The 121,896-nt window shown below is 45.0% G+C and overlaps 11 protein-coding genes across 13 annotated transcripts; all 11 read left to right on the top strand.

Moving 5' to 3' along the window:
• The first annotated feature begins 21,384 nt into the window (after window positions 1–21,384).
• Window positions 21,385–22,125, top strand: LOC130886037 (chromatin target of PRMT1 protein-like). Of its 2 annotated transcripts, XM_057787929.1 has the most exons (2): window positions 21,385–21,808; window positions 21,932–22,125. In XM_057787929.1, exons 1-2 carry the CDS (start codon window positions 21,385–21,387, stop codon window positions 22,123–22,125), a joined length of 618 nt encoding a protein of 205 aa, XP_057643912.1. The 2 variants fall into 2 exon arrangements, with proteins under 2 accessions (XP_057643912.1, XP_057643910.1); XM_057787927.1 differs by having other exon boundaries at window positions 21,385–22,125.
• A 2,009-nt stretch (window positions 22,126–24,134) lies between these two features.
• LOC130885565 (chromatin target of PRMT1 protein-like) lies at window positions 24,135–24,905 on the top strand. Its single transcript, XM_057787097.1, has one exon. The coding sequence runs from the start codon at window positions 24,135–24,137 to the stop codon at window positions 24,903–24,905; it is 771 nt and encodes a 256-aa protein (XP_057643080.1).
• Window positions 24,906–28,148: 3,243 nt separating this feature from the next.
• Window positions 28,149–28,919, top strand: LOC130885564 (chromatin target of PRMT1 protein-like). The gene has a single exon (XM_057787096.1). It carries the CDS (start codon window positions 28,149–28,151, stop codon window positions 28,917–28,919), a length of 771 nt encoding a protein of 256 aa, XP_057643079.1.
• A 3,435-nt stretch (window positions 28,920–32,354) lies between these two features.
• On the top strand, window positions 32,355–33,125 carry LOC130885563 (chromatin target of PRMT1 protein-like). Its single transcript, XM_057787095.1, has one exon. The coding sequence runs from the start codon at window positions 32,355–32,357 to the stop codon at window positions 33,123–33,125; it is 771 nt and encodes a 256-aa protein (XP_057643078.1).
• Window positions 33,126–36,364: 3,239 nt separating this feature from the next.
• On the top strand, window positions 36,365–37,135 carry LOC130885562 (chromatin target of PRMT1 protein-like). The gene has a single exon (XM_057787094.1). It carries the CDS (start codon window positions 36,365–36,367, stop codon window positions 37,133–37,135), a length of 771 nt encoding a protein of 256 aa, XP_057643077.1.
• Window positions 37,136–40,570: 3,435 nt separating this feature from the next.
• LOC130885561 (chromatin target of PRMT1 protein-like) lies at window positions 40,571–41,341 on the top strand. The gene has a single exon (XM_057787092.1). It carries the CDS (start codon window positions 40,571–40,573, stop codon window positions 41,339–41,341), a length of 771 nt encoding a protein of 256 aa, XP_057643075.1.
• A 3,253-nt stretch (window positions 41,342–44,594) lies between these two features.
• LOC130885560 (chromatin target of PRMT1 protein-like) lies at window positions 44,595–45,365 on the top strand. Its single transcript, XM_057787091.1, has one exon. The coding sequence runs from the start codon at window positions 44,595–44,597 to the stop codon at window positions 45,363–45,365; it is 771 nt and encodes a 256-aa protein (XP_057643074.1).
• Window positions 45,366–48,800: 3,435 nt separating this feature from the next.
• On the top strand, window positions 48,801–49,571 carry LOC130885559 (chromatin target of PRMT1 protein-like). Its single transcript, XM_057787090.1, has one exon. It carries the CDS (start codon window positions 48,801–48,803, stop codon window positions 49,569–49,571), a length of 771 nt encoding a protein of 256 aa, XP_057643073.1.
• Window positions 49,572–52,816: 3,245 nt separating this feature from the next.
• Window positions 52,817–53,557, top strand: LOC130886034 (chromatin target of PRMT1 protein-like). Of its 2 annotated transcripts, XM_057787923.1 has the most exons (2): window positions 52,817–53,219; window positions 53,295–53,557. In XM_057787923.1, exons 1-2 carry the CDS (start codon window positions 52,817–52,819, stop codon window positions 53,555–53,557), a joined length of 666 nt encoding a protein of 221 aa, XP_057643906.1. The 2 variants fall into 2 exon arrangements, with proteins under 2 accessions (XP_057643906.1, XP_057643905.1); XM_057787922.1 differs by having other exon boundaries at window positions 52,817–53,557.
• Window positions 53,558–55,544: 1,987 nt separating this feature from the next.
• On the top strand, window positions 55,545–56,315 carry LOC130885558 (chromatin target of PRMT1 protein-like). The gene has a single exon (XM_057787089.1). It carries the CDS (start codon window positions 55,545–55,547, stop codon window positions 56,313–56,315), a length of 771 nt encoding a protein of 256 aa, XP_057643072.1.
• Window positions 56,316–59,548: 3,233 nt separating this feature from the next.
• Window positions 59,549–60,319, top strand: LOC130885557 (chromatin target of PRMT1 protein-like). Its single transcript, XM_057787088.1, has one exon. The coding sequence runs from the start codon at window positions 59,549–59,551 to the stop codon at window positions 60,317–60,319; it is 771 nt and encodes a 256-aa protein (XP_057643071.1).
• The last annotated feature ends 61,577 nt before the right edge of the window (window positions 60,320–121,896 follow it).

Below are 121,896 nucleotides of genomic sequence, written 5' to 3'. Positions count from 1 at the left end.
CTGTAACCCTAGCACTTGGGAGAAGGAAGCAAAAGGATCAGGAGTTCAAGGCCAACCTCAGCTACACAGGGAGTTCAAAGCCAGCCTGGGATACATGAGACCCTGTCTCAAAAAATTATATAATTTCTCATGTTCCAGGAGGCACTTAGATGAATGATATAGAAGACTTAGTTCTGGCAGTGGTGGTGGCGCACACCTTTAATCCCAGCACTTGGGAGGCAGAGGCAGGCAGATCTCTGTGAGTTCCAGGCCAGCCTGGTCTACAAGAGCTAGTTCCAGGCACCAAAAGCTACACAGAGAAACCCTGTCTCGATAAACAACAACAACAAAAAGTAAAACAATAGAAGACCAAGACTTTGCCTTGAAAGTCCTCAATGTCAAATGGAGAGTAAGACAAACACATCCATAACGGCATCTCGAGTTGTTCAAGATGTGATGAGAGCAAAACCAGCTAAACGCAGACCACGGTTAAAGAAGTCAAAACAAAACAGGAGACACGGCCTGGTCCTTTCTCCATATACCAGTATTCTAGAACCTTCCTGGCATGTCTGCTTTCCTATGCACAGTATGTACTGACTGACTTTGTAAGAAAACTAACTGACAAACCTAACAGCCTGCCAATGACTCATTCTTTGATATATTTGCTTTTAATTTGCACAATTAGACCAAATATCTGATTCTATGCCACACAATCATATGTAAAATACTGTGCCTTTAGTTTCAAATGCGAGCTAGCTAGGGCTTCTCGGGCAGATGATAAGCAATTTTGGTGTGCTCTGTTAAACTGAGAAAGAAACGTAAGAACTAGGGAGTTCTTGCCTGCAGCATGCAAGAGGCTCTGGGTTCAACCCCACTGGGACAGAATCTTAAAGAGAAGAATTTGTATACATGGGGATATTAATAAATACATAAATACAAAGTGTAAAAGACAAAGGTGAATAGATAAGTAGGACTTGATTTATCTCTGACACCCGTGTCCACTTTCATCAGAGAAGTGGGACAAACTCCCATAGGCTGGCTACTAGAAGCCTGAAGGACTGTGCGGCAACCAGCCAGGCTGCTCTGAGCATCCAACTCACATCACATATATTTGGCCCAGATTTCACAAGAATCCAAAATGGATAGCTCCTGAGCATTGAAATCCTTTCATTTCGCACACTGGAGGGCAATTCACACTTGGGCTGCATGCACTTGGCAAGACAGAGGTAGAAAGTCCATATTACAAAAGACAGCAAAATAAAAAAAAAAGATGAGCTGCCTTGAGATTTTTTGGCAATAGAAAAATAGTTTTAAAAAGAAGCAACTTCCAGGCAGTGTTCTCAAAAGTTACGAGGTTCTAAATGTATTATAACAACACTTTCGGAAAGGACAAAACCCAAGACCGATTAGTTCATTTCTGTTCTACTGAAGAATGCAATAAATATGGTTCTCATCTGAAGATGCAAAGTCCGTCTTGCTAATTACATAAGCAAACACGAGAACAGGTCTAGTGAAACTGTCATGGCGAAGAATAATGGTCGGAGTAAATCAGGCCCTTTGGCAGGACGCTGTGATACAATGTTGCAATATAGGATTTTATGATCTGCTTAGGCTTTTATAATAAGACCGCAGTTCCTTTCTGCTATGCTGGATAAAGCATCAGCATCTAATGTATTACCCCCAACAAACACTGGAAGTCTAAGTAACTCACAGGCAAACTACGTCTGACATACTTTCACAGTTTATCATGTGAAACAAACCATTCTTTCAGCCTCTGGCCAACGGTCCACATCTAAGAAAACTACCCAATTTCTCTGGATTTTGATTTCCATATTTCTTTGTATTGTCCCCAAAGTGGGCACCAAAATAAAGATCTGTGGGCGTGAAGTTTATTTAGGGAGTTTGGGGAATGGTTTATTCCAGGCTGCTTGCACTGGCTGGAAGGGTAAACTATAGGGTCTCTTCCCACTTTCACATACAGGGATTGCCCCATTGAGAGCTTGAAGCAGACCATGAAGAGAGTACTTACATCGTGGGAACCAGCATCTGTTCATCTGGTTTGCTTTTGCTTTGTTGTTTTTCTTTGTTTGTCTGTTCCTTCGCACATCATCTGTATGGAAAATACATCAGAGGTGAAAGTAAAAAATCATGCACTGGTTGGAATGGTAAATGTCCCCCATGGGCTCCTATATTTGGACACTTGGTCCCCAGTTGGTGATGCTTTTTGGGAAGGTCATAGAACCTTTGGAGGAAGTACATCATTGGAGGTGGACTTTAAGCGTATATAGCTAAGGTAGTTTGAATGAGAATGTCTCCCATAGGCTCATATGTTTGAATACTTGGTTCCAGTCGGTGGAACTGTTTGGTAGGGGTTAGGAGGTGTAGCTTTGTTGGAGGAGGCCATTCCAGTTAGTTCTCTCATTGCTTCATACACGTGGATCAGAGTAAGTTCTCACATGCTACGCCTACATGCCTGCCTGCAGCCATGTTGCTGCCTGCCGTGGTGCTCATGGACCAGCCTGAAACTGTAAGCAAGCCCTCAAATTAAATACTTTTTTGTTTTATAAGTTGCATTGGTCATGGTGTCTCTTCACAACAACATAAAAGTCATTAAGACAATAGTCTTGCCCCACTTCTTGTCCATTTTCTGTTTCAGTATTTGAAGCTGAAGATGCAATCTCTCAGCTTTCTGTTCCAGCTGCCTGCGTTCACACTTCCCCCAACACCACCTAAATGGACTCCACCGTAATGGACTCTTCCACCTGACCCAGCATCCTCTAAGACAACCGACTTCAATTGTTGAGTTCTACTCTCAAGCACCGCGAACTTTGCAGTGTGCCCTCCGACAGCCTCTGAATTTCTTCACAGCAGAAATCTCCAGTTTAATTTTAGGGGCTCCAAGCTGAATAACACCCCTTAACCAACTGCCTACCATTCCTTTTCTGTCTGTATTAGCTACTTCTCTGTTACTGCAATAAAGTACCATAGCCAAAAACAACCTATGGAAGAAAGAGTTCATTTTGGCTTACTCTTCTGGAGGGGAGTGAGTGTTTATCTTAGCTCAGCATTCCTGGTTACAGTCCATCAGGTGCCTACAGCTGATCACATCACATCCACAGTCAAGGGCGGAGAGAAATGAATGTGTGCAGGCCCAATTGCCTGCCTGATTGTACCAAGCTTAATATCTCCACTCTCACACAGTCCAGGAACATCTGCCCAGGGAATAGTGCCACCCGGAGCGGTCTGGACTTCCCACTGAATTGACTTATTGAGATAATGCCCCCACAGACATTCCCACAGGCTAACCCAGTTTTGTTGATGCTTTCTTCCCAGATGATTCTAGATTAAGTCAACTGGGCAATTAGAGCTAATCACCACAAACTACAATGAATACTGGAGACATTTGTCTTATACAGTGTGTTTCTGCTCATAAGCAATTGATTGGCCCTGTTGCTTTAGGCCTGTGGCATGGTGGAAGCCTTTGTGGAACAAAATACCCACCTCACATGCAAAAAGTAGAAAGATGAAGCACTCAGGGTCTCACTAACCCCATCTAGGGCACGCCTCCAATAACCTGAAGATTTTGCTCTAATAATTGTCCATCTAATAATTGTTCTAGACTCTCAGTCTGGCAAGCAAAGATTTACTATGTGTACTTGGAGGAATAGATTCCAATGCAAACTATAACAACAGGGTGGCACCATTGCGTACCTGCAGCCTATGAAGCTGGAGGTGATAGTGATGCAGTATGCGTTTGGAGGAAGGGCAAACCCCCTTACTTAAAACTGCCTTTCCTTTGCAACACCCCGATCCCCATTGTTTCTCTCCACTGAGTCCTTACTGTGTGTGGAGCGTGAAAACCGTGGAGATGATTCGCTGTGTCGCTCTGAAATGCTGTCATCACACGAGTTTCACAGGACCGTGAGGATGTCTGGTTACATCACATCCACTTTTAGGAGGCAGAGCACGGTCTACTTAGTAGAATGATGTTCATTTTCTGTAGGAGCGCTGGAACAATGCAACACTTTTCCCTTTAGAGGCTGATTATCTCGGGCATTTGTTTTAGAAGACAGAGAGAGAGACCTGCAGCTTGGAGGGAGGTGGTCTGGGTTGAGGATGTTGATGTGTGTGACTGACAGTGGGGGGAAGTATTTCTGTGCAGTCTGCTGTGCTGCTGTGTCCACTCTGACAGGCAGTACCTGCCCCTTCATCATGACAAACCGCTGTCAGATCCTCTTCCATAGCTGAACACACACAGCTTGGAACAGGGTTTACACCTCACAGGCACCTGCATGCACAAGCACAAACACAAATGTACGTACAGTTAAAAAATAAAAGTGAAATTGGGGCTGGAGAGAAGGCTGAGCAGTTCCGAGCACTGGCTGCTTTCCCAGAAGACCCTGTTCTGATTGTCAGCACCCGCATAGTGGCTCATAATCATCTGTAATTCTAATTCTCAGGGATCTGCCATCCTCTTCTGGCCTCTGCAGGCACCAGGCACACAAATGAGACACAGATATACACACAGGCAAAATACTCATGAATATAAAATAGATTTAAGAAATTTTAATCTTAAAAGAAAAATTTTCATGCATTCAGCAACTATTTTAAACTCAGGTTGACAAATGTGTCTTTAATTATTGAGATTGTTAAGAATTCCCAATACAAAAAAAGCAGACCAACTAAGGTTGTATGATTACCGTTCTTTAATTTTATGTGGCCAACACATTCTCTTGTTGTTCACTTAGGGCTGATCGCTCTCATCCATTGGTTGGAGCTAGCGAGAGAGGTCAGGGGCTGGCAGGAGCCAGAGTAGTTGCCATTAGGAAGCTATGCTGAAGACTTGGGTTCTTGTTTTCTTTTAATTTTAGGTGCAATGAAAAGTGAATAGAAGGCAGGAACCAGGGGAGTAATACAATCTGATTTTTTTAGTAAAACCATCCTGTCAGGTGTGGAAACAGGAAGCACAGAGTTAATGCAGGAGTCCAGGTGAGCTATGGTGGAGGTGGTGGTCCACGGCAGAAGAACAGAGGACAACAGGAGCAGAGTCGGGATGATTTATCTTCTAAAGGTTAACCTGGTAGCAGGAGGCACAGACCTGGAGTTCAATGTAGAGATGCTCACTTTGGAGTCATCGGCACAGAAGTTGGCGTAAATGGGTAAAGAGTCCGGGCTTTAGAAGTTCACATTATATTATTCCACAATAATTACAAACCCAGCCCAGTGGGGAGCAGGAAAGAGAAGAGAGGGGACAGTAACCAGTGGGGTGTGGATAAGACAAGCCCATATCTGAGAACCATGGATGAGTACCAGGTTAGGGTGCAGACTGCATTCTGGTAGTCATCAAGTTGTTGAGACCATGGAGCTGTCTGTGGTATGGTAGAAGAGTGACCCGCTGGGAAGGGGTGAATGCGAGTGTGGCTGTCTGTGGTACGGTAGAACAGGGGCCCGTTGGAGTGTGGTTATCTGTGTGAATGCAGGGTGTGACTGTCTGTGGTACGGTAGAACAGACAGTAGAACAGAAACCCGCTGGGATGGGGTAAACACAGGGTGTGACAATACAAAGTTCCTCTTAGAGGCTAGAGAGGGGGCTTAACGGTTAGAGCATTTGTTTAGTTCCCAGCAACCACATCAGGTGACTCACAACCACCTGTAACTCCAGCTTCAGGGGATCTGACACCTTCTGCTGGCCTCACACATGTACATACATACACGCATACACATAATTAATAAAATAAATCCTTTGAAATAAAGCACAGGTGAGTGCTTTCTGACCTGGCTTTTTATGAGTTCTGGGCATCCAAATTTAGGACACTCGCATGGCATCTCCTTCGCCCAGGACTACACGCTTCAGAGATATTCCTATCAAAGAATAGATAAATAATCCTCAGTTGGGGTCATAGCCGATTGCTGGCAACATGACCTCAGGATTCAACTCCCAGCATCCCTCAAAAATGTGAGATCCAAAATGTGATTACTTATGGATTTTGTAAGTGCCATTCCAGTAATAAAAGCTTGCACACAGGGCTGTAGACTTGGCTCGGTGGTTAAAACACTGGCTGCTCTTAGTGATCCAGGTTCAGTTTCCAGCACCCACCTGGAACTGTTCCAAGTTATTCAGTGCCCTCTGCTGGTCCTTGCAGGCACTGCACACACATGGCACACAGGCATATATGCAAGCAAAATACTCATACACATAAAATAAATATTTTTTAAAAAAACTTTTCACAGAATGAGTAACTTTAGAATCATAAAATAGTGTTTTATTTTAAACAAAACACAGCACTTAGTCCTTCCTGCTTTATGCAAGTGTCAGCCTCATAGAAACTAAGAGAATTCAGGAAAAGGCCAAGGAAAACAGATAATAGACCTAAAGGAATATCGCGATCTACATTCTGTGCAGCCCAGGCCTTCAAGGGGTGGTTTGCAAGAACATTCTAATTTGGAGCTCCTGGGTGAGGTGCCTGACGGCTCACCTCATCACCTCTGCATATCATAGAACGGAGTCAAGGGGAATTCGGTTGCTGGTATTAATTCAAGAGACACATTGACACATGGGCTGCCCTGTGTCTCCAAGACCGAGAACAGTGTTCAGAACACAAAAACACACACTAGGTGTCCATCACATAAGTAGTTGGATTCACGAAAACTTGAACATTCAATATAAACTGTATCCAAATTATTTCTCTTATTTGTACCAGAAAGGAGGGCATTGCAGAGGTGGTAAGGTGAAGCGTGCCACGGCGCTCTGCGCGCCACGGCGCTGTCATCTATCATGTTCTCAGGGTCTGGCACTAAGCCTGTTGCCGCCATTTGCTAGTTGTCCCTAGTGGTAAACAACTTCTGTGCACGCTTGCTACCGGCCCAAGAGTGGTTTGAATTCCACCTATCAATTGCTCACACGTCTTGCTCACGCGATCGCATCAGTGTGTGCCGAGCCAATCAAGCAATGATACATCATAGGCGGACCAGGCACTGTATATATTCCCCCGCGCGGTTGGGCTCGGGGTCTTTTCGCCTCCATCTTATCTTCAGTCTTCTGCGCTCCAATAAAGTACGTTCCAAGAAGAATCCTGTTGTGGTCGTCTTCTCTGCTGGTAGAGTTGCGCGCCGCAGTAAGGAATATCATAACAGCTAACACACAACACAAGTTCCTCGGATGATTAAGACACACCCAGCTTTCCCAGTCTTCTTATGTAGAACATTCAAGCTGGAGGTTGAGGAAAGAAGGACCATGGACAAGCTTGAGCATCCTACAACCATTCGTCCCCAATGGGAGCTGAAAGTTCACCTGTGCTCAGCTATAGTTTCTGAACAACTACCTCATGGATAACAATACATAAACTCCCACATCCTTTGCAAGTCTTGAGTGACTCCTGGATTATATTCACAGTGGCACTCACAGGGGCTTTGATCACAGACTAAATGACATCCCAGTTCGTTTGCTGCCAGGCTTCACAGCACTTGACCTAAGACAGCATGTCAACATGGTACCTTTCTGTCATTGTCGTAAAAGACATGAGATAATCGAGTTTAAAATGAGAAAGGGCTTATATCTGTGGCTAATGGTTTCAGAGATTTCAGTTCATGGTCTCTTGGCCCTGACACTTTGGTCCTGTGACAGCGCAGTCCATCATGGTGCCAGTGTCTTCACCATGCAACGGCCTGGAAGCAAAAAGAAAGACAGGAAGGTGCCAGGGCCCCTGTGTCCCTTAAAGGACATGCCCCGCAATGACCTCACTTTCTTACACTAGACTCCACCACTTCACAGGTTCCAAACCTCCAAAAGGAAGCACAGTGGTGACCAAGCCCTTAAGACATGGAACTTTGGGGGACACTTCCAAACCACCCTGAGCCAGCTTTACTGGTTCCCCCCATTTGTGCCTGACTGGGCTTCCCTTGATGAGCATCTTTAATCAATCAGTCCCTCACACATTCCTCATCTCTAAGTGCTGTTCTCAGGGAACCCAATTTTGTACAAATTCTGACTGATACAATTTGCATGACACCCAGTAGTAAATCTCAAAGACCTTTTAAAGACATTATTTATTCTTTGAGAATTCCATGCATGCTTACAATACATTTTGATCACATCTGCCTCTCTTTTCCCCTCTAATTCTCCCTAGACCTCCTCATTCATATCTCCCACCTAATTTTGTCTTATTATTATTCTTATTTCTCCTCTCCTCCCCTTCTTTAATAAAGGACTGAGTCCAGTTGGTGCTGCCTGCATGTGCATGGGTGTGGGCTTGGCTATCCTCAGAAGCATGGACAACTTACCAGGGTCCACGCCCCTCTCAAGGAGCTTTTAACCAAGTTGATTTTGACTTGAATGACACTCCCATCCCTCATTGGAAGGTCGTCCCTTTTGAGTCTAGAAACTGCAATATTTCGCAGGTGTTCCTGGGCTCTAGAGGGAAATGCTGCTGTTTTTGTAAGAAGCCGCCCAGCTCTGGCATGGCAGTGAGCTTGACTGGTTGATCTCACATTACCCACTAAATGAAGCCAAAACAAGCATTATCAAATGTTTAGATTTACTGGAGCCTCTGGCTTCAAGTAGCCTGATGATTCATTCCTAAACAGCTCACAAAGCAAGCCTCTGGCTGCATTATGGCCGGCTGTGAGCTTTGTGGCAGTGGGAAGGGTTTCCCTGTTTTATTTTTAATCCAACAACACAAGCAACACTAGCCACAACCAATTAAAAGGAGTAAAGAGTTAACATTCAAAATGGCTATAGTCCAGATGGCAGAATGGAAGTCATCAAGAGCCATTTCATCTTCCAGAAGATTTATCACTGGAGTCTTTCATGTGGGTTTATGCCACAATCCTTAGTGCACACTCACAGAAGGAATCTGGAGTTTGTGGGAATGACATAGCACCATCAACATGGATTTGTGCAATACAAAGGGTGCTTGAGGCCGAAGGGCTAGGTAGGAGCGTCCTGCTTCGCCATAGCGATCTGAGAAGACAGCTGTAGCTGGTGACAGGAACACTCTGCATGATCACTTCTGCTTTGTACTCAGTATTTTTCTTCTTGGCTCTGTCTTAGGGTTTTTATTGCTAGTGCAAACTCCCAAAGTCCAAATTCCTCCAAACAAAAACATGGTCAGTTCTATCATAACAATACCCCAGTCCCTGGTACCAACTTCTGTATTAGAGGTTCTATTGATATGAAGAAACACCAAGACCATGGCAACTCTTATAAAGGAAAGACATTTAGTTGGGGTGGCTTACAGTTTCAGAGTTTTAGTCCATCATCATGGTGGGACAAGGTGGCATGCAGGCAGATATGGTGCTAGAGAATGAACTAATAGTCTTACATCCTGACCCGCAGGCAACAAGAAATGGTCCATTACACTGGGCATAGCTTGAGCACAGATGATCTTAAGATCTGCCCCCATAGTGACACATTTCCTCCAACAAGGGCACACTGACTAGTGCCATTCTTATGATCTTATGGGGGCCAATTGCATTTAAATTACTATAGCTCTTACCTCTTTCTTAACCATTGCACCTTTTCCCTTTCTTCTGCTTTTATGTCAGATGTTTCCCCAAGCTCTGTCTAGATTCCTCCAGAATCATTTTCCCCTTGAAAGCTCAAGCTATCTTGGCGTCTCACCTTATGCTGAAAGCCTGAGGCACAGTCCTGCATAGGTAGCCTAGCCTGGCCAGAGAGCAGTGGCTTCACTATTTCACGCTTGAATCTCTGTGCTCATGAACCCTGAGTGGTGTGTGTGTGTGTGTGTGTGTGTAGGGGGCCAGAGGTCACCTAGCAGGTGTCTTCCTCTATCACTCTGAGACAGTCTCTTACTGGACCTAGCTTTCACTATTTTAGGTAGACTAGCCAGTCAAAGAGACCCTGGGATCTGCCTGTCTTGTCATCCACCTTCCCCGTTCCCGCGGTGCTGGAATCACAGGTGTGCACCCCCCATCAGGATTTTTATGCTCATGAACTTTTAAAATACACTACAGAGACATGAATCTAGTTGATTTGAGCATTTAATTTTCAGTGCAATATATTTTTAATTAAAGGAGGCTTCAGGAAAAAGATACATCTTTATTTAGGTTTACAGGGAGTCATGCTTATCGAAAGCAATTGCATACTACACAATCCCCTAAAGAAACATTCACGAGCAATCTGGACATTGTTTGGGTTCCTGAACAAATATCAATTTGACCAATGTTTCTTCTATAATAAATACACTCCAAACATATTACTTTTGAAAAAAATTGAAACTATCTAATACTTTGTCTTAAAATTACTCCCACCAGCTATAGATTGAGAAATGTCATTAGCCATGCAATTTCAAATGTCTTTACAGTCTACAGAGCAGGGAATTATTGTGTCAACAGCCCTTAATGATCTACATGAGCCAGAAAGACTTGTTTGGGTTTACAACTTTATATAGGACTATGCATTAGTTGTTTGACCCAAGAAGTCTATTGAATTGGTAGGACTTAAGAAACTACATGACATTTCCTAAAATGTGACCAGAGTTGATAACAAGTGAGGGATTAATCTGTCATTCTTGCAGTTAATCCATTCCATGGCTTACCTTGCTTGGTCCTATTGGATATTCAGGCTCAGATCTGTTTATACCACCCAGGCAAATTGCTGGTCTTACTGTCTGCTGCTGCCTAACCATGCCAAATGAAGTGGAATAAAATTATGTTTTTGGATTCAGCGGGTTGAGGATTTGGTTGATCTCTGCCCCATGGCATCTGGGGCTTTGTTTGGTAAGACTGAATAACTAGGGCTGGGAAGAGTACATTCAAGATGGCTTCTTCACACACATGGCTGGTACTTGGGCTGGGCTGCTCAATCAGATCTGGGACTTACAAGTTATGTGACCTTTCCATGTGGATCAGGCTTCTCAAGACTGACAGGTTCCTAGAGGAAGTATCTTCAGAGGAAACATTCTAACAGTGAGCCCCCCAAGAGGAAGTATCTTCAGAGGAAACATTCTAACAGTGAGCCCCCCCCCAAGAGGAAGTATCTTCAGAGGAAACATGCTAACAATGAGCCCCCCCCCCCAAGAGGAAGTATCTACAGAGGAACTTGATTTTTAAACCCGATTCCTCCATTTCTAAGTGGCTGACCTTAGGCAAGTTAATGACCTTTTCTGTTGCTGCACAATTGCAAGGGATCATGTTTGCCACAAATGGTACAAAGCCATGTTCAAGCTCATGGGGTCCATAAGCAGTTGGTTGATTCTAATCTACTTCTTCTTTTTCTTTTAAAAAATATGGTTTCAGCAAAACATAACTGGCATAATAAGAGACATATGTACATGGCTAGAGAGATGGTTCAGCAGTTAAGAACACTATTATACTTATAGAGGACCCAAGTTCAGTTCCCAGCACCCATATCAGGTGGCTCAAAGCTGCCTATAGCTCCAGCTCCAAGGGGTCTGAGGCCCTCTTCTGGTCTCCTTGGGCTCCTCATGCATATAGTATGCACACACATGCACACACACACAGAGGTATGCATACACATCCACACAGATATGTAATACACATAACTAACTAAAAATAAAACAAATCTAAAAGAAAATATATTTGTGTGTGTGTGTGTGTGTGTGTGTGTGTGTGTAGACAGAAGTTTCTGTCCTGCCTAGTACTGCACCCATCCAGTACCAAAGACTTATATTAATTATAAACTATTTGGCCTATTAGCTCAGGCTTATTATTAACTAGCTCTTACAGCTTAAATTAACCCATAATTCTTATCTATGTTTAGCCACATGACTTAATACCTTTTCTTAGTAAGGCATTCTCATCTTGCTTCTTCTATATCTGGCTGATGACTGCATTTTGGCCTTTTTTCTTCCCAGAATTCTCCTAGTCTGGTCACTCTGCCTATCTTTCCTGCCTGACTACTGGCCAATCAGTGTTTTATTAAACCAATGCAAGTAACAAATCTTTTCAGTATACAAGAGCTTTATTCCACAGCATTTCTCCTTTATTTTCAAAACAAGAACCCTGAATCTAATATCCTTTGTTTAGCTTTTTTCCTGATTATTATTCCTTTTCTTCTTCCTTTTGTATCCTTATCACCTTTACCTCCTTCTTAAGGCAGTGACCTCAAGTTCAATCGTATAACTCCAAGGAGCTTTGTGCTCAAAGCTGTTGCTCAAAGGTACAATCATGTGCACCCCTGCCATGGCTGAGATCAAAACAGTGGAGTGTCCACTAAAGTCCCTGCCTCATTGAGGCCACCTAATGTATCAGACTCCTGAGCTGGCCCTCCGTCTTGGCTCAGCTAGAATTCTGAAGTCCCCAAGAGGGAAGCCTCTTGGGACACCTATAGACAGTATGGACAGGAGTCCTTTGCTCTTTAAAAAGAACGTAATAAATTCTATGTCATGGAACTCCCACATATCAGGAATTTTGTTCTTTCTACTGATTGTTTCCATGTCGTATCAAATTAGTTGAGGTCAGGATAGTGAGAAGGGAAAGGACACTTTCAGCCTGGCTATCTTACCATCTGTCTCAGCACATGATCCATATCCACACCAGCACAGCAGCAGTTCAATTATCATCAAACCAAAGAACACAGAAGACTCCCAGTGCAGGAGGTGGTGACGACCTAGTTGAACCTGCATATGACCAAAGCGTGTTATGTAGAACTCTTTCTTGTGATTGTTGTGATTCATCATCTACCTAGATTGGATCCTCCCTGACCTTCTTACTGCCCCAGACAAGAGTCAGAGAACCTTCTAGATGCATACTGCGCTCTACTGTTTCTCTCCTCAGAGTCTGCCAATGGCCTCTGCTGCACACAGAGCGAAATTTAAGGTTGCCTTAATCAGCCTTAGCACTTCTTAGATCTCTTCAGTTTCTCTGCTGCTCCTTGGAGCTGACCAACCCTGTGTTGTGTTTGCAATAGCCCAGACTCCTAAGCTTGACAGGGTCCTACGGTGCTTCTGCACCCTGCTGTTATTCCAAATGTTTGATAATTCAGAGAGACAAGGGGCCTCTCTTTTTCCTCTTGCTTTCAGCTTTTCAGATGACGCGATGAGTTCTAGCTTGAGCCATTCCACCTGCACCTCTTCAAATGGCTGGGGATGCAGCCATTTCTGCCTTAGGACCCAAATGGTCACTGTTTCTTACCCCAGACAAAACAAAACAAGCAACAAACAAACAAAAAACACAAATATCTCTTAGGTGACTGTGTGACTGTTTCTCTCCTTTCCTGGGGTCAAGGTCAAATATCTCCCTTGTGAGCTCTTCCTTGACCACCTGGGAGGTAGACTCAAAGGCCTGCACTCCCCACAATCATCTTCTTGCAAACCCTTGAATCATTCCTGTGTCAAAACACCTGTTTCTTCCTGGCTTTATGCTCCGCATATGCTCCTTAACCTCAGATGAGGCTATGTCCCAAAACACCCATTGTAAGTTGAGAATATCGTGCCAAAACTGCATGTTTTATGCATATCACATACAGCCTTCACAGCCTCACTTTCCCAAATGTGCTCAGTACATGTCCAGTCCCCTACAGTTGGGCAAACTCATCTCACATAACCCAGAAACTAGAATGCCATCAGCACTGTGCCTCCATCCCCTCATCTTCACACCCCACATCATGGGCTCCCAAACTCCAAGGCTGAGGGAGCCACATTTTTGATATCTGTGATTTATTCTCTATGATTTAAAACAAATACATATTTATACATACACTCACACATATTTTAATGTTATATATAACATTGTGGTTTAATACTTCAAAAGATATATTTAATATTTTATAATATATGCTTATTTTTTTAAATATACATAATTTGTTTTAATTCAATGTTTTTTCTTAAATGAATGGCCTTTCTTTTTGTGTTTTCAAGGTTGAGGTTACTTTCAGCCAGTGCAAAGGTTCATGATGCTATAGTGCTTTTTCTGTATTTGTTTAGAAGTGGGAACTGAGTTTATACCAGGACCAAAACCTTCTGTGTCTGTTCGTGCAGAGGTTTACTGAATCTGTGGCCCTGCCGTGACCCAGCAACACAGAAAGGGCCACCTTCCACTCCTCCCTCGCACAGGGAGCACAGAGCACACAGCCCTTCCTGGACTGCCTTCTCCTCACACACCCCACCTGGGCTCCCAGCAGAGTTTCAAGCCACCCACCTCGCAAGGCTGCTTGCTCCCCCACCTGTACAAACACAGGGCTTCCTGTCACCACGTGGCCAACAGTGCAAGGCTGTGGATGGCAAGCTTCGGGTTTTTAATTTCCTAATGAGGATTGTAGACCTGGAAAACAGCTGTTATCCCAGGGGCCACAACACAACGTAATTCAATTGTGCTTTTATGATTTCTGTCTTGTCCTCTGCAATTTCCCACAAACCTGAAACATGTTGTGATTCTCTGCCCGTCTGTACCTCCACAAGCCTGAATGAACAGGGACTCAGCACAGGAGACTTTTGCTTCAAATCCCAATGGAAGATAACAGATTACAGAGTTACTTACACAACGGTGGTTATGACCAGGATCTTGGGATGCAAGGATAACCCAGCCTAGGTAGAGCCTCTTCTACATTCTCTGCTTCTGCAGTTATTAGCCATTTAAAAAAATACCAGTGTGACACAGTGTATTTTGAACATGAATCTTAAAGTGGGGGTAAAAGTGAGTTTAAATCCCACCTGTCATTCACACATTGTATGATACCGGATCTCTCTGTAAGACAGTCAGGCAGCTACTTCATAAAAAATGGTAAGAATTAACTGAGGTAAGATGGAATGGCGGAGTTCATGCCACTCCAGGAGTACAGCTGTGCTAACAGATAGCCTTGGGCTGGGTGCTCATGTCTTCACCCTGGCCTACTGCAGCCCACAGATCCCCAACTACCTCTCTCTCTCTTTCTCCCCACTCGGATCATCACCCACCAAGGCTGAGTCATCTCACGGCCGTATCTGCACGCAGCATTACCTCTTCTTCCCTCCCTGGCTGCACCCACATCCCTAAACACAACAGAAACCATCTGCGGATTCCCAATGCCTTCAAGATGTCCATATTCTTGAAGCTAGCATTGAAGTTTGGCTACAGTTTAGAACGACGTTATCCCCTCTCAGTGCCCTTTTCTCATCCGACACCCAGACTCTGTACCGCAGGCCACCTCATTACCTGAACACTCCCACTTTGTGCTAGGTCCTCTGCTCTGTACCACGCTCACCTTGTTCTCCTCGTGGATCCTGCCGATCCCTCCCCTGCACTGGTATGCATCCCATCTTTTATTTGAGAGGTTCCTATTGTCCCACTCACTACTGCTGCCTTTCTCCTCTGTGGGCCGTTGCAGGTATCCCATCTGGTTCTGTCACTGTCTGTTGTATATGTGGCAGGGAGTAGCTAGCAGAGATCCTAGAGAGTACGTTCAGAAATGTGTAGCGATATATGTACAAATATAAAAGCACACATTTCAGAAATATTATCCTCTAGAAGAGCTTCCAATTTCAATTCAACATAATCACAGATCAATTCCTTCCACATAATTTTGAAATGTCAACACGTGTGTGTGTGTGCGCATGTGTGCGTGCATGTATGTGTATGTGTGTGTGTGTGTGTGTGCAAAATGCTAGCATGTGTGTGTATGTCTGTGTTTTAGGACACTGCATTCACTAGTTTGATTTTCAAGACCCTCCAGTTAAGTCTGTTGTTTTTGCTCCTTGCTCCTTGGGTCGCTCAGCTGAGAAGTCCTCATCAACCACTTTGTTCAAGCTTCCAAAACAATAACAGAATTTAGGGAATGTGAGTAACCATTTTTCTCCCTCTAAGTTCTCCCCCCGACTCTCCCTACACAGTTTAATCTTGTAACAAGATATGCCAAGGGAAGTTGTCTTCCCAGAATTCCCTGTCAGTGGGGGGAGGGCACTCTGGCTATCTTGGCAATGAAGGCTGTTGGGGTAGGAGCCCTGTTTAAGCTGTAAGTACGCCTGTTTAGATTCCAGGAATTCCCGTAAAGAGTTATACCTACCTCTGTACTTGGACAAACACCAAAAGATTATGCATTAGAACCACACACAAAATATTTAGGGATTCTGTCAGGATGAAACCTGGCCAATGGCCATGTGGTATGGTAGCACCTGAATAGTATTGAATTTGAAGCCATTACAGAGTAACACCCTGAGTTTATGCACCTGAGGATGGCGTTAGTTAGTATTCACTGTTCTGCCTAGTAGGAAGAGCTTTTTAAGTCTGAACCCCGAGAAGCTAAAAACACTCACCTTGGGAGTTTCGGTCTCTTGGTTACTAATATTCTCAGAAGAAAGAACATCTCAACCAACTCAAACACTTACACATGGAGCCTCTCAGATGAGACTTACAGGAGCATGCAATGCCATCTAGCCGGAAGAGCCCCTGTAACCATGGGAGCAAACAAACCTTGTGGTTAAGCACTTGAAAGATATGAAACTGGCATAATGTCCAGTTAATGATGGATTAGCAAACATCCTGACTTGCTAGATGCTGTCAGAAGGATCATGGAAGGGTTTTTTGCAAAGATAGTGCCGATCGCCTCCCAAGTGTGTATGAAAATGAGGAGAGGAGCTCACAAAGTGAGGACTGTAAGTGGAGCTTTTCTGTCCCAACCACCCAGTCCCAAAAACTGACGCAGGGGCTGTTTTTCAGTTCAGGCACAATTCAATTCATGCAAGTTCTCTACTTTGGTTAAAGCTTTCCAATATTCAAGTGAGTTTGTGAGGGCCAGCCATGATAAATCTAAGTCTGGGCAAAATGGAAGTTCTTTACTTCCTCCAACCATTATCACCTGGGACTCTGGCCATCGATAAATTTAAATGGAGTCTAGAGTCTCAATAGTTTACTCTGAGACAATGCCTGGCAGGCATTGAGATTACCTGACCCCCACCCAAGAACAGACCATTCAAAGGAAATTCTTAGCATTCCAAGCACTGTAAATAGAAACACCTGCCAGCACCTCACCAGACAACCCTTAGACATATGTCAGCCAATCAGGGGTCCTGAACCTCAGAAACCCCTTACCCCCACCTTTACTACTATAAAAACCCAATTCTAATTGAGCTTGGGGCTCTCCAGATATTCCAATACGTTGAACATGCAGAGAGACCGAGTTTGCAAACTTGATTAAAATAAAGACTTTTTGCTTTTACATATGGGACTTGGTCTCCTTTGTTGGCTTTTATGGGGACCCACGGATTTGGGCATAACAAGTTCAAAGGGAAATCAAAAGACGCAATGAGGTTAAAGCCTAAAGCAGCACTTCAAGCACCTCTGAGCTAGAATTAACACTGAGCTAGATTAAGAGTGAGCAGAAACTCAGGGAGATTCACAAGATTAGGAGAGGCAGGACATTCATGCACTGGGGTGAGTGGAATTATGTCACTGGGTAGCCTTCAGTTGATGCTCCCAAGAGTCCACTCAAGATTAAATTCAGGGTCTCGGACTTTCAGACATGGGTATATTTAACTGACATGTGTTGACTGCAAAAGTGAGATCCTACAAAATATTGTTAGCATCCCCCCCTGAAGCTGCATCCTATGGCAACACTTAGCATGCCCTCCTGAGACAACTTTTAGTAAACAGGATGCTCATAAGTGTTTCAGAACTCGGAAAGCCCATAGACCCAGAGCCCCTGTCCTTGTGGAAGCCTACTGTCCCTGTCCAAAACCACCTTCATGGCCTCTTTTTCTCCTGCCACCAGACACAAACCTCCTTGGAAATCACACATGAAGCCTGGAACACTTCTTTCTTACTGAACAGTTTATCAGTTTATCTTTGAAATTCAAGAAAAACAGGGTAGTGTATTTTTAATCAGAGAAAAGTCCAGAGCTGAGTGGAAACTGCTTTCCAGGCCCAAGCCCGTTGGATGCAAAGGAGACCCACTTTTGAGGCAATCATCAATTTCACAAAAGTGAATACACACCGGGGTCAACATCAGCCCGACTGGATAATCAATCAGTCAAGGGGGCCATGAGATTGTGTGGAATTTACATGATCTGCAGAACTGGTCACGGGAGAACAGAAGGTCACTGTATATTAACTGGATATATAGGACTCTGTTCAAGTAACTTTGACCACAAAGATGGCCATCTCGGCGGGGGGTGGGGAAGGAAAGGAATGAATGACTTTGACAAGTGTACTATGAGAAGGAACATGTGGCAAACCAAGCTGTCTTTAAGTCTTTAAAGATTTAAAATTTTATTTATTTATCATTTAGGGTGTGTGGGTGTACATGTGTATAGGTATATGTGGAGGTCAGAGGACCACCTTGGGTGTTGTTCCTAAAGAGCTCTCTAACCTTGTTTTCTGAGACAGGGTCTCTTACTGGCACCTGGCACAAGCCCATTAGACTAAATTGGGTGACTGCAAAACCCAGAGATATGCCCTGCCCCCACCTGGGATTCCAAGCACATGCCACTGTTAGGGATTAGGGATTGAACTCAAAACTTGATTGCCTGTCAAATACTTACCAACTAAGCTATCTCCTTCCGATCCCTGCATATATACATTTTTAACTTTTTTTTTTTCCCCTCTAGTATGTTTTTTAAAGCCATGTTTCAGGCCAGGGGGTGGCTCAGGCGCCACTGTAGCCGCCTCGACGGGTTACTCTGTCTAGGGTTTGTAACCCGCCTGGCTGGCCAGTTATTCCAGGGTCACGGAGAGGCACCACCTGAAAGGCATAGGCTGATAAGGGGAAGGAGGCTAAGCTTATTTGTCAAAGCCTCCCTTTATTAGAGTCATGGTTACAGCTTATATAGCCCCTGAATGGGGAGCTTGGGGGGCTGGGGCACTGGGTCTTGCCACGTGGTCCACGCCCATCACGTAGGCTAGGTCACGATTCCTTGGTCAGGAAGTCACAAGGTGACCCACCTAGTTCTCTAGATAGTCTGGAATGTGAGGCAGGTTCCCTTAACAGAGGCTCTCTATTAACAGTTAATTTGGGTGTGAGATAGGCTTGGTCAATAAGACTATTCTCAATACAATTGAGAAGTGAAGCCCTCTGCAAAAACTCCTCACGGCGGTGCTTCCTGTAAATTTTGGGGGGACACGGCTCCTGACATATCCCCCTTTTTTTTTATAAAAGCAGGCATCTATCAAGTGGAGGGCACCAGGTCAGAGTCTAACCCCGGTGTCAGATCTAAATGAGAAGGGACTGGGACAAGGAAGGACCCTTTTCTCGAATGATGGAGCAAATTTTCTCTCCTGGGAACAGAGGGGTGCCTTATGAGTAGCATTAGTTCCTTGGAGGTCCTTAAATAAAAGGTATCTAGCAAGACCTAAAGTAAGCAGGTCTTTGACCACAGGGCACCCTGTCTTAGGCCATGTGGAGGGCAATCCTCGTGCCTGGCACCATGCCATGTTGAGCCGGTTTTTACAACCTCTGTATGGTGTGTTGTTTAGGCGAGGGTCCACACTAACTCCCGTCATTGGGCCCCTGTGTGAATCATTAATGAAAAGACTGTGAGGAGCTCCTCAAATAAAGATATAATGATATAATTTTGGCACCAATAGCTCCATCTTCCAGACAAGAAGAAAGGGCGTTTTCCAAACCCAGTATTCACCGTTTAGTCTGGCCTAAGGTATATCCTCCTTCCTAAATGCCTACTCCACAATAAGATTAGGAGTGGTGCCTGCCAAACATTAGGGCAGTGTAAAAGGGATCAAAATCTAACATTTTTAACATATGTATTAAACCCAAACATTTCACAGCATGTGTCAAACCTTTTCCAACATCTATAAGCAGTTACAAATATCATTAGGTCAATTTTAGTAAGAATACATACATACAATGACAGACATTGTTGTTATCAAATACCATCGTCATCCGGAAAGTTAACCGTGCTCCGAGTCACTGGTTCAGGCGCCACTGTAGCCGCCTCGACGGGTTACTCTGTCTAGGGTTTGTAACCCGCCTGGCTGGCCAGTTATTCCAGGGTCACGGAGAGGCACCACCTAAAAGGCATAGGCTGATAAGGGGAAGGAGGCTAAGCTTATTTGTCAAAGCCTCCCTTTATTAGAGTCATGGTTACGGCTTATATAGCCCCTGAATGGGGAGCTTGGGGGGCTGGGGCACTGGGTCTTGCCACGTGGTCCACGCCCATCACGTAGGCTAGGTCACGATTCCTTGGTCAGAAAGTCACAAGGTGACCCACCTAGTTCTCTAGATAGTCTGGAATGTGAGGCAGGTCCCCTTAACAGAGGCTCTCTATTAACAGTTAATTTGGGTGTGAGATAGGCTTGGTCAATAAGACTATTCTCAATACAATTGAGAAGTGAAGCCCTCTGCAAAAACTCCTCACGGCGGTGCTTCCTGTAAATTTTGGGGGGGACACGGCTCCTGACAGGGTAAAGTGTTTGCTGCATAGCCACAGGTGCCTGCTTTTGGGCCTCCAGCATCAAATAGAAGCTGGGTTTCTGCAGTGCATGGTCATCAAACTAGCACTTGTAAGAAGAGATAGGGAGATATCAGGGGCCAGTCTAGCCCATCAGTGAGCTCTGGATGCTGTTTCAATAAATAAGGTGGAAAGTAATTGAGGAAGACACTTAACATCACACTCTGGCTTCCATGTGCAGATTGTTGCCACTAAAGACTGATGGCCCGATGCTGCCCAAGAACTCGGTTTGGGTGACTGTCAGGGCAGCCAGCTATATCCTGTCATCCCATGGTTTGGAGGTTGCCTGCTCGCACTCGCTGTTTACTGAGTTCCTATTATTTCCTTCTTGGGTCTCTGAGGGAGTTAAGGATTTGATAGCTATAGTTCTAGTTTACTAGACACAGAAAGCAAATTATGATAGAAAGTCAACTAGGGAGAAGACTTTGAATCAAAATAGACAGGATAGATGTGAAATCTTTTCTCTGAATATTTCAAATGCAAAAGGACTGGGCGTTGTGATGTTTATGTACTTATTGTACATGCACATATTAGTTATAGGCTTCTCTTTTCTTTTAGAGAAAAAGGGGGAAACATAGTGACTATTCAATTGTATTTAAATAAATAAGATTACCTGAAGATCTAAGAGTAAAAGAGTCTCACGGATCAGCCTTAATGAGCAGATTTGAAAACACACACCTTTAATCCCAGTAGCCACACCCTAACACACACCCAAATTCCATTGGTGCACGCCTTTAGTCCCACCCCTAGAGGAGACTATAAAAGGAAGTGGAGACATCTCTCAGACACACAGTCTCATTGTGAGATTCCTGGAGGTAGCACGCTGGACTTGGCAGCGCAGGCTGGCACAAAGGAAAGGAAAGAAAGGGCTCTCCTGAAAGCAAAATATCGGCGGACTAGATAGCCAAGCCACCCTTTAGGCAAGCACCTAACCCAAGCACCCAGCAAATAAACCCGAGTGGTCCTTGTCAGGTCAGATTCAGCAAACCCGCCCACAGCGGCCACGAGACGAACCCTAGAGTCCATCTCCTTCGATTCTCAGGATCAGAAGATGGCTGCACAGTCAGGGCGGAAAGTGGTGCTAATAAGAACCACCAAGCTGTCTCTAAATGAGCGCTTTACTAGTCTGCTGGAGAACAAACAGCCCACGCCAGTGACTTTTCGGGCTTCGCTGCAGCAGCAGCAGCTAGCCAGCGCCAGAAACAGAAGACTGGCCCAGCAGATGGAGAATAGACCCTCTGTCCAGGCAGCATTAAAACTTAAGCAGCGCCTGGGTAACAAGAGGAACATCCAGGCTCCCTTAGGCCTACCCAGAGGTGACCTGTGCAGGGGAGCGATTGGAGGACGAGGCCTACCCAAAATCCAGGGAGGCTTTTGCCGAGGACGAGGAAGAGGAGGACTACGTGGGGGACTTGCCACCAGAAGCCTGCCAAGGGGCGGGTTGTCATTCCAAGGTCGAAGCCTGCTCCTCCGAGGTGAACAAGACTTTGCTGCCCCACGAATGGACTCAAGAAGTGGTGCTGTTCCAGGTCGTGGAGGTCCTGGGAGAGGGGGCCGAGGGCGTGCAGCTATGGGTCGTGGTGGATTCCGTGGTAGAGGTCTGGCTGGGATAGGTCGAGGAAGAGGGAACTTTGGATGCCGTGGTCGAGGCAGAGGTGCCCGCACTCGCCCTGCATTGACCAAGGAGCAGCTGGACAAAGAACTGGATGCGTACATGTCCAACACTAAACGACGCCTGGATGCTGAGTTGGATGCCTACATGGCACAGACAGATTCTGAAACCGATGACTGAAGCCTGCCCACCCACCCGCCTACCTCTTCTTAGACTCTCGGGAAAGTCACCAACCACATCTGTGCCTATGAAGAAATAGACTTGAGCACACATGAGAAGGACTCTGACTGAAGCGGGAAGCACTCACACCATGGGTTGTGGACTCCCTTGCCACCAGTGGGTGCCTTTGGTCTATTCCGTTTACCTTTCGATGTTGTGTGAAATAAACCCCATTTTCCCTTGATTCGGCTGAGTTTGTTTTGTTGTTTATTCAGTCACCCAGACTTGGGTTTAAGCAGAAATGCCTTGGCCCTGTGACAAGAACTTTTTTCCAATCTCTGCCTCACCTGCTGTATATGCTGATAGTTTAATATTCCTTCTAACCACCTTTATAATCCGAGAAAGGGTTCCCAGAAGGAGCCAGAGTTCTCACTGATGTGTGCTCTCTGGGGGTAGAGTTGTACATGTTCCTTAAAAACTGTCTGGTCACAGCTAAACTGAAGGTGTGTGTGCTATGTTGATGGTGAAGGTGGTAATTTGGAAATGTTGATACTGCTCCTGAGTCAGGAACGGCTTACACTTGTAGCCACTTTGATTTAGTCATTGACATTGCATAGGACATGCTGAGCTGGATGTGTAGAAATTCTACCCTAAAATAACATTTTTTAACTTATTGGCCTTTGTGTCATTTCCAAGAGATTTTTCACATTTAATGTAAGAGAAGCCATTTGTGGTAGCCAAAGAGACTGGGCTAGGAGAAGCTTTACAACCTAACTCCTGGGAAAGAGTCCTAAGCTGCTCCTGCTGACATGCAGTTACCTATGTTCAGAACCAGTCTTGGTTCAATCTACATAAATCGCTTTATTTTTTTGAACCTCTTGAAGGTTTAATTTTAACAGTAATTTGTCAGCTGTTCAGTTTCAGTGGAATCCTTTTTATCTGTCTCGTTATAGCAAACTGTTGTCTCATTCAAAAAAATTATCAGCACCCAATCATTAGGAAGTAGCCTAGAAAACTATGCACACTTCTCCCCTCCACCCAAAAATGGATTATGGATGTTTGTTTTTGTGTAATGTGTTAGTTACAATTTATCATGGATAATGCTTAGGAAAAATCTAAACAAAGCATATTTGGTTTGATCCAAAATTTTGTTTTGAAAAACAAAGCCTGGGCATTGGTGGCAATCAATTTAATCCCTACACTTGGGAGGCAGAAGCAGGCTGGTCTTAATGAGTTCAAGGTCAGCCTGGTCTACAGAGCAAGTTCCCGGACAGGCTCTACTGCTACTGAGAAACCCTGGATCAAAACCACACTGGGGAAATAGAAGGAGACAGAAAGAGAGAGAGAGAGAGAGAGAGAGAGAGAGAGAGAGAGAGAGACAGAGAGAGAGACAGAGAGAGAGACAGAGAGAGAGACAGAGACAGAGAGACAGAGAGAGAAGAGAAATAAAATGAAATGGACTGGGTGTTGTTGATGTATTTATTGCCTGTACATATTGTATATAAGCATATTACTTGTAGCCTTCTTTTTTCTTTTAGACAGAAAAGGGGAAACGTAGTGACTTTCAATTGTATCTTAATAAAAAAGATTACCTGAAGATCTGAGAGTAAAAGAGTCCCACGGATCAGCCTTAATGAGCAGATTTGGAAACACAAACATTTAATCCCAGTAGCCACACCCTAACACACACCCTCATTCCATTGGTGCACGCCTTTAGTCCCACCCCTAGAGGAGACTATAAAAGGAAGTGGAGACCTCTCTCAGACATACAGTCTCATTGTGAGATTCCTGGAGGTAGCACGCTGGACTTGGCAGCCCAGGCTGGCACAAAGGAAAGGAAAGAAAGGGCTCTCCTGAAAGCAAAATATCGGCGGACTAGATAGCCAAGCCACCCTTTAGGCAAGCGCCTAACCCAAGCACCCAGCAAATAAACCCGAGTGGTCCTTGTCAGGTCAGATTCAGCAAACCCGCCCACAGCGGCCACGAGACGAACCCTAGAGTCCATCTCCTTCGATTCTCAGGATCAGAAGATGGCTGCACAGTCAGGGCGGAAAGTGGTGCTAATAAGAACCACCAAGTTGTCTCTAAATGAGCGCTTTACTAGTCTGCTGGAGAACAAACAGCCCAGGCCAGTGACTTTTCGGGCTTCGCTGCAGCAGAAGCAGCTAGCCAGCGCCAGAAACAGAAGACTGGCCCAGCAGATGGAGAATAGACCCTCTGTCCAGGCAGCATTAAAACTTAAGCAGCGCCTGGGTAACAAGAGGAACATCCAGGCTCCCTTAGGCCTACCCAGAGGTGACCTGTGCAGGGGAGCGATTGGAGGACGAGGCCTACCCAAAATCCAGGGAGGCTTTTGCCGAGGACGAGGAAGAGGAGGACTACGTGGGGGACTTGCCACCAGAAGCCTGCCAAGGGGCGGGTTGTCATTCCAAGGTCGAAGCCCGCTCCTCCGAGGTGAACAAGACTTTGCTGCCCCACGAATGGACTCAAGAAGTGGTGCTGTTCCAGGTCGTGGAGGTCCTGGGAGAGGGGGCCGAGGGCGTGCAGCTATGGGTCGTGGTGGATTCCGTGGTAGAGGTCTGGCTGGGATAGGTCGAGGAAGAGGGAACTTTGGATGCCGTGGTCGAGGCAGAGGTGCCCGCACTCGCCCTGCATTGACCAAGGAGCAGCTGGACAAAGAACTGGATGCGTACATGTCCAACACTAAACGACGCCTGGATGCTGAGTTGGATGCCTACATGGCACAGACAGATTCTGAAACCGATGACGGAAGCCTGCCCACCTGCCCGCCTACCTCTTAGACTCTCGGGAAAGTCACCAACCACATCTGTGCCTATGAAGAAATAGACTTGAGCACACATGAGAAGGACTCTGACTGAGGCGGGAAGGACTCACACCACGGGTTGTGGACTCCCTTGCCACCAGTGGGTGCCTTTGGTCTGTTCTGTTTACCTTTCGATGTTGTGTGAAATAAACCCCATTTTCCCTTGATTCGGCTGAGTTTGTTTTGTTGTTTATCCAGTCACCTAGACTTGGGTTTAAGCAGGAATGCCTTGGCCCTCTGAGGAGAACTTTTTTCCAGTCTCTGCCTCACCTGCTGTATATGCTGATAGTTTAATATTCCTTCTAATCACTTTTATTATCTGAGAAAGAGTTCCCAGAAGGAGCCAGAGTTCTCACTGATGTGTGCTCTCTGGGGGTAGAGATCTACATCTTCCTGAAAAAGCTGTCTGGTCACAGCCAAACTGAAGGTGTGTGTGCTATATTGATGGTGAAGGTGCTAATTTGGAAATGTGGATACTGCTCCTGGGTCACAAATGGCTTATGCATGGTGGCCACTTTGATTTAGTCATTGACTTTGCATATAACATGCTGTGTTGGATGAGTAGAATTTCCACCCTAAAATGAGATTTTTAATTTATTTTGGCTTTCTGTTTTGTGTAAGAGGCGTGTACCCATTTAGTGTAGGAGAAACCCTTCTGTGTGAATGAAGAGACAGGGTGGGAAATGCTTTACAACCTAACTCTGGGAACGCGTCATTTGCTGCTCCTACTGAAAAGCAGTTGCTTAGGCCCAGAACCAATCACGACCTATTCCAGTTAATTGACTTTTAAATTTTTTTGACCCTCTTGAAGGTTTAATTTCAACAATAGTAGGTCAGCCATTCAGTTTCAGTGGAATCCTGTGTTTCTGGTTCACTATAACAAATTATCATCTTGTTCGAAAAAATAAATCATTTATCAGTACCCCAACCATCAAGAAGTAGCCGAGAAAATATGTCCACATACCTAAAACAATGGATTTTAGACTTTTTTTTTGATTAATGTGTTGGTTCCAAGTTATTACGGAGAATGGTCAGGAAGCAAGTTAAATAAAGAAAATTTGATGAGATCCAAGGTTCTGGTTTTGAACAAAAATAAAAGTTGGACGGTGGCACACCTTTCGAATCCCAGACCTTGGAGGGCAAAATCAGGCTGATCTTTTTTAATCTGGGGTCAGCCTGGTCTTCAGAGCCAGTTCTAGGACAAGTCCCACAGCTACTGATAAATCCTGTCTCAAAAAAGCAAAATAGAGAATAAGGGAGAGAGAGAGAAAGATAGACACAAAGAGAGACAGAGAGAGAGAGAGAGAGAGAGAGAGAGAGACAGAGACAGAGAGAGAGAGAGAGAGAGAGAGAGAGAGAGAAGTGTAGGCCCATATGTCTACATTGCATGGCAGGCAAGCCATCAAGCCATAGGCCACATCTGAGACGGGTCACATATCCTCCCAGGCAGGCTGTCACATCCCTAACAAAGGTCAGGATGTTGTTGCTCCTTTCTTTGTAATTTGGAAGATGCCTGATAGAGATCCTAATTCAAACCTATGTGACAGTTAGCATACATAGCACACAGGTAGTTGTGGACTTGCCAGAAAGCCATTAACCTGGTTACCTAGCAGACACAATGTTGATATATTTCCCCTAAGTAAAGTTTTGGTATAAAGGCTGTTTGGAGAATAAAAGGAAGAAATTCTTGAGGATGTCAACTCAGGATATCATGAGGGATCTATGAGAATCTCCCTACGGATGAAACCATGTGAGTTGTGTCTTTAACCCGACTCCTCCATGCCAGGACAGAGAGAAAGATGGTTTATGTTGGGGTCTGGTAGAGAAATAATTTATGGTCCGGGCTAGTACTGGACCCTGACATAATGGTGCCTGCAATGTGGGGATGACTGCTGAACCCCAGAAATGCCAGAGAAGGGACCAGAAGTACAGAGGAGAATGTGAGGCTTTTCTGTGAACCCCAGAAAACAAGAAAGAAGTGACCAGATGTGAGGAACCCATGAGAAAAAAATTTCACCACATCTGCATACATTAGTATTGAACGCTCAGAAATATAGATCAGAATTTTAAAAAGTATAGAGAAGCATGATAAAATTTAAATTGAGAGTAAAAATGTGTGGGAAAAAAGCATTCAGTTACAGAAGTTGTAGCTAAACAGAGTGAGAGTAGAGCAGGAAAATGGCAGAGATATTTAGAATCTTTAAGTGTAATTAATAGTCACAAAATTGCAACTTTATCGCTTGGTAAATGGGTAGAAAAAGTGAAGGAAAAAGGACTTTTGGCTGAAGAATCACCAGGTTATCACTGAGATTTATGCAACATGTGCACACAGAGGGAAGGTAATCTACCACACTTGTGGGGAAAAGGAAAGCAGGAGCAAGATTGTTGCCCCTGAAGACGGATGCCCCAACGCTGCCCAGTAACTCGCTTTGGGTGTTTTCTGTCATTCCATGGTTTGGAGGTCGCCTGCTCGCACTCCCTGCTTACTCAGTTCCTGTTATTTCCTTCTTGGGTCTCTGAGGGTGTTGAGGATTTGATAGCTATAGTTCTAGTTTTCCAGACACAGAAAGTCAATTAGGGAGAAGACTTTGAACCCAAATAGATAGGCTAGATGTGAAATCTTTCTCTGAATTTTCAAATGAAAATGGACTGGGCATTGTTGATGTATTTATTGCCTGTAATAACTGTATATGCTCATATTAGTTATATCCTTCTCTTTATCTTAGATAGAAATTGGGAAACGTAGTGACATTTCAATTGTATTTTAATAAATAAAGATTACCTGCAGATCTGAGAGTAAAAGAGTCCCACGGATCAGCCTTAATGAGCAGATTTGGAAACACAAACATTTAATCCCAGTAGCCACACCCTAACACACACCCTAATTCCATTGGTGCACGCCTTTAGTCCCACCCCTAGAGGAGACTATAAAAGGAAGTGGAGACCTCTCTCAGACACACAGTCTCATTGTGAGATTCCTGGAGGTAGCACGCTGGACTTGGCAGCCCAGGCTGGCACAAAGGAAAGGAAAGAAAGGGCTCTCCTGAAAGCAAAATATCGGCGGACTAGATAGCCAAGCCACCCTTTAGGCAAGCACCTAACCCAAGCACCCAGCAAATAAACCCGAGTGGTCCTTGTCAGGTCAGATTCAGCAAACCCGCCCACAGCGGCCACGAGACGAACCCTAGAGTCCATCTCCTTCGATTCTCAGGATCAGAAGATGGCTGCACAGTCAGGGCGGAAAGTGGTGCTAATAAGAACCACCAAGTTGTCTCTAAATGAGCGCTTTACTAGTCTGCTGGAGAACAAACAGCCCACGCCAGTGACTTTTCGGGCTTCGCTGCAGCAGCAGCAGCTAGCCAGCGCCAGAAACAGAAGACTGGCCCAGCAGATGGAGAATAGACCCTCTGTCCAGGCAGCATTAAAACTTAAGCAGCACCTGGGTAACAAGAGGAACATCCAGGCTCCCTTAGGCCTACCCAGAGGTGACCTGTGCAGGGGAGCGATTGGAGGACGAGGCCTACCCAAAATCCAGGGAGGCTTTTGCCGAGGACGAGGAAGAGGAGGACTACGTGGGGGACTTGCCACCAGAAGCCTGCCAAGGGGCGGGTTGTCATTCCAAGGTCGAAGCCCGCTCCTCCGAGGTGAACAAGACTTTGCTGCCCCACGAATGGACTCAAGAAGTGGTGCTGTTCCAGGTCGTGGAGGTCCTGGGAGAGGGGGCCGAGGGCGTGCAGCTATGGGTCGTGGTGGATTCCGTGGTAGAGGTCTGGCTGGGATAGGTCGAGGAAGAGGGAACTTTGGATGCCGTGGTCGAGGCAGAGGTGCCCGCACTCGCCCTGCATTGACCAAGGAGCAGCTGGACAAAGAACTGGATGCGTACATGTCCAACACTAAACGACGCCTGGATGCTGAGTTGGATGCCTACATGGCACAGACAGATTCTGAAACCGATGACGGAAGCCTGCCCACCTGCCCGCCTACCTCTTAGACTCTCGGGAAAGTCACCAACCACATCTGTGCCTATGAAGAAATAGACTTGAGCACACATGAGAAGGACTCTGACTGAGGCGGGAAGGACTCACACCATGGGTTGTGGACTCCCTTGCCACCAGTGGGTGCCTTTGGTCTGTTCTGTTTACCTTTCGATGTTGTGTGAAATAAACCCCATTTTCCCTTGATTCGGCTGAGTTTGTTTTGTTGTTTATCCAGTCACCTAGACTTGGGTTTAAGCAGGAATGCCTTGGCCCTCTGAGGAGAACTTTTTTCCAATCTCTGCCTCACCTGCTGTATATGCTGATAGTTTAATATTCCTTCTAATCACTTTTATTATCTGAGAAAGAGTTCCCAGAAGGAGCCAGAGTTCTCACTGATGTGTGCTCTCTGGGGGTAGAGTTCTAAATGTTCCTTAAAAGCTGTCTGGTCACAGCTAAACTGAAGGTGTGTGTGCTATGTTGATGGTGAAGGTGGTAATTTGGAAATGTTGATACTGCTCCTGAGTCAGGAACGGCTTACACTTGTAGCCACTTTGATTTAGTCGTTGACATTGCATAGGACATGCTGAGCTGGATGTGTAGAAATTCTACCCTAAAATAACATTTTTTAACTTATTGGCCTTTGTGTCATTTCCAAGAGATTTTTCACATTTAATGTAAGAGAAGCCATTTGTGGTAGCCAAAGAGACTGGGCTAGTAGAAGCTTTACAACCTAACTGCTGGGAAAGAGTCCTAAGCTGCTTCTGCTGACATGCAGTTACCTATGTCCAGAACCAGTCTTGGTTCAATCTACATAAATCGCTTTTTTTTTGAACCTCTTGAAGGTTTAATTTTAACAGTAATTTTCAGCTGTTCAGTTTCAGTGGAATCCTTGTATTCTGTCTCCTTATAACAAACTGTTGTCTCATTCAAAAAAATTATCAGCACCCAATCATTAGGAAGTAGCCTAGAAAACTATGCACACTTCTCCCCTCCACCCAAAAATGGATTATGGATGTTTGTTTTTGTGTAATGTGTTAGTTACAATTTATTATGGATAATGCTTAGGAAAAATCTAAACAAAGCATATTTGGTTAGATCCAAAGTTTTGTTTTGAAAAACAAAGCCTGGGCATTGGTGGCAATCAATTTAATCCCTACACTTGGGAGGCAGAAGCAGGCTGGTCTTAATGAGTTCAAGGTCAGCCTGGTCTACAGAGCAAGTTCCTGGACAGGCTCTAGTGCTACTGAGAAACCCTGGATCAAAACCACAATGGGGAAATAGAAGGAGACAGAGAGAGAGAGAGAGAGACAGACAGAGAGAGACAGAGAGACAGAGAGACAGAGAGAGAGAGGGAGAGAGAGAGACAGAGACAGAGAGAGAGAGACAGAGAGAGAGACAGAGAGACACAGAGAGAAGAGAAATAAAATGAAAAAAAATCAAAAAGATTATTGATCCAGTTTTTAGCACCTATTTAAGTGTTTTGCATTGTTTTACTATTGTATATTGTATACAAATTTTGTATATTGATACAAACTTGAGGTCAATTTTAGTAAAACATGCTCTACATACATTTCCATTATTGTCTGAGATATTATACCTATACAGCTCATTTAGTAATGTATTACAAATTTCTAGACCTTAAAATTTATTATTATCAGCACTCGGGAGGCAGAGACAGGCGGATCTCTGTGAGTTTGAGGCCAACCTGGTCTACAAGAGCTAGCAACCAAAAGCTACAGAGAAACCCTGTCTCGAAAAATCAAAAAAAAATTATTATCAACTAACTGTATAGTATAATAAGGAAATATAGATTAGTAGTTAATTACCTAGTACAATTGAACTCGTAGTCATACTAGGTATATTTTCAAGGTCAAACAAAGATATAATTTAGAAGGATAGGTCATTTTCAAACACTTCAGAGATCTACAGAATATGGCAATTAAAATGTTTTAATAACCTTGATAGTTCTCTGATGTGGGAAGGTCATATGTCTATCTGTTGCTTTCATTAAATAATTAATAAAGAAACTGCTTGGCCTGATAGGTCAGAGCATAGGTGGGTGGAGTAGACAGAACAGAATGCTGGGAAGAAGGGAAGTGAGACAGACGCCATGCCACTCCTCTCCAGGGCAGCCGCCATGGAGCCAGCTGCCAGGTCAGACATGCTGACTCTTTCCCAGTATGCCATCACATCGTGGTGCTAAACAGATTATTAGAAATGGGTTAATCAAGATGTGAGATTGGCCAATAAGAGGCTAGAACTAATGGGTCAAGCAGTGTTTAAAAGAATACAGTTTGTGTGTTGTTATTTCGGGGCATAAGCTAGCCAGCCAGCTGGGAGCCGGGCGGCAGTAGCTCCTTCTACTGTTCTCTTTTGTGACAATGAGACATGTCTACTTCTTGCAGCAGCAATCTACTTCAGAGAAGATAATGGACATGGAAGATATCCACAAGGAATTTACTTTCTCTATGGAAAAAGGAAGCCATCGGGCAATAAAATGCCCCTGTCTCAACTGCCGACATGACTTTGTCCTAAAGACAAGCAGGACACAGAATATCCTGCTTCACAGAGAAGCCAGTCGAATATACTAGGCCTGAAGGCTGAAGATAGATGCCCCGATGCTATCAGAAACTTGGTTTGGGTAGACAGTTGTCTTCTGTCATTCCATGGTTTGGAGTTGCCTGCTTGCACCTCCAGCTTACTCAGTTCCTGTTATTTCCTTCTTGGATTTCTGAGGGAGTTGAGGATTTATTTGATAGCTATAGCTCTAGTTTTTCAAGAAAGAAAGCAAATTACGATAGAAAATCAATTAGGGAGAAAACTTTGAACCCAAATAGGCTAGATGTGAAATCTTTCTCTGAATTTTCAAATGAAAATGGACTGGGCGTTGTTGATGTATTTATTGCCTGTACATATTGTATATAAGCATATTACTTATAGCCTTCTTTTTTCTTTTAGACAGAAAAGGGGAAACGTAGTGACCTTCCATTGTATTTTAATAAATAAAGATTACCTGAAGATCTGAGAGTAAGAGTCCCACGGATCAGCCTTAATGAGCAGATTTGGAAACACAAACATTTAATCCCAGTAGCCACACCCTAACACACACCCTAATTCCATTGGTGCACGCCTTTAGTCCCACCCCTAGAGGAGACTATAAAAGGAAGTGGAGACCTCTCTCAGACACACAGTCTCATTGTGAGATTCCTGAAGGTAGCACGCTGGACTTGGCAGCGCAGGCTGGCACAAAGGAAAGGAAAGAAAGGGCTCTCCTGAAAGCAAAATATCGGCGGACTAGATAGCCAAGCCACCCTTTAGGCAAGAGCCTAACCCAAGCACCCAGCAAATAAACCCGAGTGGTCCTTGTCAGGTCAGATTCAGCAAACCCGCCCACAGCGGCCACGAGACGAACCCTAGAGTCCATCTCCTTCGATTCTCAGGATCAGAAGATGGCTGCACAGTCAGGGCGGAAAGTGGTGCTAATAAGAACCACCAAGTTGTCTCTAAATGAGCGCTTTACTAGTCTGCTGGAGAACAAACAGCCCACGCCAGTGACTTTTCGGGCTTCGCTGCAGCAGCAGCAGCTAGCCAGCGCCAGAAACAGAAGACTGGCCCAGCAGATGGAGAATAGACCCTCTGTCCAGGCAGCATTAAAACTTAAGCAGCGCCTGGGTAACAAGAGGAACATCCAGGCTCCCTTAGGCCTACCCAGAGGTGACCTGTGCAGGGGAGCGATTGGAGGACGAGGCCTACCCAAAATCCAGGGAGGCTTTTGCCGAGGACGAGGAAGAGGAGGACTACGTGGGGGACTTGCCACCAGAAGCCTGCCAAGGGGCGGGTTGTCATTCCAAGGTCGAAGCCCGCTCCTCCGAGGTGAACAAGACTTTGCTGCCCCACGAATGGACTCAAGAAGTGGTGCTGTTCCAGGTCGTGGAGGTCCTGGGAGAGGGGGCCGAGGGCGTGCAGCTATGGGTCGTGGTGGATTCCGTGGTAGAGGTCTGGCTGGGATAGGTCGAGGAAGAGGGAACTTTGGATGCCGTGGTCGAGGCAGAGGTGCCCGCACTCGCCCTGCATTGACCAAGGAGCAGCTGGACAAAGAACTGGATGCGTACATGTCCAACACTAAACGACGCCTGGATGCTGAGTTGGATGCCTACATGGCACAGACAGATTCTGAAACCGATGACGGAAGCCTGCCCACCTGCCCGCCTACCTCTTAGACTCTCGGGAAAGTCACCAACCACATCTGTGCCTATGAAGAAATAGACTTGAGCACACATGAGAAGGACTCTGACTGAGGCGGGAAGGACTCACACCATGGGTTGTGGACTCCCTTGCCACCAGTGGGTGCCTTTGGTCTGTTCTGTTTACCTTTCGATGTTGTGTGAAATAAACCCCATTTTCCCTTGATTCGGCTGAGTTTGTTTTGTTGTTTATCCAGTCACCTAGACTTGGGTTTAAGCAGGAATGCCTTGGCCCTCTGAGGAGAACTTTTTTCCAATCTCTGCCTCACCTGCTGTATATGCTGATAGTTTAATATTCCTTCTAATCACTTTTATTATCTGAGAAAGAGTTCCCAGAAGGAGCCAGAGTTCTCACTGATGTGTGCTCTCTGGGGGTAGAGATCTACATCTTCCTGAAAAAGCTGTCTGGTCACAGCCAAACTGAAGGTGTGTGTGCTATATTGATGGTGAAGGTGCTAATTTGGAAATGTGGATACTGCTCCTGGGTCACAAATGGCTTATGCATGGTGGCCACTTTGATTTAGTCATTGACTTTGCATATAACATGCTGTGTTGGATGAGTAGAATTTCCACCCTAAAATGAGATTTTTAATTTATTTTGGCTTTCTGTTTTGTGTAAGAGGCGTGTACCCATTTAGTGTAGGAGAAACCCTTCTGTGTGAATGAAGAGACAGGGTGGGAAATGCTTTACAACCTAACTCTGGGAACGCGTCATTTGCTGCTCCTACTGAAAAGCAGTTGCTTAGGCCCAGAACCAATCACGACCTATTCCAGTTAATTGACTTTTAAATTTTTTTGACCCTCTTGAAGGTTTAATTTCAACAATAGTAGGTCAGCCATTCAGTTTCAGTGGAATCCTGTGTTTCTGGTTCACTATAACAAATTATCATCTTGTTCGAAAAAATAAATCATTTATCAGTACCCCAACCATCAAGAAGTAGCCGAGAAAATATGTCCACATACCTAAAACAATGGATTTTAGACTTTTTTTTTGATTAATGTGTTGGTTCCAAGTTATTACGGAGAATGGTCAGGAAGCAAGTTAAATAAAGAAAATTTGATGAGATCCAAGGTTCTGGTTTTGAACAAAAATAAAAGTTGGACGGTGGCACACCTTTCGAATCCCAGACCTTGGAGGGCAAAATCAGGCTGATCTTTTTTAATCTGGGGTCAGCCTGGTCTTCAGAGCCAGTTCTAGGACAAGTCCCACAGCTACTGATAAATCCTGTCTCAAAAAAGCAAAATAGAGAATAAGGGAGAGAGAGAGAAAGATAGACACAAAGAGAGACAGAGAGAGAGAGAGAGAGAGAGAGACAGAGAGAGAGAGAGAGAGAGAGAGAGAGAGAGAGAGAGAGAAGTGTAGGCCCATATGTCTACATTGCATGGCAGGCAAGCCATCAAGCCATAGGCCACATCTGAGACGGGTCACATATCCTCCCAGGCAGGCTGTCACATCCCTAACAAAGGTCAGGATGTTGTTGCTCCTTTCTTTGTAATTTGGAAGATGCCTGATAGAGATCCTAATTCAAACCTATGTGACAGTTAGCATACATAGCACACAGGTAGTTGTGGACTTGCCAGAAAGCCATTAACCTGGTTACCTAGCAGACACAATGTTGATATATTTCCCCTAAGTAAAGTTTTGGTATAAAGGCTGTTTGGAGAATAAAAGGAAGAAATTCTTGAGGATGTCAACTCAGGATATCATGAGGGATCTATGAGAATCTCCCTACGGATGAAACCATGTGAGTTGTGTCTTTAACCCGACTCCTCCATGCCAGGACAGAGAGAAAGATGGTTTATGTTGGGGTCTGGTAGAGAAATAATTTATGGTCCGGGCTAGTACTGGACCCTGACATAATGGTGCCTGCAATGTGGGGATGACTGCTGAACCCCAGAAATGCCAGAGAAGGGACCAGAAGTACAGAGGAGAATGTGAGGCTTTTCTGTGAACCCCAGAAAACAAGAAAGAAGTGACCAGATGTGAGGAACCCATGAGAAAAAAATTTCACCACATCTGCATACATTAGTATTGAACGCTCAGAAATATAGATCAGAATTTTAAAAAGTATAGAGAAGCATGATAAAATTTAAATTGAGAGTAAAAATGTGTGGGAAAAAAGCATTCAGTTACAGAAGTTGTAGCTAAACAGAGTGAGAGTAGAGCAGGAAAATGGCAGAGATATTTAGAATCTTTAAGTGTAATTAATAGTCACAAAATTGCAACTTTATCGCTTGGTAAATGGGTAGAAAAAGTGAAGGAAAAAGGACTTTTGGCTGAAGAATCACCAGGTTATCACTGAGATTTATGCAACATGTGCACACAGAGGGAAGGTAATCTACCACACTTGTGGGGAAAAGGAAAGCAGGAGCAAGATTGTTGCCCCTGAAGACGGATGCCCCAACGCTGCCCAGTAACTCGCTTTGGGTGTTTTCTGTCATTCCATGGTTTGGAGGTCGCCTGCTCGCACTCCCTGCTTACTCAGTTCCTGTTATTTCCTTCTTGGGTCTCTGAGGGTGTTGAGGATTTGATAGCTATAGTTCTAGTTTTCCAGACACAGAAAGTCAATTAGGGAGAAGACTTTGAACCCAAATAGATAGGCTAGATGTGAAATCTTTCTCTGAATTTTCAAATGAAAATGGACTGGGCATTGTTGATGTATTTATTGCCTGTAATAACTGTATATGCTCATATTAGTTATATCCTTCTCTTTATCTTAGATAGAAATTGGGAAACGTAGTGACATTTCAATTGTATTTTAATAAATAAAGATTACCTGCAGATCTGAGAGTAAAAGAGTCCCACGGATCAGCCTTAATGAGCAGATTTGGAAACACAAACATTTAATCCCAGTAGCCACACCCTAACACACACCCTAATTCCATTGGTGCACGCCTTTAGTCCCACCCCTAGAGGAGACTATAAAAGGAAGTGGAGACCTCTCTCAGACACACAGTCTCATTGTGAGATTCCTGGAGGTAGCACGCTGGACTTGGCAGCCCAGGCTGGCACAAAGGAAAGGAAAGAAAGGGCTCTCCTGAAAGCAAAATATCGGCGGACTAGATAGCCAAGCCACCCTTTAGGCAAGCACCTAACCCAAGCACCCAGCAAATAAACCCGAGTGGTCCTTGTCAGGTCAGATTCAGCAAACCCGCCCACAGCGGCCACGAGACGAACCCTAGAGTCCATCTCCTTCGATTCTCAGGATCAGAAGATGGCTGCACAGTCAGGGCGGAAAGTGGTGCTAATAAGAACCACCAAGTTGTCTCTAAATGAGCGCTTTACTAGTCTGCTGGAGAACAAACAGCCCACGCCAGTGACTTTTCGGGCTTCGCTGCAGCAGCAGCAGCTAGCCAGCGCCAGAAACAGAAGACTGGCCCAGCAGATGGAGAATAGACCCTCTGTCCAGGCAGCATTAAAACTTAAGCAGCACCTGGGTAACAAGAGGAACATCCAGGCTCCCTTAGGCCTACCCAGAGGTGACCTGTGCAGGGGAGCGATTGGAGGACGAGGCCTACCCAAAATCCAGGGAGGCTTTTGCCGAGGACGAGGAAGAGGAGGACTACGTGGGGGACTTGCCACCAGAAGCCTGCCAAGGGGCGGGTTGTCATTCCAAGGTCGAAGCCCGCTCCTCCGAGGTGAACAAGACTTTGCTGCCCCACGAATGGACTCAAGAAGTGGTGCTGTTCCAGGTCGTGGAGGTCCTGGGAGAGGGGGCCGAGGGCGTGCAGCTATGGGTCGTGGTGGATTCCGTGGTAGAGGTCTGGCTGGGATAGGTCGAGGAAGAGGGAACTTTGGATGCCGTGGTCGAGGCAGAGGTGCCCGCACTCGCCCTGCATTGACCAAGGAGCAGCTGGACAAAGAACTGGATGCGTACATGTCCAACACTAAACGACGCCTGGATGCTGAGTTGGATGCCTACATGGCACAGACAGATTCTGAAACCGATGACGGAAGCCTGCCCACCTGCCCGCCTACCTCTTAGACTCTCGGGAAAGTCACCAACCACATCTGTGCCTATGAAGAAATAGACTTGAGCACACATGAGAAGGACTCTGACTGAGGCGGGAAGGACTCACACCATGGGTTGTGGACTCCCTTGCCACCAGTGGGTGCCTTTGGTCTGTTCTGTTTACCTTTCGATGTTGTGTGAAATAAACCCCATTTTCCCTTGATTCGGCTGAGTTTGTTTTGTTGTTTATCCAGTCACCTAGACTTGGGTTTAAGCAGGAATGCCTTGGCCCTCTGAGGAGAACTTTTTTCCAATCTCTGCCTCACCTGCTGTATATGCTGATAGTTTAATATTCCTTCTAATCACTTTTATTATCTGAGAAAGAGTTCCCAGAAGGAGCCAGAGTTCTCACTGATGTGTGCTCTCTGGGGGTAGAGTTCTAAATGTTCCTTAAAAGCTGTCTGGTCACAGCTAAACTGAAGGTGTGTGTGCTATGTTGATGGTGAAGGTGGTAATTTGGAAATGTTGATACTGCTCCTGAGTCAGGAACGGCTTACACTTGTAGCCACTTTGATTTAGTCATTGACATTGCATAGGACATGCTGAGCTGGATGTGTAGAAATTCTACCCTAAAATAACATTTTTTAACTTATTGGCCTTTGTGTCATTTCCAAGAGATTTTTCACATTTAATGTAAGAGAAGCCATTTGTGGTAGCCAAAGAGACTGGGCTAGTAGAAGCTTTACAACCTAACTGCTGGGAAAGAGTCCTAAGCTGCTTCTGCTGACATGCAGTTACCTATGTCCAGAACCAGTCTTGGTTCAATCTACATAAATCGCTTTTTTTTTGAACCTCTTGAAGGTTTAATTTTAACAGTAATTTTCAGCTGTTCAGTTTCAGTGGAATCCTTGTATTCTGTCTCCTTATAACAAACTGTTGTCTCATTCAAAAAAATTATCAGCACCCAATCATTAGGAAGTAGCCTAGAAAACTATGCACACTTCTCCCCTCCACCCAAAAATGGATTATGGATGTTTGTTTTTGTGTAATGTGTTAGTTACAATTTATTATGGATAATGCTTAGGAAAAATCTAAACAAAGCATATTTGGTTAGATCCAAAGTTTTGTTTTGAAAAACAAAGCCTGGGCATTGGTGGCAATCAATTTAATCCCTACACTTGGGAGGCAGAAGCAGGCTGGTCTTAATGAGTTCAAGGTCAGCCTGGTCTACAGAGCAAGTTCCTGGACAGGCTCTAGTGCTACTGAGAAACCCTGGATCAAAACCACAATGGGGAAATAGAAGGAGACAGAGAGAGAGAGAGAGAGACAGACAGAGAGAGACAGAGAGACAGAGAGACAGAGAGAGAGAGGGAGAGAGAGAGACAGAGACAGAGAGAGAGAGACAGAGAGAGAGACAGAGAGACACAGAGAGAAGAGAAATAAAATGAAAAAAAATCAAAAAGATTATTGATCCAGTTTTTAGCACCTATTTAAGTGTTTTGCATTGTTTTACTATTGTATATTGTATACAAATTTTGTATATTGATACAAACTTGAGGTCAATTTTAGTAAAACATGCTCTACATACATTTCCATTATTGTCTGAGATATTATACCTATACAGCTCATTTAGTAATGTATTACAAATTTCTAGACCTTAAAATTTATTATTATCAGCACTCGGGAGGCAGAGACAGGCGGATCTCTGTGAGTTTGAGGCCAACCTGGTCTACAAGAGCTAGCAACCAAAAGCTACAGAGAAACCCTGTCTCGAAAAATCAAAAAAAAATTATTATCAACTAACTGTATAGTATAATAAGGAAATATAGATTAGTAGTTAATTACCTAGTACAATTGAACTCGTAGTCATACTAGGTATATTTTCAAGGTCAAACAAAGATATAATTTAGAAGGATAGGTCATTTTCAAACACTTCAGAGATCTACAGAATATGGCAATTAAAATGTTTTAATAACCTTGATAGTTCTCTGATGTGGGAAGGTCATATGTCTATCTGTTGCTTTCATTAAATAATTAATAAAGAAACTGCTTGGCCTGATAGGTCAGAGCATAGGTGGGTGGAGTAGACAGAACAGAATGCTGGGAAGAAGGGAAGTGAGACAGACGCCATGCCACTCCTCTCCAGGGCAGCCGCCATGGAGCCAGCTGCCAGGTCAGACATGCTGACTCTTTCCCAGTATGCCATCACATCGTGGTGCTAAACAGATTATTAGAAATGGGTTAATCAAGATGTGAGATTGGCCAATAAGAGGCTAGAACTAATGGGTCAAGCAGTGTTTAAAAGAATACAGTTTGTGTGTTGTTATTTCGGGGCATAAGCTAGCCAGCCAGCTGGGAGCCGGGCGGCAGTAGCTCCTTCTACTGTTCTCTTTTGTGACAATGAGACATGTCTACTTCTTGCAGCAGCAATCTACTTCAGAGAAGATAATGGACATGGAAGATATCCACAAGGAATTTACTTTCTCTATGGAAAAAGGAAGCCATCGGGCAATAAAATGCCCCTGTCTCAACTGCCGACATGACTTTGTCCTAAAGACAAGCAGGACACAGAATATCCTGCTTCACAGAGAAGCCAGTCGAATATACTAGGCCTGAAGGCTGAAGATAGATGCCCCGATGCTATCAGAAACTTGGTTTGGGTAGACAGTTGTCTTCTGTCATTCCATGGTTTGGAGTTGCCTGCTTGCACCTCCAGCTTACTCAGTTCCTGTTATTTCCTTCTTGGATTTCTGAGGGAGTTGAGGATTTATTTGATAGCTATAGCTCTAGTTTTTCAAGAAAGAAAGCAAATTACGATAGAAAATCAATTAGGGAGAAAACTTTGAACCCAAATAGGCTAGATGTGAAATCTTTCTCTGAATTTTCAAATGAAAATGGACTGGGCGTTGTTGATGTATTTATTGCCTGTACATATTGTATATAAGCATATTACTTATAGCCTTCTTTTTTCTTTTAGACAGAAAAGGGGAAACGTAGTGACCTTCCATTGTATTTTAATAAATAAAGATTACCTGAAGATCTGAGAGTAAGAGTCCCACGGATCAGCCTTAATGAGCAGATTTGGAAACACAAACATTTAATCCCAGTAGCCACACCCTAACACACACCCTAATTCCATTGGTGCACGCCTTTAGTCCCACCCCTAGAGGAGACTATAAAAGGAAGTGGAGACCTCTCTCAGACACACAGTCTCATTGTGAGATTCCTGAAGGTAGCACGCTGGACTTGGCAGCGCAGGCTGGCACAAAGGAAAGGAAAGAAAGGGCTCTCCTGAAAGCAAAATATCGGCGGACTAGATAGCCAAGCCACCCTTTAGGCAAGAGCCTAACCCAAGCACCCAGCAAATAAACCCGAGTGGTCCTTGTCAGGTCAGATTCAGCAAACCCGCCCACAGCGGCCACGAGACGAACCCTAGAGTCCATCTCCTTCGATTCTCAGGATCAGAAGATGGCTGCACAGTCAGGGCGGAAAGTGGTGCTAATAAGAACCACCAAGTTGTCTCTAAATGAGCGCTTTACTAGTCTGCTGGAGAACAAACAGCCCACGCCAGTGACTTTTCGGGCTTCGCTGCAGCAGCAGCAGCTAGCCAGCGCCAGAAACAGAAGACTGGCCCAGCAGATGGAGAATAGACCCTCTGTCCAGGCAGCATTAAAACTTAAGCAGCGCCTGGGTAACAAGAGGAACATCCAGGCTCCCTTAGGCCTACCCAGAGGTGACCTGTGCAGGGGAGCGATTGGAGGACGAGGCCTACCCAAAATCCAGGGAGGCTTTTGCCGAGGACGAGGAAGAGGAGGACTACGTGGGGGACTTGCCACCAGAAGCCTGCCAAGGGGCGGGTTGTCATTCCAAGGTCGAAGCCCGCTCCTCCGAGGTGAACAAGACTTTGCTGCCCCACGAATGGACTCAAGAAGTGGTGCTGTTCCAGGTCGTGGAGGTCCTGGGAGAGGGGGCCGAGGGCGTGCAGCTATGGGTCGTGGTGGATTCCGTGGTAGAGGTCTGGCTGGGATAGGTCGAGGAAGAGGGAACTTTGGATGCCGTGGTCGAGGCAGAGGTGCCCGCACTCGCCCTGCATTGACCAAGGAGCAGCTGGACAAAGAACTGGATGCGTACATGTCCAACACTAAACGACGCCTGGATGCTGAGTTGGATGCCTACATGGCACAGACAGATTCTGAAACCGATGACGGAAGCCTGCCCACCTGCCCGCCTACCTCTTAGACTCTCGGGAAAGTCACCAACCACATCTGTGCCTATGAAGAAATAGACTTGAGCACACATGAGAAGGACTCTGACTGAGGCGGGAAGGACTCACACCATGGGTTGTGGACTCCCTTGCCACCAGTGGGTGCCTTTGGTCTGTTCTGTTTACCTTTCGATGTTGTGTGAAATAAACCCCATTTTCCCTTGATTCGGCTGAGTTTGTTTTGTTGTTTATCCAGTCACCTAGACTTGGGTTTAAGCAGGAATGCCTTGGCCCTCTGAGGAGAACTTTTTTCCAATCTCTGCCTCACCTGCTGTATATGCTGATAGTTTAATATTCCTTCTAATCACTTTTATTATCTGAGAAAGAGTTCCCAGAAGGAGCCAGAGTTCTCACTGATGTGTGCTCTCTGGGGGTAGAGATCTACATCTTCCTGAAAAAGCTGTCTGGTCACAGCCAAACTGAAGGTGTGTGTGCTATATTGATGGTGAAGGTGCTAATTTGGAAATGTGGATACTGCTCCTGGGTCACAAATGGCTTATGCATGGTGGCCACTTTGATTTAGTCATTGACTTTGCATATAACATGCTGTGTTGGATGAGTAGAATTTCCACCCTAAAATGAGATTTTTAATTTATTTTGGCTTTCTGTTTTGTGTAAGAGGCGTGTACCCATTTAGTGTAGGAGAAACCCTTCTGTGTGAATGAAGAGACAGGGTGGGAAATGCTTTACAACCTAACTCTGGGAACGCGTCATTTGCTGCTCCTACTGAAAAGCAGTTGCTTAGGCCCAGAACCAATCACGACCTATTCCAGTTAATTGACTTTTAAATTTTTTTGACCCTCTTGAAGGTTTAATTTCAACAATAGTAGGTCAGCCATTCAGTTTCAGTGGAATCCTGTGTTTCTGGTTCACTATAACAAATTATCATCTTGTTCGAAAAAATAAATCATTTATCAGTACCCCAACCATCAAGAAGTAGCCGAGAAAATATGTCCACATACCTAAAACAATGGATTTTAGACTTTTTTTTTGATTAATGTGTTGGTTCCAAGTTATTACGGAGAATGGTCAGGAAGCAAGTTAAATAAAGAAAATTTGATGAGATCCAAGGTTCTGGTTTTGAACAAAAATAAAAGTTGGACGGTGGCACACCTTTCGAATCCCAGACCTTGGAGGGCAAAATCAGGCTGATCTTTTTTAATCTGGGGTCAGCCTGGTCTTCAGAGCCAGTTCTAGGACAAGTCCCACAGCTACTGATAAATCCTGTCTCAAAAAAGCAAAATAGAGAATAAGGGAGAGAGAGAGAAAGATAGACACAAAGAGAGACAGAGAGAGAGAGAGAGAGAGAGAGACAGAGAGAGAGAGAGAGAGAGAGAGAGAGAGAGAGAGAGAGAGAGAGAGAGAGAGAAGTGTAGGCCCATATGTCTACATTGCATGGCAGGCAAGCCATCAAGCCATAGGCCACATCTGAGACGGGTCACATATCCTCCCAGGCAGGCTGTCACATCCCTAACAAAGGTCAGGATGTTGTTGCTCCTTTCTTTGTAATTTGGAAGATGCCTGATAGAGATCCTAATTCAAACCTATGTGACAGTTAGCATACATAGCACACAGGTAGTTGTGGACTTGCCAGAAAGCCATTAACCTGGTTACCTAGCAGACACAATGTTGATATATTTCCCCTAAGTAAAGTTTTGGTATAAAGGCTGTTTGGAGAATAAAAGGAAGAAATTCTTGAGGATGTCAACTCAGGATATCATGAGGGATCTATGAGAATCTCCCTACGGATGAAACCATGTGAGTTGTGTCTTTAACCCGACTCCTCCATGCCAGGACAGAGAGAAAGATGGTTTATGTTGGGGTCTGGTAGAGAAATAATTTATGGTCCGGGCTAGTACTGGACCCTGACATAATGGTGCCTGCAATGTGGGGATGACTGCTGAACCCCAGAAATGCCAGAGAAGGGACCAGAAGTACAGAGGAGAATGTGAGGCTTTTCTGTGAACCCCAGAAAACAAGAAAGAAGTGACCAGATGTGAGGAACCCATGAGAAAAAAATTTCACCACATCTGCATACATTAGTATTGAACGCTCAGAAATATAGATCAGAATTTTAAAAAGTATAGAGAAGCATGATAAAATTTAAATTGAGAGTAAAAATGTGTGGGAAAAAAGCATTCAGTTACAGAAGTTGTAGCTAAACAGAGTGAGAGTAGAGCAGGAAAATGGCAGAGATATTTAGAATCTTTAAGTGTAATTAATAGTCACAAAATTGCAACTTTATCGCTTGGTAAATGGGTAGAAAAAGTGAAGGAAAAAGGACTTTTGGCTGAAGAATCACCAGGTTATCACTGAGATTTATGCAACATGTGCACACAGAGGGAAGGTAATCTACCACACTTGTGGGGAAAAGGAAAGCAGGAGCAAGATTGTTGCCCCTGAAGACGGATGCCCCAACGCTGCCCAGTAACTCGCTTTGGGTGTTTTCTGTCATTCCATGGTTTGGAGGTCGCCTGCTCGCACTCCCTGCTTACTCAGTTCCTGTTATTTCCTTCTTGGGTCTCTGAGGGTGTTGAGGATTTGATAGCTATAGTTCTAGTTTTCCAGACACAGAAAGTCAATTAGGGAGAAGACTTTGAACCCAAATAGATAGGCTAGATGTGAAATCTTTCTCTGAATTTTCAAATGAAAATGGACTGGGCATTGTTGATGTATTTATTGCCTGTAATAACTGTATATGCTCATATTAGTTATATCCTTCTCTTTATCTTAGATAGAAATTGGGAAACGTAGTGACATTTCAATTGTATTTTAATAAATAAAGATTACCTGCAGATCTGAGAGTAAAAGAGTCCCACGGATCAGCCTTAATGAGCAGATTTGGAAACACAAACATTTAATCCCAGTAGCCACACCCTAACACACACCCTAATTCCATTGGTGCACGCCTTTAGTCCCACCCCTAGAGGAGACTATAAAAGGAAGTGGAGACCTCTCTCAGACACACAGTCTCATTGTGAGATTCCTGGAGGTAGCACGCTGGACTTGGCAGCCCAGGCTGGCACAAAGGAAAGGAAAGAAAGGGCTCTCCTGAAAGCAAAATATCGGCGGACTAGATAGCCAAGCCACCCTTTAGGCAAGCGCCTAACCCAAGCACCCAGCAAATAAACCCGAGTGGTCCTTGTCAGGTCAGATTCAGCAAACCCGCCCACAGCGGCCACGAGACGAACCCTAGAGTCCATCTCCTTCGATTCTCAGGATCAGAAGATGGCTGCACAGTCAGGGCGGAAAGTGGTGCTAATAAGAACCACCAAGTTGTCTCTAAATGAGCGCTTTACTAGTCTGCTGGAGAACAAACAGCCCACGCCAGTGACTTTTCGGGCTTCGCTGCAGCAGCAGCAGCTAGCCAGCGCCAGAAACAGAAGACTGGCCCAGCAGATGGAGAATAGACCCTCTGTCCAGGCAGCATTAAAACTTAAGCAGCACCTGGGTAACAAGAGGAACATCCAGGCTCCCTTAGGCCTACCCAGAGGTGACCTGTGCAGGGGAGCGATTGGAGGACGAGGCCTACCCAAAATCCAGGGAGGCTTTTGCCGAGGACGAGGAAGAGGAGGACTACGTGGGGGACTTGCCACCAGAAGCCTGCCAAGGGGCGGGTTGTCATTCCAAGGTCGAAGCCCGCTCCTCCGAGGTGAACAAGACTTTGCTGCCCCACGAATGGACTCAAGAAGTGGTGCTGTTCCAGGTCGTGGAGGTCCTGGGAGAGGGGGCCGAGGGCGTGCAGCTATGGGTCGTGGTGGATTCCGTGGTAGAGGTCTGGCTGGGATAGGTCGAGGAAGAGGGAACTTTGGATGCCGTGGTCGAGGCAGAGGTGCCCGCACTCGCCCTGCATTGACCAAGGAGCAGCTGGACAAAGAACTGGATGCGTACATGTCCAACACTAAACGACGCCTGGATGCTGAGTTGGATGCCTACATGGCACAGACAGATTCTGAAACCGATGACGGAAGCCTGCCCACCTGCCCGCCTACCTCTTAGACTCTCGGGAAAGTCACCAACCACATCTGTGCCTATGAAGAAATAGACTTGAGCACACATGAGAAGGACTCTGACTGAGGCGGGAAGGACTCACACCATGGGTTGTGGACTCCCTTGCCACCAGTGGGTGCCTTTGGTCTGTTCTGTTTACCTTTCGATGTTGTGTGAAATAAACCCCATTTTCCCTTGATTCGGCTGAGTTTGTTTTGTTGTTTATCCAGTCACCTAGACTTGGGTTTAAGCAGGAATGCCTTGGCCCTCTGAGGAGAACTTTTTTCCAATCTCTGCCTCACCTGCTGTATATGCTGATAGTTTAATATTCCTTCTAATCACTTTTATTATCTGAGAAAGAGTTCCCAGAAGGAGCCAGAGTTCTCACTGATGTGTGCTCTCTGGGGGTAGAGTTCTAAATGTTCCTTAAAAGCTGTCTGGTCACAGCTAAACTGAAGGTGTGTGTGCTATGTTGATGGTGAAGGTGGTAATTTGGAAATGTTGATACTGCTCCTGAGTCAGGAACGGCTTACACTTGTAGCCACTTTGATTTAGTCATTGACATTGCATAGGACATGCTGAGCTGGATGTGTAGAAATTCTACCCTAAAATAACATTTTTTAACTTATTGGCCTTTGTGTCATTTCCAAGAGATTTTTCACATTTAATGTAAGAGAAGCCATTTGTGGTAGCCAAAGAGACTGGGCTAGTAGAAGCTTTACAACCTAACTGCTGGGAAAGAGTCCTAAGCTGCTTCTGCTGACATGCAGTTACCTATGTCCAGAACCAGTCTTGGTTCAATCTACATAAATCGCTTTTTTTTTGAACCTCTTGAAGGTTTAATTTTAACAGTAATTTTCAGCTGTTCAGTTTCAGTGGAATCCTTGTATTCTGTCTCCTTATAACAAACTGTTGTCTCATTCAAAAAAATTATCAGCACCCAATCATTAGGAAGTAGCCTAGAAAACTATGCACACTTCTCCCCTCCACCCAAAAATGGATTATGGATGTTTGTTTTTGTGTAATGTGTTAGTTACAATTTATTATGGATAATGCTTAGGAAAAATCTAAACAAAGCATATTTGGTTAGATCCAAAGTTTTGTTTTGAAAAACAAAGCCTGGGCATTGGTGGCAATCAATTTAATCCCTACACTTGGGAGGCAGAAGCAGGCTGGTCTTAATGAGTTCAAGGTCAGCCTGGTCTACAGAGCAAGTTCCTGGACAGGCTCTAGTGCTACTGAGAAACCCTGGATCAAAACCACAATGGGGAAATAGAAGGAGACAGAGAGAGAGAGAGAGAGACAGACAGAGAGAGACAGAGAGACAGAGAGACAGAGAGAGAGAGGGAGAGAGAGAGACAGAGACAGAGAGAGAGAGACAGAGAGAGAGACAGAGAGACACAGAGAGAAGAGAAATAAAATGAAAAAAAATCAAAAAGATTATTGATCCAGTTTTTAGCACCTATTTAAGTGTTTTGCATTGTTTTACTATTGTATATTGTATACAAATTTTGTATATTGATACAAACTTGAGGTCAATTTTAGTAAAACATGCTCTACATACATTTCCATTATTGTCTGAGATATTATACCTATACAGCTCATTTAGTAATGTATTACAAATTTCTAGACCTTAAAATTTATTATTATCAGCACTCGGGAGGCAGAGACAGGCGGATCTCTGTGAGTTTGAGGCCAACCTGGTCTACAAGAGCTAGCAACCAAAAGCTACAGAGAAACCCTGTCTCGAAAAATCAAAAAAAAATTATTATCAACTAACTGTATAGTATAATAAGGAAATATAGATTAGTAGTTAATTACCTAGTACAATTGAACTCGTAGTCATACTAGGTATATTTTCAAGGTCAAACAAAGATATAATTTAGAAGGATAGGTCATTTTCAAACACTTCAGAGATCTACAGAATATGGCAATTAAAATGTTTTAATAACCTTGATAGTTCTCTGATGTGGGAAGGTCATATGTCTATCTGTTGCTTTCATTAAATAATTAATAAAGAAACTGCTTGGCCTGATAGGTCAGAGCATAGGTGGGTGGAGTAGACAGAACAGAATGCTGGGAAGAAGGGAAGTGAGACAGACGCCATGCCACTCCTCTCCAGGGCAGCCGCCATGGAGCCAGCTGCCAGGTCAGACATGCTGACTCTTTCCCAGTATGCCATCACATCGTGGTGCTAAACAGATTATTAGAAATGGGTTAATCAAGATGTGAGATTGGCCAATAAGAGGCTAGAACTAATGGGTCAAGCAGTGTTTAAAAGAATACAGTTTGTGTGTTGTTATTTCGGGGCATAAGCTAGCCAGCCAGCTGGGAGCCGGGCGGCAGTAGCTCCTTCTACTGTTCTCTTTTGTGACAATGAGACATGTCTACTTCTTGCAGCAGCAATCTACTTCAGAGAAGATAATGGACATGGAAGATATCCACAAGGAATTTACTTTCTCTATGGAAAAAGGAAGCCATCGGGCAATAAAATGCCCCTGTCTCAACTGCCGACATGACTTTGTCCTAAAGACAAGCAGGACACAGAATATCCTGCTTCACAGAGAAGCCAGTCGAATATACTAGGCCTGAAGGCTGAAGATAGATGCCCCGATGCTATCAGAAACTTGGTTTGGGTAGACAGTTGTCTTCTGTCATTCCATGGTTTGGAGTTGCCTGCTTGCACCTCCAGCTTACTCAGTTCCTGTTATTTCCTTCTTGGATTTCTGAGGGAGTTGAGGATTTATTTGATAGCTATAGCTCTAGTTTTTCAAGAAAGAAAGCAAATTACGATAGAAAATCAATTAGGGAGAAAACTTTGAACCCAAATAGGCTAGATGTGAAATCTTTCTCTGAATTTTCAAATGAAAATGGACTGGGCGTTGTTGATGTATTTATTGCCTGTACATATTGTATATAAGCATATTACTTATAGCCTTCTTTTTTCTTTTAGACAGAAAAGGGGAAACGTAGTGACCTTCCATTGTATTTTAATAAATAAAGATTACCTGAAGATCTGAGAGTAAGAGTCCCACGGATCAGCCTTAATGAGCAGATTTGGAAACACAAACATTTAATCCCAGTAGCCACACCCTAACACACACCCTAATTCCATTGGTGCACGCCTTTAGTCCCACCCCTAGAGGAGACTATAAAAGGAAGTGGAGACCTCTCTCAGACACACAGTCTCATTGTGAGATTCCTGAAGGTAGCACGCTGGACTTGGCAGCGCAGGCTGGCACAAAGGAAAGGAAAGAAAGGGCTCTCCTGAAAGCAAAATATCGGCGGACTAGATAGCCAAGCCACCCTTTAGGCAAGAGCCTAACCCAAGCACCCAGCAAATAAACCCGAGTGGTCCTTGTCAGGTCAGATTCAGCAAACCCGCCCACAGCGGCCACGAGACGAACCCTAGAGTCCATCTCCTTCGATTCTCAGGATCAGAAGATGGCTGCACAGTCAGGGCGGAAAGTGGTGCTAATAAGAACCACCAAGTTGTCTCTAAATGAGCGCTTTACTAGTCTGCTGGAGAACAAACAGCCCACGCCAGTGACTTTTCGGGCTTCGCTGCAGCAGCAGCAGCTAGCCAGCGCCAGAAACAGAAGACTGGCCCAGCAGATGGAGAATAGACCCTCTGTCCAGGCAGCATTAAAACTTAAGCAGCGCCTGGGTAACAAGAGGAACATCCAGGCTCCCTTAGGCCTACCCAGAGGTGACCTGTGCAGGGGAGCGATTGGAGGACGAGGCCTACCCAAAATCCAGGGAGGCTTTTGCCGAGGACGAGGAAGAGGAGGACTACGTGGGGGACTTGCCACCAGAAGCCTGCCAAGGGGCGGGTTGTCATTCCAAGGTCGAAGCCCGCTCCTCCGAGGTGAACAAGACTTTGCTGCCCCACGAATGGACTCAAGAAGTGGTGCTGTTCCAGGTCGTGGAGGTCCTGGGAGAGGGGGCCGAGGGCGTGCAGCTATGGGTCGTGGTGGATTCCGTGGTAGAGGTCTGGCTGGGATAGGTCGAGGAAGAGGGAACTTTGGATGCCGTGGTCGAGGCAGAGGTGCCCGCACTCGCCCTGCATTGACCAAGGAGCAGCTGGACAAAGAACTGGATGCGTACATGTCCAACACTAAACGACGCCTGGATGCTGAGTTGGATGCCTACATGGCACAGACAGATTCTGAAACCGATGACGGAAGCCTGCCCACCTGCCCGCCTACCTCTTAGACTCTCGGGAAAGTCACCAACCACATCTGTGCCTATGAAGAAATAGACTTGAGCACACATGAGAAGGACTCTGACTGAGGCGGGAAGGACTCACACCATGGGTTGTGGACTCCCTTGCCACCAGTGGGTGCCTTTGGTCTGTTCTGTTTACCTTTCGATGTTGTGTGAAATAAACCCCATTTTCCCTTGATTCGGCTGAGTTTGTTTTGTTGTTTATCCAGTCACCTAGACTTGGGTTTAAGCAGGAATGCCTTGGCCCTCTGAGGAGAACTTTTTTCCAATCTCTGCCTCACCTGCTGTATATGCTGATAGTTTAATATTCCTTCTAATCACTTTTATTATCTGAGAAAGAGTTCCCAGAAGGAGCCAGAGTTCTCACTGATGTGTGCTCTCTGGGGGTAGAGATCTACATCTTCCTGAAAAAGCTGTCTGGTCACAGCCAAACTGAAGGTGTGTGTGCTATATTGATGGTGAAGGTGCTAATTTGGAAATGTGGATACTGCTCCTGGGTCACAAATGGCTTATGCATGGTGGCCACTTTGATTTAGTCATTGACTTTGCATATAACATGCTGTGTTGGATGAGTAGAATTTCCACCCTAAAATGAGATTTTTAATTTATTTTGGCTTTCTGTTTTGTGTAAGAGGCGTGTACCCATTTAGTGTAGGAGAAACCCTTCTGTGTGAATGAAGAGACAGGGTGGGAAATGCTTTACAACCTAACTCTGGGAACGCGTCATTTGCTGCTCCTACTGAAAAGCAGTTGCTTAGGCCCAGAACCAATCACGACCTATTCCAGTTAATTGACTTTTAAATTTTTTTGACCCTCTTGAAGGTTTAATTTCAACAATAGTAGGTCAGCCATTCAGTTTCAGTGGAATCCTGTGTTTCTGGTTCACTATAACAAATTATCATCTTGTTCGAAAAAATAAATCATTTATCAGTACCCCAACCATCAAGAAGTAGCCGAGAAAATATGTCCACATACCTAAAACAATGGATTTTAGACTTTTTTTTTGATTAATGTGTTGGTTCCAAGTTATTACGGAGAATGGTCAGGAAGCAAGTTAAATAAAGAAAATTTGATGAGATCCAAGGTTCTGGTTTTGAACAAAAATAAAAGTTGGACGGTGGCACACCTTTCGAATCCCAGACCTTGGAGGGCAAAATCAGGCTGATCTTTTTTAATCTGGGGTCAGCCTGGTCTTCAGAGCCAGTTCTAGGACAAGTCCCACAGCTACTGATAAATCCTGTCTCAAAAAAGCAAAATAGAGAATAAGGGAGAGAGAGAGAAAGATAGACACAAAGAGAGACAGAGAGAGAGAGAGAGAGAGAGAGACAGAGAGAGAGAGAGAGAGAGAGAGAGAGAGAGAGAGAGAGAGAGAGAAGTGTAGGCCCATATGTCTACATTGCATGGCAGGCAAGCCATCAAGCCATAGGCCACATCTGAGACGGGTCACATATCCTCCCAGGCAGGCTGTCACATCCCTAACAAAGGTCAGGATGTTGTTGCTCCTTTCTTTGTAATTTGGAAGATGCCTGATAGAGATCCTAATTCAAACCTATGTGACAGTTAGCATACATAGCACACAGGTAGTTGTGGACTTGCCAGAAAGCCATTAACCTGGTTACCTAGCAGACACAATGTTGATATATTTCCCCTAAGTAAAGTTTTGGTATAAAGGCTGTTTGGAGAATAAAAGGAAGAAATTCTTGAGGATGTCAACTCAGGATATCATGAGGGATCTATGAGAATCTCCCTACGGATGAAACCATGTGAGTTGTGTCTTTAACCCGACTCCTCCATGCCAGGACAGAGAGAAAGATGGTTTATGTTGGGGTCTGGTAGAGAAATAATTTATGGTCCGGGCTAGTACTGGACCCTGACATAATGGTGCCTGCAATGTGGGGATGACTGCTGAACCCCAGAAATGCCAGAGAAGGGACCAGAAGTACAGAGGAGAATGTGAGGCTTTTCTGTGAACCCCAGAAAACAAGAAAGAAGTGACCAGATGTGAGGAACCCATGAGAAAAAAATTTCACCACATCTGCATACATTAGTATTGAACGCTCAGAAATATAGATCAGAATTTTAAAAAGTATAGAGAAGCATGATAAAATTTAAATTGAGAGTAAAAATGTGTGGGAAAAAAGCATTCAGTTACAGAAGTTGTAGCTAAACAGAGTGAGAGTAGAGCAGGAAAATGGCAGAGATATTTAGAATCTTTAAGTGTAATTAATAGTCACAAAATTGCAACTTTATCGCTTGGTAAATGGGTAGAAAAAGTGAAGGAAAAAGGACTTTTGGCTGAAGAATCACCAGGTTATCACTGAGATTTATGCAACATGTGCACACAGAGGGAAGGTAATCTACCACACTTGTGGGGAAAAGGAAAGCAGGAGCAAGATTGTTGCCCCTGAAGACGGATGCCCCAACGCTGCCCAGTAACTCGCTTTGGGTGTTTTCTGTCATTCCATGGTTTGGAGGTCGCCTGCTCGCACTCCCTGCTTACTCAGTTCCTGTTATTTCCTTCTTGGGTCTCTGAGGGTGTTGAGGATTTGATAGCTATAGTTCTAGTTTTCCAGACACAGAAAGTCAATTAGGGAGAAGACTTTGAACCCAAATAGATAGGCTAGATGTGAAATCTTTCTCTGAATTTTCAAATGAAAATGGACTGGGCATTGTTGATGTATTTATTGCCTGTAATAATTGTATATGCTCATATTAGTTATATCCTTCTCTTTATCTTAGATAGAAATTGGGAAACGTAGTGACATTTCAATTGTATTTTAATAAATAAAGATTACCTGCAGATCTGAGAGTAAAAGAGTCCCACGGATCAGCCTTAATGAGCAGATTTGGAAACACAAACATTTAATCCCAGTAGCCACACCCTAACACACACCCTAATTCCATTGGTGCACGCCTTTAGTCCCACCCCTAGAGGAGACTATAAAAGGAAGTGGAGACCTCTCTCAGACACACAGTCTCATTGTGAGATTCCTGGAGGTAGCACGCTGGACTTGGCAGCGCAGGCTGGCACAAAGGAAAGGAAAGAAAGGGCTCTCCTGAAAGCAAAATATCGGCGGACTAGATAGCCAAGCCACCCTTTAGGCAAGCGCCTAACCCAAGCACCCAGCAAATAAACCCGAGTGGTCCTTGTCAGGTCAGATTCAGCAAACCCGCCCACAGCGGCCACGAGACGAACCCTAGAGTCCATCTCCTTCGATTCTCAGGATCAGAAGATGGCTGCACAGTCAGGGCGGAAAGTGGTGCTAATAAGAACCACCAAGCTGTCTCTAAATGAGCGCTTTACTAGTCTGCTGGAGAACAAACAGCCCACGCCAGTGACTTTTCGGGCTTCGCTGCTGCAGCAGCAGCTAGCCAGCGCCAGAAACAGAAGACTGGCCCAGCAGATGGAGAATAGACCCTCTGTCCAGGCAGCATTAAAACTTAAGCAGCGCATGGGTAACAAGAGGAACATCCAGGCTCCCTTAGGCCTACCCAGAGGTGACCTGTGCAGGGGAGCGATTGGAGGACGAGGCCTACCCAAAATCCAGGGAGGCTTTTGCCGAGGACGAGGAAGAGGAGGACTACGTGGGGGACTTGCCACCAGAAGCCTGCCAAGGGGCGGGTTGTCATTCCAAGGTCGAAGCCCGCTCCTCCGAGGTGAACAAGACTTTGCTGCCCCACGAATGGACTCAAGAAGTGGTGCTGTTCCAGGTCGTGGAGGTCCTGGGAGAGGGGGCCGAGGGTGTGCAGCTATGGGTCGTGGTGGATTCCGTGGTAGAGGTCTGGCTGGGATAGGTCGAGGAAGAGGGAACTTTGGATGCCGTGGTCGAGGCAGAGGTGCCCGCACTCGCCCTGCATTGACCAAGGAGCAGCTGGACAAAGAACTGGATGCGTACATGTCCAACACTAAACGACGCCTGGATGCTGAGTTGGATGCCTACATGGCACAGACAGATTCTGAAACCGATGACTGAAGCCTGCCCACCCACCTGCCTACCTCTTCTTAGACTCTCGGGAAAGTCACCAACCACATCTGTGCCTATGAAGAAATAGACTTGAGCACACATGAGAAGGACTCTGACTGAGGCGGGAAGGACTCACACCATGGGTTGTGGACTCCCTTGCCACCAGTGGGTGCCTTTGGTCTGTTCTGTTTACCTTTCGATATTGTGTGAAATAAACCCCATTTTCCCTTGATTCGGCTGAGTTTGTTTTGCTGTTTATCCAGTCACCTAGACTTGGGTTTAAGCAGGAATGCCTTGGCCCTCTGAGGAGAACTTTTTTCCAATCTCTGCCTCACCTGCTGTATATGCTGATAGTTTAATATTCCTTCTAATCACTTTTATTATCTGAGAAAGAGTTCCCAGAAGGAGCCAGAGTTCTCACTGATGTGTGCTCTCTGGGGGTAGAGTTCTAAATGTTCCTTAAAAGCTGTCTGGTCGTAGCTAAACTGAAGGTGTGTGTGCTATGTTGATGGTGAAGGTGGTAATTTGGAAATGTTGATACTGCTCCTGAGTCAGGAACGGCTTACACTTGTAGCCACTTTGATTTAGTCATTGACATTGCATAGGACATGCTGAGCTGGATGTGTAGAAATTCTACCCTAAAATAACATTTTTTAACTTATTGGCCTTTGTGTCATTTCCAAGAGATTTTTCACATTTAGTGTAAGAGAAGCCATTTGTGGTAGCCAAAGAGACTGGGCTAGGAGAAGCATTACAACCTAACTCCTGGGAAAGAGTCCTAAGCTGCTCCTGCTGACATGCAGTTACCTATGTTCAGAACCAGTCTTGGTTCAATCTACATAAATCGCTTTATTTTTTTGAACCTCTTGAAGGTTTAATTTTAACAGTAATTTGTCAGCTGTTCAGTTTCAGTGGAATCCTTTTTATCTGTCTCGTTATAACAAACTGTTGTCTCATTCAAAAAAATTATCAGCACCCAATCATTAGGAAGTAGCCTAGAAAACTATGCACACTTCTCCCCTCCACCCAAAAATGGATTATGGATGTTTGTTTTTGTGTAATGTGTTAGTTACAATTTATCATGGATAATGCTTAGGAAAAATCTAAACAAAGCATATTTGGTTTGATCCAAAATTTTGTTTTGAAAAACAAAGCCTGGGCATTGGTGGCAATCAATTTAATCCCTACACTTGGGAGGCAGAAGCAGGCTGGTCTTAATGAGTTCAAGGTCAGCCTGGTCTACAGAGCAAGTTCCCGGACAGGCTCTACTGCTACTGAGAAACCCTGGATCAAAACCACACTGGGGAAATAGAAGGAGACAGAGAGAGAGAGAGAGAGAGAGAGAGAGAGAGAGAGAGAGAGACAGAGAGACAGAGAGACAGAGAGACAGAGAGACAGAGAGAGAAGAGAAATAAAATGAAATGGACTGGGTGTTGTTGATGTATTTATTGCCTGTACATATTGTATATAAGCATATTACTTGTAGCCTTCTTTTTTCTTTTAGACAGAAAAGGGGAAACGTAGTGACTTTCAATTGTATCTTAATAAAAAAGATTACCTGAAGATCTGAGAGTAAAAGAGTCCCACGGATCAGCCTTAATGAGCAGATTTGGAAACACAAACATTTAATCCCAGTAGCCACACCCTAACACACACCCTCATTCCATTGGTGCACGCCTTTAGTCCCACCCCTAGAGGAGACTATAAAAGGAAGTGGAGACCTCTCTCAGACATACAGTCTCATTGTGAGATTCCTGAAGGTAGCACGCTGGACTTGGCAGCGCAGGCTGGCACAAAGGAAAGGAAAGAAAGGGCTCTCCTGAAAGCAAAATATCGGCGGACTAGATAGCCAAGCCACCCTTTAGGCAAGCGCCTAACCCAAGCACCCAGCAAATAAACCCGAGTGGTCCTTGTCAGGTCAGATTCAGCAAACCCGCCCACAGCGGCCACGAGACGAACCCTAGAGTCCATCTCCTTCGATTCTCAGGATCAGAAGATGGCTGCACAGTCAGGGCGGAAAGTGGTGCTAATAAGAACCACCAAGTTGTCTCTAAATGAGCGCTTTACTAGTCTGCTGGAGAACAAACAGCCCACGCCAGTGACTTTTCGGGCTTCGCTGCAGCAGCAGCAGCTAGCCAGCGCCAGAAACAGAAGACTGGCCCAGCAGATGGAGAATAGACCCTCTGTCCAGGCAGCATTAAAACTTAAGCAGCGCCTGGGTAACAAGAGGAACATCCAGGCTCCCTTAGGCCTACCCAGAGGTGACCTGTGCAGGGGAGCGATTGGAGGACGAGGCCTACCCAAAATCCAGGGAGGCTTTTGCCGAGGACGAGGAAGAGGAGGACTACGTGGGGGACTTGCCACCAGAAGCCTGCCAAGGGGCGGGTTGTCATTCCAAGGTCGAAGCCCGCTCCTCCGAGGTGAACAAGACTTTGCTGCCCCACGAATGGACTCAAGAAGTGGTGCTGTTCCAGGTCGTGGAGGTCCTGGGAGAGGGGGCCGAGGGCGTGCAGCTATGGGTCGTGGTGGATTCCGTGGTAGAGGTCTGGCTGGGATAGGTCGAGGAAGAGGGAACTTTGGATGCCGTGGTCGAGGCAGAGGTGCCCGCACTCGCCCTGCATTGACCAAGGAGCAGCTGGACAAAGAACTGGATGCGTACATGTCCAACACTAAACGACGCCTGGATGCTGAGTTGGATGCCTACATGGCACAGACAGATTCTGAAACCGATGACGGAAGCCTGCCCACCTGCCCGCCTACCTCTTAGACTCTCGGGAAAGTCACCAACCACATCTGTGCCTATGAAGAAATAGACTTGAGCACACATGAGAAGGACTCTGACTGAGGCGGGAAGGACTCACACCATGGGTTGTGGACTCCCTTGCCACCAGTGGGTGCCTTTGGTCTGTTCTGTTTACCTTTCGATGTTGTGTGAAATAAACCCCATTTTCCCTTGATTCGGCTGAGTTTGTTTTGTTGTTTATCCAGTCACCTAGACTTGGGTTTAAGCAGGAATGCCTTGGCCCTCTGAGGAGAACTTTTTTCCAGTCTCTGCCTCACCTGCTGTATATGCTGATAGTTTAATATTCCTTCTAATCACTTTTATTATCTGAGAAAGAGTTCCCAGAAGGAGCCAGAGTTCTCACTGATGTGTGCTCTCTGGGGGTAGAGATCTACATCTTCCTGAAAAAGCTGTCTGGTCACAGCCAAACTGAAGGTGTGTGTGCTATATTGATGGTGAAGGTGCTAATTTGGAAATGTGGATACTGCTCCTGGGTCACAAATGGCTTATGCATGGTGGCCACTTTGATTTAGTCATTGACTTTGCATATAACATGCTGTGTTGGATGAGTAGAATTTCCACCCTAAAATGAGATTTTTAATTTATTTTGGCTTTCTGTTTAGTGTAAGAGGCGTGTACCCATTTAGTGTAGGAGAAACCCTTCTGTGTGAATGAAGAGACAGGGTGGGAAATGCTTTACAACCTAACTCTGGGAACGCGTCATTTGCTGCTCCTACTGAAAAGCAGTTGCTTAGGCCCAGAACCAATCACGACCTATTCCAGTTAATTGACTTTTAAATTTTTTTGACCCTCTTGAAGGTTTAATTTCAACAATAGTAGGTCAGCCATTCAGTTTCAGTGGAATCCTGTGTTTCTGGTTCACTATAACAAATTATCATCTTGTTCGAAAAAATAAATCATTTATCAGTACCCCAACCATCAAGAAGTAGCCGAGAAAATATGTCCACATACCTAAAACAATGGATTTTAGACTTTTTTTTTGATTAATGTGTTGGTTCCAAGTTATTACGGAGAATGGTCAGGAAGCAAGTTAAATAAAGAAAATTTGATGAGATCCAAGGTTCTGGTTTTGAACAAAAATAAAAGTTGGACGGTGGCACACCTTTCGAATCCCAGACCTTGGAGGGCAAAATCAGGCTGATCTTTTTTAATCTGGGGTCAGCCTGGTCTTCAGAGCCAGTTCTAGGACAAGTCCCACAGCTACTGATAAATCCTGTCTCAAAAAAGCAAAATAGAGAATAAGGGAGAGAGAGAGAAAGATAGACACAAAGAGAGACAGAGAGAGAGAGAGAGAGAGACAGAGAGAGAGAGAGAGAGAGAGAGAGAGAGAGAGAGAGAAGTGTAGGCCCATATGTCTACATTGCATGGCAGGCAAGCCATCAAGCCATAGGCCACATCTGAGACGGGTCACATATCCTCCCAGGCAGGCTGTCACATCCCTAACAAAGGTCAGGATGTTGTTGCTCCTTTCTTTGTAATTTGGAAGATGCCTGATAGAGATCCTAATTCAAACCTATGTGACAGTTAGCATACATAGCACACAGGTAGTTGTGGACTTGCCAGAAAGCCATTAACCTGGTTACCTAGCAGACACAATGTTGATATATTTCCCCTAAGTAAAGTTTTGGTATAAAGGCTGTTTGGAGAATAAAAGGAAGAAATTCTTGAGGATGTCAACTCAGGATATCATGAGGGATCTATGAGAATCTCCCTACGGATGAAACCATGTGAGTTGTGTCTTTAACCCGACTCCTCCATGCCAGGACAGAGAGAAAGATGGTTTATGTTGGGGTCTGGTAGAGAAATAATTTATGGTCCGGGCTAGTACTGGACCCTGACATAATGGTGCCTGCAATGTGGGGATGACTGCTGAACCCCAGAAATGCCAGAGAAGGGACCAGAAGTACAGAGGAGAATGTGAGGCTTTTCTGTGAACCCCAGAAAACAAGAAAGAAGTGACCAGATGTGAGGAACCCATGAGAAAAAAATTTCACCACATCTGCATACATTAGTATTGAACGCTCAGAAATATAGATCAGAATTTTAAAAAGTATAGAGAAGCATGATAAAATTTAAATTGAGAGTAAAAATGTGTGGGAAAAAAGCATTCAGTTACAGAAGTTGTAGCTAAACAGAGTGAGAGTAGAGCAGGAAAATGGCAGAGATATTTAGAATCTTTAAGTGTAATTAATAGTCACAAAATTGCAACTTTATCGCTTGGTAAATGGGTAGAAAAAGTGAAGGAAAAAGGACTTTTGGCTGAAGAATCACCAGGTTATCACTGAGATTTATGCAACATGTGCACACAGAGGGAAGGTAATCTACCACACTTGTGGGGAAAAGGAAAGCAGGAGCAAGATTGTTGCCCCTGAAGACGGATGCCCCAACGCTGCCCAGTAACTCGCTTTGGGTGTTTTCTGTCATTCCATGGTTTGGAGGTCGCCTGCTCGCACTCCCTGCTTACTCAGTTCCTGTTATTTCCTTCTTGGGTCTCTGAGGGTGTTGAGGATTTGATAGCTATAGTTCTAGTTTTCCAGACACAGAAAGTCAATTAGGGAGAAGACTTTGAACCCAAATAGATAGGCTAGATGTGAAATCTTTCTCTGAATTTTCAAATGAAAATGGACTGGGCATTGTTGATGTATTTATTGCCTGTAATAATTGTATATGCTCATATTAGTTATATCCTTCTCTTTATCTTAGATAGAAATTGGGAAACGTAGTGACATTTCAATTGTATTTTAATAAATAAAGATTACCTGCAGATCTGAGAGTAAAAGAGTCCCACGGATCAGCCTTAATGAGCAGATTTGGAAACACAAACATTTAATCCCAGTAGCCACACCCTAACACACACCCTAATTCCATTGGTGCACGCCTTTAGTCCCACCCCTAGAGGAGACTATAAAAGGAAGTGGAGACCTCTCTCAGACACACAGTCTCATTGTGAGATTCCTGAAGGTAGCACGCTGGACTTGGCAGCCCAGGCTGGCACAAAGGAAAGGAAAGAAAGGGCTCTCCTGAAAGCAAAATATCGGCGGACTAGATAGCCAAGCCACCCTTTAGGCAAGCGCCTAACCCAAGCACCCAGCAAATAAACCCGAGTGGTCCTTGTCAGGTCAGATTCAGCAAACCCGCCCACAGCGGCCACGAGACGAACCCTAGAGTCCATCTCCTTCGATTCTCAGGATCAGAAGATGGCTGCACAGTCAGGGCGGAAAGTGGTGCTAATAAGAACCACCAAGTTGTCTCTAAATGAGCGCTTTACTAGTCTGCTGGAGAACAAACAGCCCACGCCAGTGACTTTTCGGGCTTCGCTGCAGCAGCAGCAGCTAGCCAGCGCCAGAAACAGAAGACTGGCCCAGCAGATGGAGAATAGACCCTCTGTCCAGGCAGCATTAAAACTTAAGCAGCGCCTGGGTAACAAGAGGAACATCCAGGCTCCCTTAGGCCTACCCAGAGGTGACCTGTGCAGGGGAGCGATTGGAGGACGAGGCCTACCCAAAATCCAGGGAGGCTTTTGCCGAGGACGAGGAAGAGGAGGACTACGTGGGGGACTTGCCACCAGAAGCCTGCCAAGGGGCGGGTTGTCATTCCAAGGTCGAAGCCCGCTCCTCCGAGGTGAACAAGACTTTGCTGCCCCACGAATGGACTCAAGAAGTGGTGCTGTTCCAGGTCGTGGAGGTCCTGGGAGAGGGGGCCGAGGGCGTGCAGCTATGGGTCGTGGTGGATTCCGTGGTAGAGGTCTGGCTGGGATAGGTCGAGGAAGAGGGAACTTTGGATGCCGTGGTCGAGGCAGAGGTGCCCGCACTCGCCCTGCATTGACCAAGGAGCAGCTGGACAAAGAACTGGATGCGTACATGTCCAACACTAAACGACGCCTGGATGCTGAGTTGGATGCCTACATGGCACAGACAGATTCTGAAACCGATGACGGAAGCCTGCCCACCCACCCGCCTACCTCTTAGACTCTCGGGAAAGTCACCAACCACATCTGTGCCTATGAAGAAATAGACTTGAGCACACATGAGAAGGACTCTGACTGAGGCGGGAAGGACTCACACCATGGGTTGTGGACTCCCTTGCCACCAGTGGGTGCCTTTGGTCTGTTCTGTTTACCTTTCAATGTTGTGTGAAATAAACCCCATTTTCCCTTGATTCGGCTGAGTTTGTTTTGTTGTTTATCCAGTCACCTAGACTTGGGTTTAAGCAGGAATGCCTTGGCCCTGTGAGGAGAACTTTTTTCCAGTCTCTGCCTCACCTGCTGTATATGCTGATAGTTAATATTCCTTTTAACCACCTTTATAATCCGAGAAATGGTTCCCAGAAGGAGCCAGAGTTCTCACTGATGTGTGCTCTCTGGGCTACAGTTCTACATGTTCCTTAAAAGCTGTCTGGTCACAGCTAAACTGAAGGTGTGTGTGCTATGTTGATGGTGAAGGTGGTAATTTGGAAATGTTGATACTGCTTCTGAGTCAGGAACGGCTTACACTTGTAGCCACTTTGATTTATTCATTGACATTGCATAGGACATGCTGAGCTGGATGTGTAGAAATTCTACCCTAAAATAACATTTTTTAACTTATTGGCCTTTGTGTCATTTCCAAGAGATTTTTCACATTTAGTGTAAGAGAAGCCATTTGTGGTAGCCAAAGAGACTGGGCTAGGAGAAGCTTTACAACCTAACTGCTGGGAAAGAGTCCTAAGCTGCTTCTGCTGACATGCAGTTACCTATGTCCAGAACCAGTCTTGTTCAATCTACATAAATCGCTTTTTTTTTGAACCTCTTGAAGGTTTAATTTTAACAGTAATTTGTCAGCTGTTCAGTTTCAGTGGAATCCTTGTATTCTGTCTCCTTATAACAAACTGTTGTCTCATTCAAAAAAATTATCAGCACCCAATCATTAGGAAGTAGCCTAGAAAACTATGCACACTTCTCCCCTCCACCCAAAAATGGATTATGGATGTTTGTTTTTGTGTAATGTGTTAGTTACAATTTATTATGGATAATGCTTAGGAAAAATCTAAACAAAGCATATTTGGTTAGATCCAAAGTTTTGTTTTGAAAAACAAAGCCTGGGCATTGGTGGCAATCAATTTAATCCCTACACTTGGGAGGCAGAAGCAGGCTGGTCTTAATGAGTTCAAGGTCAGCCTGGTCTACAGAGCAAGTTCCCGGACAGGCTCTACTGCTACTGAGAAACCCTGGATCAAAACCCACAATGGGGAAATAGACGGAGAAAGAGAGAGAGAGAGAGAGAGAGATGAGAGATAAAATGAAAAAAAAAAAAAAAAAAGATTTTTGATCCAGTTTTTAGCACCTATTTTTTTAAGTGTTTTGCATTGGCTTACTATTGTATATTGTATACAAATTTTGTATATTGATAAAAACTTGAGGTCAATTTTAGTAAAACATGCTCTACATACATTTTCATTTTTGTCTGAGCTATTGAACCTCTATAGCTCATTTAATATAAATTAATATAAATTTATAGACTTTGAAAATTATTATTATCAATTAACTGTTTAGTATAATAAAGAAATATAGGTTAGTAGTTAGTATGACTATGAGTTCAATTGTACTAGGTGATATATTTTCAAGATCAAACAAAAATATAATTTAGATGGATAGGTCATATTCAAACACTTCAGAGATCTACAGAATATAGCATTTAAAATGTTTTAATAACCTAGGTTGTTCTCTTTTGTGACAATGAGACATATCTGCTTCTTGCAGCTGCTATCTACTTCAGAGAAGATAATGGACATGGAAGGAACTCCACATGGAGTTTACTTCCTTTGTGGCAAAAAGGAAGCCACCGGGCAAGAAAATGCCCCTTCTTGACTGCTGACATGACGTTGTCCTAAAGACAAGCAGGACACAGAATATCCTGTTTCACAGAAAAGCCTGTCACATGTGCTAGGCCTGAAGGCTGGAGACGGGTGCCCTGATGGTGCCCAGGAACTCAGTTTGGGTGACTCTCCAGGCAGACAATTGATTTCTGTCATTCCGTGATTTGGAAGTCGCCTGTTTGCACCTCCTGCTTACTCAATTCCTGTTATTTCCTTCATGCATCTCTAAGGGAGTTGAGGATTTGATAGCTATAGTTCTAGTTTTCCAAACGCAGAAAGCAAATTATGATAGAAAGTCAATTAGGGAGAAGACTTTGAACCCACCTCGATAAGGTAGATGTAAAATATTTGTTCTCAATTTGTTAATTGGCAATTTCTAGACATTGTTTATGTATTTAATGCCTGTACATATTGTATATAGTCAATGTACTTATTGTATATAATTTTCTTATATTTGTTTTAGCCCTTTTTTAGACTAAAAGTGAATATGCAGTGACATTTCAATTGTTTTTTTAATAATTAAAGGTTACCTGAAGATCTTAGGGTAAAACAGTGCCACTGATCACTCTTATAGACCAGGTTATGGTAACACACACCTTTAATCCCTGTGGTCAGTATAACACACACCTTTAATCGCTGTGGTGCATGATCTTAATCCTCGTCTTATAATGGAATATAAGATGGGGGGAGACCTCTCTCAGACACACAGTGTCAAAATGAGATTTTTTTTTTAATGTTAGATTGCCATTTCAGACTGAAATATATGTTCGAGCCAGTTGCTCTCTTTTGCATTTTGGAATTTGAGGTTGAACCCCATTTTATGACCCTGAGTTTTTTATTAATCTTGTTTCAAACTATTGTGCATACAAGTGTTTTGCCTTTGTTTTTGCACCACATGCATGCAGTTCCCGAGCAGGCCAGAAGAAGCAAGTCAGATTCCCTGAACTAAAAGTATAGACATTTCAACCAGTCATGTAACTGGAAATCAACCCTGGGTCCTCTGTAAGAACAGCCAGTGTTCTTAACCCCTGAACCACCTCTTAGCCCCTAAGATCATTTTTGTTGTGGTTGTTGCTGCTATTTTGTTTTCAGTGAGCATAGTTTGCAGTTTTCAGAGTACAAATTTTATAATTCTTTTGGTCTAACTCATCACTAAGTATTTTACTCATTTGAATGCTTCTTTGAACTATCGTCTTAATTTCCTTTACTGAGTGTTGGAGGGCAGGGCAGTGGTCGCACACGCCTTTAATCCCAGCACTTTGGAGGCAGAGGCAGGCAAATCTCTGTGAGTTCAAGTTCAGCTTGGACTATCAAGGGAGAAACAGGACAAATGTAGCTACACAGAGAAAGCCTGTCTCCAAAAAAAAAAAAAAAAAAAAAAAAAAGAGTGAGAAAGACAGACTGCAAATTTTTAGAGGGAGACATCCTGTGTCCATCTACACTAACACATTTGTACATGTATGTACAGGCACCTTTACAAGCATGTCCACAGACATACATTCATGCAAAAAAGAAAACACTGTGATGAATTAAACAAGCCGAACACAAATACTATGTGATTCTACTTACAGAACTTTCTGGAATCAGCAGATTCATACAGAGAGCACTAGGGTCTAGGAAGGTCTGGGGTAGGGTGGAACGGAGAATTACCGCTTTATGGATAGACAGTGTACTTGGGGTAGAGAAAAGGGGCTGTCAAAGGAAGTGGTGACGACTGCACTATAGCTTGAAATCAATCTCAGCCAATCATACACGTAGAATGATTAAAGAGAAAATTTATGTTTATGCATTTTACTACAACAACGTTTAATGAGTACCGGAAAAGGAAAACAAAAGATTTAACAGTGGTAGGTCAGACGGGTTGCCACTGCTGTGAAGAAATACTTGGAAAATTAAAGGACAGAAGTTGGATTTGGGTTTTGGTTGGGAGGTTCCAGTTCATGGTATCTTGGTTTCATTGTGTTTAGACATGTGGGTACACAGTGTTTTGGGGTACATCGTGATGGGACACACAGCGTATGCTGGAGGGTAGAGCATGCCGCTTACCTCCTGAAGGCCTGGGCAGGAAGAGGAAGACCAACTAAGCGCACACTGGCAGACAGCATCTACTTGCTGGGTCATCTCACTGCATAGAATTTCATTACAGGACACAGGAGTCTCCACCTCCACCCTTTTGACTGCACATTAAATGGCCATGTGTGTTTTACTTTTTATCCTCTTGCAACTCTGTATTCACTGGGCTCTCTTTGCTGGGACGTGTTTGTTTTCATTGGCCCACCAGCAGCAAATTCCTGCTGTATTATAAGCATGCGGCATTGCTGCCATTGGGTTAGCCAGCACCGGTCCATCTGCGAGGAAGGAGCCCCACAGTATTCTCTCATGAGTCACTCCGCTACGGGTGCCAAAACCAATCAAACCGGTGCCAAATGCAAGAAGTCACCAGAAGACTCTCGGCAATTTACAGTGTTTTTGTAGGGAAGGGGAAATGGGGTGGGGAGGGGGTACATTTGCATATTTTTTCTTCTTTTTTTCTTGTCTGCTGGTGATCTTCATAAATTATAGTCATTATGGGACTGAAAAGGTACCTCAACAGGTAATAATGTATACTTTTCCGGCAAAAGACCTAGAACAGTCCCTGGCACCCATGTCGGGTGGCTCATAATGGCCTATAATTCCAGCTTCAGAGACCCCCATGCCCACTTCCGGACTCCCCCATCCTCCTCCCCGTCCTGCTTCCCCACCTTAGCTTCTCGGAGAAGCTGAGTTGTCTTTTCCTTATAGCTTTTGATACTGTTTCTTTTCTTTGTCTTTTTAATACTGTTTTTCATACTATTTCTTTTGTCTCTGAGATTTTTGTTGTGTCTATTTGAACCCCTAAATTCACCTTGTGTTTGGATGTCTACTTTCTCTAAAAATGGGAACTTTTCTGTTATGATTTCTGTAAAGAGATTCTCTATCCTTCTATCTCAGCTTCTTCTCCTATTCTGTAGATTCTAATCATCTCCCAGAATTCTCAGACATTCTCGTAATGTTGCTTTTTTTCCTTTATCATTATTTGAATATAGTATGCTTTCATCCATGTCTTCCATCTGATATTATTTCCACTGTTGGGCTGAGTCTATTAGCAATTCTTTCCACTATAGTTTTTACTTGAATAGTTTTTGCAATCCTTTTCTTTACATTTCTAATTTTTTCTTTCTTTTCTTTTTGACTTTTTTGGTGGGTCTCTCTATCTAACTCTCTGGCTGGTCTGGAACATGCTATGTAGCCCAAGTTAGCCTTGAACTTGCAGTGTCTTAATTAGGGTTTCTATTGCTGCAATGAAACACTGACCAGATAGCAAACTAGGAAGCGAAGAGTTTATTTGGCTTACAGTTCTGTATCTCTGTTCATCGGGGAAGGAAGTCAAGACAGGAGCACAAACAGTGTAGGATCCTGGAGACAGGAGCTGATGCAGAGCCCCTGAATGGTGCTGCTTACTGGCTTGCTCCCTATGGCTTGCTCAGTCTGCTTTCTTATAGAACCCAGGACCACCAGACCAGGCGTGGCCCTAACCACAGTGGGCTGATCACTAATTCTAATTTTATGGAAGCATTTTCTCAACTGAAGTTCTCCCTTCTGATATGACTCTAGCTTGTGTCAAGTTGGCAAAAATCTAGCCAAGAGACACACAGAGATCCTCCTGTCTCTGCCTCCAAAGCACAGGGATTAAAGGCATGCACCACAATGATCGGCCTTTCTTAAACCTCAAGATCCTTGCTGAACTTTTCTTGCATGCTGTTGATTGCCATCTGTATTCCCGGCTTTCTTCTTTGGGTCCTGCACTGATTTCCTTACTTCTGTTTTTAACTTGTTTGAATTGAATCATCTTCTGTGCTAAGTCAAGCAAGCCAGTCGCAGAGACACTGCTGTGATTTCTTTCACATGTGAAATCAATGTGTATCTTTAAAGTTTCTTATAGATAGTACTATACACTATTCTCTAACCCCATGGACAAGAGCGAGGGAAACGTCAGCATGGACAGTGAGGGAGTGTTCAGGGAGCAGTTGGAGCATTTGGGAGATGCAATGCTGGCTACCCAGAGTCAAGGCGATGGGGGTGGGAGAAGGCAGCAGTGGGAGGCATTGATCAGAGTTACAAAGTTTCAGCTGTGGAATAAGGAAGGCGAATAACTGTGCAAGCAGGTAACTACACTTAAGACAGCACTGTATACTTGAATCTAAGATGCTAGATCTTCATTACACCACACACATACAAAATAAGAAAATAGTGTGACATGAGTGATGGGTATGTTGTTTAGTTTGACTGGAGTGATTATTTGAAAATAATCCAGGCAGTGGTGGTGTACACTTTTAATCTCAGCATTTGGGAGGTAGAGGCAGAGGCAGATGCATCTCAGTGAGTTCAAGGTCAATCTGGTCTACAGAGTTCCAGGATGGCCAGGGATACACAAAGAAACCTTGCCTCTAACTGCCTGCGCTCCCCCCCCCCCACAAAAAAACGTTGCATATCTAATCACTAATGGTCACTTAATATATAAAAGCAGGGTTTTCATATATAAGATAAGGTTTTAAAATTCCTTATTACAATAGAACATATGTATTCGGTCTTGTTCTGTAAAATCCTTCCAAAGGGTGAGAGGGGAAGAGGGAGACAAGAAGGAAGAGAAAGATGGAGATTTAGGGGTCCAGACTATGTGGGAGCATCACAGACCTTGGAGCTGAGAGGCTGCTTCGGTCGGTGTGCCAGTGGTCAGGGCTTCAGCCTGTGTGGCAATGGGCAGGGGCTTCAATTCATGTGGCAATGGTAGGGGCCAGGTTTCAGAGGTGCTCCTTCCCACAAAGAGGGAGACACACAGATAGTCACTGACCAAGCCAAACTAACCATGCCTATTTTGTCTATATTGTATCTTTTGTTAAATATATGTCTATACGAATAATGTTTAAATTTTCCACAGTGAACAGTAGATTTTCATGCAGTAATCTTTGAAGTTTCCAGGAAGAAAATGGGGCCTCACAACAATGAGTCTACCTGGTTGATACGACCTCATGATGCTGATAGTGCTACTTTAAGACTGATTTTGGGTACTAGCTGCTCAAGATGGTTCCAACTTGGTTAGCTGAAATGACAAACCTTCTTACAACATTCTGGCCAGAACTCCAAATAGGAAACTCAGAAAAACTCTATCGACTCTTCAGAGACTATTTGCAATTATACCAGACAATAATCTTGAAACTTAACTATCATTTTACTTTTACAGGATCCCATAGAAAGAACATTACCCCCATGACAGCTGGAAGTAATTCTAAAAGAAGATACCCCCTCTCCCAACAAAATTTGTCCTTAGGATTAAGTACATCATTTAGGGGTTGATTATTACTGGTATAGGGGTGGGGGTTGGGGTGAAATTATATAGGCTCAGAGATCTCTTTTTTTTTAAAAAAAAAAAAAGGGAAAATTGAATGGGATAGTAGATTAGTGTAAGCTTACTCACACTAATAATAATAATAGTGAGTAATAGAGTGAATACTTGTGAGCTATTATTTACAGACAATTTACATTGATATAGATTCTTGTGTATTGATACAGGTTCAAATTATATTTGTTATCTTAAATATGCTCCTATTTCTGTTTATAATATTTGTACACCTATGCAAAGTTATTTTGTCAGAATGTATGCATGCTTGTTTCTACCTCTGTTTAAGACATTTTGTATATTGATACAATTTTGGGATATATTTATCATATAGCATTATACGTTTCTATCTCTGATCCAGATACTTGTACATTGTTTACATTTTAAGGTCATTGTCCTCAATTGCTACACAGTTGTTTAAAGATTGTTTAATATTCTAATATGAAGTCTTAAAGTTATAAAGGTATTAAGTATTATTATGGGTCAATAGTCATTCATGTTTGTCATAGTTATAGTAAGACTAATCAGGTTCTTTAGATACCTAGAGATTGTAGTCTGCGTAGATAGGTAATCTTGAACCACTTCAAAGAGCTATAGAACATGTCATTTGCATGATTTGGAGTTCTATTCATGTGAGACAGGATTGCTCCTGGCAGCACCGATCTATTCCTGAGAGAATGTTGACCACCAGAAACACTCCACTTGGAGCTTGTTTCCTTCTTGGCAAAACTGGCCTTTGGGCAAGGAACTGCCCATGCATTGACCACTGACAAAATGCATGGTGTCTGGACTGGACAAGCAGGATACAAAAAAAACCCAAAAAAACAAAACAAAACAAACAAACAAACAAACAAACAAAAAGGCTGCCAAACCTTATCAAGACAGAGTAAGACAGTTTCGAAAAAAAAAAAAAAATTCCTGCCTCACAGTGCAGGACTGCGTTTCTGGACTCAACCCTACATTTGGATATCTCCTCAATAAGATAATAAATTTTCCCATTACTTCACATAGTGTAAATCGAAGTTTTGAATTTACTCAAATGGTCTGTTAGTTACTCTAGGCCTTAGTCAAAGTTGATTGCTCCAAAGTTGCAAATGAGACTTTGGGTGATTGCTCAGGCAGCCAGTTGTCTCTGTCATCTACTGCACATTTTTGAAGCTGCTTGATTACACTTCCTGCCTACTCAAGTAAAATTCTCTCTCTTCTCAGGCCTTTGATGGGGTTGAAGATTAGATAGTCATAGTTACTTTTCTCTTATGATTTAGCTAAGCCATTTCTAATATAAGACTTAGAGTCCTTAGGATAGAATGATTTTTAAAACATTTAGCATATGTTCCTTGCTTAGTATTTTTTATGCTGGCTAAATTCTAATTTTTATACTTGATATCTGTTCTTATTGTATATAGTTTTGTATTGGGTTTGAAATTCTCATATTTAAACAAAAGGAGGAGGTGATGGGGAACCTCCTTCAGCCAATGGCCTTTGAGAGGCTGGACCAGGTTGAGGCGTGGCTTCAGGGTAACAAAAGATCACAGTCCCACCCGCTAGCCTTTCTTCTTCCTGCGGATGTTCGACTCTGTTCCTATTCCATGAGTTTCCTTTTTTAATAAAGAAAAGCCTTAGAACACTCTCTTCAGAGTCATCTTGGGATTATTTGACTCGCGTTCACCCGAGTCAACGCATTCAGGACCAGAATCTTGCTTTAGCTTTGTAACAATCCAACAGATGAGATACTGACTATATTGTCCTTGTTGGCTGGTGAGGAATGAAATAGGTGCAGTGAGCAGTGAATCTGTAGCTCCCACAAGAGGGGAAGATGAAGCATAAATATGAGCAGTATTTGTGAAAGAGCAGGCTCAGAGCCTGTGAGACGGTTCAGTGCGGGAAGGCATGGGTCTCCCAACTCCTCTGACTTCCACATGCATGCCCCTTATATATGCAATAAATAAATGATTTCAATTTTTTTTAAAGAAATGGATAAAAGAAAGGAACTTGTCTTCATTCGAGGGCTCTTGACAAGAAAGTTAACTATGCTGATTCACACCAGACACTCTACTGTGGCAAAGTTTGGGGGTCAAGCTGTATTAATCATTTAGTTGTCTCCTTGGTGTGATAAAATAGCACGAGAAAAACCACCTTAATGAAGAATGGGTTTGTTTGGGGTGTTTAATGTCTGTCATGGTAGGGAAGTCAAGGCAATCAGCTGGTCATTTCCTTTAGGGGAGATCTCCTTCAATAGGCCTGCTCCAGGTCATCCCTCACAGGTATGCCCAGACACTGGCCTAAAGGAAATAATCCCTTACAGGTGTGCCTAGAGGCTTGCCTAATGGTAAGCATAGATCCTGTGATACTAACCATCACAGCAAGACCATCATGTGAGGAAGTCAGATGGCAGAAGCTTGAGGCAGCTGGTCACATTTACTTCTCTGGAAGCAGAGAGAGACTGATATTTGTTCTGAGTCAGCTTTCTCCTTTGAAGTCATTCTGAGACCTCAGCCCAAGGAATGGTGTCACCTACAGAGGTTGCGTTTTCCCACCTCTATGAACCAAAACTAGATAATCCTTCTCAGGTGTGCCACGAGGCTTGTCTCCTAGGTAATTCTAGGTCATATCAAGATGATAAGCCACTGTAGGATACGGAAGTGAAAGAGAGAGCCTATTTCTTAGTGACCAACTGCATTTCTGGACTCCACCCTACCTTTGGATGTCTCCTCGGTAAGATAATAAATTTTCCCATTACTTCACATAGTGTAAATCGAAGTTTTGAACTTACTCAAAGTTCTAAAACCCCCAGGAAGTGGCTCTACCTCAGGAACTTCAAGTGGAGTGTCCTAGTCAGGTTTCAACAGGACGGCAGGGCCCAGCAGATTCTAGAGTCCCAGAGCTGCGAAGAGGCCAAGTCAAGAACCCCAGAGTCTTTGCCATATTCTGATAAAAACAAACAACAAAACAGGCAAGACACCTTGAGGAGTGTGGTGCAGAGGACAGAATCCACAAATCCCAGCCCCCAGCCTGCGATTCCCCCTCAGTCACGAGGCTGTGAGCACTCTTTCCAGAGTGTTTGCAGACTTATAGGCTGCTACGTTCCTATGTTCCTACTTTCCATCCTGGAGGGAAGTACCTGAAAGCTGGCGAATTTCTGCTTGAACCAGATGCTGCCTCTTCTGTTTGACTGGGGGCACCTGGGTCACAGAGTGATCCTCGGCAGCCTGTGTGTGCCTCAGAAACCTCAACACACTCTACAGCTGCCAATGGATCAGAGTTGGAAAATGAATGGGAATTTTGCAACTCAGGAGAAAAAGCACACGGAACTCAGAGCTGTGCTTTAGAGAACACAGGTTTTCATACAGGCTTCACCTTTTATTCCTCCTTCCTGACACCTTGTTCCCAGGCTCCCGAAATGCACAAACTCCCCCTCAAGGTGCCTCAGCAGCTCAGAACTGTTAGTCACACACTGTTTTTGAGACCTTACAGCAGCCAAAAGTGAAGTCTTCCTGGTGTAGACTTTCCTGTGCTTCCCCGTAAGTGAGCATCTGACTGCCATGGGCAGGCTAAGTGAAGGGACTGGTCAACGTTTCGTTGACTTTTTGCTGACCCACTGGAAATTCAGAGAGGCCTGCAGAAGCTTGCTGATTCTTCCTTGAATATTAGAAATACACTTTCCATAAAATCCATTTCCCATCTCGGGGACACAAACAGGTGTTACCACAAGACTCCTAAGGAGTTCTCTCAGCTTTGTCCCTGTCTTACCCTACATTGAAATTGCCCTAATATTCTTGAGAAACCAGTTTCAGTCAGCCATGTTATGATTGCTAAGGACTTTCACATCTCTCTGCCATGGACTGAGAGGGCAGCTTTGCCTGAGGGAACATCGGGATAGAAGACTGATTCTGCCAGGTTGGACTGGGACTCTGATCCAACTCCATAGTGGACATGCCCACATGAAGCGTTAATCTAATCTCTATCAATAAAAAATCAGGAGTCAGATATTGGAGTAAGCACCTGAACCATTAGAGAAGAGGGAGCAGCCGCCAGTTAGTTCCCACCTCTTCCATTCCTCCATCCAAAAGGGCCAGGATCCTCTCTCAGGCCCACCTTACCACTGTCTGTCTCCTCTCTGTCCTCAGTCCTCCAAATCTCTATGGTCAGCTAATGACTGGCTCTGCCCTCGGACTCCAAGCAAGCTTTATTTGTCAGAACACAATCAAAATATCACACAACACCCGTAACAAACAAGAAGTTGTCTCACACGGGTGGGTAATGGGACCAACAACGACTCAACGCTGTCCTCAGCTCTCCAAATGCATGTACACACTCTCACAGAGATTCTAAAACCACATACACATATTAATTTTTTAAAAATCTATTTTTAAAAATACACGAGTTAACCTATAAAGAGAAAAGTTTTGTTGTGGCTGATAGTTGGGAGGTTTCAGTCTTTGTTGTTGCTTTGGATTGGGAACATGGTAGCAGCACCTCATAGTCAGAATATATGGCAGAGAAAAACTGCTTACTTGATGGCTAGGGGACAAAAGGGAAACAAGGAGTGTTGTAATTAAAAGAAAATAGTGGCGCATGAGAGAAAGACACCATGCGACCAAGCTCAGATGGAGAGCTTTTCTTATTGGGGGAAAGAAAAGGGGGAAGGCGAGAGGGGAGACCATCCTCTGGGGACTGGAGTGGCAGAAGAGAAGAGAAGAGGGGAGGGGAGGAGAGAGAGAGAGAGAGAGAGAGAGAGAGAGAGAGAGAGAGAGAGAGAGAGAGAGAGAGAGAGAGGAAGAGACGGGAGTTGGGCAATGTCCACCTTTTAAAAAGGAACATAGCAAAATCGCAAAGAAGGTGCTGTTAGTGGCTGCAGCTGAGGACGTAGCCTGTGAGGACCTCAAGGGCAGACCAGTGCAGGTGCCTGAATACTAACTAACAGGAAGAGTCTGGAATCTCACTTCCATTAACGCAAAGATCTCACAATAGTTCCTGTTTCTTAGAGGTTCCACTGCATCCTGGAAACTGAACACTGAAGTTCTCACCCAATCCTAAGAATCAAAGGAGGTCACCCTAGACCCCACTCTCCAAGTCCCTTCCCACCAGTATTTTCAGATATGCAGACGGGTGTCTGTGGAACGAGTTCTACAGTTCCCTTACACGGAAAGGGTGCTGGCAGGGATTGGAAAGTAACGCTCTATTGTCCAATGGCTCAGACCTGGAGGGAAGGCAGCCATTCCTTTGTGTGATATATTCCATCTCTAGTGACCCGAGTTTCCAACTGTGAGGACATTTAATCAACAGCAGCATTTGTGGACACTGGAGAGGAGCAGGGGTGCTGAGTGGAATAAGTTCAACTCAGTGGCGCCGGGGGCTGGGCACTAGATGGGCATTGCCTGTGACCATTTTCACTGCCTTCTCACAATTGCAGGCTGCACAGCCTTATGCTAATGCAGAAAGTAAAAGCATTTCCCCTGCACGTGTCTTTCCCTTCTCACGTCACAGGTCATTGACCCACAATCCTGAGTCACACTTTCTTCCCACATCAACATTGAACTCTGGAGATTTATCCCCTGGTCTGGGCCCATTCTCTCTCAAACAAAGTCACATTTCTCACAAGGAAAATGGAGAAGTACTACGAATAGAGTGACTGCTGTTTATAACTATACATTTTGTAAACGAGGGACCAGAGGGACGGTTCAGCTGTTGAGAGCTTATACTGCTCTTGCAGAGGACCTGAGTTCAGTTCCCAGCAGGCAGTTCACGATGGCTTCTAACGCCAACTTTAGGGGATCTGGTGCCCTCTTCTGGCCTTTGAGAACACTGCACTCACACACATACACAGCACACATACATATGCTTTTAAAAATAAATATTTAAAAAGAGAAAAAGAGCTCAAAGTTCTCAACACAAACAAGTAATCACTATTTAGTGAGATGGAAATATTAATTACCATAACTTGACCATTATATATTTCATGTGTGAATACATTATATACATCAAATTATCGAGAGAGAGAGAGAGAGAGAGAGAGAGAGAGAGAGAGAGAGAGAGAGAGAGAGACTGTTTAGAAACTACTGAGTCTACCATGAAAGATTTGTTTCAGGGTTTCTGAAAGCCTGTCTCAAGGACTGTGAGAGTCCCCAAAGTTAACCTGCCAGAGAACCCCTCTGTCAATAAGCATCTCCTGAGCCTTAAGTTCTGTGGAACACACATTGGGGAACACCACCTCAGGACACTCTCAGTATTTCCCCCTCTTCATATGACATCACTTTCAGGCTAGACAGAAACCTTCCCTTCATCCCTAAGTCAATATGATTTTCATAAATTTCTGTCTTCCTGGTGTTTTTGTAAGTCTCTCCTTGTCCAAGTCAAACCTGGATTCAGAATGACAATTTTTTTCCTACTCTGCCAAAAGCCTCACACTCATACATTTATCCTCAAATATTTTCAGCTTCAAAGGTTTGAAAAGAAAATAAAAGGCAAGATAAAAGTCCTGAAATTCTGTCGGCTGTCCTGAAGAGCTTTAGAATTCCATCTTCCCCTGAATTCCATGGTCACCCTTAAGGCTCTGCCCTGCGTGTTTCTGGTTTCTCTCTAATTAACATTTAAGCTTCCTTTCTCCCAGGAGCCTGAACACAGTGTACACTTAAAAATCATTGCTGTGGGTTCTGTAGCTCAGGCTGAGGGGAAACTTTGGCTGGTACCAAGTCTGCAAAAGGTTCCCATACTAGGCATGGTCCTTACAAACTACAGCCAGCCTGATGCGGGAAATGTGGATGCATTCAGCCTAAGCCTTCCATGCTGGGAGGAAGATGCAGATGTTCATCCTACCCTTCACTCTGAGCCTGACCGGTGAAAGCACTGAATTTAGGGAGACTGAGCCCAAGACTGTCGAGGTCACTGATTCCCTGACGTTATACACTTCACTGTATAATCACAAGTTGATAAAGAAGATTGGGGAGCGAGGCATCTCGGGAGGTTCTTCATTCTTTAGACTGTTCTCACCATGTAACTGCTGAAGTCTACGCAACGATATAAATTGCTATTTTTTTAAGGTTGGTCTTGATACAAATTCTCCCTTGAACATTCTAGGTCTCTCTCTCTCTCTCTCTCTCTCTCTCTCTCTCTCTCTCTCTCTCTCTCTCTGTGTGTGTGTGTGTGTGTGTGTGTGAAGTTATGGGATTTTTGTGAGTTAAAAGAAATAGATTATAAACCACATTTTGTCCTTTTAGCTAAAAGTCATCTTAAAACTCACATTTAGGGCATTCTTCAAAGGAAAATGAATTTCTAAAGCAGGTAGTTTGACTTATGTTGAAGCCGGTCATGGAGGCACACACCTTTAATCCCAGCCCTTGGGAGGCAGAGTAGAAGGATTGCTGGGAGTTTGAGACCAGCCTGGTCTACACAGTGAGTTCCAGGACAGCCAGAGCAACACAACAAAGAGATCCTGTACTGGATGGTTTTGTGTGACAACTTGACACAGCTAGAGTCATCAGAGAGAAAGGAGCCTCGGTTGATAAAATGCTCCCATGAGATCCAGCTGTAAGGCATTTTCTCAATTAGTGGTTAGTCAGGGAGGGCCCAGTTCATGGTGGGTGGCGCCATCCCTGGTATGGTGGTCCTGGGTTCTATAGGAAAGCAGGCTGAGCAAGCCAGGGGAAGTAAGCCAGTTAATAGCTTCTGTCCATGGCTTCTGCCTCCAGGATCCTGTCCTCTTTGAGTTCCTGTCCTGACTTCCTTCAGTAATGAATAGCAATGTTGAAGTGTAAGCCAAACGATTTCTTTCCTCCCAACTTTGCTTTTTGGTTATGATGTTTCATCACGGCAATAGAAATCCTCAGACAGACTCTGTCTCAAACAAAACAGGAGGGTACCACTCCCACTTACTAATAAAATAAAAATATGTAAACCCACATCTTTGAACATCTATTCAAGATACATTATTCTGTGCTTTGTGTAATTTTTTCCAAGTTATTGCAACTAGAATAAAAATTGAATGTTACTGCCACAACTTAAGCAGTCAAGACACCAAAGTTTCAAGAAGTTGTTTAGGGAGGTATAGACAGAGACTGCTCATTCATTTCCTGGCTACCCAAACCTGAATAATCACACAGAAACACTACTTGGCTGATGGTTCAGGTATATTTCTAGCTAGCTCTTACATCTTAAATTAACCCATTTCTTTTAATCTATGTATCACCACAAGGCTGTGACTTATCAGTAAGGATCCAGTGTCTGTCTCCTTTGATGTCTGCCTGATTCTGCCTTCTTTCCTCCTCTATCTCTGCTTGGATTTCCTGCCTTACTATATTTTGCCAAAGCATCTTCTTTATTAACCAATGGTAATAAAACATATTTGTAGCATATAGAGGGGAATCCCACATAAGGGAGGTGAAGCAATCAAGCTAGATTCTGTGGCAAATACAAAGTGTGAAACTCTGTGATTGCAGGCAGGCAGGCAGGTCCTGAGCTGGACCTGACCTGGTCATGGCAAAGCTATCCCTTCGTCAGGACCAGTGGCCTCACTGAGACATGGAACATCCTCTATCCCTGACCCTCCAGTTTTTTGTAGATGTAGAAAGTTCAGCCACTTGCTCTGCCAGCCACGAGCAACTTTCCTGGTGAAGAGGTGCAGACTTAAGTCATCCAGCACCCCGTCCTTAAAGCCACCCCTCACCCAAGGCTTCCTTCCCAGTTACTCTTGCTTCTATTACTGAGCTTATATGATTCTCATCAAGCTGAGACACAGGTGAAATGAAAAACTGTGGTCAATGGATCATTTAACATGTTTTGTTATAGAAGAGTCTCCAGTTTGGACTACAAAGTATCTTTTAAATACACACACACACACACACTCACACACACACACAGGCAATTGGAGAGGATAACATGAGCAAGGATGACTCTCATGTGACCGTGCTTAGACTGGGCTGCTCCTAGGGTGCCCTAGGGATTTTCTTTCCTTATTTTTTTCCTGTCTCCCAAACCACTTCTTTGTCTGAGGATCCCTCACTGCCCTTCCTGTCTTCTACGGTGTCACCCAGTGCTTTGCCTGAAACTTAAATGAATCCGAGGACTCAAAGGGACAATGAGACGCGTTACCTGAGGCAAGAAGCCACCTGCACTCCTTGAGGAATGCTGTTCTCATGTGTCCTGCCAGTTTGTACCAAGGGCATTCAGCACAAATACCTCCCCCAGCTCCCTTACTCGAGTAGTACCCCTCTGTGCTCTCAAACGGGTGGGTTCTGAGAAAGACATGGAAAAGGCCCCTGCATTCATGTGGCTGTCCATATTAACACACTCTTTTCACTACAGGCAAATCAGGAAGAACTAGCAGGGTAACTGAGCTATCCCAAGACACAGCTCCTGCATCTGATCATGACATGTTTTTAAGTACATTATGGAACAAATAGCATCCCTGAGGCCATTCAGAACAGAGGTGAGCATTGTTGAAAGTCATTGGTTATTACCCCAATTAACTCCCTATAACCTAAAAGTCAAAACAATGTGAACTACTCAAAACATTTGCTCTGAATAGGCAATGCCAGCTGAGTTAGCCAAGCCTTTTTTCCCCTGCCAAACAATTGGTTTTGATTTTCTCTCCTCTCTGCTGCTGGTTCAATATAGCCGAATATTAGACAGAAATCTCTGCACAAAGGTCATGTGTTACATGTACTCAAGTATCATGTGTTCATTTGACATATATTCATGCTTCAAAAGCGAGATGTGAAGGAAAGGTGGCACGCAGGTGTCAGCTGATGAAGGACACTGGACACTGAGCAGGATAAATGGTGTAAAGTCTTCCCAGAGTGTGGACAGTTGCTGGAGTGGAATAAATGAATAGTGTATGCTTCCATCCTTCCCACAAGGAACCGGTTGCATCTGAAAGATATGGAGAGATAGAAAATCTGTATGCAGAGAGCAGATCTGTATGTGGAGAGCAGGTCTGTATGCTTTGCTCATGTCAGAGCTTGCCGAGGGAGAAGCGCACCTGTGATGCATTTGTAACAAGAGGGGTGGGTGGTCTGAGCTGAGGGATGGCATCCTGAGGTCAGCACAGTAGAGAAGATAGGTTCTTGTTCAGGCTTTATGGCCCCTGGCCCAGATGCTCAAGTACTGGATTAGAAATAAGACTCCTAATCAGACAAGGTCAAAGTAGAGTAGCCCCAAAGATGGTATCAGCAAGGCCCTGTGGCAGCAATCAGTTGAAAATTAGTCTAAGTTAGATCAGTGTCCAGGGCCATTATGGCACCTGACTCATAGCAGGACTAGTTGAGGAGCTGAGGAGATGGCTTGGTGAATAGGGGGACTTGCTATGTAAGCATGAGGACCCAAGTTAGAATTCCAGAACCTGTGGGTATGGCGCTGGGTGCCTATAACCCTAGCATGGGGTTAGAGGAACGCAAGTGGAGCCAAGATCACACTGTTTGGAAAGCCTGCTATGTGAAATGGCAATCTTCTGGTTCAGGGAGAGACCCTGTCTCAAGGGAATAAGGTGGAGAATGAGAAGAAGACATTCAGCATCCTTTTCTGGCATCCAAGTATGAGAGCATAAGATATATATACCCACACATTAGTGTGTATCAACCATACAAATATACTGGTACACACACACACACCAAGAACAACAACAACACCCACACCAAAAAGAAAGAAAAGGTAAAAGGTACTAGGTAAACGAATGAAAGACAACCTTAACAGTACATAGAATTTAACTATGCCAGTTATGTCCCAGGGTGTGTGTGTGTGTGTGTGTGTGTGGTGTGTGTTGAAGATTGCTGTCTTCCTTTGTCATTCTATAAACCATGATACAGATGCAGTGTTCTCAGTAGCACAAAATAAGAAGGGAAGAAGGAAGAAAAGGAGAGGAGAGCTCACCCTTGTAGTCAGCCCAGTAGACCAGGAGGACTATCTACTTCTCCCTCATGCTCCTCCCTCTCCACCAAAGATTTTAATTGTATGTGTATGGACCTGAGTATGTGTGCACAGAGGACAGGCAAGGCGTTAAAGCCCTCTGAGATGGAGCTACAGGCATTGGAGGGATGCCTGGTCTCTTGTGTGGGTGCTGGGATCTGAATTCCAGCCTTCATGATGGTGCAGTAAGTGCTAACCCTCTGCCCTGACAGCTGTCTCTTACTCATCATCAACTCACAGTGGAATCTATGGGGGAAACTCTAAGCCCTGGGCACGAGCCCCCAAAACCTGAGCAGAGTTAAGCCTGGTAGCTCAGCCTGTAATCCCAGCTACCTGGGAGGCTAAGGCAGGAGAATGGAAAGTTCATGGCCTGCCTGGGCAACTTACTGAAACACTATCTCAAAATCAAAAAAGAAAAACAGGATATAGCTCCATGGTAGAGTACTTGTCGAGCAAGTGTGAGCCCTAATGTTTAACCTCTAATACCAAACAACAACAAAATCCAATCAAAGGCTAAAAAAATAAAGGCTAGAATGCAGAAAATGGGGTATTAAGAGTCGAGAATCAAAATATTAAGAATTAGAGGTATTTTAGATAAAAATTTAAAGATGAACAAAACCAAATTCTTGGATGGATATGCTGTGAGTATGGATATAAAGAAGAATTGGGTTCTATTCTGCCTAACATTTTAACAGTTTATTACAAATATTTTGGAGTAAAGCTGTAAATTGTGTAGTAAAAACCCATCTCCATTTTATGACAGTATTTCCATTATTCTGCCTTTATCATATGTCACTCATCTGCCTCCTTTCAACAATTCAGTCTCAATTTTGGTGTTTGTATAGTGTTGTCATTTAGAAACACAACTGTGACATTAGTAATGACAGAAATCATTATTTATAGCAAGGTAAATATAACCAGGATGGCTGACTATAATACACATTTTCCCAATGGCAATAGAATTAAGTATACATGTGGAAATTTATTATGCCGACTACATTTCCCAGACTCCATTGCATCTAGTATGTTCATGGAACTAAGTTCAGACAAGTAAGTCATGAGAGCAGGTATCTGTAACTATTTCCAGGCTCTTTCCCTAAGACATAGCAAGTCTGTGCTGTTTGCTTTCTCATCATCCCTTCCTCCAGTCTGATTTCTAGAATACAGAAGTCATTGTCTTGGACCACAAGAATAAGGACTACAGCCTGGAAAGGGCACTGTGAAGACACGAACAGGAGGGAGTCAAGAGTTTTAAGGTCTCTTTCCCTCCCACTTGTAAATGAAGTTTCTATCCTGCCCAGTCCTGCAGCCATCCAGTTCCAAATAAACACACAGAGGCTTATATCAATTATAAACTCTTTAGCCAATTGCTCAGGCTTATTATTAACTAGCTCTTACAATTTAAATTAACCTATGATTCTTATCTATGTTTAGCAATGTGTCTTGTTACCTTTTGTCAGTTAGGCATTCTCATCTTGCTTCCTCTGTATCTCACTGGTGACTGCATCTCTGTCTTTTCTCTTCCCAGAATTTCCTTAGTATGGTAGCTCCACCTATACTTCCTGACTGGCTACTGGCTAATCAGAGTTTTATTAAACCAATATGAGTGACAAATCTTTACAGGGTACAAGAGCATTATTCCACAGTGACCACTCTTTCCTTTCACCAAAGAAAGGGTATCACAGGGGCTGCTCCCACCCTTCTTACTTTGCTGTATCAATTTAACATTTCCTTTCATCTCCCTGCCTCATAGGATTGACCTCCACCATCAACACCGGCTGTTTCCAGCAGTCCACCCAACTGCAAATCCTTCCAACTTCTACTCCTCTCCCAATACTATGCCATTCACGTTCACGATGTTATCTTGGGTCCCATTGTTATGCTTTGAGCAACAGCCTCTTTAAAGATGGAGGTGAGCTGAGGGTGGCTTCTCTTTTTCCCCTAGACCTGGAAATGCCAGAGTTGGGGCCCTTTGTTCGACAGAATCAGATGTCAATTTAGATGTCTGACTTGTAGCCTTGTCTCACTCACTGAGTGTAATAGCCATCACCTTTTATCCTTAGCCACATTCAGATGCCCACCACATGGTGGTCTAACAGCCTACAAAAATATTTTGAAATGATGCAACTGAACCAGAACCTAGTACCCTTTTCATATCTATTGCATCCAGAAATCTCTTTTGGTAGTATCTTGTTTGTTTGTTTGTGGGTAGAATATCACCTGTGTATGCCAAGTTGGCCTGTCCTTACCTCACTTGCTGTCTTCTCCCTGGCTGAACCACCACAGCATCTTTCATGTCAGGAGAGAGAAGGACAAGAGGAACACAGAGAAGGAACACTAAGGTGAAGAGCCAGACTACCTGATCCAATCAAACTGCTACCCTAGTCCAGACCAACTACCCAGTCATGCAGGAAACTCTGCTGTGTCTCACTCCCACATCTGAAGTTCCTTTGCTACTTTCTTGTGTCCTGCTGAAGAACCAGTCTGCCTCCATCTTAGGCTTAAAGGCCATCTTATAGCAAAGACAAACTAAGTTCATTCCTGTTTATGATTATACCTCTGTTTCTCAAGGACCAGGCTATGCCTCACCTGTAACCTTAACTACAAATAGTTTTCTACTGCCTGTTCTAGGAGTGACAATCATGTCTTTATTTCAAAAAGTTGTATATGACCATCTTGCAACCCTACCTTTGTTTCAAAAGGTATGACTACCTTGTCTTGACTACCTGTTGTTATGACTACCTTGTCATGCTCACTTTACAACCCTGTCTTTGTTTCAGGAGGTTGTTAGGACTAACAATATGATGTTCTGCTCCTGTAACCCTGCTTATTTTGCCCTCCAAATCCCCCATTTGGAAATCACATACCCCTGAGCTATAAAAGCCTTGTCTTCCTCACATCCAATGCAGGCCTCTCTAATCCCACTTTAGGGAGAGGCAGCCTCCTGTGTACAAGAATAAAAAAGCTTGCTTTAACTAACTGTCTATGATGATTTCGGTTGGCCGTCTTTCTCCTCCCATCTTTGGAATTAACACGGTCTCTGAATACCATTCCACTCTACACTACCTTTGACCGTGTTTGTCACCTAATTCAAACGCCACATCCCCGGCATCCCACTAAACCCCTCTCCTCAGCTACCTCAACCACATCTCGCTCTGTGTTCATTTCCTCTCTGTGCCTGAAGTTCTCGGCATAGGGCAGCAGATGGGATAAAGTTATTTTTAGAGGCTTTGAGGGGAAAGGAATCCCCAATAAGTTCTTTATTAAAATGGACCCTGGTTACAAAAGAGATTAACAAAGGAAAAACAAACAACAGTTGTATTTCTTATATACTGAGACCCTGGGAGAATGAACGGAACAGAGGTGGCCGTGGAATGTCAGCTGTAACAAAGCACTTGCCTAGCAGGTGTGAGGCCCTGGGTAGAATCCTCAGTGACACGCCCCACCCCCATCTACCCACCTACAAACCCCCTACCCCCAATGCCTAAGAAAAAGAGAGAGAAGAAAAGAAAAGAACAAAAGACAGGATAGATGGACCAGCCTTTGAGTCTCTCTGGGTGGCAACTAGGGGAAGACAAACAGAGGCTAGGAAGTAAAGTTGTTTGCTTAGGTTTCTCTTACCTCCTGCCGGCCAACCACAGCTACAGTGGCTTCACAGGGTGACCTTTGTCCTTCTGGAGTGTGTGTGGGGGGGAGTGGGGGGCTGGGGAGCCCACCTTTTGTCTTTGTAAATTTCTGTCCAGCTGTTAGGCACAGAAATCCCCTGTGCCCGTCTTTAATTTGCTTTTGGATCAACAATCCTTCTTACTTAGGAGTAGCTCAAGCTGTTTTCCCTTCAGACTCATAGAAGATATCTGATAAACGCCTGTCAACTGCTGTGTGACCAACGGGAAGCTCTGCTACTCAACGCAAAGGAATTCTTGGATGAGAACTGTCTCGGAGCAAGGCATGCATTCTCTATCACACAAGAATCTCGAGATGTGTATTTTTAATAGGATCTCCTTGCAGATGAGGAAAACAGGGCTCCCAGAAGCCTAGCAATTTGCCCAAGGAAAGTTATGAGGCAGAGCAGGGGTCCAAAGCTCTATCAGTCAGGCTACTTGGTCCGTGCTTAGTTAAGACAAAATCCTGTTGTTAGCCAAGACATTACACAGAAAGCAGGTTGCTGCAGCATTCGCCAGTCATACTTTTTGCTCTGAGAAATAGCCAGACGAGCTCCTGGGGGGCTGATCACTCAGTGAACCCCGTTTGCCATCTAAGAACAAATATTCAAGTTTCCAGGGACACTTGCAACTTCTTAGAAACCACCTTTTAAGGGACAGTAGCTCACATCTGTGCAGCACTTTATGGTAAATAGAATGGCCTTACCAACATTAGTCCATTTGTCTCACAAACCATCTTGTAAGCAGCAGAGCCTGCAGATATTATCCTTCCCAGTTGCTAAAGGAGTGTGTGAGAAATGGCTGGCTAGAGACCTCAACACAGGGGGCTTTTAGATTTTTTTAAGTATTGTTATTTTAAATTATGTGTATGTGTGGGTAAACTCTGCAAGAAAAAAAGGACAGAGGGACTGGAGCTGGAGTTACAGCAAGCTACCTGACGTGGGTGCTAGGGTCTTCTTAGCCATACGAGTACCTTTCTGTCCCTACCCACTCACTCCCCCAGAGCAATCAATGTGGGTTGTGCTATGTTAGACTTTACAGAGGGAAAAAAGCAATCCTAGATTGCAAGCTACCATTTTTTTTAATTTTAAGAAAAGCACTATATTTTGATGTATTTAAAGTGTGTGTTTATGTGTTATGGTGTGTGTATACACACATATGCATGCTCATGTGAAGGTCAGAGGGCAGCTTATAAGAAGAGTCACTTCTCTCCTTTTCTAAGTGTGGGTTCTGGGGATTGAACTCAGGTCATCGGGCTTTTTAGAGTGTGCCCTTACCCACTGGAGCTATCCCATTACCCTCCATTCTGAAAGATTTTGTTTATTTGTTCGTTTTTTAAGTATTTAACCACATTATCCAGAAAAGCTGGGATGCAGGGAGGGGTATATGATACCCCCGTCAAGTGGTTTGAATTCAGCTGAGCCTACATTTTTCATTTTTCTAGTAACTTTAGGGATTGATCAATATTCATATCTGAAAAAAAAAAAGGGCCTGAGAAAATCTGCCTATTTATCTTATCAGAGAAAAAGACAACGAGGGGACCAAAGTCCTGTGGTATTGTGACTTCGTTGGGGGAAGGCATCACACATCCATGGGATGCTGGTTTCTGGGAGGCCAAGTGATATGTATATTAAATACCCTGTCTGATAATACTCTGGTCAAAGAGCCTAGACCCGGTCCTGCACACCTGGACTCCTACCTTTTAAACTAAAAGTGAACAGCTAGGGACAGGGAGATTGCATCCTGAATTTCCCCGGCATGCCTCTGAGGATGTTGGCAGATGGGTCATAGCATCAGAAAGATTTTAAAGGTGTCTACCTCCTAGAACGCTCAAGGCAAGGCTAAGAATTGCGGAGTCCTTTGGAGAGATCTCATGATGGGAAGTCACAGCCAGGCTGAATTCCCAGTGATGCCACCAGAAGAGAACAGCCAGCAGGCAGGTCACTTGAGACGGGAAGGATGGTAGCAAGGGGAGTTGGGACAGTTGCCGTCGTCACTTCCCTAGGCTGATCAGGTCACAAGCATAGAGAGTCAGGCCTGGCCAGACAAACTCCTTCCGAAAAATCAGACTCCTTTAAAAAGCAATTAAAGGACAAATGGCCAGAATGGGTGATGTTATGAGAGTCTGGGGAAGGAGAGGTGAGGCGAGGAGAGAGCTCTTAGAGAAGGTGGGCCTCTCCTGGTCCTTAGGCCCTTACCAGGTCCAACGCCACCCCAGCTCTCCTGTCCTAGAGCCCTTCTGGCCCCAGACAACCAGAGGCTGCAGAACCTTGGTCCTCCTGATGGTTCTAACATGCCTGAGCATGGCAAACATGGGTCTGGTAGCTGTTGCCCTTCCCTCATTTCCTTTGCCTTGCTAAACTGTTAGATTACATCCCTAGAGCTAGCCACAGAGGTCTGTACCCTTATTTGGCCACTTCCTCCTCCTGGGACCACCAAGGTCTGCTATCAAAGTAATGAAGCCCAGTATCAAACGCCCCCTTTTGGCTACCCTAATTAACACGCCCAATCAAAAGTAACTAACTCATCCTAATATGGAGTTTTCTGATTCCCTTTATAAACTGCCACTTACCTACGGGACCTTGTGCGTCTCTTCTCTATCCAGAGGCATCCTTTGTCCCTCTGGGGCAAATGAATCCCCTTTGTGCTGAGAACTTGGTCTTGGTGTGTCCTGTGCTGATTTCACTTTCTGGCCACCTGCAGCAGCCACTTCCAGTTTGGTTTCCGGTGGTGTAGACGGATGGGACCCTCCAGATAGCCTTTGGGGCGCTTTCTAAGAGGAGGCAGTGTAAGGGGTGGCTATTATAAGGGACACTTCTTGCAGCCTGTGCTCCTTGGCTGTCCCCTACTGGGAAGCCTCTAAGCCTGGGCAGCAACTCCTTATCTCCCTTGCTGTTGGCTGGTAGAGAGGGAGATATCCCTGGGCCTGCCTGGCTGTTGGCAGGGGGAGGAGGCTTGGAAAGTGTTCAGGACAGGCAGCGGTGGGAACATTGCCTTTACCAGGAGAAGGCCACACACAGAGGCTGGAACACACACACACACACACAGAGAGAGAGAGAGAGAGAGAGAGACAGAGAGAGCACAGGAAGGAACTGGGTTGAAAACATACTGAGCATCCTGATCATCCATGACATGAAGTATTCTCATACATAAGACACAGGATCACAAGAAAAAAGTCTCCTGTTGTCAGGAGTCACGGCGTTGCTGTTCAACATTCACTGACTTTAATAAAGGACAAAGTTCCTGCAAGTAAGTCTAGCTCCATAGCTGTGGGGTCAGTTGGAGAGGAATCCCTAGACTGGATATACACCAGAGGAGGAGCTGGCAGAAAAGCAGATCATAATCCCACAGATCGGAAACCCGTGACTGGCAGGTGCCCAGGTGACAATGACCTGCGACTGCTGGGAAGTAGGGTAGAGTCCTTTGAGACGTTTACCGTCTTCTAGAATGAACGTCTTGCTTGGGGAAACTAGTTTCTGTAGATATTCAGAGGATAATTCTGGGGCCTGGTGTGACCAGGGACACCAGGAAAAGCTACTCAGAGCTTTGTTTGATTCTCAGCCTTGAGAGGGGTCTCTGGGAATCCCCTGGGAGCTTGACAAAATGCTCCCCACTCCAGAATCTGGGGGAGGGGCGGTGTAATTGGAGCTCAGAGACCACACACCAAGACAGTTGCTAGGGCCACAAGCCTCTGCTGCAGACCCTTCCCCAGGGCTGCCTGTGACAGGGGCTGTCACTCAGGCAGATCCAGTCCTGCGCTGCGGCTATGGCTGCCACAGGTAAGGACACTGGATTTTGTTGTTGTCGTTCACAACCAGGAAAGCCAGATGTTTTGTATACTCCCTTGTATATTCCTCTAGAGCAGAGGTTCTCAACCCATGGGTTGTGACCCCTTTAGGGGGGTAGAATGACCCTTTCACAGGAATCACCTAAGACCATCAGAAAAACACAGATATTTACATTATAGTTTTTAACAGTACCAAACTTACAGTTATGAAGTAGCAATGAAAATAATTTTATGGTTGGGGGATCACCGCAACATGAAGAACTGTATTAAAGGGTCACAGCATTAGGAAGACTGAGAACCAGCCTTCTAGAATAAGAAGAATCATTGTGTGCTGAAGGAAACAGCCACCACTCACCTACCTGTCAACAGCCAAGGAGTCCAAATGGTGTAACTGATGTAGGAGACACTTTCCTTAAGACAGAGAGGCGGGGGACACTCCACTTCAGGGTGTACAGGGTGGCTCCCCTGGCGCACCAGGTATCTAACTGCGGGGAGATAGCTCAGTGGGTGGGGTACTGGCTGTATGCACATGAGGACTGTCCCAGTGAACTGCAGTGCAAGCCTGAAGTACTAGTGGGGCAGAGACTGGCAGATTGCTGGGGCTCAATGGCCAGTCAGTCCGTCTAGTCCAAACAGTAAACCAATCCAGATCTGGTGGAGAGGCATAGAGGACATCAGTCTCTGGCCTCCCCAAACATGTACACCATGTACACCTGTGTGCTCACATGGGCCCCCACATACTTCTGACTGCTGAGACACTGGGTAAGCTGGAGTCTTGACTGCTCATCCACCAGCATGATGGATCGGGATGCCACTGACCCAATATTTCTCTTCCATGGCATTATTTCATTCAAAATGTCCCCAGAGACTGACGCTAACCAAATCATCACTAATGTGGAAATTTGCATCATTTTGTTGTCTTGAACCAAAGACGAGGTCAAAGAAACTTTGGGTTGCTTTGTAAGCTGTGTGTTTTGTGTGTTATTGGGCTAGGATGCTTTCAAAATTCAAATTTGCCTAAGTAAGAGGGTAGAACTTGATTGTCATTAGTAGCTGGAAATCCTACCATTGGGCACAGTTGGTTCCAGGCACTCAAATACCATCAGAACTTATCCTGTTGATTTCCACCCAGGTCTTTGATTAGGCTCATGATCTAGAGACAGATGCGGTGAGGGTCAGCCTCACTTCCACCTTTCCAGAAATCCTAGAGAGAGAAGAGTTTGTGTGACAGTAATTCAAGCAAACAGCCCTGAGCCAAGTCCTGTCAGCCGGACATGGGTCAGATGTGGGGATCTGGACTCACATCTATTGCAGACAGTGGAGGTCCACTTGTCCATTCCTAACTCTGAGCTGACCACTAAAATCTCAGAGAGGTCATGGAGAACCAGAGCTTTAGGGCACAACCCAGGCTCCAGCAGCCTCGGCAGGGCAGGCTCCAGCAGCCTCGGCAGGGCAGGCTCAGCCACCCACTAATGTTACAGGTGTGGATTGAAGACCCAGGGTACTGATGTCCAAGCTCTTGTGTCCTCAGACAAACAAGTGGACCAGGAGCACATGGATAGTGACATAAACAGAGACGGTTTATTAGAAAAGAGAGAAGCACTTGCGAGAGTGAGAGACTAGAAGCCCCGCCCCTTGCGTGGAACCCTGGTGGGGAGAGGTTTCCAATCTTTCTGCCAATAGTTTTCTTCCACATCCTTGCTTTTGTACATTTATTTGTTCAGTGTGTGCATGCAGACATACTTGACAGAAGCTTTGGGGAGTTACTTCTCCCTTTCCGCAAGGCGGCATCTGGAAGTCAAACTCCAGGGTCACCCTGGTAGGCTAGCACCCTCTTTATTCACTGAGCCATCTCCGGGGCCCTTCCATCTTAATCTTGATGCCCCCCTCCTCTCTGCCTTACCCCCTTGCTATATCAAAATACCAATTAAAGAGGGAGCAATGGTGAGAAACTGGAAAGGAGTCCAAACAATGCAGGAAAGGAATAGAAAGGAGTCTAGTGACCCTAAGTTCATCTTCAGGATTCTGGCATAAGCTACAGGTTTCAACAGGGAAGATTCAGTCAGGGGGTGTACTGGAATAATTAAACAGTTCCGGTCAAGGTGTGGGCCTGTCCTTCAGATTTTCAGCTGCCCTGCAAGGTAGCCCCACACATTGTTCATCACTGGCATTCCCTGAGGGACTCAATACAGTCTCTAAGACAAACCTGCTCTGGGGGGGATCAGTGTGTGTGGGGGGGTAAGTGTTCTCATCTCGGGGTTACATGCGAGGCTTCATTGTTCCTGCAATCCAAGGAGACTACACTGTCCTGAGACAATGACTTATTCTCTTTGTGCTTTCATCTGGAAGGATGAGGTAGGTTAGTAGACAGATGCTCCTTGAGATATAGACATGAATATAAAGAAGGGAACATGAGTCCAACCCCAAAGGAAGGCAGACATGATGGCAGAGATGCCAGGCCTTCATGCTGCACCTTGTAAGCTCAAGAGAGGAGTGGGTGGTCTTCTAGCAAAAGTGGCTTGAATAGCCTGCTCTACAGGGTTTGCTGGCTGGACCTGAGTTGGGTGTCCAGCATCAATCACTTACTGAGAAGGCGGAAGCCATGCTCAGATTGGACAGGAAGGAATTAGTGCTCAGCCTGAACACAAGAAAAAAGAAAGAGATTTAAGATCAGGGAGCCCTCTTCTGAGAAACGATGGGATCTCTAGGTAGTAGAAAGATAAAAAGAATAGCTGTCTAACTCAGTGTCTAATTATCAGCACACTAATGTTCACAAATGGTCTTTGTGAACCTCTCAATTAAGGCAGGCAAAGTGTTTCCCAGATACCTTGGATTCCAGAAACAGCCAGGCCTGGCAGGCAGGACAGACCACCTACAAGTTGAGAACACTGGCTGCAACCAGGAGCAACATCATCATTTAAAGAAACAAAAAATTATAATGTGTGCAGACAACCCAGGTGTGAATGAGGGTTTGAGAACCAGCAGAGCTGTCTCAGGCCCTTGAGTTTGCCACAGCAGAATGTCTTGAACTGCCTGTAGAGAAGACTGGCGTCCAGGACAAGGAGGCCAACGGTGTTCAGCTAGGCCTCTAAAACAAACAACAAACAAACAGAAATCAGGCGTGCACCGCTGCACCCCATTACCCATCTCTTTCATAAAGGGTGTACGTTCAGTTCTTGGGAACTCAGCTCTCACAACCTAACCGTTTCCAGATTCCAAACGGTTTGATGCCCTATTCTGGCTTCCTCCAGCACCCGCACTCACATGCACAGATAAACACTCACAAGGCGTCAAGTGACCATAGAAAGCCTGGCATGTGGCAAATGCCAGTACCCAAATGCTCATCTCTGTTTGCTATGTGGAGAGCCATGGGGGTGTACGGGGAAGTGGCCCTGGTCTCTCATGGTGTTATCTGGACTCTAGCTTTCTTCTGCAGGATGTTGTACTTCTGTGATTCTGAGAGCTCTTCTGTTTTGAGGGAACCTGGAGGGGTCTGTGTGTGTATCAGGCAGGCTCTCCAGAGGACCTGAAAGGAAGGGTTGGGATGGAAAGGATGACTTTGTGTTACAAAGGGAGATTTATTGGAATGGCTTACAGGACTTGGTTTGGGTAGCCAGCAATAACGGTCTTCATACTGGAGGGACTGAGAACCATCCAGTACCTGCTCAGCCCACGAGACTGGGACCTCAGCAGTTATGCCTGGAGGACCCTGGAGAGCCACTGACTTCAGTCCATGTGGAAAGCCTGGTGGACATCAGATCCCTTGGAGCTGGGTTTACAGGCACTTGTGAGCCACCCAATGTGACTTTAAAACAAAATGAAACAAAACAAAAAAGCAATGTTTTGGGTCTGGGAAGATGGCTCACCATACGAAATGTTTCCTGTATAAATGTGAGAACCTGGATTCAAATATCCAGAAAAGTATAGAGCTGGGTGCAGAAGCGCATCTCAGGTCAGCAAGCCCGGTGCATGCAGCCACGGACAACAAAGAGACCCTGTTTCAAGCCAGGTGGGATGCAAGGAGCAGCACCAGAACTTGTCTGAGCTCCACGTATGTGCTATGGCTTGTGCACATCCGTATACACGCATGCACGTGGCACGCACATATACAAGATTAAGAAAATAGTCTTTAAAAGTAACATCTTTCTACTTCTTGGCACGTTGGCTTAATTTGCTTTCCACAAATTCTGTCTATTCTGATTGTCACCACTGGGTTCTTGGAATAAAGGATCCTGGATACAAAAACAATGGTTTTCCAAGCTATGAATGGCTGACTGCTTCAGTTGCCCTCTGGGGAGGACTGGGGAGCAGCACTGCCCTGTGAGATGTGCCGACTACCCAAGAATTAGCCCAGGCTGTCCCTTCGGTATCACTATGGGGTTATATGAGAAGGAAGGCCAGCTAGTGAGCTGCAAACAGCCCTCACCCATGTATCATGCGCTGTTCTTTTCCGATCTGAGATCATTTCCCCATAAGTCTGATGAAAGAGGTGAGGAGGAAGAGTTAGAGTAAGCCCTTTATCTGAAAGAGGGTCCCAGCTAAGGGCTCCAGGTGAAAGTTGGGAATAAAGAAAAGGAAAAGCAAGGCCTACACCAAAACTCCCTGGGGTGAAATTCCTTTCCAAACCCAAACTGGCAGAAACTTCAACCCTATAAGAACCATCGTAGCTCGGTTTCTGATTTCATTTTCGGCAGACCCAACCGTGTGGGAGGCAACTCTCCTCTGCTGCGTATTGAAGATCAGAGGTGGGGAACACTAACCTGGAAGTCTAAGTTACTTAAAAAACTCGCATAATCTGTGTGCTTTCTGCCCCAAATGAAAATGCAAATGACATTTTAACTGGAAAGAAGAGAGATCAGACTGGACAGCTGCCTGGGAGAGAGGCGTGTAAGCCTTAATTGGTGAGGCATTTTCAAGAACTTCTTTGCACACAGTTTCTAGATAAACACTTTGCAATGCAAACACAGGGTTGTTTTATATTGTCTCTTTTGGCTTTCAGAAGATTCCTTTCCTTGGCCAAATTGGAAAAAAATATTAATTAATATTTCACATAAATTTAGTAATTTAGTAAGGAATACTGATTCATATGATATTTTATACCGACATGCTTATAAGAAGGGGCCAAGGTTTTCTTTTTTGGTATTTGTTCTAATCTTTAAAGTCATAGACTAACAACTTTGATATTTATTTATAAGAAATATGGGAGCAGAAAGGTTGGTTTGGGCCATGTATTATGTGGCCAGGTTATTGCACCAGTCCAGAGAAAACGAAAGTTCCATAAAAGAATTCAATATGTAGAAGTCAGAGAAGTTGTGGCAAAAAAGACAGACAAAGATCTGTGCTTTAGTTAGCAGCAGCTGGGCCTGAGTGAGAATCGCACCTTTTCAAGCTATGTGGTTAGATGCATTTCTTAATCTCTCCAAACCCCACTTTCAGGACCTGGAAATCCATCACATCCAGCTCACACTGGCCTGAAGAGTCACTGCATGCCCACATTCTATCCCAGGACCCTGCTTACTGGTGACCAGGAAGCGAAAGTAGCCATCGGGTCATAGAGGTCAACAGCACCCTCCTCAATCACAGCTCTCCACTTCCAGCTGTTTCTAGTTCTTTACCCCAAACTGGAGCATCTGCAAGGGAGGTAGCCATCCTTTGCTTAAGAACTGTTAGAGGGTTATACTGGGGATCAGATCTGGCCTCCTCCTGGCCAAAACTCATTCTCTCTGAGGCCTTGGCTTCTCCCTCTCCACAGCAACCACGTCAGCCCTGCTGACCTCACAGGCCAAGAAAAGCACCAGTCTCTGCCTGGATGCCTAGTCTTTGCACCAACTTCATATGCCCTCCCCCATCAGGAAGTCCCCAAGCCCACTCCAGCCCACCCCAGCCTTCTCTGATTGACCTACAAAGAAAAGCTCTTCTCCCACTAAGGCTGCTACACAGTGTCTTTCTGGGGCCTTTCTCCTAAAAGCTCCCACAGAGGCCTTTTCAGGATCCAGGAGCACTGCCACACTTCCCTCCCCCAGGTAAAGCCTCCTTGGATCCCTCCCTGACCCGCCCCTGATGGTGTTTACCTCCCCAGACACTGCTTGGCCTTCTCCTGTAGCCTTGGGGTCCCTCCAGTCTGTCTTGGACTCTCAAGTTCCATTTGTGAGTCACACTTCATGTTGTAGCTCCCAAGGTGGGACATAGGTACACAGGTTACTGAATTCTACGCAAACCCCAGCTAGGACACGGAGAACCTTAGGTCCAGAACCGGGCCGGGACACCCTTCACACACCTCAGTTCTTCCTAAGTTAGCAGCCACCAGTTCATTATCTATACACAGCTCGACATCTCAAAATCTTCTGGTCATATCCAGTCTGGGAAGATAAAGGCAGAGCAGCTGGGCTGTTCTCCTCCTGCTCCCAGATGGGAGAACCAGGGGTTACTTTTATTACTCAAATGTCCCATGACCTTTCTCTACCCATCACCCCTTTCCGTTGTTCAAGTTCCTCCCTGACCTCTGAATTTCACAGTTGTGAACCCTAGTTAGGATGGTTGCCGAAGTTTCTGTTACTGTGTGTTTGTTTGGGCTTCCAGTCCCTGGTAGGTTTCTCTGTGACTGTAGGGAGCACACCATGGCAGGAAGCGCTGTTCACCAGCACACGACAGTAACCTGATTTCCTGTTCACTAGTACAACACAGTGACCTGATTTCCTGTTCACCAGCACACCACAGTGACCTGATTTCCTCCCACAGGTGGGGCCAAGGCACGGGCTTTTGGAGGATTTATGTCCAAACTAGGGCAATGCTTGCTCATCTGCAGCCATGTTGCTGTCCTGTAAGGCACCTAGTGGGATGTTCCCAATCCTCCCAAGTGAGGGTCTGCTGCTGCCTCTAACCACCAGCTGTCAGTTTAGATGCCGTTTTGCCATCCTTACCATCTCTTAGAGGGAAAATAAAAAAAAGTCCAAGTCTCCACTAACGACTGGAGTCATCAAAGCTCAGTGCGGAGGGCAGTTAATCTGTCTCCTTTAGTCCCAAACTGAGGTCGGAGATTCCCAAGCCTACGGCATGAAATCCTTTAGGGAGTGCTAGCTCTGACATTTCACTTCTCCCTCAGAGTCCAGCGACAGATCTGATGCCTCTCCAAGCAGCCCACACTTTCCACAATGGGGTGGAGAACACAGTCCCAGCCCTTCAGCAAGACAGGGCTGGCCGCAAACAGCCATCTGGACATCCTGTAACCCGAAACGCATACTTTCAAGAGGGGTGCAAATGACAGTCACAAATAATGTGCCCCCAAATGTTTATCAGCTCCCTGCCACGGCCACTTCCATTTATAGCTTATAAATGGTTATTAACTGGCTCCCTCTCATCAGATAACCAGCCCCAGAACAGGTGGCCAGAAGGGTGGGTGATTAGAGGCCTCCTGGGAGGTGCTGTGTGCTTGCCTGTGGGTGGTCTTCCTGCCTGAGGCCAGTGCCCACATGAGAAGCCATAGAAAGCCTCCAATTCGGGAGATAGCAGCCTGTTGTCTGCTTGTGTATAGCTCTGTCCAAGTTACAGCTGGCTTTGCTTTCTGACCAGCAAACACTGCCAAGAAGGGTTGAAAGTTCAGCACTTAGCTTCCCCCCAAAAGGCATTCCCTTCCCCTTTTAGTCAGAGGCAAACAGTCCTCCCAGCTCTTGCTGCAAGGGTTCTTTAGAGGGCTTGAGTAGATTTTGCAAACTCAAGCCAGGACGCAGGAGTTAGAGGGGGGATCCATTTGCACCCAGTTGGAAGCAGAGGGCATCGTCAAGAACTTAGTTCTCTGCTAAAAATAAGCCTTGTACAATCTGATTTTTCTCAAACGGTTATTGGTATGTCAGATCACAGAGACATCTGCCCACCGAAGGAAGGAGAGATGTCAGGCCAGGGTTTCTTAGTCTCAGAGCTGTGGGCACTGCAAAGGCCATATTGTGTGTCTGAGGAAGTTTAACACAGTTGTGCCCTTTGTCCTAGACACCAACAGCAGACACTTTTTTTTTTTTTTTAAATCATGAAAGATGCCCCTTGATACTATTAGGGACAAAACTATCCAGTTAAGTCCTGAGTGTCCTAGCTGACCACAGAGAGTTCATGACACTGTGCACTGTGCAAACCAATGCAGAGCAAATCTCAGGTAATGTCTAGTAATGACCAGTGGTATTCTGGCATTGCTCATTGAAAACAGAAAGATGGCCAGACGGTGGGGCATGTTTATGATCCCAGCACGTAGGGGGCTGAGACAGGAAAGATATCACACAGTGGAGGCCAGTTAGGAGCTATATAGTGAGTTCCAGGGTGGTCTATGCTACAGACTAAGACCTTGTCTCAGAGATGTAATGATTTCTGCGTGTAAGAGACCTTAGCAGGTGAAAGGCAGAGGCCTCATGGTGGCTGAGAGACAAATACTCTATGCAGGCAAAGCTTAAGTAAGGAGTTGATTGAGAGAAGGGTAAATGGAGGAGATGGGGGGGAGGGAGAGACGGGGAGGAGAAGGAGAGAGAGAGAGAGAAATAGTAATCAGTGAGGGAACAGAACCCTAGTTGATGCTTTATGATAAACTGTGGGGTGAGAGGAGAACAGGGGTCAATGAAGTAGCTCAGTGGGTTAAAGGTGCCTACCTCCAGCCAAGCATGGTGGCACACTTCTTTAATCCCAGCACTTGAGAGGCAGAGACAGAGTTCCAGGCCAGCCTGGTCTACATAGCAAGTTCTAGACCAGTCATGGTTACACAGGGAGATCCTGTCTCAAAAAACAAAACAAACAAAGAAAAATAAGGTATAGGGTGTCACTTGCCTTCAAGCACAATAACCTGCCTTCACTTCCAGGGGCCCAGGTGGTAGGAGAAGAGAACAAACTCTCATGGGTGTCTTCCGACTCTCACCCAGGTGCCGTGCCTTCCTGTGCACACAGATGCACAAAATGCATGCAATAAAATAAACATTGCTTAGAACTGTACCTTGGAAAGAGCCAGGAATGATCTCAGACAACCCACTGCACTCTCAGGGTCCGGGTCCTTATTTTTTAAATGTTTTATTTCTCTTCTCTCTTTTCCCTCCTCCTCCCCTGTTTCTCTACCTTCCCCTACCTCTGCTCTCCCTGTGTAGCGCTCACTGGCCTTAATCTTGTAGTAACACTCCTGCCTCAGCCTCCTGAGTACTAGCGTTTCAAGTGTGAACTGCCACACTCAGCTCTAGAGTAATAATAGTTTGTTTTTTTTTTTTTTAAAAAAAAAATCTTCAAGTATGAGCAACGGCCTTGAAGTTAACAGGAGAGCAAACGACAGATACAATTCTTACAGGCCCTGGGAGTCTAAGATGAGCTTTGGGGCTTTAGCAGGCTGTGTGAATCTGAACATTTCTGACTTCAACTATTCTCACACTTATTCACTTCTTTGCTGTGTGTGTCAGGGGTGTGTGTGTCTGAGGACAACTTGCAGGAGTCACGTCTCTCCTTCCACCATGTGGAGATCAGGGATGGAACTCAGGTTGTCAGGACTGGCAGCAAGCACCTTAGCCTACAGGACCATCTCACTGGCCCCTTCCTTTTCATATTCATATTTATTCATTTATTGCAGTATTGGAGATTACACCCAGGGTCTCAGCATTTTCTGCAAGGGTGGTGCCACAGAGCCACATCCTAGACCTAAATTTTAATTCTTAGTTTACAAGAAAGAATTGTCTGTGTTTGGGAGGTACAACACGACGTCTTAGTCCATAGATACATTTCAGAATGGTCAAATCAACTTAATGAACATGTCCACCCTCTCACACAGTTTTCATTCCTTTGTGGTAAATGCCTTTGACGCAGATTCTTTCAGCTATTTGGGGCATGTCCTTTAATTTCTTGGAGTCTCACAAGCCTGTCCTCCAAGTGGGTGATAACACTCAGCCCACCCACTTGAAAGGGTTGGTTGAGAACCAAGCAAAATAATGTAAGTGAAAGAATCTGTAGTTTTTTTAAAAAAAAAAATCACATTTTTTTTTCCTGTGAAAATAAGAAGGTTTTCTCTTTCCTTTTTTTGTTTCTTTTTTTAAGCAACCTCCCTGGGGTTCCTTGATCTCTAGTTAGTGGTGACGGCAGGATGGGTGGGCTGTGGGAGGCTACAAGTGGCAACATGCTCCGAGCTTGGCAGCTGCTGTGACTACCAGGGATCACCAGGCTCCTCAGACAAGGAGATGTGATACAGGTAGGGCTCCGGGTGTGGTCCATCCCAGGCAGAATACGGTGGGTTGTGTGAGAAGAGCTTTAGAACCTGCAGAAGGTCTGTTCTGCACCATGGCATTTTGGTATTATTAGCAATGCCAGCAATCAAGTTCTCCTGTTAGGAAAATGGAATTTACTGGCTGAAGGGCCACCCCACCCCCACTCCCCAATTTCATCCCCTCTCATTTAAAAAGGAAAAATTAATGTTTAAACCTACTGAGTTCACTTAGTGCTGCCAATAGGGCCATCCACTGGAGCAGGGGTAGCCTCCTCAGGGGCGTCATCCTTAGAGAAAACAGATCCATTCTCCATTGCCAACAGCTCCTCAGCTAGGGTGGAACTCTGTGCTTATCTCCCCACCATCAATGCTGTGATTTTTGTCTCACTTAAAGGGTGTGCATGTCTTTTGCACTCAGTCACAAAGTCCGTGAGTTCATGTGTGAACTGTCCTGGCTGTGTCTAGAAAAGTCACCTTATTGTTCCTTACCGTCACTGCCTCTGGCTTTATACTCTCCCCACTGCCTCTTGAAAGATGCCCTCCAAGCATCCTACCCACAGAAGTGTTTGGGAACACAGAGTTCATTCCTTCCCAAGGTCCCCCAGCCCTCTCTTTCTCAGTCCCAGTGTCCCAGGCAGTGTGGAAAGGGCTCTGCTCATGGAGCCCCTTAGCCCATCACATCCCTAAGGTGTATTCAGGTTGCTCTGCTTCAGCAAGAGCAGTTCTTCAGGGGAAGATTGGCATTGCCCAGCCAAAGCCCAACAGTTATTGGTCATGAGGATTCTGCAAATCTGTGTCTCCTTGGTAAAAGACTAGGCTACAGTAGCCTTTCCCCAGCAGGAGGAGAAGAAGGGAGGGGAGGGGAGGGCAGCTCCTGAGAGCCAAGGCCAGGACACCTTGGAGGAATCTGGGCACTTCCTGGAACCCCTCCAATGTCTGTAGCAAGTACCACTTCTCAGCTGTGCTGAGCAGGATGAAGACTTTTCAACCTCATCTTCCAAGTGCTACTCCACCCCATGCCCCCCAAAACAAAAACTAAACAAACAATTAAAAAAAAAAAAAACAGCCTGCAATAACCAACCTCAAGAAATCCATTATCTGTCTTACTGGGTCCAAGCCATCAGCTAGTATGAGGCAAGCCATGAACCACCGATTTCCTGTCCTCCACCACAGCAAGTGCCCTTCAAAAGGTCATTATTTTCATGAAGGCAGAACACTCTGTGTAGCCCAGGCTGGTCTCAAGCTTGCCGTTGGAATTCTATAATAATATGCCCATTCTCCTGCTAAAGCCTATCTCTTTCATATTAATTTTAAAGAGTTCATTTGTGCATTATTGAAAATAAATATCCTTTGTAACTATTTTAACTGTTCCTTCAACTTTTTTTTTTGTTTCTAGAAACTTCTGTGGCACTTTATGGCATGCAGAACTATATATTTTTATGAAGTGATAGCCAAGGTCTTTACTTTTATATGACTAGATGGGTACCCACCTATGTTTTTCTAGTTCTTTTAAGTTTTTATTTTATGCCCTTCAAACCATCTGGAATAGATTTGGATGTAAGGTAGGACGTGTAATACTTTCCCCCCAAACAGTTAGCCAGCAGAGTTAGACATCAATTTCTAATAATCCTTCCTTACTGATTTGTTAACAAGGTAGAGACTTTAGTCCCATATTGCTCAATGTGTTTCTGCTCTTGTTGTTGAAGTCAGAGGATATCTCTCAGGGCTGGGGAGATGGTTCCGTGGGTACAGTGCACACTGCACGAACATGAAGGACCTGAGTTCCCATCCCCAACAAAGCTGGGCTTTGTTGTTTGAAGCCAAGGGTGAGAGACAGAACAGCAAACCCTATAATCCCAGAAGCTCATTGGCTAGGCTGCCTAGCTAGAACAGCAAGTTCTAGGTTCAGAGAGAGATCCTGTCTCAAAAATGTGGTGGTGTGAGGGGGCAGGGACAGATAGAATCCACCATTAACCTCTTTTTGTTTGCTTGTTTTGTTTTTTTTGAGGCAGGGCTTCTCCTTGTAGCCCTAGCTGTTCTTGAACTAGTCCTTTAGACCAGGCTGGCCTGGATTTAGAGATCTGACTGCTTTTGCCTCCTGAGTGTTGGAATTAAAAATGTGCACCAGCCGCTGTAAGCCTCTTGCTTCCACATTTGTATATGTGGGTCAGTGTGCCCAACACACATTTATTCACTTTTTCATCCACTACACACACACACACACACACACACACACCAGAGCTCTTTGCACAGGGGCTCTGATGCTTTTGCATGTAGGATATAGGGGTGGACAAGAAGTATGGCATTTGATGCTTTGGCATCTCCGAGAAAGTCAGTGTTGAATCCTTTGAAACTTTGGAATATTATAATATGTGTTGGATTCTCATTATTATGACAAAATGGCTAAGATAAATGGGCTTAATAAAGGGGAAGGTTTGTTATGGCTCACAGTTCAGAGGCTTCAGCTCACAACCCCTTGACCTCATTGCCTCGTGCCTCTGGTTGCTCAGTATATTACAGCAGGAATGAGTGGCAGAGGAGGGTACCAGAAAAAAAAAAGGAAAGTTCCAGGGTCCCAACGTTCCCTTCAAGGGTTCATATCCCACCTCAATGACCAGATTTTCTTCCCCTAAAACGTGCTTTCTAAAAATTCTATCAATTCTCAGTAGAGCCACAGGTTGAATCTCTACTACAGAGCCTTTGGGGGACACCCCTAAACTACAGCACTAGAGTCCAAATCCAGGAAAATGCTTAAAACACTTGGAAACGTGTGTGAAGAGTGGGCAAGAGCAGACAGAACCATCTGTGGCTTGAATAGAGCACCGTAGATACTGTGGGGAGCACTGTGGATACTGTGGGGAGCAGATCCCGAGAGAATGTGTGCTATTGACATAATCGTGGCCGTGACAAGAACCCCAAAACCTCAGATCCATGGGAATGGCAAAGCCTTCCCCTGATACAAGTGGGAATCTTGATGAAGGGCCAACTTCTAACTTACAGCAGTGTATACAGAAACTATCTACTACAGCTTCCTCCTACTGGATGAGTGTAGCCTGAGACTGCTCCCTTGCATGTTAGTTAACTGCCTCCTCCTCCTTTTCCTCCTCCTCATTCACGCTGTGTAAGAAACAAGCTGTCTCTATCAGAGTATCTGACCCATCCAATCACAGTTTCTCTGTATGTGTGTCTGTTGTTTCTTCATTGTCTAAGTAAGGCCAATCCCAAAGTTGTTCAGGTCACAGTAGACACTGCTGATAACAGCACCTCTGTTAGCAGGGCTTCACAATTGGCATTTCTGACTGGGGTGAAGTGAAGGGCAGTATGTGAACATCAAAAGGCCATGGCAACAGGACAGGGAGACAGAACTGTAAAAGTAAGATTATAGAAGGTCCTCAAGCACCTTCTGGGACTGCAATTTCAGAAAGAACGGAAAAGTGGGGCTGAAGAGATGGCTCAGAAGGTACAATGTTTGTTGTAAAAGTGTAGGTGCCTGAGTTGGATCCCAAGAAGCTACATAAACCATAGCAGAGCAGATTTCCTACATCCGGATGGGAGGCAGACACAGGAGAATTCCTGGAAACTCCAGGGTCAGCAAGAAAACCAGAGAGACAGCCTTGGTGCAAGGTGAAGACCAACTCCAAGGTGAGTTCCATGTGCACAGCGGCATGTATGTGACCGCACACACACACACATACACGCACAGACATACACATACACGCACGCACACACACAGCATGCACACACACATACACACACACACATACACACACACACGCATGCACACATGCACAGAGAGACAGAAAGGGAGGGGGAGGGAGGAGGAAGAGAGAGAGAGAGATCTGTTTATAAAAGAAAAGGAAAGAGTAATATGTATTTTTCTGTAACCATCTTGTCTCAACCACTCAAGGAGTGACCATAAGTATACTGTGGCCTTAAGAGAATTTCTGATTCTTGTTGTGGTCTACAGTTTCCTGTCATTCCCTTTATTTTAGACTCTTACTTTTGTAGAGGACTTTCACCAGCTAAGCTTCAAATACATTCAAAGGCATCATTTTAAATCTGAGTTTAAAAGGAAGCTCTAAAGTATTAAATGTATAAAATAAATGTAGACATATAGAAAAAAACATTTCAGGGCTGGAGAGAGGGCTCGGCAGTTAAGAGCTCTTGCTGCTGATCTGGAGCACCAGTTCAGCTCCCAGCACTCACCCTGGGTAGCTCACAACTGCTTGTCACTGCAGCCCCAGGTATCTGACAGCTCTGGCCTCTGCAGGCACTTGTACTCATGTACACAGACAGACAGAAATACAGACAGACACACACACACAATTTATAAATATTTTTAAAAAGATATTTCAATAAAGCTCTAATAACCACCCTTTGCATGCCCACAGGTATAATCTTCCCTGGCTGTGATGGGTGTTCTTGGTTGTCAACTTGACTACATCTGGAATTAACTAAAACCCAAACATCTGGATGTATCTGAGAGGGATTATTCTTTTTCGAATTATTTGAGGAAGGTGGGAAGACCCACCTCAAATCTGGCCCACATTTTCTGGTGGCAACTTATGTAAGGGACACAGAGGAAAGAGACTTGTGCTTTTGTCTGTGTGTCCTTCCTCCCACTAGCAAGTTTGTTCCTTTCTGGCGTTAGAGCCTCCTTCTTTGGAATTCCAACATATAATACCAGCTCAGACATCTAGCCTCATGGGCTGAATAACTACTGGATTCTTGAACATTCTATTAGTAGAAAGCTGTTGTTGAACTAGCTAGACTACAGTCTGTAAGACACTCTAACAAATCATATATATATATATATATATATATATATATATATATATATATCCATTTTTGTCAATTCCGTTCCTCTAGACAACCCTGACTAATATACCAGTCACACATTATTCTAATGTATAAATGCTGAACAGGTTCTCTGGTCATGGATAGTTGGTTTTTCTCATTGTTTCTATACTGCAGTTCAAACTAAATCGAGTATTTCTGTTGACAAGTTGAATCATCTCAATCAACTACTTCCGGATTACCCATTCTCTTGTATCTGGTCCATGAAGCTCACTATACCCCTACCCAGATTAATGCAGAAGCTTCTTTGTAGCTGGTTGCATGTCCCTCAACCCTCAAGGCTTCATAGTCTCCCTGTGTCCTACATGAAGAAATCAATGTGCACCACAAGCCAATGTGCAAATCACCATAAACAGGGCAGAGCTCTTGTGTTTGGTTGAATTGTGAAACCAAACCCTGACATTTCAAGTATCTTCTCTTCCTTAATGCCAGTCGCAACCCTGCACTGATCTCAAAGTTGATGTGAAGAAGAATCAGAGCCTTGGTGGGGAGATCAGGAGTGTTGAGCTATTGACTTGAGATAGCATCCAGCAGGACTGTCGTCAGTTCCCACCATCATCTTAATCGGTGAGAAGGTTTCGGGTTCTTGGTTTTTGGGAAAGTATGACCTTAACCAGCCAAGTATTGTCTGAGTGGGGGGGGGGAGGGAGCAGGAGAGTGAGTAAGTGAGGGGCTGGGGAGATGGATTAATGAATGAGAATGATGGTTGTACAAGTGTGAGGACCTGGGTTCAAATCCCCAGCTCTCACGTAACTCTAGTGCTGGGGGGCAAGGTACAAGGATAGGAGGTTGCTGGCTTCCAGCATAGCTCCAGGCTCAATGAGAAACACTGTCTTTCAGAACAAGGCAGAGTGACAGAACAGGGTGCCCTCCTCTGTGCCCTCCTCTGTGCCCTCCTCTGGCCTCCTTACATACACGGGGCCCATGTACCCATACATGTGCACACGTGCACCACAGACAGACACGAAAGAGGCAACAAGTGAGGCCTGTGTATGGGGAGGGGGAAGGGATGCTTATGAGCTCAGGAAGAGGAAAGGGCCTTTAAAAAAAAAACCCTAGCCTTTGCCCCAGGGCTTTCCTGAGTGAAGCCTCCAAGGGATGAGAAGGGAAACATATAAGATGCAGTGAATACCAGGAGCCCTCTTGAAAGAGAAGTTTTCAGGAAACCACAGAAAATCAGAACTTGCTGGCCTGAGAGTCAGTCTAGAGAGACTCTTTCTTGGTCCCGAGAACTAGAGGATGATAAGTAAGCGCTAAGCAGACGGCACAAACATCTTAATAGCGCAAGTTCGCATACATTTTTTTCTTCCACTCTTGGGAAAGTAGAAGGAAATAAATTAGAGACGCAAGCCGGGACCTTCAACCTTCCTGCCTCCCACCAACGTCTAGAACAACTAAACACAAGCGTCCCTTAGTGGTTTCCTCTTTGTGTGAACATGCATGAGCGATGGGAAAGAGATATACTTGAGGCCAGTACATTTTTAACTCCCTGGGAGGTAATTTTTTTTAAATCTAAACACGCCTTCATTTGGGCCTTCAAAGATGAAATAATGAAGCAGCTATACCCGAGTGCCAAATCTCATTCCATCATCAGCTTTTCATAGCCTCGAGTGCTATGTCAATTAACACCTCTCAGCTCAGGACCAGAATCCTCCTTCAGGACTGTTTCTACCTGGAGGAAACAGATATGGGAAGGGCCAAACCTGTACCATCAGCCTGAGTTCAAGCGCTATCGCCTACCCCAAACAACAGCAGTCATATATGATGTGACTGTGGAAGAGGCTAGCCCCAACGGTGTGCAAAACCACACACACGCGCACACACACAAAATCTTTTTTTTAAGTGTGAAACTTTATTTCTATTTGAAGCATCTTTCTTACCAGATGTTAGAATCTTCACTTTAATCAACTGAAGAGAAGTTGGTGTCAGTGCCCCCCCCCAACATCTCTTTTCTCCCCCCACTGTGTCTTTACACTGGAGGCCTCCCTGCTGATGGACAGAGGCTGTCCACGGCCATTCCCTGAAGTGCAGACACTCTCCTGACTCTGGCTGGGTGGCCCACACTACCTGCCCCATGATGCTCCTCTCAGAACAGCGAGTCCTTGGCAATCCCTTCATCCAACATCTCTGTCCTCGTAATGCTGGAACTTCCCAGAATGCTGCCTGGGAGTGGAAAGTCTCATAGGTTCCAAGGAAACGTATCAGAACCCCTCAACGCTGAAGTCTAAACACCTAGTCCAAGACATGATCAGAGGGTGGGAGACGGCTTGGTCGGTGTGAGCGCTTGCTGCACAATCATGGGGCCTGTGTTCAAATCTCTAGCACTCATGTAAAAAGCCATGTGTGGCTGCAGGTGCCTGAACCCCCCAGGGCTGTGGGAGGCAGAGACAACAGGATCAGTGTGTTCCTAGTCACCAGTCTACCTCAAGGGTCAGTAAAAGACCCTTACCACATGCATAAAACCTTCAAAAAAAAAAAAAAAGAAAGAAAGAAAAATACTGTATTCTGGTTCAGTTACTGAGCTATATACAAGTATTGAAATGTTTTAGTGTGCTGTACCAATGAACATGTTATTTCAGGTAGTTAATTTTAAACAATTTAGTTCTTGGGTTATTCAAAGTGGCTCATGGAGGAGGTAGGTTGTGGGTCAAGCATCCTTAGCTGCCTCTCCTGAGTCCTTTTTAATCTTTGTCACAGTTAGACACCCAGCCTTTTCAAGGGTTCCCCCAGGTACCTGGCCTCTGACTCCAGTTCCTGAAAGATAGCAGAGCATTGGCAGGAGATCAGAGGGCAGGGTGAGGGGGTAGAGATGCAGATCTTCCTGGCTCCTTCATTCTGAGTCACAGGTAGGCAGAGGCTATGATTCTTTATAGGAAGCTACACGCTCTTAGGGGGCTGTCTCCTACATAGACCTCTCAGTGATGGCCACCACTGTCTCTGAACTCCAGGGACCACGCTCTACTCCCTCTAGGCCCAGGAATAATCAGGCTTACCAAGACAGTTGGTCCGAGGAGGATTACCAGTACTGGGGGCTTCCCTTCTTTCTGCCTCTGCTCTGAAAATGACTCCTTTGCTTAGTCCTTTCCAGTTCCCTGCTTTGTGCAAGCTGCCTGCTGTCCACTGGGACCTGACAGAATCAACTCCAGTAGCAGCAGCCGGGAGCGTCCTTCCACCTCATCATCCATTGTCCTTCTTGGGTCTAGAGGGGGTCAGGTTGTGAGAGGAATTAAATCACATGGCTCCTAATCTCTGCTGTGTTTGCAGCACCTTCAAATGGGGATAGCCACACCCCCAGTTCCTGATGAAGAGGCGGCCTGGGTATCTATTTCTTTTCCCACATGCCTCTATGACTCCGCTTCTGTCCCAAACTGCAACATGAGCCCACTCATAAGAGGCCGACAGGCTGACAACCACACAAGCCGGCCCCCGCTGAAGATGAAGTGGGCCTATAACACCTTCCTGCAAGGACACACTCAGAAAGGGAGCAGAGAACAAAGTCTTTAGCAGCCAAGACGGAAGTGGGAGGTAACCTTAGGCACGTCAGACAGAACTGAGTCGATACGTTAGAAAATAGGAGTCTGGATCGGCAGAAGCTATGAGGCAGAAGATGAGAACAGCTTGGGGTGACTGGAAGCCACAGAGTGACTTAAAATAGAGAACCCCTGTGAATGGAGCACCCAAATGTGTGCTTGGAACAGGTAGGGTGACCCTCTTTACTGGTTACACCAACACCATTCTGGTTACTTTTCTGCCTGAGTATCCAGGAAGACACTGATGGACGTGGTGGTTGGCCCTGGGTGTGGTCCCTGAGAACCCCACATTCTTCTTGCTCCCGATGCCCTGGGTCCTGTCTGAACCTGGCCCCATTCCTGAATTCCTGGGAAGTTGCCAAGCAGGGTCCTTAGGAGTCAGACTGTCTGGATTTCCCTTCCTGGGTTTCCTGCTATTTAGCTCTGTGGCCTCTGGGCAAACTCCTAACCCTGAAGCCTCTGTTTGCTCATCTATAAAATGGGGTGATAATTGCATCATCCTCACAGACTCACTGTGGGAATTAAATGAGTTGATACACAGCAGTAGTCGGCATGTTGTACTTCCTAAAATTAATACAAGTGGTGTTCATAACTTGGTTTTTCAGAAGCAATGGGGGAGGGGATGAACACAGAGACATTAGCACCAGTGTCTGGCCATCCAATATCAACCATTAGCTTTTCACCAGGGGCATGACTTTGGAGTCAACCTCATTTTCAGTTTTTTTTTTTCCATCTGTAAAATGGAAGTAGCGGAGCCCATCTTTCAAAGTCATCTGAGTAAAAAGTCATCTGGAAAGATGGTATAAGTCAGGTGTTTGTGGAGGAGACCAGGAGAGGCCTTGCTTTGGATTCACTATTATTTCTTTTTAACACCCTGTAGCCAGGTGGTGATAATGCAGCTAAAGTTCAAAGACACCCACAGCAGCAGCCGTAAGAAGCCTTTGGGCTCCCTTTCTCAGGCTGAGCCTCGGACCACTCAGGCCAATATTCTCCAGTGCTCCCTGATGACACTCTTCAGAGTGTCTGGGCCGGCTCTGGGAAGAGGGAGGAAAAGCGTTTGACAGTGGGGAAGCCATGGGAAGGAAGTCAACAGGAGCCAGCAGAAGCAGCAAGGGAAGGAGGTTTGCAGCACACCAGAAACCAGCCTGACAAACCACAGCAGTCTTCCAGAAAGGTTCATGGATGACTGCCAGAAAACCCAGAAGGAACGGGAAAGTCTCAGAGGCCTGCCTAAGTTCAGAGTATAGCTGCATCTCTATACCAGACGCTGCGCAGTGGAACATGACCGCCCTCCTTCCTTCTTTCCTTCCTTCCTTCCTTCCTTCCTAAGTTTTTTCTCAGTGTGTGTGTGTTAGGGGTGTGGTGTGTGCATGCGTGTACGCATGCACATGCATTGGTATACACGTTATTGTGTGCAGTGTATGTGGAGGCCAGAGGACAACCTCAAATATCATCCCACCCACTCTACTTATTTTTAAGTAAAGTCTCTCACTGTCCTGGGACCGATCAAATACATGAGGTTGGCAAAACCCTAGGGATCTGCCTGTGTCTACCTTCTGAGTGCTGAGATTGCAATCATGTGGTTCCTAGGGCTCAAACTCCGGTCTCCCTGCTTGCAACTGAGGCTGTTTCCCCAGCCCTCTTTTTTCTTTGACTATATCACAGGAAACACGTGAAATCCCATACCATAATTCACTTGTAAAGAGATGACCAGCGACGTGATGTATGTGTATAAAGTCAGACACAGGGTGCTACATTTGCCATGGCAACCTCACTCCAAAACCTCGGAGAACCTTTGGGCCTGGTCTGTGTGTACATCTATTTACCAGCTTTGAATCTGAGACTCACTGCTATGTCAGCCCTCAAACGGCTACAAACAGCAATTTCAAACAGAAACAGCCTAGGTCTAGCAAAACAGGCCTCCCGATTTAGCTCCGTGCCTTTCACCAGAGGCTGCACATGGGTACCACACACACATCTGTGTCCCCATATCACAGCTGCATCAACAGAAAAGCACAGTTGAGGGACAGCCCTGGATCCCCCAGCGAGTTCTGTCCTGGCCAAGAATAAGATCTGGGCCTCAGACTCTTGCTCCGCTGCCTCAATGCTATCTGCCCTTATAAGGTGATTAAATGGTTCTTTTTCTCCTTAAAAAGGGGTGGGGGTGGGAAAAGTGGGGGGGGAGTGGAAGGGGTAAAATGAGTTTGAATGCAACTGTTTTGCCCAAGACTTGGAGCACTGTGGTCCTTTTATTCGTTTGGAACGAGTGGGTATACAGAACGGCTTTGTTTTTCAATTCATTAGCTTCCCCAGAAAAAGACCATCTTTTCTGTTTATACTAAGGAGCTGGATGTGGAGCCATTGCCATGTGTGTGGTGTAAATAAGAGAGGCCACCAATGGAGATCCGTCCCTTTCATGATGAAAAAAAAAGAAGAGTCACTTCCTTGGGTTGCAGGGGACATTTCTTACCAGATGTCAGCTCTTATTTTTCATTATGGAGAAGTAGGTAAATAGCTGTGGTTTTAAATTAGTGTCCTTTAATTTGCAGAGCCCAGGCGGGTCCTAGAGCACTCCTCAGGACGTAAATACTTTCACGGAGAAACACAGCATTCAGAAAACTCCATGAGACGAGAGCCATTCTCAGAACACGGCATCAGTACGGCCATGGAGCCCTAAGCCCAGCGCTGGGTGTCAGCGGTTTCCTGACCACGGCAACCACGGCCCCAGAGAGCACCATCACGGCCGCTGTAATGTTTCAACAGCAAAGGAATGTGGTCTTTGGAGCCTTCTGTTGTCTACTAGCTGGCTAGCTGGCGGTGACGTGCACACGAGTGCCTTCCCCGGGATTTTTCAGATGTCCCGTCTACACGGTCACTTCTTTCCACACTGGGTAGCCCTTCTTCCCCTAACAGCAGATTTTGGCAAGGTTTACAATAAGACAAAAGACCTGCTCACTGCATCCATCTAGAACATTCTAAAAACAACTTTTCACGTTGACATGTTTGTTTTTCATCCCCAGTTACACTTACATAATTAAAATACATAACACAAGAAAATTTCTGTAATGTCGGTGGTAACCTTTGAACTTGTGCTTTACCCATCAGTGTTGTTTGATTTACAAGGAAGTGACAGTTTGTTTCTTCAGGCCTGTAATTTTCACCTAGATCCATCAGTGACCTTAAAGGCACAGGCCAAAGTCTACGGATGAGGGGCAGATGGGCAGGTCAGAGAAGCAGGCTTCATGTCCATGGGGGAAGTTTCCGTGAGTTAATTTTCTTCTTCCTAAAAATATTTCACATTTTTAGTGTGTGTGTATGTCTGCCCATACACATGTGTACAGGTACCTGCAGAAGCCTGAAGTTGGTGATAGGAACTGAACTCTGTCTGGAAAAGCAAAACTTACTCTAACGTCTGAGCCATCTCTCCAGCCTGATTTTAAACTTCTTCCTGAAATTTTAAAGGACCCAAGCTGAGCTGTGGCCTTCCTCATGCTCTTCACCTCTGAAGCCTGACCCGCAGGGGCTCTGCTGCCCTTGGCCTCCCAGCTTGTGGAAAGAGCAAAGTCAGAGTAAGGAACTTCCCAGGGCAGCCTGCCACCCCACAACTGACCTCCAAGGAGGGTGCTGCAGTCCTGAAGGCGGGAATGTTCTCTACCTTCATATCCCAAGACCGATTCACCCTTCTCTAGATCCAGTCCTGCCCTCTTCCCCATGCTGGGATGTGATTCTTGGGAACCTGATGCTCTCGACGACATTTGTCCCCTGTGTCCTGAGGAGTTGCTGCTGCTGGGAGAAGGGCACTTAGGCCATGTCTGTGCTTGGGTACAGGTAGAAAGAGTTCTCGTGCAGCCTACCTCTCCTAACTGCTCTCCTCGGGCCTCAGCACCATCAGACCTATTTCCTCCCAAGCGCTCTGTGATGGCTATTCTTGGTTGTCCACTTAACTACATCTGGAATCAACTAAAACCCAAATAATGGGGCACACCAGCAAGGGATTTCTGCTTAATTTGAAGTGGGAACAATTAGAGCCTCTTCTAATCTGGACCTTTGAGGAAGAAAGAGATTTTAATCCAGAACCCTTTTTTTTTTTTCATTATTTGTTTGTTGAGACTGGGTTCTCTGTGTATCCCTGGTTATCCTGGAACTAGTTCTGTAGATCAGGCTGGCCTTGAACTCACAGAGATCTACCTATCTCTGCCTCCCAAGTACTGGGATTAAAGGTGTGCACCACCTCTACCTGGTTTAGTCCAGATCTTTCGAGGTGGGAGGACCTGCCTGTAATCTGGGCTATGCCTTCTGCTGGAAGCCTATATCAGGACGTGGAAGAAGGAAGTTTGTGCTAGCAAGGGCAAGATGGAGCAAGCAAAGAGCACAGACTTCCTTTGTTAACAAGGTTCCTGCCTCGGCACCCAAAGCAAAGCCCCTCTATTCCTCCCTAAAGTTCCCTTCCCAGCAGCTGCCGAGCCATGTGAAACTGACCCTACCAGGGACCCTGGGAAAAACACAGATGTCAGGGCTATAGGTCATGGGTATTTAAGGATTCTGGGCTTATTGTTGAGCATATATGAGAACAATAATAAAAGTGATCATAATGTTTATAAACTGTTGACTGTGTGAAGTTTCCAATGTATTCTGTCCTGAAAACAACTCCATGGTGTAGGAGACAATACTGCAATGGGCACAGATGATTAAACATTTGTCCTGGATCACACTCTGGCTCCTGATCTATAACCAGAGATGCTGCTGCTGTCCCTGGGGAGTCCCACATGCTACTCGCCTGTTGGCAAACCCTCTCCGGGAAGTTTTCAAAACCTTTAGTCTAATGGTTCTACCCTTTGGGCTTTCCCAAACCAAATAACAAAAAGTGCAGTGAATATATACGTATATAGTTCTCACATGGCTTAGTTTCCATGTGGATGTTGAATACAAAACACTCAAGAATAACCAGAACCCAATAACAGGGTAATAATTTAGTACATTGATATGGCCTTGTCTTAGGGTTACTATTGCTGTGATGAAACACCATGATCAAAGAATGGGGAGAAAAGGGTTGATTCACCTAACACTTCCATATCCCAGTTCATCATCAAAGGAATTCAGGATAGGAACTCAAACAGGCCAGGAACCTGGAGGCAGAAGCTAATGCAGAGGCCATGGAGGAGGAGAGCTGCTTACTGGCTTGCTCAGCCTGCTTTCCTATAGAACCCAAGGCCCCCAGCTCAGGGATGGCGCCACCCACAATGGGCCAGGTCCTCCCTCATCAATCATTAATTAAGAAAATGCCCTACTTGCCTACAGCCTGATCTTATAGAGATATTTTCTTAATTGAGGTTTCCTCCTCTCAGATGACTTTATCCAGCACAGGAGTATGGCACAACCATTAATACCTATGGTACAGATACTATTTGGTGTGTGTTGCTCTGAAGGTGAATGCAAATAAAATAATCCCACATTAGCTCAGAATTGTGTATAATAAAGAGGGTTTTCATTCAGGGGGAACTCACAGATCACAGTCCTCTGCACAAACGGGGAACAGGAACAGAATCCAGCATCCAGGTGTGAGAGAGGAGAGAGCAGGCGGGCATGCATCTTTTTGGTACCCAAGGCAACGCCTGACCTGGTCCAGTCTCTCAAAGGCCATTAGCTGAAGGAGGCTCCCCATTCATTGCTCAATGAATTTTTCTTTGGGACCTGACAACTGCTGAGACCAGGCTTGTGTCAAATGTGTCCTTGCATGGAGGCCCAGAGAGGCCTTTGCATGAAAACATGAAGGTGAATCCTGAATTATCTTGGAGACCCCAAAGCGTTGGAGATACCAGAGCCATGAGATACCTGCCAAGGAGAGCTGCTGACAGGGAGAGGAGCCAGCTCAAGAGAGAGAAGTGTGTTGTGGTCAACGAAGCTGAAAAGAGCTGGAGATCTGAAGAGCATTTGACATCAGACACGGAGATGCAGAGTTGGGTATTTGCTCAGCTGGTTTGTCTTGCTTTGGTCCAGTATTTCCTCACTGTGTTCCCGTCCTCCCTTCTGGAATTGTTTCGTATATCCTGGTCTCTGTAAGTTGGAAGTATGTGATCCGCTTTTTGATTTTGATTTTACAGGGGGTTATATTTCAGAGATTGCCATGAATCTCAGAAGAGGCTTTGCACTTTGGACTTTTAAACAGTGTTGAGACTGTTACAGACTATGGGGACTTTTGAAGTTGGATTGAATGCATTTTTACTCTATGATATGACTACAAGCCTATGGGGACCAGGGAATGGAATGTGGTAGTTTGAATAAGAATGATCCCCATAGACTTATAGATTTGAATTCTTGGTCACCAGGGAGTGGCACTATTAGAAGGTATGACCTTGTTGGAGGAAGTATGTCACTGGAGATGGGCTTTGAGGTCTCAGATGCTCAAGGCAGGCCTAATGTGACTCTCTCTTCCTACTGCCTTCCAATTTGTATATTGACCTTACGAGCGCCATGTCTGCCGGCACGCTGCCATGTTTCCTGTCATGACGATAGTGGACTGAACCTCTGAACTATAAGCCAGCCCCAATTAAATGTTTCCTTTCATAAGAGTAGCTGTGGTCATGGTGCCTCTTCACAGCAATAGAACACTAAGACACCAACCTCCCCTAATGAAAGAACTGCTCATCATTCACACCTATTCTCAAGTCTTTTCCCCTCAACTCTAAGAAAAACTGAATTCTATTTGTCTCTGGCTGAAACAGCTTTCAGGCTGGTTTGAAGAATAAAGTCAAGCAGCCAGCTGACACCAGGCCAGTCTTGCCATCCACCAACCTTGGCCTGCTCAACCAGAAACATTTACTCAGAAGCTCGCCTCGGCTGTTCCACCCAGAATGTGATGGACGCACGAAAGAAACAGCTCCAAGCAAACAAGCTTTGATGGCTCCAGCTTTCCAAGGCTTTCGTCATCAGCAAGTATCAGTGTCATCAAGTTAGACTTCCTGAGGGACGGTCCAAGAGAGCATGGAGCCCTAGGGGAGTTCTGCACCGTGGAACACCAGCTGACAGGCCAGTGCGGATGAAGCAAATCTCATGGGGTCCCACCTCGAGATGAAAACCTGCTGAGAAAGGGAAACTCAGTCTTCTCCAGGACTGAGCTCCATCATAAGAGTTATCCAGTCCCAGGGGGTCAGTCCTAAACACGTGTACACACATGTGACTCTAAACGGACTCAGCAGGTGGTACTTATAAATGCACACGTGTGAAACAAACACAGAAAAGAAGGCATCATCCATTTGAGAAGGAATGGGGCACAAGAAGAGTTGGAAGGCAGAATGAGGGAAGGAAATGTTGTAAATAAAGTATTTGTGTATGAAATTCTTGAGAAAAATTTAAAGTTCAACTGGCAGAAAAAGGAAAAGAACTGAGTAAGGGGAACAAAGGAATGGGGACGGGAGAGGAGGGAATGGGGAAAAGCAGGGAAGGAAATAGAGGTACCAGCCTGAACTGCTGAAAGAGACCTGAGCTTCGACAATACTCCATCTTGAGCTCTAAAACTCTTCCAAGGCAGCTTGTCCTCTAGCAACTTTGCCCCCACACCCCAGACCCAACAGTGTTGTTAACATCACCTGGGACTTACTTAAAATGTAGACTCTCCAACTTGATCCAATCCAGTGAGTCAGAGCCAGCACAGACACCCCAGGCTAATGTGTGTGTGTGTGTGTGTGTGTGTGTGTGTGTGTGTCTTAGAAACTGCCTGGCATGTTGTCCAAAGTCTTGGCCAACTCTTCTGGAATTATATAATATAATCTGAACCTGTCTCCTGTCTCTCTCTAGTGACCCCTAGTGGAAAAGCAAAAAGGCACCAAACTCTATACAGAGACAACAAAGACAACAACAACCTTTGATTCCCACACTGAACCAACAGTTCTCTATCTTTTGGTCAGTTGAGTCCATCAAGGTCCCAAAGGCTTGGGAGATGAGAATCATAGTGTCCATCTTTCTCTGAAGGGTCATGGATGCTGTTAAGATTCAAAAACAGTATCCCTGAATGGAACCATTCCATGCACAGTCAGTTTTACATCCCTCAAACAGAGACACGTCAAGATGACCCACCAGTCACACTGCCAGGTGCCCTTCATATTCTGCCTCTTGGATGAGCCCTTGCTATGAAGATTGTTGTTTAAGTTTGTTTCTTTAGAGGAAAATCAGTGTTCCAATTGATGGTGTGATTGGAGTTTCGTGTGAAAGTGGGGAAAGTCAGAGGAGTCCACAAGAAAGGATTCTATAACCATCTGCCTTCTTGTAAGACTTCTTGCACTTGGTGAAATTAAGGTGCTTTATGGATTTTTTAAGTTGGTCTCATAGTACGTCCGCACAAACAAAACAGGCACATACATGCACACATACACACAGGCACACACTCACACACTCTCTTGTACAAACACACATTCATTCACAGGCACACACACACAGGCACACACTCACACACATGTTGACCGAGGTTTCTGTGCCACCCAGTCCCACAGCCTTTCAGCTCCAAAGCACACAGAGGCCTACATTAATTATAAACTGGTTGGCCTAGTAGCTCAGGCTTCTTATTAACTAATTCTTACATCTTACATTAGCCCATAATTCTTGTCTATGTCAGCCATGTGGCTTGGTATCTTTCATAAGCAAGGCAGTCTCATCTTTCTTCCTCTCTGTCTGGGTGACAACTCCAGACTGACCTTTGATCTTCCCAGAATTCTCCTGTTCTCATTGCCCCACCTCTTCTTCCTGCTTGGTTGCCCCATCTATACTTCCTGCCTGGCTACTGTCCAATTAGCGTTTTATTAAAAATAATACAAGTGACAGGATAAAAGACCATTGTCCCACAGCACACACAGGCATACTCACAGACACATACACATACTCACACAGGCACACACTCACACAATGCATACACAACAGACACGCATGCATATACATGTGCACGTGCATACACACACACTATAGGTCCTCAGAGTTGGGAAGTGTTTCTCATCAGTCGCTCTCCTCAAAGGACTACCCACACCCTTGATTCTCAGTTCTCAGACTGTTGCTTTGGGGCTGGAGTGGTGTTTTGGTCTTGGTTTTCCTGTTGTTTGGTTGGATTTGTGTGTGTATGTGTGTGTGTATGGTGAGACAGGATGCTACTATGTAGCCCAGGCTAGCCTTATCCTTGATGCTCCTGTCTCAACTGCCCTAGTGTTGTCATTGGGCACTCTAATGCTGTTTGCAGCTGAGGTTGTCTCCCACTCTTAACAAACCTGATCACATCCATTGATCCAGCTACCATTCTGCATTCTACAGATTAATATAAAAATGCAAAGGGGTGAAGACCAGGAATAAAAGAAGAGGAAAATCAATAGGAGAAGAAAGAAAGTTTGCAATGAGGACTTTGCGTGGTTTGAAAGTTGAGGCTGAAAATGCGACTCCCTTGAAGGATGCTTATCTAGCATGCGCAAGGTCCTAAATCCAGTCCCCAGTGCCTCACAGCTGCGCATGGTGGCTCATGCCTAGAAACCCAGCACCTAAGCAGTGGAGACAAAGGATCAGAAGTTCAGGGTATCTTCAACTACATAGCAAGTCCAAGTTCAGCCTAGGCTAGAGGCCCTGTCTGAAAGAAATAGGAAAGGCCACAGCTAAACAACTTAGTCCTCCTGGACACTCTCCATCTCAAGCAGTGAGCTGTTGTGAACTGGTCAAGTCACTAATGTCCTTCCACAAAGTCTATACTGCAGACACGAAGCGTCCTTCAGCCCATGGCCGGCTGCTTCTGTACCTGTCATAGCTCAGCCCTTAAGGACTTCTCATGGTGATGGGGTCCTATAAGCACTCTCCAAAGCAGGTCTGAGGGTTGAAAACACCATGTTGTCTGATGTGCAAGTCTTTTATTTCTCATTAAATGATCTTGCAGCTTTATATTGGGGGATTTTATTGTCAAGGACATTTGTCCTACTTTCCTTTCCGACACTGAGTCCGAACTGGAGTCAGCCAAAGCCATGCTGTACAAGGCCTGGGTGATCCAAGAGAATCATATCCTAAAGGTCGTTACCACGTGTGTGATGAGAGGTGCCCGTGGATTCTATTTGCTATCCTCCCTCCCATTTTTTATCCACCTGCCCTTCCTCTCTGTCAGCCCTACACCAGGGGCTCTGCTGTGAACTCACAGGGGTGGTAACTTCAGAAAGCCAAGAACCATGGACTAATACCAACCCTCTCACCACCCCAGACAAGATCACCAGCATATCCAGGCAACATTTCCTACAAACTCTGCCTCATTCACCAGCACCAGGAATGGGGAGTGAATTTTATCTGCTTCTTTAGTTTTCATTTTTAGGCTCTTGCTTCTCTGCCTCTACTAACAACCACACAAAGTAGTAGAGTCTGGTAGTATTTCAGATCCCTTGGGTCTGTTGCTTTGGGCCTATGGTGGCACAGTTCATCCTATGGTACTCCTCTTGTTGGCCAGGAAGTAAAGGAGAAAGAGAAAAGGACCAGGTCCCAACATCTCCTTCAAGGGCACATCTGCAATGGGCTGACATTCTCCCACTAAGCTCCACCTTCTGATGATTCTCCAGGTTTGTAACCAAACCTTTAACACAAGACCCAAACACAGTAGGAGACATCTGGCTTCCTCCCTGTCTTTCCCTTGGCTTTGGATCCTCCTGCAGATGCTGTCTTTAGATTCTGTTCCCTTCCATAGCTCCAGGTTCACTCTGTTTTGAACTCTTACTTTGTGTGTGTGTGTGTGTGTGTATGTGTGTGTGTGTGCCTGCAGAGGCCAGAAGAAATCCCCTGGAGTTGCAGGCAAGTGAGCCTGCCAGTGTGTGGGGCTGGGACCTGAAACCCCTTGGGAAGAGTAGTAAGCACTCTAAAGTGCAGAGCCATGCCTCTCCAGCCCTCTGTCTTTCTTCTAAGAAAGTCACTCGCCAGAAAGGAAGCTGATGACTGATGATGCCTTCCTTCTACGTCAGAACTTAAGGGCCTGTGAGGAAGGTTTTCCTTTCCGTAGCTGGAACTTAAAGTCAGGGGTTTGTAGTGGAAGTAAAGATAATAAAACGTGGTTCAAAGAGTAGAGCTCTCTCTAACTGGGGCTGTGCATGTGCCTAATTACAGGCGGCAGCTGAGCTTGCTAGGTGCTGGGACTCTTCAGTTCTGTGCTCTGGCAGAATGTCGGGCTCTACACACCTTGCTGGTGTGATCACATGATAGCAGGCTTCTTGGGAGTCGATGAGTTCTCTGCTTTCTAGAAAGAATGCAGGGGACATACTATTTAAAAGGAGGCTTGAGGGTTGGCAAGGTGGACCAGTGGGTGATAGCATTCACAGAAAAGCCTGAGGATTTGATTTTGAGCCCTGAGATCTTCGTGACGGAAGGTGAGAAAGGACTCCTGTCAGCTGTCTTCTGATCTCGGCTTGGGCACTGGGGCTCACATAGAAGCTCATGTACATTCGCCTGCCCCTGCTCCCCGCACACCCAAAGGGGAGGAATAGAAGATGGGAACTCTTACTGGGCACAGTTGGGGAAGCTCTGTGGAGTGGGCGTTAACTCGGGGAAACCCAATAGCAAGGCAAAGGAATTCTTGTTTGAAAAAAAAAATGATTTTTGTCTCCTAGAACTCCAGTTTGCCCCGTCCCAGATACCACGATGCTCTGGAGAAAATGGCACACATTTGCCTCTGACAGCAAGCTTACACCAACATTCCTTTGTTTGGGTGACGCAATGAACCCTGCTCTACAATTTCTCTTTCGATGTCTTAGCGTCTTATTCGTTCCCTCACCCATTAACAAGTTGTGTATAGTTTTGACGGGTGTATAGTCATGTGTCTGTGTGGAGTCTCACTGCGTAGCCCTGGTTGACCTGGAACTTGCTGTGTATACCAGGCTGCCCCCGTCTCATAGAGATCTGCTTGCCTCTGCCTTATTAGTGGGATTAAAAGTGTGTGCCAACACACCCAGCCTATTTCATAACTTTGGAGAAGTCTCTTTTTGTCTTCCTTTCAGCTAAGGGAGGGGACCGACAAGTGGTACAGCAAAGGAGGGTGAATTGAGAAGCATAACAGCCCTTGTTTTTATCAAAACAGATGCAGGCCACAAAGAAACCAAGCACACACCTACTCACCATGCTTTAGCTATGGGATCCACCGGCACTTTCTTTTAAACTAAGTGCTAGGAATGACGATTCTCCGCACCTTCCCACAAGGCCCTTGAGGCTGGGGGCATCTCCCATACTGGCTTGCGTCCTGTTTGTCTGTATACTCAGATCTTTCCTTCTGTACTGCGGTTGCCTTCTGCAGCCTTGAAGGTGAGATGCTCTTTCTACATTTTCTGGAAGATTCTGGGCATGTGTGTCCATTCAGTCTCCCACTCCATGATTCCGGTCATCCCGCAGGATGGGGAGAGCACTTTTCAAGGACATTTCTGTGGCCTCCAGGCCAGAGTACTCTTCTGCTCCACACTCGCACACCCTGGGTTTTTTCATCTGGAGCCCATGTATGTCACTACTTCTCTCTCCCTCTCCCTGCGTATTGTCAATAGAATCTAGGCCCATTGTCTCCTCACTGCACCCCAACCTGGCACTGTGCCTGGCACATAGAAGGTGTTCCTGAATGAATCACTAAGAACTCAATGCCCATTTGTTGTATGGATGAATAGATGGTTGTTTGGTCTGTTCTAGGCCCCCAAAGCAAAAGAAGCTGTTAAAATCGTGTGACTCTGGCTTACCATTAATATCGGAATCAAAGAGACCATTCAAATGTTGGACAACGTTCTGTGCTGGGGACTCATGGGGAGCCGTTTGCATGCATTCCTGGGGAGCTGGTAAGCCACTTGGGAGGACAGTTTGATGAATATTTCAAAGATTACAGATTAATAAGCCTTTCCACCCAATAATTTTATTTTATATACATTTGTGCACCTCTGAAGCAAGCTGCGTTCAGGGGTGTCTGCTGTTGAATCGTGTTTAATATCAACCATTAAACAACCAAATTGCCCAGTGATGGGGACCGATGAAATAATGACAGGAAGATTCCAGGTGCTGCAGTGTAAAAAAGAATGAGCTGAGTTCATGTCCACTAAGACACAAGAGACAGAAAGGTGATTACACTGTTAGGTGGAAGCGAATTGCTACATATGCACTCACTTTGTGCTTCTGAAAGTGTCTACATCAAGCTGGAGACCATGGTTGCTTTGAGGAAGGAAAGCGGTGCACCTGACGACGGTGGGAAGGAGGCCTACAGGGCACTGCTTGCACCGTATGTATTCTCTGCTCTATAACTAACAACCTTGAGTACGACAAAGGTAAAGAGAATTAATGAAGCTACATGCATGTGCATGTACATGCATCTACCCGTATGAGAATTCCTTCTGTATTGCATTTCATTAATATTCCTTTGACCTTTTAAAAATTTCTATTTCTTTTTAATTTACCGTGTGTGTGTGTGTGTGCACCACAGTGCACATGTGGAGGTCAGAGAATATCTCACTGAAGTTCATTCTCTTCTCTCGTGTGGAAACCAGGATTGACTGCAGGTCACCAGGCTTGGTGGCAGGGGCCTGTATTCACGGATCCACCCAGGCAGCCCATTTTCACCTTTTCAGGACAAATTTTACACACATGTTCTCTTATTGTCATTAACCATGACCAAAGACTTATCTACTTAGGAACCAGGAGACCCCAAACATAGAGGGACCCAAACCAAGACTGTGTCTAGATGATGTGGAAGCTTGTGACAAGCCACCACACCACCCTTGTGTAAACTGCCCAGGCCCTCCTGGCCTACCATGTTGACTTTGGCAACAGCCACTGGCCTTGTTGTGCCAATAATATTATTGAGACCAAATTGACCGGACATGAGGCCAAGTCCTTCAAATGTTTCTCGATACAGTTAGATGGAAGAATGTAGATTAAATTTATTTATTTTGTGATAAACTCACTGTTTGTGTTGCTGGTAATCCAGCAGTGGCCTTCTACAACACCCGTGGACCCAAGCGACGACAAGTTCAATTACTCTTTCATTTACTGCAGGAGACTTTCTACTGCATGTCTCCCAGCAATCATTTTTGACACAGCTTAAGAAATGATAAATATACCCAACAAAAACAGAAAAAGAAGCTCTGGGTTTTGTCACAGATAATCGCAAGGAAAACAAGTGTTTGCATCTCTGTTGTAAGAACATTAAAAACAAAAACAAAAAGCCAGTCCCAATGTTCCCCAAACAAAATAGAACCAAATAAATAAATAAATAAATAAATAAATAAATAAAATAACTCATTTTTCTCTTCTAGTTAGAAACATTTGGAGGAAGTACTTTGTTGAACTGTGTGTTCGGGACCCGGTTTTGCATCGGCAAAGTCACCCTACTTACTCCTCTCAGGTATTAGGTTACTATTTCATTTCTCACATATGACCAGAGTCGTGAAGCTGAAACAGGAGAGTACCCTAGCATCCTTGATATTTGCACACTAATGCAGCTCTTTGTAATTCAGGACAACATATGCCATGTTAGCCATGTGTGCAAACTTATATAAAAGAAGTGGATGAGCTAGATTTTCCATACCTTATTCAGGACAAACAGCCATTGTGGAGACAGCTTACATGAGGGCAACAGGAACTTCTGGTGTTCATGTAACTCAAGGTTGGCTATGAGCACGTTCCAGCACAACTCTGTGAGTGAAGAAGTTCCCAGAAAGGCTTGCTGCACTCAATGCGCTACAAAAGTGATGAACTGATTAGAGATTCGGTGATAGTGGAAAGGTTGGAATGTTGCCGGTCCAAAGGTAATGAAGTCATCTTTGACTGTCTAATTAACCATTCCTTGCCTACCTCTGTGACTGGTTTAACATCCTTGTGACTATCAGGAGCAATCTTTGGAATGTATTAATCTAGAAGCTGAGAGTCACCAGACACCATTGGGAACCTACAGCAGGGTTTCCCACTTGGCTGTAGCCTGGCTCTCTGATGTGTATAGCAATGTATTTAAAAACTGTCCTAATGGATGACTTTCTTTTTTCTGTTGCTTTATACAAATTTTCACAACAAACAGGTTTTTGGTATCCCGCTCCTGTCTTAACTGTTTTTCTTTGGGTTATCACTTAATTGTTTAAAATTATCTTTGTAACATTAAAATGTATGCTGCCTGATCCATGAGACAGATACTTGGTTTGTTTTGGGTTTTGAGACAGTGTTTCTCTGTGTAATCCTGGTTGTCCTGGCACAGAGATCACCCTGCATGATTAAAGGGCATGTGTCACCCCGGCCTGACTGATACCTCTACCATTAAGAACTGGTACTAGAAGCTGGACGTGGTAGCTTGAGTCTGTCATTCTAGCACTTGGGAAACTGGGGCAGGAGGATTGCTGCATGTAGGTTTACAGCCAGCCTAGACTACACAGTGAGTTTCAGGACAACCTGGACCATGGTAAGATACCTTATTTCAAAAAACTCAATTCAGAATTAGAATCCGGGGAGAGAAGTCAGCCTTTAAAGCATGAGGTTTGGGGGTTTAAGTTTTTTTGTTTTTGTTTTGAGATAAAGTCTTTCTACATAGCCGTGTCTGTGAAGAACTCACTGTATAGACCAGGCTGGCCTTAAACTAAGAGATCTACCTGCCTCTGCCTCCCCAGTGCTCAGATTAAAACTATGTGCCACCATGACTGACTAGGAACCTTAGTTTATTTCTTAGCACCCATTTTTTTTTAAAGCAAACTAGACTGGAGAGATGACCCAGAAGTTAAGAGCACTTGTTACACTTGCAAGGACACAGTTTCAATTCCTACTTACAGTATGGTGTTCACAGCATCTGTAACTCCAACTCCAGGGGATCTGACACTCTTTTATAGCCTTCTATGTCACTGCACACAGGCAATGCACATACACATGCAGACAAAAGGCCCATACACATAAATGGAGGGAGGAGGGAGAACTGTCATCAGGATCTTGAGGATCAGAGGATAAGGTTTTCACCTGTTGGCCCACTTGACTGTTGGGTATATAAGCCTCCATGGTGCTATTTAATAAAGGGCTTCTTACCAGTGACTAGAGGTCCGTGTCTCTGTCTCTGTATGTTTCAATCTCCAGCCCCTTGCCCGCTTGCAAACCATATGGTAGCGCATAGAGCACAGACAGGCGTTGTGATGACAGTTCTCCCTCCTGGACGTGCGCTATTCTTTCCCACACCACTATGACCTATTGTTGGCAGGGCTTTTGTTTGGTTGGTTGGTTGGGTTTTGCCACACTCACTTCTAGAAGGAAGTTTTGTCCAGCAACAAAGTCTGCCTTCACCCCCAAATGATTCTAGGTCTCAGAGATGCTGGAGCAACTTAGGGACCACAGCTTGCTACTGGAGGAGGGAATGGTCTTACTGGGTTGTCTTGATTGCCCGTAGAGGAAGCCGTGCGCTCTCAGGATTCTCTAGTTGGGTGAGAGGAACCCCATATTATTTCTCTGGCTCTACTGCACCAGAACAACTCCAGGCCCATCAGTCTAGGTACACACTGAAGGCTCCCACAGGTACTCCAGAAATGGTCTTTTGAGGTTGGGGAGATGACTCAGTCCATAAGATGGTTACCTTTCAAGCATGAGAACATGATTTTGATTTTTAGAACACATGCAAACTGGTGATCCCAACTCTGAAGGGGGAATCAGGGAGATATCTGGGGCTCACTGTATAGCCTGTCTAGCCTACTTAGCAAGTTTTATGCAAGGAGGAGACCTTGTCTCAAAAAACAAGGTAGACAGGGCCTGAAGAGCCACACATGAAGTTGTCTTCTGGTCTCCATGTGCATGCACCCCCCAACACAAACTAATTAATTAATTAAAATAAACAAATAAGAGAAACCCATCTCCTCCCTGAAACACCCTGGCTTCTTTGAGCCAGCAAAAGTCTGAAGTAGACCCAGGGCGTCATCTGGTTAAAGACCTGGTCTTTACTGAGCTGAGGCAGAGGAAAGCTTTAACGGTGGGGCAGAAAAGCTGGAGATGTAACAAGTGGTGGCACCTTCTCTTCACGTGGGACACAGACCCCTCACCTGGGGGCACAGTCATTACACTTCATGGCAATATAGGAGTCCTCGTGATAGTATTTTTCACCCAAGAACAGTGAGGGGGCTGCTTTGCATATTTTTCATCCTTTGTGGGGCCCTAAATCACTTAGTAATGGGAAACATGTCTGCAGAGAATCTTTGTACTGTTTGTTCTTATGGTTTCATGCAAACACTGAGCAAGAGGAATTTGTTATGAACAGCTTGTAATTGTTTAGTGGGGAAAAAATCAAACACACACACACACCATAAAGTTGGGTGGGCACCAATCAGATCTAAGGACAAATTCAAGCTCCCTTCGAAAGAT

Source organism: Chionomys nivalis, chromosome 13, assembly GCF_950005125.1.
Source record: "Chionomys nivalis chromosome 13, mChiNiv1.1, whole genome shotgun sequence".
NCBI lineage: Eukaryota > Metazoa > Chordata > Mammalia > Rodentia > Cricetidae > Chionomys > Chionomys nivalis.
Note: the sequence above shows the minus strand (reverse complement) of the source record. Positions and strands in the feature narration are given on the sequence as shown.

Bases quoted from the DNA above. Each gene is read 5' to 3' on its own strand.
- LOC130886034 (XM_057787922.1), top strand. From the start codon at position 52,817: ATGGCTGCACAGTCAGGGCGGAAAGTGGTGCTAATAAGAACCACCAAG.
- LOC130886037 (XM_057787927.1), top strand. From the start codon at position 21,385: ATGGCTGCACAGTCAGGGCGGAAAGTGGTGCTAATAAGAACCACCAAG.
- LOC130885562 (XM_057787094.1), top strand. From the start codon at position 36,365: ATGGCTGCACAGTCAGGGCGGAAAGTGGTGCTAATAAGAACCACCAAG.
- LOC130885560 (XM_057787091.1), top strand. From the start codon at position 44,595: ATGGCTGCACAGTCAGGGCGGAAAGTGGTGCTAATAAGAACCACCAAG.
- LOC130885557 (XM_057787088.1), top strand. From the start codon at position 59,549: ATGGCTGCACAGTCAGGGCGGAAAGTGGTGCTAATAAGAACCACCAAG.
- LOC130885561 (XM_057787092.1), top strand. From the start codon at position 40,571: ATGGCTGCACAGTCAGGGCGGAAAGTGGTGCTAATAAGAACCACCAAG.
- LOC130885564 (XM_057787096.1), top strand. From the start codon at position 28,149: ATGGCTGCACAGTCAGGGCGGAAAGTGGTGCTAATAAGAACCACCAAG.
- LOC130885558 (XM_057787089.1), top strand. From the start codon at position 55,545: ATGGCTGCACAGTCAGGGCGGAAAGTGGTGCTAATAAGAACCACCAAG.
- LOC130885565 (XM_057787097.1), top strand. From the start codon at position 24,135: ATGGCTGCACAGTCAGGGCGGAAAGTGGTGCTAATAAGAACCACCAAG.
- LOC130885563 (XM_057787095.1), top strand. From the start codon at position 32,355: ATGGCTGCACAGTCAGGGCGGAAAGTGGTGCTAATAAGAACCACCAAG.
- LOC130885559 (XM_057787090.1), top strand. From the start codon at position 48,801: ATGGCTGCACAGTCAGGGCGGAAAGTGGTGCTAATAAGAACCACCAAG.